Source organism: Aethalodelphis obliquidens, unplaced genomic scaffold (assembly GCF_003676395.1).
Source record: "Aethalodelphis obliquidens isolate GAN/ISIS:26980383/991018 unplaced genomic scaffold, ASM367639v1 scaffold1, whole genome shotgun sequence".
NCBI classification, from domain to species: domain Eukaryota; kingdom Metazoa; phylum Chordata; class Mammalia; order Artiodactyla; family Delphinidae; genus Aethalodelphis; species Aethalodelphis obliquidens.
This window is the reverse complement of record NW_020837945.1, coordinates 65971983-66116161: the sequence shown is the minus strand read 5'-3', so window position 1 is coordinate 66116161 and position 144179 is coordinate 65971983. Positions and strand designations below refer to the sequence as shown.

The 144179-nt window shown below is 40.9% G+C and overlaps 2 protein-coding genes and 1 long non-coding RNA gene across 5 annotated transcripts in view; 2 read left to right on the top strand and 1 right to left on the bottom strand.

The window, feature by feature from the left end:
- LRRC58 (leucine rich repeat containing 58) overlaps nt 1-3235 on the top strand; it is a 17261-nt gene extending 14026 nt beyond the window's left edge. For both annotated transcript variants that reach the window (XM_027105860.1, XM_027105853.1), the window contains one exon: nt 2059-3235. In XM_027105860.1, the coding sequence (XP_026961661.1) occupies nt 2059-2267 (209 nt within the window). In that variant the 3' untranslated portion in view covers nt 2268-3235. The remainder of the gene's footprint in view (nt 1-2058) is intronic.
- Nucleotides 3236-30523: 27288 nt separating this feature from the next.
- Nucleotides 30524-124364, top strand: GPR156 (G protein-coupled receptor 156). Of its 2 annotated transcripts, XM_027105825.1 has the most exons (10): nt 30524-30706; nt 63917-64394; nt 64610-64746; nt 98916-99051; nt 99271-99381; nt 104442-104567; nt 105570-105665; nt 108989-109225; nt 116571-116729; nt 121298-124364. In XM_027105825.1, exons 2-10 carry the CDS (start codon nt 64299-64301, stop codon nt 122645-122647), a joined length of 2448 nt encoding a protein of 815 aa, XP_026961626.1. In that variant the 5' UTR covers nt 30524-30706; nt 63917-64298; the 3' UTR covers nt 122648-124364. The 2 variants fall into 2 exon arrangements, with proteins under 2 accessions (XP_026961626.1, XP_026961633.1); XM_027105832.1 differs by lacking the exon at nt 108989-109225.
- On the bottom strand, nt 116050-121273 carry LOC113620117 (uncharacterized). Its single transcript, XR_003432669.1, has 3 exons — nt 119605-121273; nt 118688-118922; nt 116050-116101 (listed from the first exon to the last, which is right to left on the bottom strand). It is a non-coding gene; the product is annotated as an uncharacterized LOC113620117 (long non-coding RNA).
- Nucleotides 124365-144179: the final 19815 nt, after the last annotated feature.

The following is a 144179-nucleotide window of genomic DNA, read 5'->3' as shown; positions in this document are numbered from 1 at the left end:
ATCCAATTTAATGGGGGTACAGAAAGGTTTTTATTATTGTAGGATAATTGTAGGTGCCAGGGAAATGCTGCATAAATATTATCAGAGCCAGCTGAGGTTTTCCCCAGATGTCCCGTCAGGCCTTGAAAACTGTTATAATGTTAAACAGAGAGAAGGTGATTTAAGTTTCTCAAAGAATATTAAAAGGTAAAAAAGATACTACTAGTTTAAAAAAGAAAAATGACACTACTCTGAGCCATTTCTGGCCATTTACTTTTAGAAGTAGAGACTGCCGTGCCAAGTTAGAAGTACTTAGATTTTCTCTGTGAACTCTCCTTCTGAAGTTGGCTTTAACAGTGGCAAGAGACAACACTCTCACCAGACCTTCAGGCTTCATAGTCTGTATCTAATCTCTTGGAATCTATCCTTTTCTAGAAATAGACCTCTACAAGAAGTCTCTTTTCTCTCTTAAATGGTTTCTTTCTTTCTTAAATGAGTTCTTTAGTATACTGCTGTGTTATTTGTCTTAGGAACTAAAATACTTTTTAAATTATTAGCTTAAAATTTTGTAATATCTGAAGTGAATTCCCCCTCAGATTCCCTAGTTACTGAACTCTAAGTTAAACAAAAGTAATTTTCTATTTTGTGAGATATTGCCTTTGTATAGTCTGAGATCTTACAGATGACAAGATAGTATTATACTATTTTAGCTCTTGGTAACTATAATTATTTTATTACTTCCATTTGTTTCAGAAAGCTAACTCATTTGGGGGGATTTATTGTTAATGATTGATCAGTTTACTGAATCTGTCTACTTTTCTGAATTGTTCGAAGTAACATACCATGAATTTCCCTTTTTAAACTATGAATTATACTTACTACAGGATCAAAAAATTAGAAAGTTAATGGAGAAGTAACAGAAAAGAAAATTAATAGGAGAAAAATTGTTTCTCCTTTGCTTGGACCACATCTTTTTATTTTGTTCCCTTATGTGATATACAGAGTAGTTGGTGCCAGAGGAATCCTAGGTAGAGTATAAAGGTTGAGATTCTTCTCCAGAGAGTTGATGGGACGCAGGGGTCTAGGGGTTCCGGTTATACTGCAACTATTGTGACAGCCTTCATGGACTAGAGATGTGCAATATCTAGTAGGAGGAGCAGCTAGAAGCCCACGAAACAGCAACCTCTGCTTTCCTGTCATCTCTAGCTGTATTTTTACTTAGCTGAAGGGCCACAGTTCAGGAGCACTAAATTAGGACTCAAAAGAGCTGAATACTAGTTTCAGTTTACTTAGCAATATATAATTGCATGAAAGTCAAGTGAGATCAGTAGTGAAACAGCTTTGAAGCTGTAGATTTAGACCCTGTGGAAATAGGATGGCATTTTGTTACTTTTAATTTTTCTTTCCCAATACATAAAGACAGGGGTACTAAAAGTCGTCTCCTTTCTGCAAATTTTGGGTATAACAACTAATTCTTTAAGATCATTATCAAGACTCTAGGGTAGTACCAAGGAGGGGCTCGGGGGATGGAGAAAGGGCACTTTAGGTATCCTGTAATCTCCATCAACCACTGTCCACCAAGTCACCCAGAGAAAACAAGCCAAGTAAATAGTGTCCTTTTTTTGTTTGTTTTTTGTTTTTTGCGGTACGTGGGCCTCTCACTGTTGTGGCCTCTCCCGTTGCGGAGCACAGGCTCCGGATGTGCAGGCTCAGCAGCCATGGTTCACGGACCCAGCCGCTCCACGGCATGTGGGATCTTCCCGGACCGGGCCACGAACCTGTGTCCCCTGCATTGGCAGGCGGACTCTCAACCACTGCGCCACCAGGGAAGCCCAATAGTGTCCTTTTAACGCCAGCTCTCTTTAAGATAAATCTCCTAGCCTTCTCTTTGTAGTCCATCCTTAAGACCTTCCAGTATTTCTATAAACAGTTATGGGAGCAGCCACTACCTCTGCTTAAGATTCTCAAAAGAGAAGACTATAAGACATTTCTTCAGAATGCTGGAGATAGGGTTGAAAAAGAAAATGTGGGTCTTTGCTTTGTAATGATTACTTTGTCCTCATTCCTTCTTCTCTCCAGGAGTCTACTTTGATTGCTGCGTCAGACAAATTAAATTTGTGGACTTCTGTGGGAAATACCGTCTCCCCCTGATGCACTACCTGTGTTCACCGGAATGCTCTTCCCCTTGCAGCTCTGCCTCTCACAGCTCCACATCCCAGAGCGAATCTGACTCAGAAGATGAAGCCAGTGTGGCTGCACACAGAATGCAGAAAGTTCTTCTTGGTTGAAAAGGGAAGCAGGGTGGTGTGAAACACTAAAAGACTGAGCAGAGGTGGTTAGAAAAGAGAATAGACTTGGAAGTTCACTAGAAACCGTACCTTCATCTTAAGTGTCCATGACGGAGTTGGAGATGGTGTAAAAGATTTTGTGTTTCTAGCCATTCAGCAGGAATGAGTCCAGTTCCATGTTTGGATTCTTTTAAATTCACTCTGAATGGCAGTTTCAGATTTAGCTGATTGTTTGCAGTTTTCACTCAAGTTTTGCATGAATCACACAGCAGAATGGAACATCCTGAAGAGCAGTGCTATAATAAACCATGAGTGTTAACTTGTGATAGTTGATATGAAGATAGAAATGATCAAAGATGTCATTTTTACCAGAGTTGTCCTTGAGTTTAGGTTGAACACTATACCGTAACAGGATTAGCCCTACATTCTTGTATTGCCCATATGTCTAGATTACAGAGTTATTCAGATAAGCTCACAGATGGTTACATAGGACCTAAACCTTTCTCAGCTACTGACTGGTAAAGTAAGGGATATAACTTTCATGTGGGGTTTTAAAACTCTTCACTTCTGCTCCTTTGTTCTATACGATTGTTGTTACCCTTGTATAATCCAGCAATGACTGTAATAGTGCCTTAATCATAACAAGGATTTAGAAATTTATTCAAGAAATGATACCAGAGCAGCCTATAACCTGACATACTATGCAGAACACTTTAAAATATGCTTTAATGGGACTAGGTAAACAGCTGTATATCTGACATCTGAGCTCATAGCCACCTTAACCTCATTTTTTGTTTAAACAAATCACTTTTATAATTAATGGGAGGCCACGATCTTGATCAGTCTGTTCATCATAAGACAGAATAATAGTTTTGTTTTGTTTTTGTGGTACGCGGGCCTCTCACTGTTGTGGCCTCTCCCGTTGCGGAGCACAGGTTCCGGACGCACAGGCTCAGCGGCCATGGCTCACGGGCCCAGCCGCTCCGCGGCGTGTGGGATCTTCCCAGACCGGCACGAACCTGTGTTCCCTGCATCGGCATGCAGACTCTCAACCACTGCGCCACCAGGGAAGCCCAGAATAATAGTTTTTAATGGAAAAATCTGTCAGATTTCTTTTAACAGAAAAGAGATGTAAGATAGGAAACTTCTTTATGTCTTGCGTTAAAGGAGTGGGAAAATGATTTTAAAGGTTTTAGCAGTCCAGTATGACTCCTTTGCCTGTGTGTACTGAACTGTAACTTCCTCTAATTTTACAGAAAAACTAGAGAAACATTACAAGTGAAATAAAATTGGGCACAGCAGTCATTGTGTTTTTACACAATAGAACAGTTTCCAAAACAAGTTTAACCATGGAGTAGTTTTTGAAAATAATATATTGATAAAATATTTTAAATGTATTAAATATACCCTTAAAGTACAGCAGAAAAATGGTTTCACAAATTGCCAGTAGAAATGACAAATGTTTACTAACTAGTATGCAGTAAAAATTGAGTAACAGTACAACTGTAAGTTGACATTGTAAAATAAAATACATAGCACACATTAGCAATCGTTAGCTAACTAATCTGTAATAACGTAATGGTTTGTTGGTAAATACTACCTGTAGAGTAATACAAAGGTCAGAAACACATTGGAACATCAGATGATCTCCCTTCTGACTTCTGGCATTCATGACTGGGGCACACCATTTCCTAAAAGCAAGTTGTATAATAATGATATGTACATATGTTAGGTTTTTGTCACATATATTTTTTATTTTAGAAGAAAATATACTGTAGGATAGTTTGTTTGTTTATTATATGTTAAATCATGAAACATCATGAGAGTTTCATGACTGCAGTTGTGAAACGCTGCTATAGAGTGATTCCCTTCACTCTGTTGTAATAAGATTCTTTTTTCCTTTTGATCCAGAAATTTTCTGACTATGTCTGTAGAAGTAATGTAGTATCTTTCTACTGCCTAGCAGAGTAGTACATGGGTGATTATATCATAAAATGGAGGTAATAAAAAGTCTTTGTTTACTTCTCCATTTGAGCCACAGCAGGCTGCGTATTACAAAATTATAAAAGATAAAAGATGATTTAGGCAGTGCCTAAATGGCAAGCCCAAAGTGTTTTGTAAGTAAGTGATTTAGGTAAGATACATAAAATATTTTCATATAAAATAATGTATTCATAGTAAAATAAATTGATAGGAGCAAATTTTTCTGGCTTAAATTCCTCGGTTTACTTCCTAATTAATTACCAGTTTGATCTAAGTAACAGCTTGGGTAATCTTCTAAGAGTTAGTCTTTGTGAAATAAACAGGTAGATATGTAAATAGATGCTTAACCTTGCCAGAAGATACACTGATTGATCTTTTACAGATGTAAATAGATCCAACCAGAAACAGTTTCTAGCCTTTGCTGTGTAATGTAGATATATACATTGTATACAGCAAAATGTCTTTCAACAAAATGTTTGTTATGCTTCTCTATATGTACATTTGAAAATCTCTGATCAGTATGCAGCTCTCTTTGGTGACTTTTACTGAAGTCTACATTTTAGCTGTTAGTTCTATCTTTTTTTTTATCTTTGACCTAACCTTTTATAAGAGCTGCTAATAATTTCTAAGCTTTTCCTGAGCTGCTAATAATTTCTAAGCTTTCCCGTTTCTTTTCTCTACCTTCCCTGTTTTCATAACTGGTGACTGTAGAAATTAACCAGAAGTGAGTTACAGTTCCAGAGTCATATAGCTAACTATGTATTTAAATTGAAAGTCTCTCTAGTTGCTGAGTCACTTGTTTGTGTGTAAGTTTTTGATACTGCTCTACTTGGACAATTTTAGTGACCAAAACTTCTGTGGATAAAACTACTTAACCAAAGCATAAATGGGTTTAGAATGGAATTCTTCAGTGCTAATATTTGGAATTGAAATGGAACATTGAATATTCTTAGTAATCTTTATTCCTAGAATCCAATTCTCTCAGTGTCACCAAACTGAGTCAGTGAAATGGTCCTAGGATTTTAGGAAATAGGAAGATTAGCTACTATAACGTTTTGCTTCCATGGTGCCAGGGATTGGCTGACCTGAGGACAAGCTAGTCAGGGTTCTCAGCATTCTCTGTATTTGTGTAGTAGAGGTAGATCTGAGGGTTACTGTTCATATTTTACTTCTAAATGCTTCCTGGGGGAGTCTCTTACTCTAAAATTCTTGATATTTGGAACTTAAAGTTAACAAATGTAAAAGTAAAGACTTGTATTATAAACTGTACCTCAAACTTGAGAAATTTTTGTACTAATGTAAAGTTAAAAGCAGTCCACACTAGTGCAGGGTAATACTGCAGACCAGTTCTACCAAACATTGTAAATACCAATTTAAACAAAAGAAGACAAGGGAAAGGCTGATGGTTGGAGTGTAAAATGAAAGAAATCTTTAAAAACCACAAAAGGCAGGGAAAGAGAAGTCACCAGACACCCAAGGAGATCCCTGAGCCAAGAAAGTTTTTTAAAGTAATACTGAATTGTTTTGAAATTAAGTGGCCCACTACCTACCATCTGAAAGCCTGTTTATCACTAAATTTCTTCAGTTTCTGCTAGTGGGAGATTGTCCACATCCCTCCATAATGAAGGGCTAGCAAATAATTGGATTTTCTTACACCCAGCCTTGCTCTTTCCAAAGGGAGAAAGTAATACCTCGTTAACCTGGAATTTGTGGTACACCTTTGGTTAATGTTTACCTTTTCACTATGTAAAAGAGAAAAAATACTAAGCAAATGATTACTGCAAATTAAATTTGATCTTAAAAAACATTTTAGCAGTAGCTATTTATAAAAAAAAAGTTATTCTAAATAAGACCCTTTGTGGGCAGAACTTTTTATCAGTTATAATATGTATATATAGTATATAAAATCAGTTAAGCTGCATTTATTTAGAAATACCTAATTTTTACCTAAATGACTCCCTTTATTCTCATCCAAAGTAGAGATTTTATTATGACAGTATAACTATCACTCCCCATTTAGTCCAAAATAGTCAGTTTTGAAGTTGTGTTGAGCATTTAACAACAGTAAAGGCTGCTGTATAGGTTTTAGGCAACGTGACCTGGAATTCATAGTTCTGATCCCCGCTGTACAGAAAAGAAGTATTTGACCTTCACTGTTCCTGTATTAAGCACTATACTCTATAACATTAATCTGATGAATTTAATAGCATCCAATTTTGTATTTTATAGTCATGATCTTTTTAAAGGTAGCAGTGCCTTCAGTTGTGCTTTGAAAGTATGTGCCTTAAATCTTCCTCGCTGGAGCCAAAGTTTGGGGAACTATGTCATTTAATAAGTTGTGTGTGACAGCCTCATGACGCTTTGCTTTGAGTTGAAGGAGAATGACTGTGATCCTGAAGGACTCCTTCCACTAAAACTAGACCTAATGTCTCTGAGTCTAGGACTTTTGGAGAAGGAATCCCAATCATACATACTGTCATAGAAGGATTAGAGTCCCTGAAATAAAATCAGTGAAAAAGTATATTCTCTTTCATATAAAGAAAATATATCTGCTACCACTAAGGGATGACAAGTTCCTAATGAATTCATATTAATAGCATCATATAAAGATATTATTGCCATGAAGCCTAGCACGTTTTGTGCTTTCTTTGTAATACCACGTTAAAAAGGGGGTATGGTTTAATATTTTTGCATGTAAATATCCCCATTCTTTTTATGTCTCTACTTGGTTCATATTTGCTAAGAATTGATGTAGAAAATAACAGTTCACTAACAACAAACATGACACATTATTGAACACTCACAGGGTAATATTGATTTGGGTGCTACTAGACTTTTACCTAGCACTTGTTGGTCAGTCTCAGTTTATCGTAAGGGACAGTATTCAATCTAGTTAATATTAAAATTTGTTAGTATGAAGAAGATTATTTATATACCATTATACTAGAAAGCCATGGTTGGAGAGACTATCTGCATTCAACAGAAGTTACTTTCTTCCTTTTGCTGTGAATAAATTGGGTAAAACTCTTTTATTTTCAATTCCAGTTTTGGGAAGAAACTGGGGATAAGCTTGACATCACTATTGCTGGTACTACAAAAGCATTACTAAATTGGTTAATTCTGTCTACAACTGGTGTTTTAAGAGAATCCTTTCACTAACTTAAATGGTTGACAATGATGTGTTACTGAGAAGGATTATTAACCTCAACAATCACTTTACAACAATTACGGAGCAAATGGTGTGCCTGCAATTGGTGTCTGTTGCATTTCTGAGCCCACTTTGTATTCATGAGAAACAAAAATATAATGGGAGAAATATTTTAACCAGTATTTTAACTTTTTATAAAGTTTGGGACTTTAAAGTATCAACAAAGGATATCAAAAATATATGTACTTTTACTTTAGTCAAATTATTTTTTATTACCTGATTTCTTAATTTTCTGTATTTGCATTCTTGTGACTTAAGAATATCTATATCTGTAGGTATATATATATATATATATTTAAAACAATGGTTACAATAAATGTAATTCAGCAGTGTGACTCAATTACATTTTATTTTGGGGACAAGATATAGTTTATTGCATCAAATTTATGTATTCCCTTGTAATGGTAAATGCTCTAAAAAGAGTATTTAAGCTACTTCAATTCTATACCTCCTTTTTTTCCCCCAGGACACACAAAAGAATGTGATCTAATATTAACCGTCTGTGTGAATTTTGCCTTATCAAACATTGTGCCTTATTTTATTAAAAGTGTTTTGTTGGAATCTAATTCTGTATTCTGGAAAAGCAAAAGTATTTTAGTTTTAATTGACAAGCATTTACTTAAAAAATCTAAAATCCTTACACTGTTGGTTTTTGCCTGATTACTTGCTATACCATTGCTCATCTATTCATTGAATTTTTTCAATACATGAATAATACATTAAGCGTGTATTAGTATTTATACTCTCTGTGCTAGATGCAAAGGATGAAAGATGAACTAGACCAGATCCTTTCTACCATAGTTCCTTCTGCTTCCACAGTCTTAACAGACTTACGGATACATACTCTAAAAAAAAATTGGTGAGGTCACGTTGCTACTGAGGGTCAGTTACTTCTTGCATTTAGTCCAGAATCATACAATCTTGATGCAAAGTAGCATAGTATTAACTGAGCACGTTGATATTGCAGTACTTACTTAGTGCCATTATTTTGGTGACCCTAGAACACTTGACATATTTCTAGATTCCAGAATTTGGAAGAATATCATGGTTGGTTATGAGTTGAGGTAAACAGTGGGTAGGAAAGACACACTCTGCAAAACAGCCGATGTTTCAGAATTGCTGAAATGGAAAAAGCTCAGCACTTCCCTGGTTTGTATATAGGAAGTCCTCTTGGTGAAGATGGGCTCAGAAATTTGAGGGCACAAGAGAAGAAACATTGGGTGTAACTGATCTTTCCTGAGAATAAAACTGCTCCCTAACGTGCCCTGTTGTGGATGTTCTCCTTAGAACAAGTGTTGGAAGAAACTTCTTCTTTAATGGCTTGTCTAACTCTGTAGAATACTACGTGGGACGCCAGAACATTTCAGGGGCTATGTAAGACTTGGATGTGTCCCGTTCATAACATCAGTCATTGCCAGCTTCATGAGCCGTTCCATCAGCATGCCCTAGAATGTTAGAGTTTAAGGAAACCTCAAAGGTCTGAAGGTAACTCATGTTTGAGAGATGAAAAAATTTAAGCCCAGAGAGATGTGTTCAAGACTTCACATGGTGGACTAGAGGGGTGGGATAGGGAGGGTGGGAGGAAGACGTAAGAGGGAGGAGATATGGGGATATATGTATACGTATAACTGGTTCACTTTGTCATAGAGCAGAAACTAACACACCATTGTAAAGCAATTATACTCCAATAAAGATGTTAAAAAGAAAAGACTTCACATGGTGGAATCTTGAATCCAAGCCTCTGGATTCCCAGGTCAGTGCTGTCTCCACTACAGTATGCTGCTTTCTTTAATACTCTGTCTTGTGACAGGAAATCAGTAACAGCATTGGTACCGCATCGTAATTTGCCGACGGGCATCAAAGTGTTGCTGTCCGCACCATCTCTTCAGAACTTTACATCTAGTGGGAAACCTTAGATAAGAGTAAATATCTGGGTAGCTCGTTATGTTTACAAACATACTCAAGAGTCTACCTTATTTAATCGTCATGACACTGTGAGGTAGGACTAGACTTGGTGAAATTTGTTGGTGTGGTTTTGTCACACCCTTTCCCCTCCTCTGAGTTTGAAATCAATTAAGAAATTGACATAGGTTTGAGAAAGGGATATAAATATCAGCTTTATCAAATCCAAATTGAACTTCTATGTAAATTGAGTATTACCAACCAAAATCAGACTCCCTCTACTCCCAGATAGCATTTCACAAGACTGACCCTAACACACCACAGATCCAAAGGAGGTCAAGTCAAATCTTAAGCCTTGTAGTGCTGCCCAATTAGTATTTCTCCCACAGGGCAGAAAAAGATCTAAAAAGATTTCTTCTGGGCAGCTGTTCTCAACCCTGGTTGCACTTTAGAATCACTATGGGAGCTTTCACAATATACAAAAGTTGGACCCATCCCCAGACCAATTGAAACCTGATCTCTAGATGTGGAGTCTGGGCATCAATAATTACTGATGCCCACTGAGCTCTTCTCTGTGACTCAGTTACCCAGCAAGGATGATGATTCTTTTGTGAAAATCCCTTCATGATAACTTGAGGTCAGTGAAGTAGGATTTTTACAGATGAAGAAATGGGCCCAAAGTGATGAAGTGACTTGCCCAGGTTCTCTTAAGGTAAATCGTGACAGAGCTGGAGCTAGAATCCATTCATCTATTTTTAAAAAATAATTTTTTTAAATTGAATGCCTACTTCAGACCAGGCGCTGATTACTAATCCAATGTTCTTTGCTTCTCCCTGTCAACTACCTTTTCTTGAACCGAAATGTAAGATGGATGTACGTTTGCTGGACATAAGATGGTATATTCAGGTGGAATACTGAATTGGCTGTATTGAAGCCAGCTTCAACTAAATCGGAGTACCTGCCGAATCATGGAGCACAAAAGCAGCAAAACAGATCAACGTGACTAGAAACATTCGTAAAAGGATGGCTTGGTCAAATATTTCAGGATAAAGCCGCAAGGCAGGAGACAGCCTTTCCATGGGCGAGGAAAACCTCATCAAGTCACTATACACTGCTTCTTTTGACCACAGGTAAACAAATGGCTAACATCCTAAGCAGCGGTGATGAACAAGTTGACATTACCATGAAAGATAAGAAAATGTAGACATCTGCCTAGAAGAAAACACTATAGTTCATCCATAAACATAGATTCTCTTGCTAAGAAACAGTAAGAAAAGCTCAACTCAACTACACATTTTTATAAGCACTATGCATAATTTCTACCCCAGTTTCTTTTAGGTCTAGCTATAAGATTACATGATTATTTCATAGCTTAAACCTGAATAGTAATGCAATCTTAAGACCTCTGTAAATATATGGAAGACTTAAATGGAAAAGTAAACTTGCTCATGATGCCATGGAAACTCAAAGAAAAAATATTCTTAAAATGTTACTATGGGTATTTTCTTTCTATGAATAAAGACAGGATTTAATGTTGCTTTGGGTTTTTTTTAAGCTGAATTAAATAAAGATTTGTGAAATAAGTTTAACTTCTTGGAAATTAAGCTTATGTAACAGCTAGAAAGCTTCTACAATTTTAGAATTTTGTCATTATTTGTAATTTTAACCTGTTTGTAAACTCAACAATGATCTCTGAGTTTTTTCCTTACTTTGAGTCTACAATTATCTGTGTTCAAAACTCCTTTCCATTTTTGTAGCTCTCAAATATTAATAAGTTCTTGGCTTCACTCACCCCACCCTTTTTAATCACCTCTATTTGGGTCTTTTAATCTTTCCTCCTAAACCAGTGCACAAGCAGCCAGGGGCAGTGTTAGTGGAATAATGAGAACTTTGCCCCTGAATCTGCAATTAAAATTCTACCCTTTAGATTACTTCCAGGGGTTCGTTGTAGTGGATAAGTCAATAGGCAGCTTTGAAACAAACTATCTGTTTTTTATTTCTGCTGAGGGCAGCATCTCATAAAAGAAAGATGTGTGTAAATGACCAATGGATAAAAACGAATCAGATGATTGCTAGATCCCTATGACAAGCTTTGGTATGACTGTAATTACATTTTTAACCCTGGCTGAAATTGAACAGTACCGCCTGCAGAGGGAGAAGGAGTTCAAGGCTAAGGAAGCTGCAGCTCTGGGATCCCACGGCAGTTGCAGCACTGAAGTGGAGAAGGACACCCAGGAGAAGATGACCATCCTTCAGACCTACTTGTGGCAGAACAAGGATGAAGTCCTGGATAACCTCACCAGGGAAGCCCGTACCACATCTTCTTTATCCATTCGGCTGTCGATGGGCATTTAGGTTGCTTCCATGACCTGGCTATTGCAAATAGTGCTGCAATGAACATTGGGGTGCATGTGTCTTTTTGAATTATGGTTTTCTCTGGGTATATGCCCAGTAGTGGGATTGCTGGGTCATATAGTAATTCTATTTTTAGTTTTTTAAGGAACCTCCGTACTGTTCTCCATAGTGGCTGTATCAATTTACATTCCCACCAACAGTGTAAGAGGGTTCCCTTTTCTCCACACCCTCTCCAACATTTGTGGTTTGTAGATTTTCTGATGATGCCCATTCTAACCGGTGTGAGGTGATACCTCATGGTAGTTTTGATTTGCATTTCTCTAATAATTAGTGATGTTGAGCAGCTTTTCATGTGCTTCTTGGCCATCTGTATGTCCTCTTTGGAGAAATGTCTATTTAGGTATTCTGCCCATTTTTGGATTGGGTTGTTTGTTTTTTAATATTGAGCTGCATGAGCTGTTTATATATTTTGGAGATTAATCCTTTGTCCATTGATTCATTTGTAAATAGTTTCTCCCATTCTGAGGGTTGTCTTTTCGTCTTGTTTATGGTTTCCTTTGCTGTGCAAAAGCTTTTAAGTTTCATTAGGTCCCATTTGTTTATTTTTCTTTTTATTTCCATTACTCTAGGAGGTGGATCAAAAAAGATCTTGCTGTGATTTATGTCAAAGAGTGTTCTTCCTATGTTTTCCTCTAAGAGTTTTATAGTGTCTGGCCTTACATTTAGGTCTCTAATCCATTTGGAGTTTATTTTTGTGTATGGTGTTAAGGAGTGTTCTAATTTCATTCTTTTACATGTAGCTGTCCAGTTTTCCCAGCACCACTTATTGAAGAGACTGTCTTTTCTCCATTGTATATCCTTGCCTCCTTTGTCACAGATTAGGACCATAGGTGCATGGGTTTACCTCTGGGCTTTCTATCCTGTTCCATTGATCTATAGTTCTGTTTCTGTGCCAGTAACATATTGTTTTGATTACTGTAGCTTTGTAGTATAGTCTGAAGTCAGGGAGCCTGATTCCTCCAGCTCTGTTTTTTTCCCTCAAGACTGCTTTGACTATTCGGGGTCTTTTGTGTCTCCATACAAATTTTAAGATTTTCTGTTCTAGTTCTGTAAAAAATGCCATTGGAAATTTGATAGGGATTGCATTGAATCTGTGGATTGCTTTGGGTATTATAGTCATTTCCACAGTATTGATTCTTCCAGTCCACGAACTTGGTGTATCTCTCCATCTGTTGGTATCATCTTTAATTTCTTTCAACAGTGTCTTATAGTTTTCTGATAGGTCTTTTGTCTCCCTAGGTAGGTTTATTCCTAGGTACTTTATTCTTTTTGTTGCAATGGTAAATGGGAGTGTTTCCTTAATTTCTCTTTCAGATTTTTCATCATTAGTGTATAGGAATGCAAGAGATTTCTGTGCATTAATTTTGTATCCTGCAGCTTTACCAAATTCATTGATTACCTCTAGTAGTTTTCTGGTGACATCTTTAGGATTCTCTATGTATAGTATCACGTCATCTGCAAACAGTGACAGTTTTACTTCTTCTTTTCCAATTTATATTCCTTTTATTTCTTTTTCTACTCTGATTGCCATGGCTAGGACTTCCAAAACTATGTTGAATAATAGTGGTGAGAATGGACATCCTTGTCTTGTTTCTGATCTTAGAGGAAATGCTTTCAGTTTTTCACCATTGAGAATGATGTTGGCTGTGGGTTTGTCATATATGACCTTTATTATGTTGAGGTAGGTTCCCTCTATGCCCACTTTCTGGAGAGTTTTTATCATAAACGGGTGTTGAATTTTGTCAAAAGCTTTTTCTGCATCTATTGAAATGATCATATGGTTTTTATCCTTCAGTTTGTTAAAATGGTTTATCACATTGATTGATTTGCATATATTGAAGAATCCTTGCATCCCTGGGATAAATCCCACTTGATCATGGTATATGATCCTTTTAATGTGTTGTTGGATTCTGTTTGCTAGTATTTTGTTGAGGATATTTGTATCTATATTCATCAGTGGTATTGGTCTATAATTTTCTTTTCTTGTGATATATTTTTCTGGTTGTGGTATCAGGGTGATGGTGGCCTCGTAGAATGAGTTTGGGAGTGTTCCTTCCTTTGCAATTTTTTGGAAGAGTTTGAGAAAGATGGGTGTTAGCTCTTCTCTAAATGTTTGATAGAATTCACCTGTGAAGCCATCTGGTCCTGAACTATTGCTGTTGAGAGATTTTTAATCAAAGTTTCAATTTCATTACTTCTGATTGATCTGTTCATATTTTCTATTTCTTCTTGGTTCAGTCTTGAAAGATAATACTTTTCTAAGAATTTTTCCATTTCTTCCAACTTGTCCATTTTATTGGCATAGAGTTGTTTGTAGTAGTCTCTTAGGATGCTTTGTATTTCTGTGGTGTCTGTTGTAACTTCTCCTGTTTCATTTCTAATTTTATTGATTTGAGTCCTCTCCCTCTTTTTCTTGATCAGTCTGGCTAATGGTTTATCAATTTTGTTATCTTCTCAAAGAACCAGCTTTTAGTTTTATTGATCTTTGCTATTCTTTTCTTTGTTTCTATTGCATTTTTTTGTGCTCTGATCTTTATGATTTCTTTCCTTCTGCCAACTTTGGGTTTTGCTTTTTCTTCTTTCTCTAGTTCCTTTAGGTAAGGTTAGATTGTTTATTTGAGATTTTTCTTGTTTCTTGAGGTAAGCTTATATATCTATAAACTTCCCTCTTAGAACTGCTTTTGCTGCATCCCATCCCTGCCCCCACGCAGCAGGTTTTGGATCATCGTGTTTTCATTGTAATTTGTCTCCAGGTATTTTTTGATTTCCTCTTTGATTTCTTCAGTGATCTCTTGGTTATTTAGTAACGTATTGTTTAGCCTTCATGTGGTTATGTTTTTTACAGTTTTTTCCCTGTAATTGATTTCTAATCTCATAGCGTTGTAGTCAGAAAAGATGCTTGGTCTGATTTCAATTTTCTTAAATTTACTGAGGCTTGATTTGTGACCCAAGATGTGATCTATCCTGGAGAATGTTCCATATGCACTTGAGAAGAAAGTGTAATCTGCTGTTTTTGGATGGAATGTCCTATAAATATCAGTTAAATCTGTGTGGTCTATTGTGTCATTTAAAGCTTGTGTTTCCTTATTAATTTTCTGTTTGGATGATATGTCCATTGGTGTAAGTGAGGTGTTAAAGTCACCCACTATTACTGTGTTACTGTTGATTTCCTCTTTTATAGTTGCTAGCAGTTGCCTTATGTATTGAGGTGCTCCTATGTTGGATGCATATATACTTATAATTGTTATATCTTCTTCTTGGATTGATCCCTTGATCATTATGTAGTGTCATTCCTTGTCTCTTGTAATATTCTTTACTTTAAAGTGTATTTGATCTGATATGAGTATTGCTACTCCAGCTTTCTTTTGACTTCCATTTGCATGGAATATATTTTTCCATCCCCTCACTTTCAGTCTGCATGTGTCCCTAGATATGAAGTGGGTCTCTTGTAGACAGCATATATATGGGTCTTGTTTTTGTATCCATTCAGCAAGCCTGTGTCTTTTGGTTGGAGCATTTAATCCATTCATGTTTAAGGTAATTATCGATATGTTATGTTCCTATTCCCATTTTCTTAATTGTTATGGGTTTGTTTTTGTAGATCCTTTACTTCTCTTGTGTTTCCCACTTAGAGAAGTTCCTTTTAGCATTTGTTGTAGAGTTGGTTTGGTGGTGCTGAATTCTCTTAGCTTTTGCTTGTCTGTAAAGCTTTTGATTTCTCCATTGTATCTGAATGAGATCCTTGCTGGGTAGAGTAATCTTGATTGTAGGTTCTTCCCTTTCATCACTTTAAGTATATCATGCCACTCCCTTCTGGCTTGTAGAGTTTCTGCTGAGAAATCAGCTGTTAACCTTATGGGAGTTCCCTTGTATGTTATTTGTCATTTTTCCCTTGTTGTTTTCAATAATTGATCTTTGTCTTTAATTTTTGCCAATTTGATTACTATGTGTCTTGGCGTGTTTCTCCTTGGGTTTGTCCTGTATGGGAGTCTCTGCACTTCCTGGACTTGGGTGGCTATTTCCTTTCCCATGTTAGGGAAATTTTGACTATAATCTCTTCAAATATTTTCTTGGGTCCTTTCTCTCTCTCTTCTCCTTCTGGGACCCCTAAATGCGAATGTTGTTGCATTTAATGTTGTCCCAGAGGTCTCTTAGGCTGTCTTCATTTCTTTTCATTCTTTTTTCTTTATTCCGTTCTGCAGCAGTGAATTCCACCATTCTGTCTTCCAGGTCACTTATCCATTCTTCTGCCTCAGTTATTCTGCTATTGATTCCTTCTAGTCTATTTTTCATTTCAGTTATTGTGTTGTTCATCTCTGTTTGTTTGTTCTTGAATTCTTCTAGATCTTTGTTAAACATTGCTTGCAACTTCTCGACCTTTGCCTCCATTCTTTTTCCAAGGTCCTGGATCATCTTCACTATCATTATTCTAAATTCTTTTTCCTGAAGGTTGCCTATCTCCACTTCATTTAGTTGTTTTTCTGGGATTTTATCTTGTTCCTTCATCTGGTACATAGCGCTCTGCCTTTTCATCTTGTCTATCTTTCTGTGAATATGGTTTTTGTTCCACAGGCTGCAGGATTGTAGTTCTTCTTGCTTCTGCTATCTGTCCTCTGGTGGATGAGGCTATCTAAGAAGCTTATGCAATTTTCCTGATGGGAGGGACTGTCGGTGGGTAGAGCTGGCTGTTGCTTTGGTGGGCAGTGCTCAGTAAAACTTTAATCCACTTGTCTGCTGATGGGTGGGGCTGGGTTCCCTCCCTGTTGGTTGTTTGGCCTGAGGCGACCCAACACTGGAGCTTACCCGGGCTCCCTTGTGGGGCTAATGGCAGACTCTCTGAGGGCTCATGCCAAGGAGTACCTCCCAGAACCTCTGCTGCCAGTGTCCTCGTCCCCACAGTGAGAGACAGCCACCCCCTGCCTCCACAGGAGACCCTCTAACACCAGCAGGTAGGTCTGGTTCAGTCTCCTATGGGGTCACTGCTCCTTCCCCTGGGTCCTGATGCGTACACTACTTTGTGTGTCCCCTCCAAGAATGGAGTCTCTGTTTCCCCCAGTCCTGTCGAAGTCCTGCAGTCAAGTCCCGCTAGCCTTCAAAGTCTGATTCTTTAGGAATTCCTACTCCCACTGCCGGACCCCCAAATTGGGATGCCTGACGTGTGGCTCAGAACCTTCATTCCAGTGGGTGGACTTCTGTGGTATAAATGTTCTCCAGTTTGTGAGTCACCCATGCAGCAGTTATGGGATTTGATTTTATTGTGATTGCGCCCCTCCTACCGTCTCATTGTGGCTTCTCCTTTGTCTTTGGATATGGGGTATCTTTTTTGGTGAGTTCCAATGTCTTCCTGTCGATGATTGTTCAGCAGTTAGTTGTGATTCTGGTGTTCTCACAAGAGGGGGTGAGAGCACATCCTTCTACTCCGCTATCTTGAACCAATCTTGGTAGGATTTTTTTTCACTAATTTATTATTTTAATGTCTGGATGTCAGAACACGAGACCAGGTTGGCAGGGCTGGAATCTCCGGGAGAGAGTCCATTTCCTTACCTTTTCTCACTTCTAGAGGTTACCTGTGATGCCACATCACTCTGACCTCTCCTTTCATCCTCACATTGTCTTCTCTCACCAGTATCCAATTGATAGCATCATATTGTTTCTAGTTTTTTGTTGCTATTGTTTTTTTTTCTTTTTGTTACTGCTCTCTTTGCTATTACAAATAATGCTGCAGTAACCATCCTTGTATATATAATGTGTCATACATTAGCTACTATATCTTTAGTCTCAATTCCTAACTGTGGAATTCCAGAATCAAAGAGCATATGCATGTAACTGGTTTATTTAAAAGACTCTCTTCTTTGTAGAGTCTAAACATGAAATGGTTTTGTTTCTCAAACCATCATTTTCAACTGTGTTATTTTGAATACCCTTCAGGCTTTTAAGGCATCTTGAGCAGATTCCATAACTTTCCAGTGCATTTAAAACTTCAAAGTTGATTCAAAGCTCTCCGTTTCCCTTGAGATACTTGGAAGGGCTCCTTCAATGAGAGAAGCAGAGGAGGAATGGTGGTGGGAACAAAGCAAACACTTCTTGACTTTAATTGTATCTTGTTGGCTGTGCTGTTTCTCTGGCTGACCAGGCAGATAGTTGATGTTCTTTGTATGGCAGGCATCAAGATTTTTGTGTGTGTTGTGTCTTGTGAGGCCTCCTTCTCTGTTGCACATTCCCCAGTGTGGGCGACATGGCTCTAGCTCAGCTTCTTCCTGAGCTCCCACCACTGGACCACTAGGGTCCACTTCACAGCTGTTGCTCCCTGAATGGGTAACCTTCTTGGATGCAGTACTGAAAAGATATTTCAAGCCCAGAAACCTTGTGTAGGGTCCTCTCCTCTCAATCCATAGAACAATAAAGTCCCCTTGCCACCCTTGGGGTCCACACTCATTTGGATTCAGGGAGGGGAAAACATCCCTCCTTTCCTCTCACAAAGAAGGGAAAAGACTCTCATGGTGATTATGGTAGTCTTTTCTCACAAGACCACCACTCATCATTCATCCCACTCTTTTCCAGTCTTCTTAACTTGACTCAGCATGGTTGTTGAGGTGTGTTGATGATAGTATTGCCAGTTTTGCTTCCTTCCAGAAGCCCTAGGGAGGTATTTGACCCCATCTTAAGGTGATCAGTTGATGGCTGTCTTAAAAATGTATATATATAGATAGATATAGTTTTTCTTACCTAGTGTCTAATAGTGTAAGCTTTCAGTTTTATTTTTTTAGCTTTCAGTTTTAAATGCAATTTAGGAAGGGAAAAAGTCCCTCTCAATTTCTTGTTACATGCATTTAGCTACTTACAAATTACTCTCCAAAAAGGTTATATTGATCTACACTACCATCAACAGCAAATGGGAATGCCTGTTTACCAAACCCTCCCTAATACTCCCTTCAACATCTTTGAAGACCAAAACTCCTGGTAGAACCAAACTTCTCAGTTTACTTTGTCTTCTGCAGGAGCAGGAAGAAAAAGAAATCGGAGTGGGAATACACAGCCCCAATTCCCCTGCTATCATATGAGTATTTACTGTGTAGATGTTGGACTATTTTATGTGGATATACTTGACCTCTAATAATTAGCTACAGAGTAATGTCTTGCCTCTGTCAGCCCTGAGAACAGGTACTACCAGAAGGCAGTGGATCTGTTGTGAATACTGAGCCTGGAGGGTAGAGGAGAAGCTAGCACCCCTTGAGGCTAATGTTTAGTTGCCTAGGGAGAGACCCCAAGGGGGTTGTATTTTTAAAAATTTAACTGGCCTTTTTCCCCAGGTCCTGGGAATCCACCTCCAAATCCTTGAAATTTTCAGAGTCATAAAAGTGTCTTTGTTATTTGTGGTTGGCTCCCCAGACCACACCTGATAGTTTATGCTAATGAACACCAATTTGCAGCTGGTGTTTGTAGTAAAGACAGTCTTATGGAGGACTGTACCCTTAACCTGTGAAGTTTGCACTAACTCTAGGTAGTTGGTGTCAGAACTCCTTACACCGAGGGAGAATCTCTAGGCAAAACTAGAACTGAGACGCAAGAGGGAAGAGATATGGGGACATATGTATATGTATAACTGATTCACTTTGTTATAAAGCAGAAACTAACACACCATTGTAAAGCAATTATACTCCAATAAAGATGTAAAAAAAAACAACAACAAAACTAGAACTGTGAGGTTTAATAACCCTCAACCTTGCAGAGAATCTACTTCCATGACAAAAAGAGTTAAGAAAATTAATTTCTATTTATGTTCATTACTAAAGAGTCAAACAGCCCTGTGGCCTAGCAAAGAGATTATCCACCTAGAATGTCTTCTTTGATCTCTGCTCTAAACACTTGGCCCAGGGGGCTACTTCTACAGGCCAAGCAATAGTAGGTTCATCAGAGATCATAAGTTATTCAACTATGTTTCCCTCTCTGAAAACCTACAATGGTGCTTCCCTATGATAGATACTTAAGATAATAATAGTGTTGGTAATAATCACAATAATAATTTAGTGAAACAGGAAGGTCCACCTCTGGTAGCCAAAAGGCTTGAGAATCATCCATCTAATGGGTTAAAAAGAAATAGACCAGGGGCTTCTCTGGTGGTCCACTGGCTAGACTCCACACTTGCACTGCAGGTGGCACGGGTTTGATCCCTGGTCGGGGAATTAAGATCCCACATGCCACACACCTTGGCCAAAAGATAAAAAATAAATTAAAAAAAAAAAGGAATAGACCAGGCCAAAACAATGAAGACTGAAAGGAGATGTGATAAAATGTTTATGAAATCATGAAGGGTGTGGATGAGATAACCAGACAATGCTTACTCTCCATTATAACCAGACAATGCTTACTCTCCATTACATTTCAAAGTATTTAAAGCTTGAAGCAGAAAAATTGAAAACATGAAGTATACACAGTGGGAAATGGAATGAGAGAATCCATTACTCAGTGAAATAGTGCAAGCTAAAAATATCTATAAGGTTTAGAGGAAACTTAAGAGGGACAAATCAAAATAGATTATTTCTTTTATTTCTTATTTTTTAACTTAATTTTTATTTTATATTGGGGTATAGTTGATTTACAATGCTGTGTTAGTTTCAGGTGTACAGCAAAGTGATTCAGTTATACATATACATATATCCATTCTTTTTCAGATTCTTTTCCCATGTAGGTTATTACAGAATACTGAATAGAGTTCCTCCCTATGCTATACAGTAGATACTTGTTGATTATCTATTTTATTTATTTTTTTTAAACATCTTTATTGGAGTATAATTGTTTTACTATGGTGTGTTAGTTTCTGCTTTATAACAAAGTGAATCAGCTATACATATACATATATCCCCATATCTCCTCCCTCTTGCATCTCCCTCCAACCCTCCCTATCCCACCCCTCTAGGTGGTCACAAAGCACCGAGCTGATCTCCCTGTGCTATGTGGATGCTTCCCACTAGCTATCTATTTTACATTTGGTAGTGTATATATGCCCATGCCACTCTCTCACTTCGTCCCAGCTTACCCTTCCCCCTCCCCATGTCCTCAAGTCCATTCTCTACGTCTGCGTCTTTATTCCTGTCCTGCCCCTACGTTCTTCTTAAGGAAAAATAAAAATTTAGGAAATTTATCATCACTTTCTGAGGTCACAGAGCAGAGCCAAGCATTCACACAACATGTGCTTAGAATTCATTCCAAAAGTAGAGCCCTCGGCTGAGTGGACAATGGAGACGACTCAGTCTCATCTCCCAAAAGGAGTGGACCCGTTACATCAGATCCTGGTTCGGCCTGCTTAGGATTCTTGGGCTCATTCCATTGCCCAGTCGTGCTGGAACTCTTTGTCCTGCCCTCAGATGTCAGTTTATACACCCCAAAAGAAATCATTTCAGTCTTCTCTACTGGGTCCCTGACAAACTACCATTTCTACTGGCACTCTCGCATACTCTGGTGGGAAGGGATACTGGACAAGTTTCGGCAGTTTGTCATTATTTATTGAAGAGTCCAGCTCCAGGCCAAAATCGTATGTGTGATCGTTTAGAACTGATCATTGAAAATTACAGGGCTTTGCCTGGCAGGCCTCACGGGGCGAAGCTGCCCTCCTCACACCAGACTTGATGCACTGCCAATCCACTGCAATTTTCTGGAGGGGTTGTGGTCCAGGACTCAGCCTGCCTTCTCCCTAATCCAACCAGCCATGGTCATACACATATCTACCTTCCTAACCCAGATATCTCCATTCAGAGGCTTCCTTGTTGGGGGCCTTGGCTGAAGCACTTTTCTCTACTTCGAGTCAGTACCTTTGCACTGCTAGCCCTTCTCTCTCTCTCCTTCCCCCTGGCTCACAGATCCACAAAAAGGCAGGAACCTTTTGCTCAGGGCTTCTTGACAGTGAGATGATTGCCCCTAGGTACTGCATTCACCTGAAAAGTTTTCAAAATATGTACATTAAGAACCTAAATGCCCAGCAATAAGGACTGTGCAAATACATTTTGGCCCATTTATAAGCTAGAACACTGTGCAGATGTTAAAAGTGATAATGGAGATAAATGAAAGCATGCTTATCATAGGTAGTTCAAAGCAGCATATACTCTCTATTTGCATTTGTGTAAAGAAAAAGTATGCAGACAAAATAGTTACCAATGGTTACCTCCACATCGTTACCAATGGTTACCTCTGGGTGATGAGGTTATTCATGTTTGATTTTCTTGCCTATCAATATTTTTCTAATCTAGAATGACTATGTATTATTTCTGTAATGTACATACTCCTTGAATGAGCAATTCTATACCTAAGAATTCATCTTAAGAGTATAATTTTAAGCTGCGTGCAAAGATTTAGCTAAAGTAATGTTTAAAGCAAAGTTGGTTTTTTGTTCTTTTTTTTTTTGCGGTACGCGGGCCTCTCACTGTTGTGGCCTCTCCCGTTGCAGAGCACAGGTTCCGGATGCGCAGGCTCAGCGGCCATGGCTCATGGGACCAGCCGCCCCGAGGCATGTGGGATCTTCCCGGACCGGGGCACGAACCCGTGTGCCCTGCATCGGCAGGCGGACTCTCAACCACTGCGCCGCCAGGGAAGCCCCTAAAGCAAAGTTTTTTATAATCAAACAATCTAGTGAAGATCTAGAAATAACTCAATTTCTAATGTTAGGAGATTGGAAAAATAAAATTTAATACATCCATAAATTATATTAGGCAGCTAAATTAAATATTTAATGACCTGAAAAGAGGATCATAATATATTAATAGGTTTTTTTAAAAAAGCAGGTTACACAACACTGTATTTCCATAACCTTTGACTCAGAAATCCCACTTCCAGGAAACACTAGCACAAAGAAACAGTGTAAATATCTTGATTGTGTCATTTCAGTGAAAAAGTAGAAGCTACACAAATTTTATCAATGGAAGATGCTAAAACAAATAATGGCACATTCATATAATGGACTACAGTACTGAGCAACTGTTAAAAACAATGAAATAAATTCTTGTGAGCTAACATGAAAAATGTCATGATATATTCTTAAGTGAAGATATATCTGTATGAGGAATTAGGAAATACATTCTAAATTTTATATTTCCATACTGTTCAGTAACCTTACCACAAGCACCTATCATCATTCTACTTCTGTCTCTATGAACTTGACTATGCTAGATCCTGCATATAAGTAAAATCACACAATATTTGTCATTTTGTAACTGGCTTATTTCCCTTAGCATAATATTTTCATCCATGTTGTAGCATGTATCAGACTTTTATTCTTTTTATAAGGCTGTTGTATGTGTATACAATATTTTGTTTATCCATTCATTTGCTGATGGACATTTAGGTTGCTTCCACCTTTTGCCTCATGTGAATAATGCTACTATGAACACGAATATACAAATATCTGTTCGAGTTCCTGCTTTCAATTCATTTGGGCATATACACAGAATTGCAATTGCTGGATCATATAGTAATTCTACATTTCATTCTCATCATCTAGGGTTTCTTTCTAAGGTAATAAAATTATTCTAAAATTGACTATGATGATATGATGGTTGTACATATCTGTGGATATACTAAAAACTACTGAACTGTAAAGTTTGAATGGGTAAATTGTATGTTATGTGAATTAATAAATTTGTTTTTTAAAAAAGCAAAAAAGACATTTGCCTAAGAGCACTAAGGATGAGCCTTTCTCAACTTCTATCCCCAAGAAGTACTGGACAACCAGAAAGCTTCTCAACCTCAAAGGACTGGCAGCTTGCGTCAACTGTGTTGGATTCTGGACATCTAGTTTCAAGGAGTCTTATGCTCATTAAAACTCTCCCTCTGGCTATGTGGGGCCACAGTGCATTAAACATTTGGGGACAAAAGTAGTTTGCAGAATGTCCATTTTATTAATTTAATTATTCTTAATGTAGTGTTTACTTCTGTTTCCCACAGGTGTTCCTCTCTGTATCTTGTTCCTGCCTGTTCCACAGAACTGACTGTTTGACAAGTAAGGCCTAGGAGACAGGTTCCCTGCTAAGACTCATAATGGCAACCCTTTCCAGTGGCCACCCATCATCCCAGCAAGCACCAACAAAAGACGTCTATTACCTTTTAAAGGCTTACTGGAGATTGAAAAGTTAACCTAAGAGTCATTTAGGGGCATGACTATAACATGAAAAAAAAAAAAACTAAAAATAATCTACTAATTACTGTGACTCGGTCCCTCTGGTTCACACAAGACCAGTATCCACAAATGTAAGGACCAGAAATCTTCCCACTTGCTTTATAGGAAATTATTCAAGTTGTGTTCCTGAAACAGTTCTTACCTGTTGTGTTATTGGAATTCTGGAGAGCATCTGCCCTTCTTTTTCAATAATGATGCTGTCGCTCCTTTTATTTCTTGGGATAGATTTCTGACATTAGCATCGTCTTTAAGGTTTTTAGGTATGAATATTTACTTCATCTCTCTGAGCTTCTTTATTCGTTTTAAAAATGAGAATGTTGAACTAGCATATTTCTAAAGTCATTGCCAGTTTTGATATTCTATAACTGTGTACCAAGTAAATTGTAGAGGAAAGTATTTATTTGGGGGACATCTTCCTCCTCTTAAGACATTTAGAGCCTCTATTGGGAGCCTTTCTTTCTACCTGGAGGCACTGACACTTAACCGTTAAGCTCTAATGCCTCTGATTAGGCCAGAAATCAAGAAACCACACAATCTAGTTCCAATTACCTGTCTAGTTATCTTCCATTGCTTTGCTCAAAGATCCCTCCAGTTTTAACAAAAATGGACTGCTTGCCTTGATTCCTGCCTCTGAGTTCGTGCTCGTGTTATTTCCTCTACCTGGCATATCTTCTCCCATCTCTGCCCTTTGAAATCTTATCCTTCTTAAATGAGGTCAAATTCCCTTTTCTCTGTGAAGATTGCTCTGTGTGGTCTTTGAAAGCAGAAACCATAACATATCTGTATCCTTAGTACCTATCACAAAACCTTAAACCAGAAAATGATTCCAAAATATTTTATGATGATATTCTCATTTGAATTGTTATTATTTGTTTATGTCTTAGATCTACAGTACTACAAAACTACAAATTTCTTAAAGGGCAGGGACCATGTACATAATCCTTTGAATTCCTCATAGCTCCTAGAAATATATTGTACAAAATGAACACCGATAATTGGAGTGCTAGAAGGAGAATCATATCCCTTTTGCCTCTGAGTTCTGAAAAATAGAAATATAAATCCAGGAACCAGACTATAATTCAAATATCAGCTTTTTTTTTTTTTTTTTTTTTTTTTGGCTGTGCTGTGCAGCTTGTGGGATCTTAGTTTCCCAACCGGAGATGAAACCCAGGCCCTCAGCAGTGAACGTGTGGAGCCCTAACCACTGGACCACCAGGAAATTCCCCAAATTTCAGCTTTTTATGGTAATGTTAGATTGGAGAACACAGCCTGGATTAGAAATCAAAATGTGTTTCACACTCCTTCCTCCCAAACTGAACTGAACCACCCAAGCACAGGCAGAACTTGTACAAACACAGGCCATCTAAAGAAGCAGGGTCTGTTCTAGTTAGTCTACCATATGAAGAAGAACGTATACCTCCTGCGAGCAGGATCATTCCACAGAAAGTCAAAGAAGGACTTGGCTATGTAAATGCAAAGATCCTTTTTCTAAAATAACAATCACACAAATCATTGTATTTCCCGTAAGAAACAAGTGGGAGGTGAAAGAACAAAGGATTGACACTTTCTCCTTAACACTTCTGAGAAAGCAGAACTATGTTTTGGACCAAGGCAAGAAGTTATGGAAAGGGAGAGGCTGTTATCTCCTACACTTGATAGGTAGTTGTTGAAAAAATAATAACAAAAGTATGCATGGGGCTTCCCTGGTGGCACAGTGGTTGAGAGTCCGTCTGCCGATGCAGAGGACATGAGTTCGTGCCCCGGTCCGGGAAGATCCCACATGCCGCAGAGTGGCTGGGCCCATGAGCCGTGGCCGCTGAGCCTGCGCGTCTGGAGCCTGTACTCTGCAACGGGAGAGGCCACAAGAGAGAGAGGCCTGCGTACCGCAAAAAAAAAAAAAGTATGCATGCCATTCTGATAATAGTCCATTTTTAGAATGTACCATTCATAAACCAGCCACAGCCCTCTACATGGTAGAGCAAATTGGAGCCAACCCTTGGAGGTCAATTTGAGGTCAGGCAGGGAGCATCTTAGGGAACTGAGCTGGATGCTGAGTCTTAATTCTTTTTTTTTTTTTTTTTTTCTGAGTCTTAATTCCTGATGCTACTAGTTGGTTAAAGTGTGGGAAGCCTGGAAATTCTGGTGGCTTTCAAGTCAATTTCAAGGTAAAAATTCTGGGACCTTATTTTAAATTCCTTGTGGAACAAAATTAAAAGGGAGTCAAGATGAGGAGCCTAGAGGGTGAAGTATGGAGGGTATCTGTTTCTTAAGAAGGATTAGCATGAACGACCTTTAGGGGCTTAACTTGGTCAGAGTTCCAGTGCTAACTTTAATCCATTTTGGATTTACTAGACAAAGTTTTCAAGTCAGCTATTATAAATATGTTCAAAGAATTAAAAGAAATCACACATAAAGATTTTTAAAAAAGAATGAGATTGATGTCTCACAAAACCTAGAATATCAATAAGGAGACAGAAGTTATTAAAATAAAAGAACCAAGTTGAAATTCTGAAGTTGAAAATTACAAATGAAATAACAAATTAGAGGGGCTTAACAGCAGATTTAATAGGTAGAAGAAAGAGTCAGCACACTTGAAGATAAGTCACTTGAGATAATGCAATCTGAAGAAGAAAAAGAAGAAAAGAGAAAAATGAAGAAAGCCTCAAAGACTTGTGCAACACCATCAAGTGTACCAACATAAGCATAATGGGAGTCCCAGAAGGAGAGGAGAGGGAGAAAAAGGGCAAAAACAATATTTGAAGAAATGATGGCTTAAAATTTCCCAAATTTGATGAAAAGAATTAACCTACACATCCAAGAGGATCAACACACTGTAAGTAGGATAAACACAAAGAGATCCATACCTGGACACATCATAGTCAAACTTTAGAAAACCAAAGACAGAATCTTTAAAGCAGAAAGAGAAAAATGGCTCTTCACATCCAAGGGATCCTCAATAAAAATTAACAGCTGACTTTTCATCAGAAACTATGGAGACCAGAAGGAAGTGGGACAACATATTCAAAGTAATAAAAGGAAAAAACTGTCAACCAAAAATTCTATATCCAGCAAAACTGTCCTTAAAAGTGAAAGAGAAATTCAATCATTCCAAGAAAACAAAAACTGAAAGAGTTTGTGGTTAGCACACCTGACCTCAACAAATGCTAAAAGAAGTCCTTTAAGCTATAATAAAAGGACACTAGACAGTAGCTCAAATCCACACGGAGAAATAAAGAGCACTGGTAAACATACTACACAAATAAATACAAAAGACGGTATAAATATATTTTTGTTTGTAACTCTCTTTTCCTATTTGATTTTTAAATAAACTGCATGAAAAAAGTAATTAATTTAAAACTGTGTTGATGAGCTTATAGTACAAAAAGGATACAAATACTTGTGTGAAAATAATATCACAAAAGTGGGAATGGAGCTATACTGGAGCAAAACTTTGTATGCTATTGAAATTAAGTTGGTCTTACTCCAAATTAGATTATTTTAAGCACAGATGTCAACTACAATGCCAGGGCACCCACTAAGAAAATTACTGAATACATACAATCGAAAGAAGCAAGGCAGATCTGAGGATTTTAGTGGCTGGGATTAAGGACAGTTATTTTAAGAGAGTGTCAATCTAAAATTCAAGATTCAAAAAATAAATAAATAAAATAAAAAATAAAATTCAAGATTCAAATTCCTGGGACATAGAGTCTATCTGTTCTAGTGTGGGTCATGCCCACTATTATGTTCAAAAGAGTAGGGTTGCCAGATTGGCAGACCTCTAGAATTACATGGGAGGCATTTTCCCAAATAAGTAGGTTTGGGCAAAAATAAATAAATAAGTGATGACCACTAAATGAGTTAACATTTTGTTAACCATAATTTTAGTGAATCAAAATGGTCTATTTAATGTGACTCTGCCAGATAATAATATATAGCAAATTTATATTATACTATAAACAGAATTATATTTGTGAATGGGGCAATGTGATTAATAGTGACTGAGTATGGGATTACAGAGTAGGATGGTATGTCAAATTTTTTAAATACTGAAATAGAAGATTGGTTTCCCAAGGAAGTTTGAAACAGCAAAATCTATTTTAGTTTCCTAAGTGCTATGTTGACTTGTTATAAGACATGTGATATTAACTTGACACCAACTGGAATTAGTTGTAGTTGGTTTTTAAATTCCAAACAAAGTTAAAAGATAAATGAGAGATTGGGGAAAGTACAATACTTTCAAAACATACAACATATTAACATACAACATATATAGGATTACTATCTATAATATACAAGAAATTCTTACACTTTGAAAAGACCAGTAACTCAAAAAGAAAAATGAACTAAGTATATGATTAGCAATTTACAGAACAGAAAATCCAAAAGGGGAAAGAAAGAGAAAACATGAACAGCTTCACTAGTAGTCAGTGAAATAAAAATTAAAGGAACAACAAATTATCACTATTCACTTACCAGAATGGCTAAATTATGCAAAGTACATTGTTACAGTCTTTAAGAAGGCAATCTATTAACATTTTAAATAGACCAATCTCATACCTGGGAATCAGTCCCTCAGAAATTAAAGTACCAGGGCATTTGGATATACACATAAGGATGTTTATTGAAATGTTGGTGGCAGTGACAATTTTTTTTAAAAGAATTTGAATGTCATGAATAGGAAACTTGAAAAAATTTTGGTACATCCATACTGTGGAACATTATGCAGTCTCTAAAATAAAAGAACGAATCAGAGCTATACCAGTTGAACTGGAAGGATTTATATAACATTGTTTAATGAGAAAAGCAAGAAGCAGAGAAATGTTTACACTATAATTACTCACTTTGTAAAATATATATATAGATAGATATCAATATATATGGTTATATTAGCATGCTTAACTTTTTAAATAGTTGAGAATGAGGGAGAGTAGTGAGGGGAGAAAACTAAAACAGAGGGTGTCCTAAACATAGTATACATGAAATCATTCCATTTGTGCATATATGGTGGAGGGACATATGCATAAAGATATTCATGAAAATACGATCATCAAAACATTAACAGTGGTTATTTCAGTGTGTTGCGGGTTAATTTCCTTCCTTATACATTTAAGTATTTGAATTTTTACAATAAGCACAGTTTATATACAACCAAAGAATGGTTATTTATTTTAAAACGTGTGTGGCCAATCGCTATGGGGGATGAAGTTGAGTCAGAAACACCTCCTGCCTTGCAAGCTCTGACAGTGGGGAGACAAGAAAACACGGCCAGCTGTAGCATACAGACCAACTTAGTGAGTGCTGTAACAGAAGCACAGAGTGCTGGGAAAGGGAATTATTTGATCTCCCAGATCTGACTGGGAAGATCTGGAAGAACTTCGTTAAAGGAGAAGGCAGCTGGGTCTTGAAGGCTTGGGAGCAATTCAGCAGGTAAAGAAGGGGTTAAAGAGAAATCCAGGATAAGGGAACAGAGTGACCAAAACACACAGGGGCATTAAACAACCAGGGTATATTCAAAGAATGGCAATTGGTGCAACTCAGTATAACTGGAACACAGGTGTTGAGTGGACCGAAGGTTGAAAAGGTAAGCTGGTTTCCAATTGGGAAAGTAGTTTGGACTGTATTCCAATTGCAGAGGGGGTTTACTGCAGGTCTGTGGCAGAGGAGGGGAGGTATGTTTTGCTTATTTTGTCAGGAGAGCAACATTCTTAGTTCTGTTTTGGGAGTGGGGAGAGACAGGAGGCAAGGAAACTTAAAATGATTCGGGCCAAGGTAATCAAAGTCTAACAGGAGCAGCAATATGGGAATGCAGAGGAGGGGAAAGGTTCCAGAAACATTTCTGAGGTAAATAGGGCAGGCCTTGGTGGAAGATGGAAAACCTTCTGCGCCTGGCCAACTGAGGGCTTGGGGATACTTCAATTTGAGAAAAAGAACACTGGGACTGAAGGTGGGGACCACGTTGGAAGAAAAATTCCAATATCTTGCAGAATATGGTGAGAATAATGGGCTAAAAGCAAGGAGAAATTCTGAGGAAAAATAAAAGCCCCACAGAGATGGGAAGGACAAATCCTCAATCTGAACCACAGAAGTGAAGCCCTGGTTCTGGTCTCGTAAGTCAGCTGTCCTAAGGAGAAGATAAACCCACGTGCCTTCTTAACTAAAGCAGCCCCCAAGGAGGAGGATCAAATTGGTTCCGCTCAGTGTCCGCATGTTCCAAATGAAAGGGCCTGGCTGTATCGAATGAGAGATCTGGGAAGCGTCCTGGATAAAATCTCGGACATAATTCCTGCTCCTGGGAAATAGAGCCTAAGCGTCCTCCTCCCCGCTCCGCCGCGGAGTCCCCAGGGGAACCGCTGCTCACGCGCAGCCCGGCGCGGCACACGGGTCCGCGTAGCCCCGTGGCGTACGGGGCCATAAGGGGCCGACCCGCCCTCCCGGCCAGAGCGGCGGGTTCGGCGCGGCGCGCGGGGCGGTGCCAGGGGAGGGGCAGGAGGCCCGGCCCCGCCCTAGCCGGCCAGGGGCGGCCCCGAAGGCACCGCGCGCCCAGTGCAGATATCAGGGCCCCGCGCCGCTGTCCCGCCGTCCCGCCGCCTCCGCGCCCGCCTCCTGGCTCCTGGCTCGGAGATGGGCGCGGCGCCCTGCGGTGCTGCCCCCGCCCCTCCCCGTCCCTTCCGGCCCCGCGAACCCGCGAGAGACCCGGGCGCCGCGGGCGTCCCGCCGCCGGCCGTGGGGTAGGCGCTCCTCGGCGGTCCGGGACCTGGTGAGGTGAGCAGCGCGCCCTGGAGGATCCCAAATTCGGGAGTTTGCAGGACCTCTCTGTGGACACGATATATCCACAAAGCATTAAACACTTAAATTCTAAAGTAAAATGTGGAAAGGGGGGAAGGGCGTTCTCTCCTCTCCAGAATCTGGGCAGCGTCTTTGGAAACGGTAAAGAAACTATCTTAGAAATTGGAGGCGAGCCGTGGTCCCTGACCGGGGATGCCCGTGGCAGCTTCCTGAGAAGGGTTACTGGTATTTGTCGGGAAGAGGGGCTGCGGCTGTTTGTTTTGTTAAACGAACGACAGTCTACTGAATCGGAGGGATCCGGGAACAGCGTGTAGACCTCCCAGAGCCTCCTCACCGAGCTTGTCCCCAAACCTGCCTGGTGGCGGAGGGCGGGGGCACGTGCACCCCAGGGTGCCGGGTGGCGGATAGGGTGGACTCTCTCACGGGCACTGTGAGGTCCTGAACAGAGGAAGTTTTATTGTACTGCGGTCTGTCGAACTGCCTTGTTCTGGGCAGAGGAGAGTCGCCCGGGAGCTGCCGCATCCTTGTAGCTCTCTCCGAAACTAGAGGCCACTTGTTAGAACTTGGATGGTGTATGTCTAGTTATACGTGCTACGCTACGGAATATGAACCGTGAGGTTTTTCTTTAAAATTGAGATTTGTTGTTAACATTTTCGAATAGGAATCTGTGGGAGAGAGACGTCATTACTTGCTCTCTTACTCTTCCCTTTGTTGGTTTCCTAGGTACATGCGTGCATGAATAATAGGCAAATTATGTCCTAGCCTATAATGAAATGTCTTTGCTGGTGTAGTCCTTTACCAGGATATGGAGGGCAACATTAAATTATTGCACCCCTAAGTGAAAGATTTTCAGGTGGGGATTAAAAGCTGGGAAATTTGTTGATATAATTGTATGAGGCAGCAAGGCCTGCAAAGGAAAACTAATTTTTCTCCACCAATGGCTAAATGCAGCATAGAAGGCCTCCCTGCAGGCTGGGTAGCAGCCAGGCTTGCAAAACAGTAGCTTCTTCCCCTGCTGCAGTTGTAGCAAATGTGTAAATGGCTAAATAAATGGAGATAAATGGCTGAGGAAGTGGTTGTACATAGTGTAAGGCAGTTTGAGTCTGGAGAAGAAAATGCCTTGGCAGGCTTTGCTTGAGTTAGGGATCTCTTGGGAGGGGACTGGTGCCTCTCTGGTCCCCATTTTGCCAACCTAATTCCACTTCACGGCCACCACTGTCTCTGGAGTGCTCCCTGTATTCCCCTTTCTCTTTCCCCTCCAGCTTTTAGCTTTCCCCTGTTCCCCAGTAAAGGCTAGCAATGAGCTTGGCAGAGGCAGAGTTATGGTGGCCTGGGGATAGAGAACTTACAAGTCTAGTGAAAGCAGAGTTGTGGCCTAGGGGAGACTTGGGGTGGGTGGGGTGAAGCAACTTCCAGCCTAGACTTCCAGCCTAGAAGGCTCTCAAAAGAGTGGGAGGGTAATGATGGAGGGAAAGAGATTCTCTGGGGAGGAGAGTAGGTGCTTGACAGTTTGTTTCCTGCTGAGGGTTTTACTATTTCCTTTTTGTTGTTTGACCATAAGGGCATTTCCAGATGGAGTTGGGGGAGTATAGAACTTCTCTGAAAAGTCCCTCCTTTTCCCAAATTTGTATTTCTTTCAACTCCCTTGTAGGTTTTCAGAGAGTAAGTGAGGGCAGGGGGAGAGAGAAGAAGCACTGAGGCTCTGCCTTTCCACAGAGACAATGGAACGTGGACTGACTTGGGCCCAGAAGGTGGATTTGAAAGTTGAAAAGAATGTTCCACATTTAGTTAAAAGTCAGGGCCTTTATTTTGCAGAAGGGCATTGAGAACCATAACATTTACCTTTAGTTACTGATGAGTTTTGCCTGATAAAGGATCCAAGTTCCTACCTCTCTTTTTTTTTTCTCCAGCATTTTATTGTGAAAAATTTCAGACGTACAGAACTCGAATCAGAAGGTGGTTAAGAAATAGATGAGTGAAAGATATTGACATTTCGGGGTGGGGGGAGGATCTTATTCTTCTGACTCTTCCCTAAGAATCCTAGGCACATCTCTTCATTGCTTCCTTTTTCCCATTCTTAAAACATCAGTTGGATGATCTCACTCCCCTGCTTAACACCCTCCAATGGAATAAAATCCCTCACACTTGGAAGAAAATCCAACTCTCTACCAGGACTTAGCAAAGCCCTATGTGATCTGGCCTCTTTGCCCTTCTATTCTGTCACTCTCCCCTCACTTTACTGTCTTCCTTGCTTTTCTTTGCCTGAACACTCTTCCCTCAAATACTGGCAGTGCTTCTTTCCTTAGTTCATTTAGGGCTCTTTTCAAATGTGACCTCCTCCATCAGGTCTTCCTTGACCACCTGATCCCAAACCGCACTTTGTCACTCCCTGTCCTCTGACCCTGCTTTAGCTTTTTTCACTGTACTTACCATTACCCAGCATTAAATAGTATATGTTTCTTTATTAATCATCCATATATCCCCCACTCAAGTGTAAGCTTCAGTAAGGACAAGAAATTTTTTGTTTTATTCATGGCGATGTTCCTGTTTGGCATATTGTAGGCAATTAATAAATAATTGTTGAATTAATTAGATAATTAAATGACACAGACAAGACATTGCCTCCCATAAGGGTTACAGAACCCTTGGTAAAATATTAGAAGTCCTTGTAAGTAATTCAGGTTAATCAATATTTTATAGGTAGATGGTGATCCTAGAGATCAGTGGCCACTCTTATCTCCACAGTGCTTTGAAGCTGAATCCTGTGTTAGGAGCTGGGCTAGTTTTGACAAACCCTTATCCCAAACAAGATATAAAAAATTTCAATCCTAAAAATTTACCCCTTGCCCCTTTCTAGTTACTCCCAATCCCCAGAAGCAACTTTTGTTATGATTTCTTTTATCATAGATTAGTCTTGCTGGTTCCTGAACATATAAACGCATTCACACTGTATGTACTTTTGTGTCTGGCTTCTTTTTGCTTGGCACAATGTCTGTGAGATTCAGCCATGTGGTTGAGTATAACAGTTGTTTATTTTTATTTCAAGATAGTATTCCACAATATGAATATCTACCTTCTGTTTATCCATTCTCTTATTGATGGACACTTGGGTTGTTTCCAGTTTGGAGCTATTTTGAATAAAGCTGCCATGAATATTCTTATAGAGTCTGCCTCATTTTGGCTTCTATGTACTTCTTTGAAAATCTTTGTGCCACCAGTGCTGAGAGAAGTATGGCAAGGTTATGGTGGCTATGACTGATGTGGCAGCCTGCCTGCAGCCCAACAGTGCCCTTCCTAGACAGCCCCACTGGGTGCTGACTTCCACTGCAGAGGGAAAGCACTTGGAAAAGGAGTGCGCAGGCAAACTGGGGAGCCCTCCGGTGCACTTTTAGTGTTTCTAGATCCTTAAAAGAGACTGTAGAATGCCTGCCGCCATTGCTGTTGTATTCACCTCCTCCTCTCAGCTCCCCATCCCAGTACAAGTTGACTCTAATTAGCCATCGAGCATTCTGTTCTCGAGGGGTTTAAATATTTATGAGTAAGAGTCTTGTTCAGAGCCTGATAAAATATTTATGTGTTTCCATGGGGCATTGGTTTCCATCTAGACTTCTCAAGGTGTTTTTTTGGAGACACTTGTCATAATTATGAGCTGCTCAGACAGAGATAGATGATACGGCCAGAGAACATTGGTAATGCTGAACCCACCTTGCTTTCTAGGGATGGGGACAAATGAGGCTTCAGAAGAATGAGCATTAATAATATCTGGATCGGGAGAAAGACTGACAACAATGACTTGGGAAAAGCAGGGCCTGTTAATGGAGTGCCCCTGAGGGTGTGAGTCCAGAGGGGATGGTGGAAAAGAGCTTGTCAGCGTGAGGAGGGATTAATTAAGATGGAATGCATTCGTTCCAAATAGAAGAATAAAGAAATCAGCCTTTAAAGGACACAGTTCCTTTGACAGCAATGTAGACAAGGCCTGTATAAGGCAGCTGTGCTGAGTGCTATAATTATCACACCTGCTATGAAAATATGGGAGAAGGAGTGGAGGCTAGCCAGCGTTTCCAGGGGTGGGGGGGCCGGGGGAGAAAACTAGCTATTTCAGGAGGAGTTGTTATTTTCATCCAAGGAAGAAGTGCGTTTTGAGTCAAGTTTTGAAGGAGGTGTGGCTCTCTGACTGGCAGCTGTGGTGTGGAAGGGCATTTCCAGACAGACAGAGTAACTTAAGCAGACGTTTGAGTCAGGGCCAAAGTGCTGGTGTGGCTTTGAGTGAGGTGAAGACGGGGGTCAGGGAGGGGTAGGGCAGGTTGCAGTAAGAGGTAGAGCAGGAGAGCTAAAGGCCAATGGTAAAGGACACAGGGGCCTGGACTTTAGTCTGTTCATTGTAGGGAGCCATGTAACTTTTGATTGGGTCGGATTTTGAGCAATTCTTGGGCAGTGCCTCCAGCCCAAGCAAGGCCTTGAGGTCTGTTTATGTCCAAGTCACTTCCAGAATATTCTCCTGTGTCCAATCCAGTCTAGAGACTTTGTACAATCTACTCTAAGGGATGTAAACAAGAGGAGGTCAGATTCATTCAGTATACTCCTGGGATTAACCAGAGACAGATCTCACCCATCACACAAATACTGAGAACGCTCCAAGTCACACTGAATTCATGGGCTGTATGCTGCATCCTCTGATCTCTTTCATGGCCACTTTGCCTCAATGGGAGGGAATTGAGAGGGTCTAAGTACCCCTTTATCACCTGAACCTATATCTGGGTCAGTATACTTCAGGCTGGGTTGCCAAGCAACAGAGGACCAAGCGATGAGGCTGGCAGACCATCTCTGCAAGATTAAGGCCTGCTTCAACCCGGTTCCTGGGCGGTGACTAGAGAGGCAACTGGCAGTAGAGGGTTGAGGCCATGCAGATCGACAAACCATAGACAGGACTGCTCGGCCACCTTCCACATGTGTTCTCCCGTCAGATCACAGATTCCTATTCAAAAGTGCCTCAGGATGTTTATTTTTAATCCATAATAAAAATAAGGAGGTCAGGAGGGGTGTGAAACCTCTCGGTCATCTCCACTTTATGGTGTTTGTGATAAGGAGGAGAGAATTGTAGATGTGATGGTCTGGGGATAGTCAGTCTTCGGTGTTGTGGTGAGGAACTTTGCATATGTGTAGATTAGCTGGAGAGCTCTGGATGGGGAGAAGCGATTTCTTGGTGTGAGGACAGAATAAGGCATGGGAGGACCTCTTAGAGAAACTTCATGATTCTGCCCAGGGCCTTGCTATTTGGAACTGCTCTCTTGCTGCTGTGGGTACCTGTTCTAGAGTGCCATTGGGAACACCCAAGAAAGAATTCTCTGGGCCTTCCCACTGCCGTCTGCCTATGCTGCAATATCAGACTATCAATCAGCACTGTCAGCTCACCATCCTGATTTTCCAAGGGTAATTGGGGAGACCTTGGGAGAGGAGGCAGAAGCGAAAGTCTTAACTAGGGAAATGGCAAGACTCCGGACTAACAACGTCCTTCTTGGTTCTTATTTAAGACATTCCTGATTTTTTGCATGATGTGGAATCTTCCAAGGGCCACATTAGCTGTAGTATTTCCTCTGAACAGGTGAACAATGTACATCCTTAATTGAGTGCCTTTTCCAAATGGACATTTCAGTGATTCTCTGTTGTGCCCTGGCTGGTGATGGTTGCCTGCTTTTGGATGCTGTTTAGATAAACCCAGGAGATTGGAGTGAAGAGGAAGCAGGAAAGATGATGGCAGGAGACAGGAAAGGGAAGAGAGTAGTGACTTGCTGGGGTCCTAGGCAGCCAGTTATCTGCAAATGAAAGACTGGGATGAAAGAACATCAAATAACCACCCATGGGAATCTTTATGTGCAAATATTGCTGCCTTTCAAGGCAGCTGTGAGGAGAAAAGAAGGGCGGAGACATGAGGCTGCTTTCAGTCAGTTTGAGGAATATTAATACAGGCTTGACACACCAGAACACATAGCCACACCACAACCATGCAGATCCCAGCAGTAATACACTGTCCAAACCCCCTTCGCGCTTCCATCACATTCTCTCATATTCATTCATAATATTACTTATGTATGTGAGACATTTCAGCTGTACTTGCAAAGATGCACAAATGCAGACTGACTTTATAAAGTAAGTATAAAGATAAGAAGAAACTATTCTAAAATGTTACCAGCAGTGGGATTATAAATGATTCCTTTTCTTTTTTTTAAACTTATCCCTATTTTCCATGATTGCTGTTATAAGTATGGATTTCTATGATAATCAGCAAAACATTAAGTAAAAAAATCTTTTAAGGGTCTAAGTAGGGAGAAAGAAGAAGAGGCATAGATGGAGGACAGTAGGATTGTACAAGAATAGAAAAAAAAATGTTGGAAGATGAATGAACAAAAAAGTTAATTCTTTTCAGGCTGCTAACTTCTGCATATTTTTTTGTTCATTATTGAATATCATATCTCCTGCCCCCTGCCCCAAGGATCTGGAAGCTTCTATTAGCATGAAACCAAATTGCAAATACTAAGCCAAGTGTCATACCTCCAAGGCCTTAATGCAGTCCTGTGGGTGACAATTGGAAGTCCCACAACTGGCTTACAGATGTCGACCAAGGTGCTAACATAGAACACTTCAACCTGGGCGGCAGCATCTTTTCCACAGAGTTTAATATTTATTCCTGCAATGGCCGGGCCAGCCTTGTGCATCTCATCTCTGGAATATGGAACAGGGACCAACAAAAGCTGTCTGTAGTTGGAGTAGTGGGATTTTCCCAGACAAAACCCTGTTCTATTCTCATCCACGCCTCTGCCTGCTGCTCAATGGCTCAGGCAACCCCTTGGGAAGGTCTGCAGCTGAGCCTTTGGAGAGGTAGATGGAGTTTTCATTGCACAACCACTGGCCTTTTCTAGAGGCACTGTCGAGTCTGTGCTTTAATTGGCTTCTACTGAGGGACACGTGGTGAGGCCTCTGTCCGGGAGCAGAAGTTGCTGTCTACCTTTACCCACCAGGATCAATTTAAAGCAAATGCCAGAGAACTGTATACCCCACTGAACTCTGGGGTCTGGCATTACTTGTAATATTACAGCCTCAATAAATCCTTTTTATATTTTTAATTTATTACTTTTTTAAATTATAAAAGTAATACACACTCATTATAACAAGTCTAGTAAATAGCAGTATAGAAAGAAAATGTTACTAATCTCCACCTACTTTCCTTTCCATCTTCCTGACAAAACCACTTCTTCACCCCTTTTCTACTTCCAGACAAACATAGGTAGAGTTATATTCTATTTCATATGTAAATGGGATCATATAATACAAGTTATTCTGTTTCATTTTATTATATTCCCTTATTTATTTATAATATTCCTTTGCAGAAAAGTTCTGTAATTTTTCCCATTATTTTTGTATTGATAGATATTTTCCTCCAGTGTTTTTTTGTTTTGTTTTTTTACACAACAAACTATGCCACAGTAAACATTCTACATATATCCTTACAATTTGGTTTTTATTTCCACAGGAAAATCCCCCAAATTGGCATTTCTGGGTCAAAGGGAACACACACAATTTTACTGCTCACTGTGGGTTTCCCCTACAGCAGTTGTTTCCCTCCCTCCTTCTGTCTTGCTCTCCCCTCTCCCACCGCCTTTCTCCAGGAGAGCCCTGCAGTGAGACCTCATCCTTGCCAAGTGTGGATTATATCAGCTCAGTGGGGAGCAGGGTCTGCAGTGTCTTGGTTGCATTGTGTCTCTATTGCTTCTGGTTGGCCAGACTGTTTACAATTCCCCTTGCTCATTTATTCCATGCTGAGGAATTATACATGGTCTTCATCTGTGGCCGGAGCAGCATGATCAGTGGGGAGGGGGCCGCTTTCAGAGAGAATAAGCTGTTACAATGCTTTCTCACAACGTGGTACCTGCTAATGTTTTTGTTATGTCCTTCCCTTAATAGTTGGATTGAGAAAAGTTCTTTGATTCCATCCCGGTCTTCTCCCTCTATTTTGAGGGATTTGGGATCTGGGGATTTTTATGAGTATATAGTCAATCAACTACAATTGATTACTTGACATGAGGATAATTAGTTGAGAAGGTAGGGGTCTCGGAGCTTAAGGATCAGTGCCAAGCAACAGATGCGAACATTTTTAAACAAATGATTTTACTCAACCTGGTATTAGTAGTGAGCTTCCCAGGACTACTTGGCTTTCATTTTTATTTTTGCTCTTGTTTGCATGTAAAAATTCAGTCTAGCCCAAAAGACTGGAGAGGAGTGGGATTCCTCACCATACCAGGGCTGGAGAAAATATCAGAGAAGCATTAAGGGAAGCTGGTGAGTATGAACAAGTGAAATATAAATGGTGAACTGACAAAGTAGCAAGAAATACGAGGTTTTTAAATCCTCAGCTGAAGGCTGCTGTGTAGGCCTGTGAGTTCGTGGACACGCTATGGAAATCTGTGATCTCTAATCTATATTACAAACCCAGTTGTGATTCTGTGTTCAGAATGCAAACATAAGCTGAGTGGAGGGAACAAAATCATGAAGTCCTATGGCAGATATTTTGCTGTTGGCTTCTATAACACATGCTGCAATTTTTGCTCAGTAGCTTTGAAATGGATTTTTATGTCCTAGATTGAAAACTAAAGAAAGAAATGAAAACCAGAATAGAAGTTATTGTGATTAATTTCTAAGGAGAAATTTTAACTTTAGGTTGGACATATATAAACCAGAAGCATAAGCATCATTCTTTGTGTTAATACTTTTAACATCAACTTTTATTTTCAAGTGTGCACTGATGGAGTAATAATGATAGTTAAACCAATCCCTATTATAGGTTTGTCTCTTATAACTTAGGGATTCTGTAATGTATCTTAATTGGTCTCACAGGTAATAGTAAGGATAGTTATGTCTTATACTGTTTGCACTGTGATTTGCATCTGTAAAGATTATCTTTAAACAGTTTGGTCTTGACAGTAAATAAATTTAAGGTTAAACATATTACAAGACATTAAGCATCTGCTTCTGGCCATAATGGTCTACCTGGTAGTAGACGATTGCTCCCAGAGGGGACATCTAGAAAAGCTGGATTTCAAAAATCTATTTGAAGGCGTAAAAGACCTACCAAGGCAGCCAGTGCTTGAGAGCTAAGACCTTAGAAAGAAGAGAAATTCATTGAGTGCCCTACATTCTAGGTTGCATTTTTCCTTGAGACATTTACCATTTAGTAAGTAGCATGTGTGGAGAAGCTAAGAACCCAAGCAAAAAGCAGCTGCTAAGACTCAGAGAAGCTGAGCAGAACATTCTGCAGCCTGATAGGGCTGGGGAAGGAAAAAAGGGGGAATTCAAGGATACTAAGTGAGCTGGGACCTAAGAAGCCATGCTCATGGAAAGAAAAGAGGCACAGAGGAATCAGCCCGATAAGTTTGAACCATTTTCCTTATAAGTCATTCACCAATGTATAAGTAGCACAGACCAAGAGGTAAGAAAGCCAAACAGAAAGCAGGTGCTGAAAAGCTATTACAGTCTTACTGTGCTGGGGAGATTAAAATGGGAGTGTTAGGCCCACCAAAGTGGAAGGGCCTGAAAAACACTGCAACAGTTAATTTTATGTGTCTATTTGTGTCGGCCACAGGATGACCAGATATCTGGTTAAACATTATTTTGGGGTATATCTGTGGGGTGCTTCTGGAAGAGATTAGCATTTGAATTAGGGAACTAAGTAAAGCAGTTGGCCTTCCTCAATGTGGATGGACATCACCCAGTCTGTTGAAGGCCTGCATAGAGCAAAATGGCTGAGGAAGGTTGAAATTTCTCTGCCTGACTACTGAGCTGGGACATCCATCTTCTCTTGCCCTTGGCACTCCTGGTTTTCAGGCTTTCGGACACAGACTGGCACCTACACCATCAGCTCTCTGGCTCTCAGGCCTTTGAACTACACCACTGGCTTTCCTGTGTCTCCAGCTTGTGGATGACAGATCATGGGACTTCTCAGCCTTCATAATTAATTGTGTGAGCCAGAACCTTGTAATAAATCTTTTTAATTTATACATAAAATATTACTTCTGTTTCTCTGGAGGACCCTGACTAGTACAAATACCCTAAGCTTTTGGTTGGGACTCCTGAAGGACTGTGCCTGAGGAGTTAGCCCAGAAATAGACCTGATCTTATAAACAATTGAAATCCAGTCCCCAATCAGATTAGCCACTGACTGGATTAACATGATCAGTTTTGGCTCCGGCCGGAGCAGGCGCAGGAGCGTGGGGGCCGCGGTGGGTGGCCCGGTGGCCTTCTCGCACAACCCCCAACCCCCTCGTCCGGCCCCTCGGCCAGAGCCCTCCAGGAAACCTCTGTTTTTTGCTCTGAAGGCCTTCAACTGATTGGATGTGGCCCACCCACATTGTGGAAGGCAAACCCTATCAAACCGTGTGTCCTTGCACTGCACTCATTTAATGACCTTGCCCTTTGTTGCAGCATGCAGGATCTAGTTCCCGGACCAGGGATCGAACCCGGGCCCCCTGAATTGGGAGCACGGAGTCTTAACCACTGGACCACCCTATTCTTGTTTTTAAATACGGTCCCCTCCCTCTCTCAATGGAAGATAAGCTTGGAGCAAAGGTGTCCAGTAGAAATGTTCTCAAAAATCCTGGGCATGTTCTCAAAACACTTTTTTTTTTAACAGCTATTTAATTGCCACTGTACTGCCAAGGATTAAATCAGTTTTTTACTTTGCTTCTTCACAGTGTTTTCCTTATAAAAAATTAAAGTAAGTAAATGACTGCCAGGTGGAGAAAACTGTCTGCTAAAGAATTGTATAAAGGCATCATAATGGCAGTATAAAAGAGTTGATCTTGGAATCAAGGCCTTGGGTTCATGTTATAGCATCTGCTACTTTCTAGCCATATGACAGTGATTTTTATCTCTCTGGTTCTACAAAGTGGCCATACTTCATGTTACTTGTAACGGCAAGAAAAATAGACCACAGGGTGTGAAGGGTTACAGTTAGTCCTCTGGTAGTGCTCTGGTTTCACAAGTCTTTTCTAAAGTTCTTAGAATGATTAGTAGGAGGTAATATTCATGTAATACCACCAGCACTGTGCCTGCTTAATAGAAGACACTCAATTATTTCTTGAGTGGAGTTAGTTTCAGTTGATACTATACCCTTTAAATTTAAAAAAAGCCAACTTATTTTACCATATACACAATTCTTTACTGTTAAAAGTGTTTAAATTAATTGTACCCTTGGTTACATGTTGAAAAACAGAACTGAAATGTTAAGTGGTGACCAAGTAATTATACTTCCATCATGCTAATGTTGTAGGGAAGAGTAAAGAAAAATCAAACAGCAAAGGCATACCCAATAATTAAGTTGCACAATTAAAGGTTAATATTTTCTCAACACAAAAATGCAGGTTTCTACTTCATCCTACTCTCTTACAGTTAATCTTTGATAACTCGAGGCACACTGAAAATATTAAAGCCAACTAGGTCTTAACTGATTACGTTTTCCTTAGTAAAGGTGGAAGTGTAGAGAATTATTCTTAGTACTACTGATACAAATAAAATTGGCTGGTTATTAGATGCCTTTCAGTGTCGTGGTTATGGTATATGAAGCTCTCTTGCCAATGAAAGTTTTGTCCAAATCACTTCCTAGTTGCCTCAAAATCCCCCACTTGTTAAGTTCTCCTTTCCCTATTCTTACTGGCTTTCTACCTTCATACCTTTTTACGAAATAAACATTTTCTTCCAACTAAAATAAAAAAAGATAGGGGCTTCCCTTGTGGCGCAGTGGTTGAGAGTCCGCCTGCCGATGCAGGGGACACGGGTTCGTGCCCCGGTCCGGGAAGATCCCACGTGCCGCGGAGCGGCTGGGTCCGTGAGCCATGGCCGCTGAGCCTGCGCGTCCGGAGCCTGTGCTCCGCAACGGGAGAGGCCACGGCAGTGAGAGGCCCGCATACCGCAAAAAAAAAAGATAATCAGTTTTATTCTAACACCCTAACAGAAGCTGAAAAACATACCCTTTGGAAAAGAGAAAATGATCCAGAGCTTCTGTATTCTTAACATATGGTCTCTGATATTAAGTGAAATAAAACAAAACAAAACAAAAGGGGGCATACCAAAATATTCTTTCCAGAATACGGTGCAGAAAGGGAGAATGTAGAGTCCCTGAGCTGAGAAGACAGTTTCAAGTCTAGGGAGGCCAAAGGCAGCTGGAGTTTGCAAAACGGAGTATTGAAGAGGAGAAAGCTGCTCAGAGAGAACTCCAGAGATTCTCACAGAGTATACCTCAAGTACAAAGCTGAGTACTAATGAGCACATGAGTGTGAGGAGGCTACCTAGGGAGGGAAGAAGAACCATTCAAAAGGATTAGAGGAACCAGTACTTGCCAGTCACACAGGGCTGGGAACAGAGATTTCATCAGGAAAAAGTGCAAGCAAAAAAGACAATGGAACAACATCTTTAAAGTACTGGAAAGACAAAAAACAAAAAAAACCCTTCAACCTAGAATTCTATGCCGAGTGAAAATATCTTTCAAAACAAAGGCAAAAGACTTTTTCAGATGTATAAAAGCTGAAAGAATTCTTTACTGGCAGATGTTCACTACAAGAAATGTTAAAGGAAGTGCTTTCAGCAGAAGGAAAATGATACAAGGAGGAAATACGGATATATACAAAAAAGTGAAGAGCACCAGACATGGTAACTACATGGGAAAATATGTAAGATTTTTATTATTTAAACTTCTTTTAAGTAAAATTGACAGTTTAAAGAAAAATAAAAACAATGTATTGTGGGGTTTATAACATTTAAAAGGAAATGTATGACAATGACTGTACAGAGGCTGTTAGTGGAAACATGGAAATATATTCTTGGTCACATTCTTATACTACATGTGAAGTCATGTGATATCACTTGAAGGTAGACTGCAATAGGTTAAAGATGTATCTATAAACACAAAAACAGTCACAAAAAAGAAGTATAACTAGTAAGCCAAAAGAGAGATAAAATGGAATCATAAAAAATACTCAATTCAGGGCTTCCCTGGTGGCGCAGTGTTTGAGAGTCCGCCTGCCGTTGCAGGGGACATGGGTTCGTGCCCCGGTCCGGGAAGATCCCACATGCCGCGGAGCGGCTGGGCCGCTGAGCCTGCATGTCTGGAGCCTGTGCTCCGCAACGGGAGAGGCCACAACAGTGAGAGGCCCACGTACCGCAAAAAAAAAAAAATTCACGTTAAAAAAGGCAAAAAAGGAGGAAAAGGGAAAGAAGAATAAAAAACAATACAATATGATACATTTAAACCTAAAAATACCAATATACCAATAACTACTTTAGATATAAAGGATCTCAACACCTCAACTAAAAGGTAGGAATTTCCAGATAGGATAAAAAAGCAAAGCTAATTATATACTATGTATAAGAAACAGACTTTACATATCAAGACAAAAATAAATTAAAAGGGTGGAAACGTTTAACCGTGTTAACACCAATCAAAATATAGATGAGTAGCAATATTAGTATCAGATAAAGTAGATCGCAGAGCAAAGAATATTATACACCTAATCACAGAGCTCCAAAATACATGAAGTAGAGATGATATGACTTCAAGGAGAAGTAGACAAATCCATAATTGTGGTCCAAAATTTCGTTAGCTTTCTTTAATGCATGTAGCAAGAAGACAAAATAATTAAGGATATAGAAGAAGGAAACAACGTAATCAGCTCGACCTCATTGATCTAGATATAGAGCTCTACATATTGATATAGAGCATTTTACCTATTGACAGCAAAATATTCATTCATTTCAAGTACACACGGAACATTTATCAAGAGAGACCATATTCTGGGCTGTAGGACAAGTCTCGATACAGTTAAAAGGATTCAAGTCATACAAAGTATGTTCTTGACCACAGTAGAATTAATTAAGAAATCAATAATAACAATCTTCAAATATTTGAAAATAGTAATGCATTTCAAAATAGCTCTTAAGGCAAAGAAGAAATCAAAAGGGAAATGAGAAATTAGTTTGGACTGAATGAAAATGAAAAGTTACATATAAAAAGCAGTATAGGTATACTTCATTTTATTGCATTTGGCAGATATTGAGTTTTTTACAAATTGAAGGTTTGTGGCAACCCTGCCTTGAGCAAGTCCATTGGTGCTATTTTTCCAATGGCATTTGCTCACTTAGTGTCTCTGTGTCACATTTTGGTAATTCTTGCAATATTTCAAACTTTTTCATTATTAGTATATTTGTTAGGTGATCTGTGATCAGTGGTGTTTGATGTTACAATTGCAAAAAGAATACATCTTGCTGTAGGTTCAGATGATGGTTAACATTTTTTAGCAATAAAGTATTTTTAAATTAAGGTATATACATTGGTTTTTTAAGACATAATGCTATTGCACACTCAGTTGACTATAGAATAATGTAAACATAACTTTTATATGTGCTGGGAAATCAAAAAATTCATTTGACTCACTTTGTTGTAATATTCACTTTATTGTCATAGTCTGGAACTGAAACTCTCAGTATCTCTGAGGTATGCCTGTACTTAGGTGGAAATTTATAGTGCTGAGGACTTACAAGAAGAAAAGTCTCAATGTCCTCAACTTCCATCCCAAGCAACTAGAACAAAAAAGAGTAAATGAGACCCAAAGTAAGCAGAAGAAAGGAAATAATAACTATCAGAGCAGAAATCAATAAAATAGATACACAAAAAAGTAGAGAAAATCAAAGTGAATGCTGATTTATTGAGAATATCAATAAAATCAGTAAGCCTCTAGTGAGCCTGATCAAGATAAAAAGAGAACATGCAATTTACTAACACCATGAATTAAAGAGGTGACAACACTACAAATTCTATAAATATTATAAACAGCTTTCTTCTAATAATTCCATCAACTTAGATGAAAAGAACAAATACCTTGAAAGACACAAACTACCAAAGTTTATTAAATATGTCTTAGAGTTCGTGAAAGCCCACATCTATTAAAGAAAAAGTCTTAGCAAACTAGAAGAGAATTTCCTTAACCTGATAAAGGGAATCTATGGAAAACCTACATCTAACATCATATTTAATAGTAAAAGACCTTGCTCCTAAGATCAAGAACGAGACAAAGATGTCCACTGTCACCAATTCTATTCAACACTGTTCTGGAGGTCCTAGCCAGTGCAGTAAAGTAAGAAAAAGAAATGAAAGGCATCCAGTTTGGAAAGGAAGAAGTAAAACTGTCTTTATTTGCACATGACCTGATCATCTATTTAGAATATTAAATGGAATCTACAGAAGAGCCACTAGAACTAATGAATGAGTTGAGCATAAAAATACAGTATCAATATACAAACATCGTTTGTGCATATAAATACCAATGTTGAACAATCAAAATTGGAAGTTAAAATAATAGCATCAAAAATATGAAATACTCAGGGATAAATCTGATAAAAATTGTGCAAGACCTATATACTGAGAATTACAAAACCTTATTGAGAGAAATTTAAGAAGACCTAAATAAATGGAGAGATATACCTTGTTCATGGGTGCTATTGATTGAATGTTTATGTCCTCCCCAAAATTTATATGTTGAAATCTTGTCCTCAGTGTAATGGTATTTGGAGACAGGGCCTTTGGGAGATGATTAGGTCATGAGGGGGAAGCCTTCATGAATGAGATTAGTGCCCGTATAAAAAGAGGCCAGAGAGCTAGGTAGCTCTCTTTGCATCATGTTAGGATATAAAAAGAAGTCAACCATCTGCAGACTGGAAGAGGACTGTCACCAGACCATGATCATGCTGGCACCATTATCTTGAACTTCTAGTCTTCAGAACTGTGAGAAATAAATTTATGTTGTTTATAAGCCACTTAGTCTATGGTATTTTGTTATAGCAGGTGAGCTGAAAGACAATGGGTTAGAAGGTTCAATATTGTTAAGACGTTAATTCTCTCCTAATTGATCTATAGATTCAATACAATCCCAATCAGAATCCCAGATGACCTTCTTGTAAAAATGATAACCTCACTTTAAAATTCATGGGAAAATGTGCAGTATCTAGACTAGCCAAAACAGCTTTCAAAAAAGGAACAAAGTTGGAGGATTATTGCTCTGTTCATTATTTTGAATGCAAGAGTGTTTTCAGAGGTTTATGCATATGTCAAACTTATCAAATTGACACTTTAAATATGTGCAGTTTATGGTGTATAATTTATACCTCAATAGAGCCGTTTATTTAAAAGCCTAATAGGAAAATGGGATAAAATACAAAACAAAATATTCTAAAATACCCCAAAAAACCCATAGGACAGATTGACAAAGTAAAACAAATAGTAACATAATAGATTTTAACTCATTTATGTCAGTAATTATCTTAAGAATAAATAGAATACTCCAGAACATATATACACTACCAAATATAAAATCGATAGCTAGTGGGAAACAGCCACATAGCACAGGGAGATCAGCTCGGTGCTTTGTGATCACCTAGAGGGGTGGGATAGGGAGGGTGGGAGGGAGATGCAAGAGGGAGGGAGATATGGGGATATACATATATGTATGGCTAATTCACTTTGTTATAAAGCAGAAACTAACACACCATTGTAGAGCAATTATACTCCAATAAAGATGTTAAAAAAAAAGAACGAATAGAATACTCCAATTAAAAGACAAAGATTATTGTACTAGATAAAGAACAGACATATTAAAAAGGATTATTAAAATGTTATAATTGGTGACAGAGTTTTTCATAGCCTTCATCAGTTTTTTTTTTTTTTTTTTTTGGTGGTACGCGGGCCTCTCACTGTTGTGGCCTCTCCCGTTGCGGAGCACAGGCTCCAGACGCGCAGGCTCAGCGGCCATGGCTCACGGGCGTAGCCGCTCCGCAGCATGTGGGATCTTCCCCGACCGGGGCACAAACCCGTGTCCCCTGTATTGGCAGGCGGACTCTCAACCACTGCGCCACCAGGGAAGCCCAGCCTTCATCATTTTAATGCACCATGCTTTACTTGTGGGTAGCCACAAAGAAATGTTTGATTTATGAGACCAATATAAAGAGAAACCTTAATTAAAAAAAATTTTATCCCTAGCTTCACCTGAGTTGTGGTTTGAAATGAGCCTCTTCACTTGACATGAGTGGGGTTTGTAGGAGGGGTTAATGGGTGGGCTATGATTCCCCCCTCCTGATTTTGTATGTAAAGTATTACATATTTATATATGTTTTTCAGGAGAGGATCAGTAGTTTTCATCAGTATTTCATGTCCAAAAAACTATTTAAGAATCATGGTTTGAAGAATGAATAAATTGAGTGCTGCACTAGGTGTCTAATTTCTTTTTTTTAATATACAGCAGGTTTTTATTGGTTATCTATTTTATACATATTAATGTATATATGTCAATCCCAATCTCCCAGTTTATCCCCCCGACCCGCTTTCCCCCCTTGGTGTCCATATGTTTGTTCTCTATATCTGTCTCTACTTCTGCCTTGCAAACTGGTTCATCTGTACCATTTTTCTAGATTCCACATGTATGCGTTAATATACAATATTTGTTTTTCTCCTTCTGACTGACTTCACTCTGTATGACAGTCTCTAGGTTCATCCACGTCTCTACAAATGACCCAATTTCGTTCCTTTTTATGGCTGAGTAATATTATATATATGTACCACATCTTCTTTATACATTCGTCTGTCAATGGACATTGAGGTTGCTTCCATGACCTGCCTACTGTAAATAGTGCTGCAATGAACATTGGGGTGTGTGTGTCTTTTTGAATTATGGTTTTCTCTGGGTATATGCCCAGTAGTGGGATTGCTGGGTCATATGGTAATTCTGTTTTTAGTTTTTTAAGGAACCTCCATACTGTTATCCATAGTGGCTGTATCAATTTATATTCCCACCAGCAGTGTAAGAGGATTCCCTTTTCTCTACACCCTCTCCAGCATTTGTGGTTTGTAGATTTTCTGATGATGCTCATTCTAACTGGTGTGAGGTGATACCTCATTGTAGTTATGATTTGCATTTCTCTAATAATTAGTGATGTTGAGCAGCTTTTCATGTGCTTCTTGGCCATCTGTATGTCTTCTTTGGAGAAATGTTTATTTAGGTCTTCTGCCCATTTTTTAATTGGGTTGTTCGTTTTTCTGATACTGTGCTGCATAAGCTGTTTATATATTTTGGAGATTAATCCTTTGTCCATTGATTCGTTTGCAAATAGTTTCTCCCATTGTGAGGGTTGTCTTAATGTCTTGTTTATAGTTTCCTTTGCTGTGCAAAAGCTTTTAAGTTTCATTTGGTCCCATTTGTTTATTTTTGTTTTTATTTCCATTACTCTAGGAGGTGGATCAAAAAAGATCTTGCTGTGATTTATGTCAAAGAGTGCTCTTCCTATGTTTTCCTCTTAAGAGTTTTACTGTGTCCGGTCTTACATTTAGGTCTTTATTCCATTTTGAGTTTATTTTTGTGTATGGTGTTAAGGAGTGTTCTAATTTCATTCTTTTACATGTAGCTGTCCAGTTTTCCCAGCACCACTTATTGAAGAGACTGTCTTTCTTCCATTGTATATTCTAGGTGTCTAATTTCTTAGTACTTCTCTGAAATTAATTTCTAGTGAATGGTTCAAGTGATTTGATCTGTATGTATGTACATGAGCCTCATCACAGTAGCTTGGAGTAGCAAGTTAAAGGTTATTCCAAGGATTGTGTGGTTCCACACAATCTGATGAAAGCCTTATGTTTCTTTAAGCTAGACTCAGGTTCTCATGGAATGATTCTCAGATCAACAGGTGCAACATCACCTGGGAACTTACTAGAAATGTACATTCTCAGGCCCTACTGAATCAGAAACTCTGGCAGTAAAGGGCCTGCAATCAGTATTTTTTAAGACATTCTCCAGGTGATTTTGATGTGCACTAAAGTTTGGTAACCACTGGGTTAAACTATTCTTAGAAAAGTCTATTTCGTACCCCCTGCTTTCAGGCCAAGTTTAGGACATTTTGATAAGGAAGTGGCTGCAGAATGAACAGTCCAGTGTCAATAGCTTATATTTTCCATCTCTTTATCCTCAAAGAGCCTGAATCACTGTCACACAGTGTCTTGGGTTGCACAGCAACACTGAGCAACAGTTCAGAGAAACCCAATGTCCAGATAAAACTGGAATTTGCAGACACAGCATGTGAGTTCACTCATAAAAATTCTAACCAGAAGGCTTTTCAGGAATGAGTCCCATTAATTCCAAGGGCCTTGGATCACTGCTGCTTTTGAGGAGTAGAACATTGTTTCCTCAACAGACTGAACCTCAGGAATGAAGTGTTATTTACCTTTTTCTAGCTGTACGGCATCCTCATAAACACCCTTTAAAGAAGTCAGTATCACCATGGCTCCGTTGGCAAGGTAGATTAATGAATTCACTCAGCCTATGTTCTGGGTATCCAGCAGGACTGAGGTCTCAGCTATAGCAGCATAAAACCTGAGCTGTCCAAAACCAGCCTCTGAAACCTTCAAATGATCATTCTCTCTGGTCCTTCTGTTGCCTGAAGCTTGATTTGTCGTGACACCTTACTGTTTCGCTGATGAGAAATAGCACAGAGCACTTCACAGCAGTTCTCATTAAAGGAGGGCAGCCAAGTGGAATTCATTCTTGGCTCTTCATAATTTTCAAGTGAGAATTTTACTGCATATTAATGAACACTAATTGACATTTGTGACTGGTTTTTTATGGAAATCATGCATATATAATTTGCATGACAGTACCTAAGTGCAACTCTGAGAAGTTGGTGAGGGTTTTTGTATGTTGCTGGGGTTTTTTGTTTTTTTGTGTGTTTAATTCCCAACTCCAATCCCTGGCAGTAGTGTGGAATATTCACATGTCTCTAGGATCCGTCTATAAGGCAGTAGTGGCTCACAGCCCAGTTTGTGTGGTTGTGCCAGTTTATACCTGAGAGTACAGAGGGTCACAAAACACATCAGGGCAGGTCTCTGAAAGTAGGAGATGCTCCCACAGTAGTCAGGGGGATTTTCCAGCCCTCCTTTATAAATCAAATCTGCTGGTTCTGCTGAGTTATAGGAGTATCTCACTGTCCTGAGGATTGTTCCCAGGAGTATAGGACTCCTATCCTATATAATGTTTTCTAAACATCTCTGGGTTCACTTCACCAAATATGTACTGATCACCAGGCCCTGTGCTAGGTGGTAGAGCAAGACCACGTTGTCTTGTTCCCTGCTGCATCCCTAGGTCTTAATGACCAGCCCATAATAGTTGGTCAGTCAACATTTATTGAATTAACGATCATGGTCTCTACCATCAGGGATCTATAATTCAGTATCCTTACAAAATTTGATTTTAAATACAATATAAAGACCGTTACTCTTCATGTTAGAAGAAACAATGATTTAGAACTTGGGATTCTGTTAGAAACTTTAGAGAAACAAGATAGATAACCTTGGCTATATGATCCAAGTCTTTTGTATAGACGACCCTTCTCTATTGTGGAAATGAAAGAAGCCAATATTTATTGACGATCTAGTATATCAGTTCCATGTGCATGCATCCTGGACATCATATGCTTTAATCATCAACAAAACCTGTGAGGTATAGGTAGTATTATCCTCATTTCACTGAGGAGGCAGCTAAGAATTGGAGAAGTTAAGGGACTAACCTAAGACACCACAGATACAAAATGATGGAGCTGAGAGTTAAATTCAGCCTGGGCTTTGTCCATTGCAGTATCACTCATTACACCCAGTGGTCCTAGGATGTGTGAAATGGAGCCAAACTCCATGTACTGGGATGGAGGCTGAATTGACCCTGAGGTGTGCCCTGCATTCAGTTGATCTACTGTTTACAGTAAACCTACTGCTTACAGCACTGTTGTTCAGATCCTGTGGGGGACCCACTCCAATAGACAGTCTGATTCACTTTAATTCTACCAAGCAGCCAGAAATATTTAAACACTGTAAGCAGAGGGAGAAGTCAGATTTCATAGAAGAAAAGTTACAAGTAATATCAAATTAAAAGGTTGAGTATGGCCTTCTGTAATGTTGAACAAAAATGTCCTACAGATTGCAGAAAAAAATCACTGACTGTGCGCTGGGAAGCTCTGGAGAGGAGAGGCTTTAGAACACAGGGATTAGGAAAGAATGGTGGGATAATCCAAGAATTCATACAGAGCCCAAGGATCCGAAAGGTTCGTTTTCTCTAAGACTCACATTAAAGTGGTGAATCAAGTCCACTCTCCTTCACCCCACCCTGTCCTCTTCCCACCCCTGTCAGGGGACACCCAGTGATTCCCTTCTGCTTCTAAACTCCCCTAAGAGGGATGTATTTGGAGCAGCTGTCTCTCCTCCCCTTGATCTTCCCTCCAGTGAATCAAGATTCCCTGCACGAGCCCTGCTCCAGGGTCCTGGGGATGTTTATTCAGAAACCATGAAAGTATGTGGAAAACTTAACTGGAGGCACTTCAGAGGCTTTAAAAGAGAACTTTTATCATTTCTCCCTCTTTTATAAGGCAAATCTGAGGTTCTGAGAAGCAGATTAATTCAGTACACTTTACATTGTTGGGGAGAAAATGTACAAGTTCCCAAACGTATACTCTCCCAAGAGAATATTCTTTCCCCTTCCACAGTGTTCCTTTTTTCTCTCGGACCTCCTCCACAAACTTCTAACTACAGCCTTAGAGCTGTTACCCCTATGGCCCTGCTCTCTCCAGTTGCCTCCACTGGCCCTGCACACATTCTGTGTATTCACATCAAACTTGCCTTCCTGCTGGTCACCATTCCCATCCGGCACACACACACAGTCTCCATCTTCCCTTCCCCAAGCCCAGGCCCCAGATGTTTCAAGTGCGTGAAAGGCCAATCATAACTTCCTTTAAAGGACCTTTAAAGTAGTATAGAAAGAGCACTGAACTTGGGACACCAAGATTCTCTTCCTGGGCTCACCATGTGATCCCTGAACCTCCCAACCTCTGTGGGGCAGTTTTCTGACCCATAAAATGGAGACTGGACTTGATTATATCTGAGGTTGCTTCCATCTCCAATATTCTGTGACTTCACGTACTTTCCTGACTGAACTGTCTTGTTCATAGACACGCAGTTCTTTTCCACCCTAATCTCATGCTCATCCTCTCTTAGAAAGAATTTACAACTGTAAGCCATCTTCTGTGTTGAGGATCTCTGTGGTGGGCGGTCGTTAGAGGAGGTTTAATCCCCTCCGCCCTGTGTGTACTTGTCTGCGGCCTCCACAAAGAGCAGTGTATGCTTAGGCAAGAGACGTGAATTTTACTGTTAGTATAAGTGACCCATATGCAGCATGTTTGTAAATCTGCTACCAGAACATAACACAGTGCATTCAAAAACAATTAAAATGCATTTTACATTCCCTGCTGTTTATAATTATCCATGTATCTGCTGCCTATATTAACATAGTTAATGTGGAGGTAACACTTGAGACAATATTAGTGCCAGAAGGAACGTTAGTATCTAGTCATTGCTATTGGTGGTGGTTTGAATAGATATATTTTTTATTAATTTGCATGTGGTTCTGACTTACCTCTTCTTCATGGATAACCTGAGGCTGAGATACTTCAAACAATGTATCTATTTGCTCACATTGGGTAGAAACATTGGTATTACTTCAGCTGTCCCTTCTGCTTTTAATATAAAGCATGTATTGGGTTGAAAAATGAAGGAATAAGGAAATCCAGACAAAAGGAAAATAGTCATAGGATAATAAAACGAGCCAGAAATACCTAACACTGCACAGTTGCTATAAGTGAACCACATATTTGATTCCAAGCTTCCCAGCAGCCAAAAGAGAAAGAAATGTACTACTCATGACATGAAAATGTTCCAGAAAAAGACAACTTTTCCTGGTATTTGAAAGGAAGAGAAATTTCCACCATCTGTCCTCATGGAGGAGCCACTAAGTCAGTGTTGTAGACCACACCTTCGACAATATTTTACTAATACCTACAATGCTAATTTTGTTCATTTATTCAATAATCATTTATTGCATGCCTACTATGTGCCATATATGTTTCAGTGCATTACAGTTATTGTTCTTTTTGATGCTCAAATTATCCTGTCATTGACCAGTGGAAGCCTGTTGACTCCTGCATCCCTTTGACATGATTCTGTACTCTCTGTAGTCTGATAATTTTTCATGCTCTAGTATGACAAAATGTCCCAGTTTCATCTCATATATTTCCAGCTCCGTAGCTTAAATTGACTATTTCACTAAAGAAACCTGATTCCTTTTAGTGAAAAATGGTTTTAGAGACTACAATCTGGGCACTTGGAGTGCTTATTGTTGCTATGTTGTACTTACTTCCAAACTTCAGTTAACAGACTAGGAAATATGAATATTTTAGAAAAAGAAAAATTTTGAGTCCATACTGATATTTCCCATTTAAATAAAAGATTGAGAGATTTTTAACTTATTTTATTTTATATGCATATTTTTTTCTCTTACTTTGAAATTCTTAGTTCCCATTGACATGAACATAATTACTTATTTGCTTTATCTAATAGGTAGATGTGTGTATGTGTATATGTATTTATATCCATCTATATAAAATAGGAACAATACCCACTTAATGCCATTTAAGATTTCTTTGTGGTTATTTTTTGTCTTTCGGGTATATAATCAAATTACTTTTACTTAAAATAATTCTTCTCTATGTGGTTATGTCATTAACTTGATGATAATAATTTGTTTCAGCTTGCTTTCTAATTTTTAGATATTTATTTTCTCTTTGATTTAATTTTGTTTTTTTTTTTGAAGTTTTGAATTTTATTTTATTTATTTTTTATATAGCAGGTTCTTATTAGTTATCCATTTTTATACATATTAGTGTATACATGTCAATCCCCATCTCCCAATTCATCACACCACCACCACCACCCCTGCCACTTTCCCCCCTTGGTGTCCATACTTTTTTCTCTATATCTGTGTCTCTGTTCCTGCCCTGCAAACCAGTTCATCTGTACCATTTTTCTAGGTTCCACATATATGCGTTAATATACGATATTTGCTTTTCTCTTTCTGACTTCACTCTGTATGACAGTCTCTAGATCCATCCACGTCTCAACAAATGACCCAATTTTGTTCCCTTTTATGGCTGAGTAATATTCCATTGTATATACGTACCACATTTTCTTTATCCATTCGGCTCTCGATGGGCATTTAGGTTGCCTCCATGACCTGGCTATTGCAAATAGTGCTGCAATGAACATTGGGGTGCATGTGTCTTTTTGAATTATGGTTTTCTCTGGGTATATGCCCAGTAGTGGGATTGCTGGGTCATATGGTAATTCTATTTTTAGTTTTCTAAAGACCTTCCATACTGTTCTCCATAGTGGCTGTATCAATTTACATTCCTACCAACAGTGTAAGAGGGTTCCCTTTTCTCCACACCCTCTCCAGCATTTGTTGTTTGTAGACTTTCTGTTGATGCCCATTCTAACTGGTGTGAGGTGATACCTCATTGTAGTTTTGATTTGCATTTCTTTAATAATTAGTGATGTTGAGCAGCTTTTCATGTGCCTCTTGGCCATCTGTATGTCTTCTCTGGAGAAATGTTTCTTTAGGTCTTCTGCCCATTTTTTGATGGGGTTGGTTTTTTTTTTAATATTGAGCTGTATGAGCTGTTTATATATTTTGGAGATTAATCCTTTGTCCATTGATTCGTTTGCAAATATTTTCTCCCATTCTGAAAGTTGTCTTTTCATCTTGTTTGTAGTTTCCTTTGCTTTGCAAAAGCTTTTAAGTTTCATTAGGTCCCATTTGTTTATTTTTCTTTTTATTTCCATTACTCTAGGAGGTGGATCAAAAAAGATCTTGCTGTGATTTATGTCAAAGAGTGCTCTTCCTATGTTTTCCTCTTAAGAGTTTTACTGTGTCTGGTCTTACATTTAGGTCTTTAATCCATTTTGAGTTTATTTTTGTGTATGGTGTTAAGGAGTGTTCTAATTTCATTCTTTTACATGTAGCTGTCCAGTTTTCCCAGCACCACTTATTGAAGAGACTGTCTTTTCTCCATTGTATATCACTGCCTCCTTTGTCATAGATTAGTTGACCATAGGTGCGTGGGTTTATCTCTGGGCTTTCTATCCTGTTCCATTGATCTATATTTCTGTTTTTGTGCCAGTACCATACTGTCTTGATTACTGTAGCTTTGTAGTATAGTCTGAAGTCAGGGAGCCTGATTCCTCCAGCTCCGTTTTTTTCCCTCAAGACTGCTTTGGCTATTGGGGGTCTTTTGTGTCTCCATACAGATTTTAAGATTTTTATTCTAGTTCTGTAAAAAATGCCATTGGTAATTTCATAGGGATTGCACTGAATCTGTAGATTGCTTTGGGTAGTATAGTCATTTTCACAATATTGATTCTTCCAATCCAACAACATGGTATATCTCTCCATCTGTTTGTATCATCTTTAATTTCTTTCATCAGTATCTTAATAGTTTTCTGCATACAGGTCTTTTGTCTCCCTAGGTAGGTTTATTCCTAGGTATTTTATTCTTTTTGTTGCAGTGGTAAATGGGAGTGTTTCCTTAATTTCTCTTTCAGATTTTTCATCATTAGTGTATAGGAATGCAAGAGATTTCTGTGCATTAATTTTGTATCCTGCAGCTTTACCAAATTCATTGATTACCTCTAGTAGTTTTCTGGTGTCATCTTTAGGATTCTCTATGTATAGCATCATGTCATCTGCAAACAGTGACAGTTTTACTTCTTCTTTTCCAATGTGTATTCCTTTTATTTCCTTTTCTTCTCTGATTGCCATGGCTAGGACTTCCAGAATATGTTGAATAATAGTGACGAGAGTGGACATCCTTGTCTTGTTTCTGATCTTAGAGGAAATGCTTTCAGTTTTTCACCATTGAGAATGATGTTTGCTGTGTGTTTGTCATATATGGCCTTTATTATATTGAGGTAGTTTCCCTCTATGCCCACTTTCTGGAGAGTTTTTATCATAAATGGGTGTTGAATTTTGTCAAAAGCTTTTTCTGCATCTATTGATATGATCGTATGGTTTTTATTCTTCAATTTGTTAGTATGGTGTATCACGTTGATAGATTTGCATATATTAAATAATCCTTGCATCGCTGGGATAGATCCCACTTGATCATGGTGTATGATTCTTTTAATGTGTTGTTGAATTCTGTTTGCTAGTATTTCGTTGAGGATTTTTGCATCTATATTCATCAGTGATATTGTTCTGTAATTTTCTTTTTTTGTAGTATCTTTGTCTGGTTTTGGTATCAGGGTGATGGTGACCTCATAGAATGAGTTTGGAGGTTCCTTCCTCTGCAATTTTTGGAAGAGTTTGAGAAGGATGGGTGTTAGCTCTTCTCTATATGTTTGATAGAATTCACCTATGAAGCAATCTGGTCCTAGACTTCTGTTTGTTGGAAGTGTGATTTTTAATCACACTTTCAATTTCATTACTTGTGATTTGTCTGTTCATATTTTCTATTTCTTCCTGATTCAGTCTTGGAAGGTTATACCTTTCTAAGAATTTGTCCACTTCTTCCAGGTTGTCCATTTTATTGGCATAGGTTTGCTTGTAGTACTCTTTTAGGATGTTTTGTATTTCTGCAGTGTCTGTTGTAACTTCTCATTTTTCATTTCTAATTTTATTGATTTGTGTCCTCTCCTCTTTTTCTTGATCAGTCTAGCTAATGGTTTATCAATTTTGTTTATCTTCTCAAAGAACCAGCTTTTGGTTTTATTGATCTTTGCTGTTTTCTTTGTTTCTATTTCATTTTTTTCTGCTCTGATCTTTATGATTTCTTTCCTTCTACTAACTTTGGGTTTTGTTTGTTCTTCTTTCTCTAGTTCCTTTAGGTGTAAAGTTAGATAGTTTATTTGAGATTTTTCTTGTTTGTTGAGGTAGGCTTGTATAGCTATAAACTTCCCTCTTAGAACTGCTTTTGCTGCATCCCATAGGTTTTGGATCATCGTGTTTTCATGGTAATTTGTCTCTAGGTATTTTTTGACTTCCTCTTTGATTTCCTCAGTGATCTCTTGGTTATTTACTAATGTATTGTTTAGCCTCCATGTGTTTGTGTTCTTTATGTTTTTTCCCCTGTAATTGATTTCTAATCTCATAGCGTTGTGGTCAGAAAGATGCTTTATATGATTTCAATTTTCTTAAATTTACTGAGCCTTGATTTGTGACCCAAGATGTGATGTATCCTGGAGAATGTTCCATGTGCACTTGAGAAGAAAGTGTAATCTGCTGTTTTGGGATGGAATGTCCTATAAATATCAATTAAATCTGTGTGGTCTATTGTGTCATTTAAAGCTTGTGTTTCCTTATTAATTTTCTGTTTGGATGATATGTCCATTGGTGTAAGTGAGGTGTTAAAAGTTCCCCACTATTTTTGTGTTACTGTCGGTTTCCTCTTTTATAGCTGTTAGCAGTTGCCTTATGTATTGAGGTGCTCCTATGTTGGGTGCATATATATTTATAATTGTTATATCTTCTTCTTGGATTGATTCCTTGGTCATTATGTAGTGTCCTTCCTTGTCTCTTGTAACATTCTTTATTTTAAAGTCTATTTTATCTGATATGAGTATTGCTACTGCAGCTTTCTTTTGTTTTACATTTGCATGGAATAGCTTTTTTCATCCCCTCACTTTCAGTCTCTATGTGTCCCTAGGTCTGAAGTGGGTCTCTTGTAGACAGCATATATATGGGTCTTGTTTTTGTAGCCATTCAGCAAGCCTGTGTCTTTTGGTTGGAGCATTTAATCCATTCATGTTTAAGGTAATTATCGATATGTATGTTCCTGTTACCATTTTCTTAATTGTTATGGGTTTGTTTTTGTAGGTCCTTTTCTTCTCTTGTGTTTCCCACGTAGAAAAGTTCCTTTAGCATTTGTTGTAGAGCTGGTTTGATGGTACTGAATTCTCTTAGCTTTTGCTTGTCTGTAAAGCTTTTGATTTCTCCATTGAATCTGAATGAGATCCTTGCTGGGTTGAGTAATCTTGGTTGTAGGTTCTTCCCTTTCATCACTTTAAATATATCATGCCACTCCCTTCTGGCTTCTAGAGTTTCTGCTGAGAAATATATATAAGGAGTTCCCTTATATGTTATTTGTTGATTTTCCCTTGCTGCTTTCAGTAATTTTTCTTTGTTTTAATTTTTGCCAGTTTGATTACTATGCATCTCGGTGTGTTTCTCCTTGGGTTTATCCTGCCTGGGACTCTCCGCACTTCCTGGATTTGGGTGGCTCTTTCTTTTCCCACGTTAGGGAAGTTTTTGACTATAATCTCTTCAAATATTTTCTCGGGTCCTTTCTCTCTCTCTTCTTCTGGGACCCCTATAATGCGAATGTTGTTACGTTTAATGTTGTCCCAGAGGTCGCCTAGGCTGTCTTCATTTCTTTTCATTCTTATTTTCTTTATTCTGTTCCATGGCTGTGAATTCCACCATTCTGTCTTCCAGGTCACTTATCTGTTCTTCTTTTTTTTTTAATTTTTTAAAATCTTTTCTTCTGCCTCAGTTATTCTGCTATTGATTCCTTCTAGTACATTTTTCATTCCAGTTATTGTATTGTTCATCTCTGTTTGTTTGTTCTTTAATTCTTCTAGGTGTTTGTGTTTTAATTCTTCTAGGTCTTTGTTAAACATTTCTTGCATCTTCTTGATCTTTGCCTCCATTCTTTTTCCGAGGTCCTGGATCATCTTCTATCTATCGTTATTCTGAATTCTTTTTCTGGAAGGTTGCCTATCTCCACTGCATTTAGGTGTTTTTCTGGGGTTTTATCTTGTTCCTTCATCTGGCATATAGCCCTCTGCCTTTTCATCTTGTCTGTCTTTCTGTGAAGGTGGTTTTTGTTCCACAGGCTGCAGGATTGTAGTTCTTCTTGCTTCTGCTGTCTCCCCTCTGGTGGATCACCAATATTTTATTTTTGGAGTGTCTAATCTACTATATTTTTAATTTTGTAATTGCATTTTAATCTCTAGAATTCTGTTTGGGTTTTTAAAATATATTCTCCATTTCTCCTTTCATTTTGCTTATGTTCTGTTTTATATCTTTGAGCATATTTATAATTGTTGTTTTAAAGTCCTTATGTGGGCTTCCCTGGTGGCGCTAGTGGTTGAGAGTCTGCCTGCCGATGCAGGGGATGCGGGTTCATGCCCTGGTCCAGGAAGATCCCACATGCCGTGGAGCGGCTGGGCTGGTGAGCCATGGCTGCTGAGCCTGCGCGTCCGGAGCCTGTGCTCCGCAACGGGAGAGGCTACAACAGTGAGAGGCCCGCGTACTGCAAAAAAAAAAAAAAAAAAAAAAAAAGCCCTCATGTGCCAATTATATTATTTCTGTTATTTCTGTATTTTTTTTCTATTTTTTGGCTGCGCTGCACAGGATGCAGTATCCTAATTCCCTGACCAGGGATCAAATCTGTGCCCCCTGCCGTGGAAGTGCGGTGTCCTAACCTCTGGACTGTCAGGGAAGTCCCTCTGTATGTTTTTATTGAATTTTTAAAGTGTATTGTTATAGGTCTTATTTCTTGCATCTTTGCATGCCTGGTAATTTTTTATTGATGATGGACATTTTGAATTTTATGTTGTTGAGTGCTGGCTCTTGTATTCCTTGAACCAACATTGTATTTTGTTCTGGAATGCAGTTAGGTTTTTTGTGGATTAATCTGATCCTTTTAAGGCTTACTTTTGAGCATTTTTAGGGAAGGTCCAGAGTAGTTTCTAGTCTAGGGTTTATTTAGTCCCATTTTTTTCTGAGAATTGTATCCAATGTCCTGTATATTATGAGGTCTCTCCACTCTGGCTGGTGGGAACACAAAGTATTCCCAACCCTGTGTGAACTCCAGGAAATGTTCAGCTACTGCCTACCAGTGGTTATTTCTTTCACTTCAAGTAGTTTCCGCTCACTCATGCCTGGATCAATACTCAGAAAAAGACTGAGAGGATCCCCTGCAGGTTTCCAAAGCACTCTCTTTCTTGGTATCTCCGTCTTCTTCATTACTCTGCCTCACAAATTTGTTTGCCTGATGTCCCTAAACTGCAATCTATTCTCCTTACCTCAGCAAGACTTCTAGGCTCTCTTTGGGTTTCCCCTCCTTGTGCTGTGGCCTGGGAACTGCCTTCAGGCAGTAACTTGGGATCAGTTATTGTCACTGGAAGGATATATTTATTTATTTATATTTCACTTTATATCTGTCAGTCAGTTGTAGGTTCACCTCATTTGTTTTCCAAAGTCCTGTGAAATCTGTTATCCAATATCTGGTAAGAGTTGCTTTGTATATTTTGTCTGGTTTTCGAGGTGTTTACAGCAGGACGGCAATTCCAATAGCAGTTAATTCTTCATGAACAGAAGCAGAAGCTGTACCAACTACAAAACAAATTTTTAAAAGACAGTAATTGTAGGACTAGTTTTTCAATAGCCAGAAATAATGTGTAGAAGAATAGGGTAGATTTTTGTGGAAAGATATGGGGGCTGTTGAGAGTGGTGAACCTGTAAAGGACCATCTTGCTGTTTGGAACAGTGTCGTTGATGCAGTATCTGTTTTGCTGATCCTAATCACCGGGCAGCATTCTGTCAAATAAATTGTAAGCCCTACCATTTCATCTTCTTGGGCCTGCTACTGTCTGTGGACTAGACAGTTTACCTCTGTAGACTTTGGTGGGGGCAGGAATTGCTCTTGGAGGAGCCTGGCAGACCTTTCTCTTTGTGCCTTGGATCCTGTATCTATGTTATGGTCAAATGCCTCACTATTATCCCCTCTGACACACTCCTTCCCACCCACTTTCCCAATCACTCAATACTTTTTGAAATCATTCAACTCTGTCCTCTCAATAACTAAGCCATTCACTTGTTTCACCACTTCTTCATGTGTGAATCTCTGTAAATGTGTGCTAATGTTATAATTGAATGCCTGCCCCGTGGAAGAGCCTAGTATCATGGTTTATAAAGTTCCTACTCTGGATATCCATGGACTGGAGGGGTGCCTAGCATTCAAAGTTCCATGCCAGTGAGTTCAGTCTGTCCAAGGTGACCTTTAGAATGTACTTAGAAATTTATGTTCAGCTGGACAATCCTATCATGTTCACAGAATCTCCCAAAGATGATTTGGGCTTAAGGTTGTTGGCCCTTCTGAGATCCACAGTATTGACCAGGGTTTCTCTACCTTAGCATTACTGACATTTGGGGCTGGATAAGTCTTTGTTATTTGGACCATTCTGTGAATTGTAGGATGTTTAACAGCATCCCTGGCCTCTACCTACCACATGTCAGTAGCACCTTCCTCTCAGTTTTGACAACCACAATGTGTCCAGACACTGCCAAATGTCCTCTGGCTGTGCAAAATTGCCCCAGTTGAGAGTTACTGATATAGACATACTGTTGTGGGCCACACTCCAGAGATCCCATAGATGTGAAGCTCTGGGAACTAAACATGAAGAAACCTAACAGGCCATTGGTGTCTTCTTGAGGTGAGGTCAATCCAGGGTGTCTGCCCCATGCAGGGTATTAACTGGGAGGACATTGACCTTTCAGTTAAACTCCTGGATTTGAGTCCCGCGTCTGCAGATTTGGAGCAAGATTCTCCACTTTTCTGCTCTTCAGTTTTCTTATGTGAAAACGAGGAGATGTCTTATTTACCTCACATGACACAGTTGTGAGAACAAAATGAGGTTTTACATATATACACACACACATCTATATGATGTAAGGATACACAGACAGGGGCTTAATAATGGTTTAAATGTAAGTGTACTTATTTGCCAGTATGATTAAAAGGGCAATACAGGAAATATATATTTTTCAATCCATCATATAGTCCTCCCTGTGGCTTCCAGTATTGCTCTATGCTAGAAAGCACGATAGGGGATGTCTAACTTTTAAGAAAAAAAAATTATCTTTTTAGCAATTAAATTTTCAACTAAATTAAGATGCAAATAGTCAGATTTTTATATTTACTCCTTAATTTTGCATTCAGTAATCTGATCAGACTTCACAAGAATTTAAATGTCTTGAGAGGAGGTAGTGGCTTTTAGTTCTCTTGGGATTTCATTGTAATGAACCTGGTAAATAATTCAGGAAGATATGAGAGGCCAATATATGGGCAGCACCTGGTGCTATATTGTTCCTGTCTAAGCATGCAGAATCCAAAGATGGCATTCTACACCAGTCACTATTGTTCTGACTTAAACACAAGTCCTGTATTCAGTGGCCATTGGAATAATAATAATTGATTTTTTTTCCTCTTCCAAGTTTCCTCCACAATAAAAGAAAACTGTGCTAAGCTGTTTCAGAAACACAAAGCAGAAGTGGCATCCTTTTTTAAATTCCCACTGGTAAAATTTCAAATCTGTTTCTCTGTTACGGGGTAGATTGCTTCAAAGTATTGGGGACATGTCTGCCTTTTCTGCTGGAGTTAATTTAAGCCTCTCTACTTTTGAGCATTTCTACTTTTGTTCTGCAAGGTAGAGCTTTTTTTTAGATCACAGTATTCATATTGCAATCATCTTCTGAGAGAAATAACACCATCCTCTGGCCACTTGCTCACTCTGTGGGAATTCTTAGAACCCTCAGTTTCTCTCCCTATTACCTGAGTAGCCTATCCCACTTCTAGTAGTCTAACAGTTAAAAAATAGACAAACAGAAAACTCTTGGCAAAGGGCTTGCATATCCTTTTGAGATCCCAGCTGACTGGGCATAGAATGTTCCTCCCTTCACTGAGCTAACAGGAGTGAACAGGACCAACCAACAGACAATGTATGCAGACAGTATGGGCACCTGAGCCTACCACCACCCAGGATCAGACAGAGCTTAATCCCTAAGTTGCATAGAAAGATCTTTGAAGGGCAGGGGGGGTTTCCACTAGGGAAAAAAAGAAGATGTGTTCACATATTGAAACTAAAATTCTTGTAGTGCTGGACCATAAAAGGGATCAGAAGAGGGACTGTAGAGCTGTATATCTATAAATTGTTAGGTGTGCTTTGTCTTTGTTTTTAAAGTATTGTTTATTAAAGAGGTTTTGAAATATATTTATTTAAATATATACTATATTTTAAACCTTTGTTATATATAATGTATATAACTACATATAATAAAAATATATAGTTAAAATGTGTAAAATATTTTAAACCTCTGTAATAAGCCATTTACATATATGTGTGTGTTTGTGTTTATTTGTGTGTGTTATATATAAATAACATTTGTTTTTTAACAGGCTTAATTGCTTTCTTCTCCTTTGAGACCTGTGTGAGAGTACTTGGAGCAGCGACTGCCATCTGGTGGCAAGCTAGAATCATCGCAGTGTGTGACTTCATGGTTACTAAGATGCCCGCTCTTGACTCACATGGTCTGCACTGGCAGCAGGGGACGAGGAGAGCCTGGAGGGTGTCTGATGAAGGAGCTTAGTGAAATAACTCTCCACTTCCACCTGAATGGATTGTTCGTCCCAGATTCTGCACCAGGAGCCAGCTTCAAAATGGCACCTCTGAAGAAAAGATTTGAGTTGCTCTTCTGTTTTACTCAAAGATCTTCTGGTTATCTACTGGTGGGTGACCAAGACTGTGAATAAGCACATACCAAGAGGGGCATATGATGACATGGAGTCTGAAATAAACTGCTCTGAATTGTGTGATGGTTTTTCTGGCCAGGAGCTGGAGCGGAGACCCCTTCATGATCTCTGCAGGACAACAATTGTAAGTGAGCAGCCATGGGGTGTCAGGGCTGCTTAGATGTACACATTGTTTTTATTATTGTTGATGATGGTAGTGGTGGTGGAGGGGGGAGAAGTACAAGGAGGAAATGCTTATGCAGGACATTATGTCCCAGCTCTGGGGGTGATGAGGGCAGTTCATGTTTGATCTATAGAAGAGCCTTCGTTCCTAACAGCTTCTCTTCATTCTGTTCTCAGACCTCTTCCCACCACAGCAGTAAGACCATTTCTTCATTATCTCCTGCCCTCTTGGGTGTTGTTTGGACTTTCCTCAGCTGTGGAATTCTGCTGATAGCCTTCTTTCTTGGCTTCACAATTCGCTGCAGGAAGAACAGGTAAGCAGCCCCATGCCTAGTTTCTCATATCTCGTTGCCTGAAACATGAAACCCAGAGTGTTAGTGTCATTTTGGCACCACGAGCTGCTGGCTGGTATCAGCAAAGCTTGTGTTCTACTGTGGCATTAAACTATGTGAGAAGCTGTCCCTGAAGGAGGCCTGGCCTTGCAGTACAATCCCCTCTTGAGAAGGAGAAAGGTCTGGCCCACTCTTGTGCTAACTACTACAAGGATATCCAAAGAAGAGAATGAAGAGTCTCTCCTCATAAAGGATGGTGAGATCTTTCCGAGAAGATGAGGTATTTGTATTAAAAATAGAGAGCACGTAGAGAAATATTCCAAAGCAACATTAAAGTTTATGGCAGCACAATTGGAACCAGTCTGGGTAAGCTAAGGTTTCCGTAAAAATAGTGAAGCCCCACTACCTGGCTATTCTGCTAGGCAATTGTGACTGGTTGGAAAGTCACAGGCTCATCCAGGTAAGGGCGTATGTCACCCAGGACTGACAAAAGAAACAAAGTGATGGCTTTTTTTCTGAAGGGACTTGCAGAATCTTTCCTTCACTGGTATCCAGTCCTTCCCTCAAGGCCCACCCCATCTCTCCCACTCTGTGCCATCCTCCTGCCCCAGCTATCCCAGGCTCCCTCCTGAGAAGCCCTGCTCCAGCCTTCTCTCCCTGGTCTACAGGTGATTTCTGGATGGAGCCCATGTCAGATTTCAACAACCCCCTCAGAGATGCCAAACTCGCCTGTCCCCACAGCAGCCTGACACTTTGTGACGATCAAGTGTATTATGCTCCGTTGCCTGGGCTTGGCACTCAGATGAGGGTCAGTCAGTTGGATTTGTCTGCAGGCATTTTGGGGTGCCACTGGCCATCTGAGGCTTGGAGGACATGGAACTGTTAGGCAGCAGTGGCTTGATCTACTGGGTCAACCTCAGCACGGCAGTGAGGAGTGGCACTTGGCCCTGGGTGCACCCCTGAAGCTTCCCCAGCCACTTTTCATTCTGTCCCTCAAATACACTAAGCCCACTCCCATCTTAAGGCCTTTGATTTTCTGTCACTTTACTGTTCCCACTGCCTGACAGTCTTCTCCAGATCGTCCCATGACTAGTTCCTTCTCATCTGATAGGTCTTGTCTCAATTGTCATCTCTTCAGGGAGGATTTCCCTGATCATCCTATCTAAGGTAGCGTCTCTACAGAATGGCCACCCAGCCCCCTACGTCTCATGCCATATCCCATCACCCTGTTTTATTTTCTTCATAGCAAGTATCACTCTCTGATAATACCATATTTATTGATTTACCTGTTTATTGTCTGCATCCCCCACCAGAATGTAAAGTCTGTGAACACAAGGACCTTGTCTGTCATGCTCACCACTGTTTCCAGCATTTAGAACAGACTGGAACGTAGTAAGTGCTCAGTAAATATGTTTTCAGTGATCCTGGGAGTAAGGAGATTTAAATCCCAGCAGTACCTGCTGCCAAGAAAATGACTAGGAAAATCACACATTCTGAGGTTAGAAAACTATGGAGTATACTATGTTCAGTTACAACACATTTCTATAATGCAAGTTAGTACCCAATTGGCAAATAAGAAAATAACATCATTGGTTCATACGTAATTTTTTCCCCAGCTAATCAATAGTTTAAAGCATCCAGGGGCAAGCTTTCTTACAGTTAAAGAAGGAAGCCTTAAGCTAAGAATACTGTGATGGCAGTGCAAGCAGTAGCTGGTTTAATGGCTTCAAGAACTGGTATTCTACCTACAATGTGACGCTATCTGATGAAGTTGCAGGAGTAGATGAAGACATGAAGAAGACATTTCCCTCGTATTTAAAAACAATTGATTGCTGAAGAAAACAGAGATCCAAATTAGATTTTGATGACAATGTTATCTATTGGAGGTGAATGCCCTTAAGGACCTATGTCTTGCAGATTTAAGGCTGTAAAAATCAGCTGTGATCCTGGGTACAAGTGGTAGTGGACATTTACTGAGTACTAGTATTTTAATTGAGATAATTATTATTTTTTATTAGTATTCTGGTTACAAAGTTAAATGTGTTTCATATGTTATGGCCCCACATTATTTTCCCATAAGCCATTACTTTTATCCACAATTTTGTAGAATGTGAGGTTTTTTAAAAAGCATTTATATGTCTGAACACTTGTAAACAGTGTTATAGCAGAAGCACCTGTATTTGTTTCATTCTACTAAAGACTTTGTTCCTTGTCTTGCTTGCAGCAGGAGCATGACTTGGCATAAAAAATAACGTATTAAGAGGCGCTGTGAGTAAAAACACATTTTGCAGTTAAGTAGCTTACAAGGTCAGTCAAGGAAACATAAAATAACCCAGTTTCAAAAGTGCTTTCTTAAATAGTAAAATTTGTTCAAAGGTGCAGCATCACAGTTAGATGCCTCATTTCACTCCAGTTCTGTGGTCTCTAAATTTGTGAATGTGACTCTGTGTGTGCACACACATGCATGTGTGCCAGAGTAAGAAAAACATTTTAATAAAATAAAAATAATGTAGCAGTGTTCAAGTTCAGTCACCAATACTGCATTTTTGATAAATTTTAAAATGTAGTCTACAAGGGAAAATCAGTAAAGATACAGAAGACTTGAACAACTCCATCAACCAACTTGACCTAATTGACATTTGTATAATCCTACACCCAACAGGAGCAGAATACACATTCTTTTCAAGTACACACAGAACATTTACCAAGATAGATCATCTTCTGGGCCATAGAGAAGATCTTATTAAATTTAAAAGGATTCAAATTATACAAAGTACGTTCTCTGGCCAGAATGGAATTAAATTAGAAATCCATAACAGAGAGATCTCTGGAAAATTCTGAAATATTTGGAAACTAAATAGAATACTTTAAAATAACCCATGGTCAAAGAAGAAATCAGAAGGGAAACTAGAAAGTATTTTCAACTGAATGAAGGTGAAAACACAATATATCAAAAATTTTTGGATGCCATTAAAGCAGTACTTCAGGGGAAATTAGAGCACTAAACTCCATATTATAAAGAAGAAAGATCCACCTTACAAGACAGAAAACAAGAGCAGATGAATCCCCAAATAAACAGAAGAAAGGAATAATAAAAATCAAAGTGGAAACTTATAAAATGAAAAACAGAAAAGCAACAGATAAAAACAGCAAAACCAAAAACTTTATGAAGATCAATAAGATTGACCAACTTCTAGACAAGGGGCCAGGAAAAAAAAAAGAGAATATATAACTACCCAAGTAAGGGAGAGAGAGCTGTCATCACTAAAGATTCTATAAATATTAGAAGGAAAATAAGTTAATATCATGAACAACTTTGGTAGGCAGTCTCTAAAATGTTCTCCAATAAGTCCTACCTCCTGGTAGTCACAATATTGTGAAATCTCTTCTCCTTGAGTATGGGCTAGACTGACTGATTTGCTTATTAGTCACTTGGGATAAGGTTACAAAAAGACTATGGCTTCCAACTTGGATCCCTCTCACTCTTTCACTCACTCACTCTGAGGGATGCCACCTTCCATTTTGTGAGCTGCCCTGCAGAGAGGCCCACATGGCCAGGAGCTGATGTTTCCAGTCTGTGGCCATCAAGGACCTGAGGCTTATTAACAGCCATGTCAGTGAGCTTCAAAATAGATCTTCTGAGTCCTGCTAAGAGCAGTGTGAATAAGCTTGGAAGCAGATTTTCCCCCAGTCGAGCCTTGGAGGACTGCAGCATGGCTCACCAAGGGGTATACTTGTGAGAGACCCTGAGCCAGAGGCACCCCTGTGCCTGTATTGTAGAAATGTTACTAGTTCTACACAAAGTCTTCTAAGAAACTGAAAATAAGGAAGCATTTCCTAACTTACTGTAATGAGTTAGGAAACAAAGAATTTAGAAGAGAAAAAGGCTATAGGCTCATGAACATAGATCCAAAATTCTAAACAAAATTTTAACAAATTGAGTACAACCAATATCAAAAGGATAATTCATCATGACAAAGTGAAGTTTATTCCAGGAATGCAAAGTTGTTTTAACATCCATATATCAATCAATATAATACACCATGTTTACCAACTAAAAAAGAAAACCATATGATCATCTTAATAGGCATAGAAAGAGCATTTGACAAGGTTCAACATCCATTCCTGATAAAATCTCAACAAAGTAAAATAGAAAAGAACTCCCTACCATTTTTTTTTAACATCTTTATTGGAGTATAATTGCTTTACAATGGTGTGTTATTTTCTGCTTTATAACAAAGTGAATCAGTTATACATATACATATGTTCCCATATCTCTTCCCTCTTGCCTCTCCCTCCCTCCCACCCCCCCTATCCCACCCCTCTAGGTGGTCACAAAGCACCAAGCTGATCTCCCTGTGCTATGCGGCTGCTTCCCACTAGCTATCTATTTTATGTTTGGTGTGCGTTGGTGGTATAGTGGTGAGCATAGCTGCCTTCCCTACCATTTTTTTTTTTTTTTTTTGCTGTACGCGGGCCTCTCACCGTTGTGGCCTCTCCCGTCACGGAGCACAGGCTCCGGACGCGCAGGCTCAGTGGCCATGGCTCACGGGCCTAGCCGCTCCGCGGCATGTGGGATCTTCCCGGACCGGGGCACGAACCCGTGTCCCCTGCATCAGCAGGCGGACTGTCAACCGCTGCGCCACCAGGGAAGCCCCTTCCCTACCATTTTTAATGGTAGAAGACTAAATGCTTTCCCATTGTGATCAGAAGCAAGATGTCTGCTCTCACCAGTTCTATTCAACAGTGAAGGTTTTAGCCAATGCAAAGAGAAATAAAAGTCACCTAACTTAGAAAGGAAGAACTAAAATGGCTTACCTTCAGGTCACCTGATCATCTATATAGAAAATTCAATGGAATCTATTTTTTTAAAAAAAAAATTAGAACTAATAAATTAGTTTAACAAGTTTTCAGGGTACAAGATCAATGTACAAAACTCAACTGTATTTCTATATAGTAAAAACAATTGAAAAGTGAAATTAAAAATAATGCCATTTACAGTAGCATAAAAAATATGAAATATTTAGGGATAAATCTAACAAACAATGTGAAATACTTGTGCACTGAAAACTGCAAAACATTGCTGAGAGATATTAAAGAAATTCTAAATAAATGGAGACATATTGTGTTCATGGGTTAGAAGACTCAATATTGTTAATTCTCCCCTTATTGATCTATAGACTAAACCCAATCACAATCACAATTCAGCTGGCCTTTTTTTGTATAAATTGACAAGCTGGTTCTACGATTCACATGGGAATATGAAGCACCTAGAAGAGCCAAAACAACTTTAAAGAAGAATAAAGTTGGAGGACTAGGACCACCTGATTTCAAGATGTTACAAAGCTACAGTAATGAAGACAGTTTGGTATTGGGTAAAGATAGACATATACATCAATAGAACAGATAGAATCCAGAAATAAACCTATGCATACATGAGAAACTGCTTTTCAACAAAGGTGCAAAGGCAATTCAGTGGAGAAGGGACAGTCAGTCTTTTCAACAAATGGTGCTGGAACAATTGGATACCCATATGCAGAAATGAACTTTGATCTATATCTTGTGCCATGTTTAGAAATTAACTGAAAATGGATCATAGACCTATCTATTAAATCTAAAAAAATCTAAAACTGTAAAACTTCTCAAAGAAAGCATAGGATAACAATTTTGTGACCTTATAATAAGCAAAGATTTATTAGGTACAACAATAAAAGTAAAATCCATAAAACAAAGCATTGATGAGTTGAACTTCATCAAAATTAGAAGCATCTTCTCTTCTAAAGAGAAACTTAAGAAAATGAAAAGAAAGCCACATACTGGAAGAAAATATCTGCAAGTCATGTATCTGATAAACAACTTGTATCCAGAATATATAAATATACAGAATATATATATACAGAATATATAAATAATACTAAAAATTGATAATAAAAGAAGCAATCCAACAACAACAAAAAAATGAGTGAAAGGTTTGAACAGACACTTCACCACAGAAGATATATGGATGGCAAATAAACATGTGAAAAGATAGTCAACAGCATTCGTCATAGGGAAATGCATATTAAAACCACAATGAAATACCACTACACACCTATTAGAATGGTTGAAATTTTAAAAGACTGGCTAAATTGGCATATACTGCTGGTGGGAATGTAATATGGTACAACCACTTTGGAAAACAGCCTGAACGTTTCTTTAAAAGTTCAACATATGGCTACCATATGATCCAGTCATTCTGCTCTCAGGTTTTCACCCAGAGAAATTAAGCTATATGTATACCATACTTTTGTATACCATGTTCATAACAGTTTTATTTGTAATAGCCAAAAACTGCAAATAACAAATATCCATCAACAAGTGAACGGATAAACAAATTTTGGTATATCCATACAATGAAATACTACTCAACATTAAAATAATTATTAATATTTGGAACAACGTGGATGGATATCAAAATAATTATGCTGAGTGAAGGAAGACAGGCAAAAAAGACTGTATACTATATAATACCAATTATACAAATTCTAGAAAATTAATCTATTGTTAACTAATCTGTAATGATAGAGATCAGATGAGTGGTTGCCTGCAAGTCGGGGGTAACACAGAAGAGCAGGAAGGAGGGATGACAAGGGGCATGTGGAAACTTTTGGGGTTGATGGTTCATTACCTTCATTGTGGCGAATATTTCACAGGTATATACATATATCAAAACTTAATAAATCATATAATCCTCAAAAATCATACAGTTGATTGTATGTCAGTTACACTCATTAAAGCTATTAAAAATGTAGTCCATAAACATTCTTATTTTTTTGAGAAGGTTCTCATGAGTGAAAAAGTATACCATATTTGGTGTTCTTTTCCAAAGGGCCCTGCTAGGTGACCTAAAACCCATCTGTGAAGTGTGCTAGGTATTAATGACTGATATGGGAGAATGCACTCTTTTTTCCTAGATTCCTCATGCAGTTTAATAAGGACCAAATTAACTCTTGGAGCAAAGTAGACCTTTCATGTCAAAAGGGAGGCTCTCCTGGTGCCTCCTCTGAAATGCACAAAACAAGGGCAGTGTCATAAGTTTTGCATGAAGATAAACTTGTTCAATTAAAGGACTATCTTTTATTCTAAGACCTTATCTCACTGTCATTTGTGATAATGATTTAGATGGTAGTTATTTACATATTGTTACTTCTCAGAATTGAAAGTAGCATTCCCACAATAATCCCCAGTAGCTGGGTTTTTACTACCTGGGAAATCAAAAAGTTTGAGTAATAAGAATTGTGTAGGGGGGCTTCCCTAGTGGCGCGGTGGTTAAGAATCTGCCTGCCAATGCAGGAGACACGGGTTCGAGCCCTGGTCCGGGAAGATCCCACATGCTGCGGAGCAACTAAGCCCGTGCGCCACAACTATTGAGCCTGTGCTCTAGAGCCCATGAGCCACAACTGCCAAGCCCGCGTGCCGCAACTACTGAAGCCCATGCACCTAGAGCCTGTGCTCCTCAGCAAGAGAAGCCACCACAATGAGAAGCCTGCACACCGCAACGAAGAGTAGCCCCCATTCACCACCACAGAGAAAGCCTGCACGCAGCAATGAAGACCCAATGCAGCCAAAAATAAATAAATAAATTAAAAAAAAAGAATTGTGTAGGGTATGAGATTTTGCCCTACTTATAAGTTAACAACTTAGCCTGTTACTGTTTTATGCTAGCAAAAGACACAAGACTCTTGGGTCAGAAACAAAGTACTTCGTTACTCATGGTAGAAAGCAGTAGTCAGAGCTTCGTGTTGGGTTTGTGCTGGTTCCCATGCCATCAGTCTCATGGGGATGATGCAGGGCCCATGATGGATGATACTTGCACACACAGGGAGCTACCATTAAAGGAAAGGAACCTAAGCCTGGGGAATTCTTCACTTTTATAGTGAATCGTAACAAGCCTATTCTTTGTCTGGGGGGTGGGGTATGTTACCTCATCTCTCAAGGTTGCTCACTGCAAACACAGCCCTGAGAAATGGTCTAGTTAAGGAGCAGTCAGGGCCTTGCCTGTGGCCATACCCAGCAAGAATGTATTTCTGTGGTGCCAGTTGTAACTTCTCATTTTTCATTTCTGATTTTATTGATTTGGGCCCTCTCTCCTTTTTTCTTGATGAGTCTGGCTGAAGGTTTATCACTTTTGTTTGTCTTTTCAAAGAACAAGCTGTTAGTTTCATTGATCTTTTCTATTGTTTTTCAGTCCGTATTTCATTTATTTCTGCTATGATCTTTATGATTTTTTTCCTTCTACTAACTTTGGGTTTTGTCTGTTCTTCTTTAGGTATGAGGTTAGGTTGTTTATTGGAGATTTTTTGTTGTTTCCTAAAGTAGCTTGTATCGCTATAAACTTCCCTCTTAGAACTGCTTTTTCTGCATCCTATAGTTTTTGGATTGTTGTGCTTTTATTTTCTTTTGTCTTCAGATTTTTAAAAAATTTCTTCTTTGGTTTCTTCAGTGATCCATTGGTTGTTTAGTAGCATATTGTCTAGATTCCACATGTTTATGTTTTTTGCAGTTATTTTCTTGTAATTGATTTCTAGTCTCATAGTATTGTGGTCAGAAAAGATGCTTGATATGATTTCAGTTTTCTTAAATTTCCCGAGACTTGTTTTGTGGCTTAGCAAATGATCTGTCCTGGAGAATATTCCATGTGCACTTGAAAAGAATGTGTATTCTGCTGCTTTGGGATGGAATGTTTTATTATATATATAAATATAAAGTTTTTTATATGTGCTCCTATGTTGAGCACATATGTATTTATAATTGCTGTATCTTCTTGTATCAATCCCTTGATTATTATGTAATGACCTCCTTTGTTTCTTGCTACAGTTTTTGCTTTAACATCTATTATGTCTCATATAAGTATTGCTGCCCCAGCTTTTGTTTGATTTCCATTTGCATGGAGTATTCTTTTTTCCATCCCCTTGCTTTTAGTTTTGTGTGTCTTTAGATCTGAAATGAGTCTCTTGTAGGCAGCATATATATGGGTGGTGTTTTTGTATCCATTCAGCCAGTCTATGTCTTTTGATTGGATCATTTTTTTTAACATCTTTATTGGAGTATAATTGCTTTACAATGGTGTGTTAGTTTCTGCTTTATAACAAAGTGAATCAGCTACACATATACATATATCCCCATATCTCCTCCCTCTTCCATCTCCCTCCCACCCTCCCTATCCCACCCCTCTAGGTGGTCACAAAGCACCAAGCTGATCTCCCTGTGCTGTGCGGCTTGATTGGATCATTTAGTCCATGTTCCTTTAAAGTATTGATAAGTATGTACTTACTGCCATTTTGTTAACTGTTTTGTGGTTTTTTTAGTTCTTTTTTGTTCCTTTTTTCTTTTGTTCTCTTCCCTTTTGATTTGAAGACTATCTTTAGTGTTATGTTTGGGTTTCTTTCCCTTTTTGAGAAGAAGACCATATATTTTATGATTCCATTTATTAAAATGCTTAGAATAGACAAATCTATATAGACAGAAAGTAGGTTAGTGGTTACCTATGGCTAGGGAAAAGCAAATTAATACTATGAGATATATACCAAATGACTTAAATTTTTAAAGATAAAGATGCAAAACCGTGAAATTCTTGTCTGCTCATGGTGAGAGTGCAAATTGGTACAACCACTTTGGAAAGTGATTTGGTATATCTTCTTTTTTTTTCTGTGAAAATTTTTTTTTCTCCCAGGTTTATTGAGATATAATTGACATATAACACTATATAAGTTGAAGGTGTACAGCATTATGATTTGTTACATACATCGTGAAATGATTATCACAGTAAGTTTAGTGACCATCCATCATCTTGTATAGATACAAAATTAAAGAAATAGAAAAAAACTTTTTCCTTGTGATGAGAACTCTTAGGAGTCACTCTATTAACAACTTTCATATGTAACATACAGCAGTGTTAATTATATTTACCATGTTGTACATTACATCCCTAGTTCTTATTTTTCTTATATGGCATATTTTCTAAAATTAACAATTCATATACCTTGTGATCCAGCAAATCCACTTCTAAATTATTCCCATGAGAAATGTATGCACATTTATACCAAAAGTTGTATAAAGAATATTCACACTAGCATTATTTGTAGTCACCCCAACTGTCCTTTAACAGTAGAAGGAATAAATGTTATGGTACATTCTTACAATGAAATACTATTCAGCAATGAAAATGAACAAGTTATTAACACCCAGAAACATGACCAAATCTCATAAACAAATTTTAAAAGCTAGCCACAAAAGAACATGTACTGTATGCTTCCCCTTAAATACATTTTAAAGGCATAACTAAAGTATAGTGTTAAAAGTCAAGCTAGTGGAAAAAAAAAAGTCAAGATAGTGGTGTACCTTTAGGGAAGAAGGAAAGGGTAATAATTATGAGTGGAGGTTTTGAGGTATTGAAATGTTCTTTTTCTTGACTTGGATGATAGTTACATAGATGTTTTCTTGGTAATAATTCACTGAGCTAAACATTTATAATTTGTGCACTTAAAAAATACCTTTCCTGCTCCAAGATTATTTTTTTAAAAAGTCAACCTGTCAGGTATCTATAAGTGTAGAAGTCATGAATAGGAAGTGGCAGTGTCTTCAGGGGACTGCTGAACATGAGGACAAAGAGTCAGCTTCTAAATACCTTCCTTACATAATGCCAGATGTCCACGTGTTCAACTGCTTCACCATAATAGCCTTTCTTACTTTGATCAGATTCCTGCATCAGGGTTTGTTCTTAAATTTCCTGTTCCCTTGGCTTTCGTAAATGTAGCTGAGCATCAGATTTTCACTTAATTTGGATGTTAACAAGGTTAGACAGTAATCTGACATTAATCAGTTGCTGATCCTATTCTATTCCTTCTTCCATCTCTGTCCCACTAAAGAGCTTGCTTTCTGGGGGGAGGGAAGTTTTCAGACAGTAGACATATTTCAGTTCATATTCTGAACTTTGCCGTGATCAATGGAGGAAGATGCTATTCCTGTGTGCGTGCATGCATGCGCACGCGTGTGTGTGTGTGTGTGTGTGTGTGTGTGTGTGTGTTAGGAGGAGGTGGTGATCAGGATGCTAATCTATGCACAGTGACCTTTGCTTCTATCTGACTGAGCAGATGTAGGAATTAATCATTGTCACTCCTGGATGCTGCGGCTGCAGCTGTCCCCCACTGCCTTTCTGTTCCTGATAGATTTATTAGTGTATTTTGTTTGCTGGAAAACATGCCTCAGCAGAGTAGAACTGGCAAATTAGAGAAGCTTATCTGTGAATATAATTTTCTAGAAACATGTTTTTCCTGCACATCGTACTTATGTACTCTAAACTCTTTAAAAGAAGAAGAAAGAGAGAAAAGAAAAACAAACTGGTAATATTGTTTATGTAATATCTGAACAGTTATGTCTCATCCTGAGAAATTTCACAGTGGACCAGTAACATTACTGTATAGCGTAGGATTGCAAAGAACTGATTGTCTTCTAACCTCTATACCCTTCTTCTTTTTGTATCTGCCCCCCCACCCATTAACTTTCAACTATCAGTTTGGTCCCACCCCTGGAATCTGGGCATAGTTTGGCTGTAGGCACAAGAAAATAAGTGGTGTAAATTAGCACTAAATTCATATTATAGCAGGCCCCACTAACAACTTTCAGACTATAACTAACACTCTCTGGACCCCAGGCATCCCTGCTGTGTAGATATCCCTGCAGCCTCACCAAATCCAACCCATGCCAATATTGACACTAGTCTGGATGGAAATCAAAGTAGCCACACCGTTTTGGATGTTGAGAGTCAGCTCCAGAATGCAGTATAAGTTTCCCAGATCTGGCCTATCTATTTACTTAAAAAAATTTTTTTTATTGGGGTATAATTGATTTACAATGTTGTGTTAGCTTCAGGTTACAGCAAAGTGAATCTGTTATACAAATACATATATACACTCTTTTTTAGATTCTTTTCCCACATAGGCCATTACAGAGTATTGAGTAGAGTTCCTTGTGCTATACAGTAGGTCCTTATTAGTTATCTATTTTATATATGGTAGTGGGTATGCGTCAATCCCAGTCCTCCAATTTATCCCTCCCCTTCCCACTCCCTGGTAACCATAAGTTTATTTTCTTTTTTTTTTAAATAAATTTATTTATTTTATTTTTGGCTGCGTTGGGTCTTCATGGTTGCTCGCGGGCTTTCTCTAGTTGCAGCGAGCAGGGGCTACTCTTGTTGCAGTGCACAGGCTTCTCATGGTGGTGGCTTCTCTTGTTGCGGAGCACGGGCTCTAGGCACGTGGGCTAGTTGTGGCACACGGGCTCAGTAGTTGTGGCTTGCGGGCTCTAGAGCACGGCTCAGTAGTTGTGGCATGTGGGGTCTTCCCGGTCCAGGGCTTGAACCTGTGTCCCCTGCACTGGCAGGTGGATTCTTAACCATTGTGCCACCAGGGAAGCTCCCATAAGTTTATTTTCTATATCTGTAAATCTATTTCGGTTTTGTAGATAAGTTCATTTGTAGTCTTTTTTTAGATTCCACATATAAGCGCTATCTTATATTTGTCTTTCTCTGTCGACTTACTTCACTCAGTATGAGAATCTCTGGGTCCATCCATGTTGCTGCACGTGGCATTATTTTGTTCTTTTTGTGGCTGAGTAATATTCCATTGTGTATATGTACCATATCTTCTTTATCCATTCCTCTGTTGATGGACATTTAGGTTGCTTCCATGTCCTGGCTATTGTGAATAGCACTGCAGTGAACACTGGGGTGCGTGTATCTTTTTGAATTATGGTTTTCTCTGGATGGCCTATCTATTTTCATTTTCCCCCTCTCTCTTATCAAATCAACATGCCCTAGGGCAGAGGCCAGAGTGGAGCAGCCAGTGTCTATTTAGAGTCTGTTCATTCCTTTCCTCGTGGCATACTGCCTGCTAGAATCCTGGACCTCTCCCTTAGATACCTACACTAGCCTGTAGTATATCCTCCCTTTCTGGTACAACCCCTCACTCACTGGGTCCTCTGCTAATTTTCTGTACTTCCTGACCCTGCTTGGTGGACTTTGATTCTCACTCATACTTCACTATTTTGTTGACTCTTTCTTTTTTTTTTTTAATTTTTTTGAAGTCTTTATTGAATTTGTTACAATATTGCTTCTGTTTATATTTTGGTTTTTTGTCCATGAGGCATGTGGGATCTTAGCTCCCTGACCAGGGATTGAACCCACACCCCCTGCATTGGAAGGCAAAGTCCTAACCCCTGGACTGCCAGGGAAGTCCCTTGTTGACTCTTTCTTCTGTATTTCTCTTCCTCAAAGTGATGTCCTGGTTTTACTTTTTTAAAACATTTTTTTAATTGAAATATAGTTGATTCACAATGTTGTACCAAGATCTCCTGGTTTTAGACATCCTTGCATGTTCAATCCCTAAATTACCACTGCTTCTTCTTCCTTTCATGCTCCCAGTGTCTGGTTTGTGTGTCTTAATCCTGTGAGTCTGCCTAGATTCCTGAATTCTGGTCTAACCTCTTTGGCCACCATTTGAGCCCCAATTCTTACCAGCTTTCTGTCTCTGGTAGTGATACCAAGCACCTTATTAGGAGAAGACAGGTTAATCCTCTGGATATCAACTTTAGTATTTGGTCCCATCTTCCCCCCTGCCCCCAAAAAACAAGCTATCCACGTGTCCACTGACAGATGAATGGATAAACAAAATGTGAGATGTACATGCAATGGAATATTATTCAGCCTTAAAAGGGAAGGAAATTGACATATGTTACAACACAGATGTATCTTGAGGACATTAAGCGAAATAAGCCACTCACAAAAAGACAAATACTGTATGCATCTATTTATATGAGATATCAAGGGTAGTCAAACTCATAGAAATAGAAAATAAAATGGTTGTTGCTAGGGGCTGAGGGGAGGGAGGGAGAAATGGGAAATTATTGTTTAATGGGTATGGAGTTTCAGTTTTGCAAGTTGAAAAAGTTCTGGAGATTGGTTACACAACAATGTCAATATAATTAATACTACTGAACTGTACACTTAAACAGGGTTAAGATGGTAAATTTTGTGTTTTATTGTATGTAATTTTATTTTTATTTTACCACAATTAAAATCGTTTTAAATTTTAAAGAGAAAAACTAAAACTCCTATTAGTAGTAACTTATTTTGATAAAATAATCTACTATAGGGCCCTTTCCTTAAAACTGTATTTTATCACCGGTACTATCTTTCAGGGGAATAATGATAATGATCATCCTTAGATCATTACCTGTTTTGTGAAGTTGTTACTTTATTTTTCATGTCCTAACTCTACATTTCTGAACCTTTAAATGGTATCATCTCTTTCAAGTATTCCAGGATTTCCTTGTAGTATACACAAGATCTCTTTGTGATTTAATAGGTTTCTATGACATCCCCATTGGTCTTCTCCCTTTCCAGGCTGCAGAGTGGTCTGTCCTCATTCTTTAGAGACCCTGCCACTCAGCTTTTCTTCTCCAGAATTTACTTATTTTCCTCATATCCTTCTTTAGTAAAGGTGACGAAAGCCAGATGTTTCCTTCTGGCACATTGTGATACCTTACCCTGGGCTTTAGATTCTTACCAGAAAGGGAAGGAGGTGGCCTAGTTTTGTGTGAGATATACAGCAAACAGTAGTAAAATAGAAATGTTATTGGCAAGGAGAGTCTTTCTCAAATCTCCATGGGTAAGAATTCCTCAGACACATAAGATAACAATAAGAATATACTTATTCTTTTGAGATATAATTCACACACCATGAAATTCATCTTTTTTAAATTAATTAATTAATTAATTTTTGGCTGCATTGGGTGTTCGTTGCTGCTTGCGGGCTTTCTCTAGTTGCGGCGAGCGGGGACTACTCTTCGTTGTGGTGCATGGACTTCTCATTGTGGTGGCTTCTTTTGCTGTGGAGCACGGGCTCTAGGCATACAGACTTCAGTAGTTGTGGCTCACTGACTCTAGAGTGCAGGCTCAGTAGTTGTGGCTCATGGGCTTAGTTGCTCTGAGGCATGTGGGATCTTCCCGGACCAGGGCTTGAACCCGTGTCCCCTGCATTGGCAGGCAGATTCTTAACCACTGCGCCACCAGGGAAGCCGGAAATTCATCTTTTTAAAATGTACAATTCAGAAGATTGGACAATTATCATCACTATCTAATTCCAGAATAATTTCATTACTCTGAAAGGAAACGTCGTACCTGTTAGCAGTCCCTCCCTATTTCTTCCCTCCCCCAGCCTCTAGCAACTACTAGTCTAACTTCTATCTCTGTAAATTTGCCTTATCTGGACAATACGTATAAAGTCATACAACATGTGGCCCTTTGTATCTGGCTTCTTTCACTTAGCATAATCTTAGCATAATGATTACAAGGTTCATCCGTGTTGTAGTATGAAGCAGCACTTCATTCCTTTTTATGGCTGAATAATGTTCTGTTGCATGAATATTCCACATTTTGTTTATCCAATTATCAGCTGATAGATATTTGGTTATTTCCCCTTTTTTGTATATTATGAATAATATGCTGCTATGAACATTCATGTATAAGTTTTTGTGTGTACATTATGTTTTCCTTTATCTTGGGTGTATGTCTAGGAGTGGAATTTCTGAGTCATGTGGTGGCTCTGTATTTACATAAATGCTGAGCTCTTTTCCAAAGTAGCTCTAGCATTTTACAGTCTCACTAGCAATGTTTGAGGGTTCCAGTTCCCTCCACATAATTGCCGACACTTGTTATTATCTGTCTTCTTTATTCTAGCCATCCTAGTGTGTATAAAGTGGTTTTGTGGTTTTGATTTGCACTTCTCTGATGGCTAATAATGTTGAGCATTTTTTCACGTACTTATGGATCATTTGTGCATCTTCTTTGGAGAACTGTCTATTCAAATCCTTTCACAATTTTAAAAATTAGATTATTTATCTTAGGAATATAAACCAGTGATATCTCAAACTTGGTTTATATTAGAATCTCCTAGGGAGCTTTTAAAAATCCTGATATCCAGGCTTCACCCTAGACCAGTTAAATCAGAATGTCTGGGAGTGGGACAATAGCAGCAGTTTTTTCCAACTTTCCAGGTGATTCCAGTGTTTGAGAACCAGTGCTTTAGACTAGATGACCAAGCTGATGATACCAATATACAAATGTTAAAGATTTAGAAACTTAGAAATTATGCCAGGTATTAAAACTTGAACTAAATGTGAATTGTAAAAAGTCTAATCAGGTCAAGAGGTAGAGGTGAGCTTTTTAACAGAGATTTTTGATAGAATGAACTTTCCTATAACAGGAGGTTTCAAACTGCCTACAGTTAGAAAAATGTCCTGGCTGTGGTTCTTGCCTTGTGACTAGGCATTGGTCTTAGGACGTAACCATGGGTGAGCCAGTTAAGGTGAGTTATCATGACACATTCAATCCATAAGCCTAGAAAATTTATCTCAATCATTCAGTGTTCAAAGGGAAACTATGACAAAATATGAGTATTAGCTAGGAGAAAATTGAAACATAGGCTTTGAAAGTCATAAGAAGATTGGAGACTGTTTTAAGAGATTCTATTGGAAGTGTAGGGAAAGAGTAACTGAGAATTTAAAAAAAATAAAAAAATCCAAGCACTTAAAAATGTGATAGTCACAATGGTTATTGTGGAGGGAAAAAGACATGTCTCAAAGACTGTAAAAAGCTACCCAGAAGAGATCAGGGAGTCCACAGAGTATGTCAGGTTAGGTACAAAATAGGAAAAAAGACTTTGAGAAGCACCTTTGAAGAGAGTCCAAAACACATAAAGGGATTATTTAAATCTATTAAAAGGAAGAAGCTTAGAATAACAGTGGGATCTTTTGCTGTTAATAATGGGGCACAGGGAGTGCTCAGAGACCAAAAGACAATAAGTCTAAACTAATTATGTGCCTCTGAATTTATTGAGAAAGATACCAGAGTGATTACCACATTCAAATTGCCTCCTATGAATGAATCAGTAGTAGTTGATCAAATAGTTTTCTCTGTTTTGCATATTTCAAGTCAGGTAGACAAATAAATATTGATTAGCCACTGGAAACTGTTGACATTCGTCTTGAGACTTTTGAAGGCCTCCAGAAGAAATTTTTCTCTTAGTCATGCCTTTCTCTGAAGCTATTGCCCTGGCCCTCTCCTTCCTGTTACCACCAAGCTTCTTAGAAGAGTGGTATTCAGCCACCTCCACTTCCTCATCTCCAGCACATTCTTCAACCCATGCCCTGATTCCAGTGAAATGGCCTTTGACAACATCGTTAAATCAACTCATCTCTTTTTAGATGCCATCCTGTTTAGCCTCAAGCCACGTTAACACTTAACCATCTCCTCTGTTCCTCCTTTCTGAAAACTTCTCTGCTCTTAACTTTACCATACATGATTGCCCTGGTTTTAGCTCTTTGCTTCTTACCAGCTGCTTTCACTGGCTCCATTTCATGTTGATATCATCTTCGGTTCCAGTCTTAATTCACTTCTTAGACTATACCCATCACCTGGTCTTAATCCCTCCTGTGACATATCTGTGACATATCCCCAAGCCCTGCCTTTTTCAAATCCCACATTCTAACTTCATCATTTCTCATTCTGGATTTCCTTGTCTCCCTACACATCCAGTTAGTCACCAAGTCTTAGACATTTAATCTCTGAAATGTCTCTAAAATTGTTCTCCTATTACCCACCTCTGTTGCCCAAGTGTAGTACTGATCTACTTTTCATCTGAATTCTTGCAGGAGCCCCCTAACTGGTCTTGTCCATTTCCAGTTCAGCTTTTGCCCTCTTGCCAGCATTTTTTTCTTCAAACATAGACTTCTATTGCCTACCCAACTCCTAAGGTAAGCACTTAAGATCTTTTGTAGTCTGGCCTTAATCTACAATTTCTGTTTATTCCCTTTAAATTAAGTTGTACTTGCATCATACAAGATAATGGCCATTCCTAGAGCATACCATGCACTTTCATCGCCCAGCTTTTGCTCATGCTCTTCCTTGTTTCATGACTCTTCTCATTTTTCACCTGATAAACTCCAATTCATCCTTTAAGACAAACTCTTGTCCATCAAAATGTGGGCCCTGGACCAGCAGCATCAGTAGCATCTGGGAACTTGTTAGAAATACAAATTCTTGGTGCCCTACGGTAGACCCTACTGAATCTGACACTTTGGAGGATGATGACCAGATCTGTACTTTAACAGGCTCTTCAGGTGATTCTTACCAGTTCTAAAATTTAAGAACCACTGTTCTAAGGCACAATTCCTTTATCAGTGTCCACAGCACTTTGCATATACCCATGGTGGTTGCTACGTTGTTTCATAATCATATTTACCCATCCACTTATCTATTTCCTCTGCCTCATATTGAGTCCTCAAATTCAAATACAATATTTTTGTTTATTTCCTAGCACCTGCCAGTGTCTGGCATACAGGAGACGCTTGATAAGAATTCGGAACCTTAAGCACACGCTACTCCCCTCCAGGATTCGGTCCAGTCAGAGTGCATACAAACACACAGCGCTGACAATCAGAAGGTGTCCAAGGTTTCTACTCTTAAAAGCTGACATGTGCCACACTAGCCAAAAGCACACATACTGACAAGACCAAGTGTCAGCAAGGATACAAAGAAACTGGATCTCTCATACATTGCTGGTGGGTAAAATGGTACCACTACTCTGGAAAACAGTTTGGCAGATTTGTACGAAGTCAAACATACACTCACTGTGTAATTCAGCAATCACACTCCTGGGTATTTACCCTAGAGAAATCAAAACTTATCTTCACCAAAAAAAAAAAAACTGTACACAGATGTTTATAGAAGCTTTATTTGTAATAATCAAAACCTAGAAACAATCCAAACATCCTTCAACAGGTGAATGGATAAACAAACTGTGGTACATCTATATAGTGGAACACTACCCAGCAATAAAAGGGAACAAGCTGGGGCATTATGCTGAGGGAAGAAAGCCAGTCTCAAGAGGTTACATACTGTGTGATTCTATTTATATGGCATTCTCAAGAGATGAATTTATAGTGATGAAGAACAGATCAGAGGTTGCCAGGGGTCATGGTTGGAGGGAAGGGTGTGACTTGGAGCGGGTAGTTGGAGGGAGGTTTTGTTTTGTTTGCATAATGGAAGAGTTTCGTATCCTGATTATGGTGGTAGTTATCAATGCATTAATCTATACATGTGGTAAATTTCATAGATCTACACACACAAAGAGTGCCTGTAAAAACTGGTGAGATTCGAATAGGGTCTATAGTTTAGTTGATAGTATTGCACCAGTGTTGATTTCCTGGTTTTGATAATGTACTCTAGTTATGTAACATGTTATCTTTGGAGAAAGCTGGGGGAAGGGTACACAGAAACTCTCAGTTCTGTTTTGCAATTCCCTGTGAGTCAAATAATTTCAAAAGAAAAAGTCTTTTGAGAAAAAGAAAGCACAGGGATTTCTGGTGAAAGCTAAATTAGAAAGCGCTGCTTGACACAACTCTAAAATGGGCCCCAGGAAGGCAGACGAGTTCGTTGCCCGGTGGAGATGGGAAAGGAGGGAAGTGGAGTGGAAATTCCTGCTTTGGAGACTGTTTGGTAGGACGTGGCCCAGGCCTGTTACCTCTCTCCAGTGTGACTGCAGGCTCCTGCTCGCTCAGGGAAGAGTGAGTACTGGGGTGGAGAGGGAGGTGAAAGCTTCCTCCTCAGCAGTTTCCCACATGGGGAGAGTGGGAGGAAAACCTTTCCTCAATAGGCCTAGGTGGGAAAATGGAAAGAGGGGTTAAGAAATGTTGACATCCTGGACTTCCCTGGTGGTCCAGTGGTTAAGACATTCTGCTTCCACTGCAGGGGACATGGGTTCCAACCCTGGTCAGGGAAGTTCTGCATGCCGTGTGGTCCGGCCAAAAAAAAAAAAAAAGTTAACATCCCTTAACAAGGTTAAAGGTGTGCCCAGTGAAAGATTAAATGGCATAAGAACTCAAGCTCTGGAATCAAACTCCACCTCAGATCCCAGCTCCATCACTTATTAGGCATGTGACTTGATCACTTTAATGAACTTTGCTAAATCCCACTTCTCTATTTAAAAATAGGAGTAATGGGACTTCGCTGGCAGTCCAGTGGTTAAGACTTTGCACTTCCACTGCAGGGGACATAGGTTCGATCCCTCATTGGGGAACTAAGATCCTGCATGCCGGGTGATGCAGCCAAAAAATAAAAATAAAAATAAGCAAAAAAAAAATTTTTTTTAATAGGAGTAATGATACTGTGTATCTCAGAAGGCTATGAAGATTGCATTAGGTAGTTTATGTAGAGCACAGCCTAGCACATATTAAATATATAATTGATGTTGCCTACTCTTTTTAATATTATTCTGTATAATTATCAATATTCTAAGTAGTAGAGAAAACATGTATTCATATGATTCTGACTATAATGTAATTTTTGATGATCCAGAGGCACTTCAGGATCCTTCACTACTTCAAACATCACGAAATGAGCACTTAGTCCCTGTATGTGTACACACAGACAATTTAACTTAAAGGTACTAGTTGTTACTTTCTATCACAGGCGTCTTATCTGCTTTTTACTTTAAGTACATTATCTCTAACCCATATAGCACTCAGGAGGATAAACTGAGATGAAGAAACCGCCTTGGCATGGTTAGACAGGTCACCCATCACACACAGCTAGTCAATCTAGTCAGTCCAATTTCAAAGCCACGCCTTTTCCACAACTTTATGTTACCTCAGTATTAACCTCAGTATTAACCTCAGTGTTAATCCATGAAAGCTGCTTAAACATACACACAGACTAACACTTGTTCCTTTCACATCAGATTACAGGACAGAATATGCAACTCCTGTCACAGCCTAAGGCAGATACTTCCAGGCCATTGCTGGGGCCAAGACTTGAACACTAGACAATGATGGAAACCAAGAGCCCAAAGCCAGCTGTAGCAAGAATTCAGTCTGGGGTTGCAGCCAGTAGGTCGAGCCAGGAGTCGTAGGGAACCCTGCCAAGGTCTGAGGTCCAGGCCGGCAATCAGAATTGGAAGAGGCAGGCAATGCCCAGCAGAAGGCACTCCAGGGAACTCAGACTACCTCTCTATCTCCTCTTGATGGTAAATTCCAGCTAAAGGTGAGAAGGCAGAGGTGAAAACCCTGAGCCTGGAATTTCCCTGGTGGTCCAGTGGTTAAGACTCTGCGCTCCCAATGCAGGGGGCCCGGGTTCGATCCCTGGTCAGGGAACTAGATTCTGCATGTGGCAATGAAGAGCCCACATGCCGCAACTAAGACCCAGCGCAGCCAAATAAATAAACAAATAAATATTTTAAAAATGAAAGAAAGAAAGAAAAGAAAACCCTGGGCCTGCCAGAGCTAGTGCAGGACGTTAGAAACCAGGGCCAGGAAGGCCCTAGCAGAAGTTCGTTGATCAGTAGGATGGACACAGGTCCCAGGTGGCTGGGGTAGACTGGAGGGAAGTGAGAGAACACCAGAAGGAACCAGGAGTCAGGACATCTACATTAGCTGTCCCCACGTGGTCCCTATCTGGCTGTAAAACTGCATACTGGTCCCTTCATCTTAAAATAAGGGAATCAGGTTCACTCAGTGGTTTAAGCCATGTTCCTTAGAACCCTAAGACTCAAAGCCTGTCCTAGGCAATTTGTGGGGGGCAGAGTGGTGGGGAGCAAACAGGTCCTGCCTTTCTAGAAGTCTCCCTTTTTCTCTTTGGAGTACTCTTCCAAGACTCATGATTTATCCAGGATAAGAGACATTTAATAGGTTTCCACCAGGTTCAGGGCCCTGTAGATGGTGCTGATAGAGACAAAGCTGAGTAAAACCCAGTCCCAACATCACGAATTCCCAGATTGTGGCCCAGTGGGGAATGATTCCAGCAGTTGTAGCTGTTGGGGATTTCACTCAGATTCACTAAGGCCCAAAGTTCTAACACCACAAACCTGAGGATGAGAAAGAAGGGAAAGAGGGAAAGGAAACCTCCCCAAGATGGCAGGCCAGTGTTTGGTGCCTCAGAGAGATCAATTTACATGTCACCTGGTAAATGATAATATTCTGGTTCACAGCAGACGCCCTGTGATTGGGTGTTTCACGTGGCCAATTGTGCTGTGCTTTATGCTCTACTTAAAATCAGGGCATCTGCTCTGTCCTTTGGGAAGTGCTACAAGTCTCCTGCTAGGAATTGCTCAAGGCCTTTCCCACAGCTAAGGGGAGAAAGGAAGTTGAAATCCCTGCTTCATAAATTACAGCACATGCCTACCCTCTAGGGTCTGAGGTTATATGACAGAAGAGGACTTTTTGTGTTTCTAGTGTTTCCCCCTCACCAGCATTTAAAAACACATTTAAAATATATTACAAGTGCATGAGACATAGAAACTAATTTTTTAAAAATCTATGTGGAATGTGGCCATAATACTCCTAATTAAAACCATACAAGCTCCTTTCTAGTAAGGGTACCCTTTGGTACTCTTTTTTCCCTCTCATCACCAGCTTATCTTGAATCTATCAGTATGCTTTTTCACCACTGTCCTAAACTTGAGCTGGTATAATGAAGTAATTAATGGGCATTGGGTCTTATATCTAAATATTCACATTTCAGCTTTAAAAATATTTGCAAGGCTGCATTTTAAAATTGATCCTTAGGCCTTTTTATATTCCATGAGAGCTGTGCATTTTGAAATTTGTATACTAGAAATTTATATTCATAGTCACATAAAAATATCCATATTAAACATACATTCATATACATAGATTTTGTTAAATTGCTCAGTGTATACTGAGAAAATAACTGGTAATATTAAATTAAATTTTTATTCTATTTTAAAAGGTGACAGAATAAGCAAATTGTCTTTGCCTTGAAAACATTAGAAACCAGAGAGGTAGAATCCTAATGAGCTGAGGACAGAAATTAGATCTCATTTGCTTTCCTGTCTCCAGTTCTTCTTAATACCTTGACAAGTAGATATTTAAGAATTGTTGAATTAATGTCTGATGCAGAAAGTTTATTAAAAAGATAATAATGAATAAAACATGGAGACACAAAGATCATCTGTTAAAGGGAAATTTAGGGGCAGGATGTATACCAAGTTTTCTTTTGCACTTAATAGCTAAATATTTTGATGGATTGATTGAGACATAAATTCTAATGCATCTCTGGTAACCAGGTCAGCCTATTGTTCCTGCTTAAGTTAGAGAAGCAGAAATGCAAAGGGTCCGAGGGGGGCAAGCGGGGGGTGGTGGTGAGATGAAATGGGAGACTGGAATTGACATATATACACTAATATGTATAAAGTAGACAACTAATAAGAACCTGCTCTATAGCACAGGGAACTCCACTGCACAGTAGAAACTAACACAACATTGTAAAACAACCATACACCCCCCAAAAAAAAATCTTTTGAAAAAAAAGAAATGCAAAGTGTGACTGGCTTATTAATAAGCCAGAGCAGGGAAAAGAAATTTGCTTCTGGAATAAGTTGAGAAGGGAAGAGCTGGAAGGGGCCCTAGATTTCATCAAGTCAAACTACTGCTAACCATTTGGCTCTTCTGCAGGCAGAATGTCCCTATTCATCTAGTTCCTCCCCAGCTTCAGTGCTATAGGCCTGAATTGACAGAATAGTTGGTAGGGACCTTGGTCTCTCCGTGTAAAACAAGGCTCTGCAAGCGCTTAATGGCTACAGGAAAGCAGGCACATTTAGAGAGGCCAGGCCCACTCAGGACAAGAAGCAGGGCTTAGTGTTTTAGTTCATGACAAAACATCGTTTACTGCCTGCAAGGATGTAAAGAGAAGGCATGCGTTGCAGCCTAGCTGCAAGCAGCAAATCAAGATCAGCGGATTTTCTGAAGTCAGAATGGGATGCGTGTTGTTAACCTCTGAGCAGATGTCACCTGAGACCCTGTAGCCTATGTGGTCATGAGGATGAGGTTTCATCCATCAATTGCTCAACAACCATCATGTCACTGGGCCTACATGGCCCTCAACACATGATGTAAGAGACATATTCGACAAAGGCATTTCCTGGGGGGATTCTCCAAGATGAATTCAGCCAATGGAAAGGAATCTTTCAAGTGGCCTGATTTCACTGGAGACAAGTGAACACATATGCATGTGTGCCTGTGTGAGTATACACATCCCCAAGATGCTGCACTTTCCTAGAAACAAAGAATGGGAGAGCAAAAAGCTTCACAAGCATCCCATTAGGATCCTTTCTCTCATTTATTTTTAGACTCCCTTGGCACCATGCTGAGAGAGGAAGCAGAGGAGGGGCTCACCTAGATGACGCGGCTTTTCAGTGAGGGTTTGGGGGCTGGGGATTTGCCAGGTGGTTAAAACCCTGTGTCTGTGGAAGTCCACGGCACGTAAAATATCTTGGCCCTTTTGTGTTCAGTAATGCCAGGGAGTTTCCAGCCATTCTAAGAGGGACCAAGGGGATCCTCCTAAAGCCCTGCCATTACCCAGAATGTACCCCTCTTGCCTTAGCACCCATTGAACCGGCTCTTGACTCTCCCTCTGACTGCCAAGGACCTCTGCCACTTTATGGCCATTTGGCACACTTTGGGAAGGATGAGAGCCTCCTTCCTCCACCTAACAGAGGAGAGCGTTGCCAGGGAAAAATGAGATTAGGGAAGACAACAAAGAAAGGAAGAAACAATGGGCCTTCCATGTCCATTAATGAATTCATTCATTCATTCATCCATCTAACAAATGGTTATGGAACACTTGCCGTTTTCCAAAGCCTGTGCTGGGGCTGAAATACAGACAAATAAGAAACATCCTGGCTTTTGAGGAGTATAAATTGTCTAGTGGGACAACAAAATCAATACAGTTGTCGTGTAATATAACACAACAATTGTATTGATGCACATATACCCTGGGGTAGTATAAAGACGTGGAGGAGGGCACCAAGCCTAGACTGAGGGCATCATCCAGACAGACACGTGCTCTTATTTCTTTGAATCCAATGAAGTGAGTCACTCACAAAGGAAATATGAAGAAATAACTCATAGAACAAATAAAAAGATTGACTGGTAGTACAGTAAGCTTGGCTGATTGATTTTGGTGGCAACGGTCTACAAGGTTTTACAATTTTCCCCCACAGCAGTCAGCAGCCTGGATGTAAAAGCAGACAGTGAACTGTAATTTTTTTTTTTTTTATTTAACTGTAGTTGATTTACAGTTTATGATAGTTTCCGGTGTACAGATTCTTCTGCATTACAGGTTATTACAAGATACTGAATACAGTTCCCTATGCTGTACAGTAAATCCTTGTTTATCTGTTTTGTATATAGTGGCGTGTATCTGTTAATCCCTACTCCTAATTTATCCCTCCTCCGCTTCCCCTTTGGTAACCATAAGTTTTCTATGTCTGTGAGTCTGTTTTGTAAATATGTTGATTTGTATTATTATTATTATTTTTTGCGGTACGCGGGCCTCTCACCGTTGTGGCCTCTCCCGTTGCGGAGCACAGGCTCCGGACGCACAGGCTCAGCGGCCATGGCTCACGGGCCCAGCCGCTCCGCGGCATGTGGGATCCTCCCGGACCGGGGCACGAACCCGTGTCCCCTGCATCGGCAGGCAGACTCTCAACCACTGCGCCACCAGGGAAGCCCTGATTTGTATTATTTTTTTGGATTCCACATATAAGCGTTATCATATGATATTTGTCTTTCTCTGTCTGACTTACTTCACTTAGTATGATAATCTCTAGGTCCACCCACGTTGCTGCAAATGGCAATATTTCTTTCTTTTTATGGCTGAGTAACATCAGTGGATTGAACTTTTGATGCGAGTTTTGTCGAGCAGGTGCAGCAAGAGGGCCGGTTTGGAAAGGGAATTGGGTGTTGTTGAGAGAACAGTCCCAGTAACCAACCAGAGGTTTGAAATTGAGTAGAGGAAGGAAGAGAGACTGTGAGAAAGCTAAAGAACCAAGGAACTGAAGGTCTGGAGGTTGTCAGTGGGCGAGTGTATTAGATGTAAGCCTATGAGAGTAGAGGGCTGAGGATAGGAGACTCATTCATTCATTCATCAAGTATTTATTGGGTGATTTTTTAAATTAATTTTTATTGGAGTATGGTTTCTTTACAATGTTGTGTTAGTTTCTGCTGTACAGCAAAATTTATTGAGTGATTTTAATATGTGAGGTAGTGTTATAGTGCTGGGAGTACATCATGAACAATTCTAATTGGCAGGAGAAGACAATAAACAACAAGAATAATAAATATGTAAATTATGTAACATGTTAGAGGTAATAAGTACTATGGTGGGATGGGGATGGAGAGAATAGTGTGGAGTAATAAGGATTTAGTATCTAGTGGAAGAGTGTGATTTTAAGTGGGATTGTCATCATAGCCCTGGTCGAGAGGGTAACATTTGAATAAAGATATGAAGGGAGAGAGGGAATGAACCATGCACATATGTGAATTAAAATATTCCAGGCAGGGAGCACAGCCACTTTAAAGCCTTGAAGTGTGAGAGCACCTGGTGTTTTCATGAAATAGCAAGGAGGTGTGTGGAGTGGAGTGGGCAAGGGGAAGAAGTAGGAAATGAGGTAGAGAGATAACGGGGACCCAAATGTGTAAGCACTGTAGACCCTGGTAAAGACTTTGGCTTTTTTCGAGTGAGATAGAAAGCCATTGCAGGGTTCTGAGCAGAGAAGTGACATGATCACTGTGGCTGCTATGTTGAAAATAGAAGTCGGGAGGGTCCAGAGTAGAAGCAGGGAGACCAGTTAGGAGGCTAGTGTAATAATCCAAATGAGAAATGCAAAGTCAGACTTTGATCAGGGTGATGGCAGCAGAGGTGGTGAGAAGTAGTTGGATTCTGGATGTGTTTTAAGGATAGAGCCAATAGGATTTCATGACAGATTGGATGTGGGAGGTGAGCTAGAGTCAAGTATGACTCCACGATTTTTGGTCCAGGCAAGTATAAAGATGAAGTTGCCATTATCTGAACTGAGGAAGGATGTAAGAACAGGTTGAGGGGGGAGACCAGGAGTTACATTTTGGATGCATTGAAATCAGAGATATTGGCGTTTAAATTTTCTGAAGTGGAACCATTCTGAATGATCATAAGACCCAGGGTGTGACCCAGGGTGTCTGAAAGTGGAATAAAGTGAAGTTGTTATGATTAAAGAATTTAAACTCTGGAAGTTGAAAGGTTAATGAAATCTCCTAGGACGGTCTCCTAGGATGGTGGCCCAGGCAGGAGAGGAAGAAGCAGCGCCAGGCTGCTCTCACCCTTAAAGTACAGAGTTTGAATATAAATAGCTACAGGTCACACAAATATTAGTTTGAGGTGTTCAGAATTTGAATTGAACTTAATACATTAGAAATAAGCAAAATGATAAATGATCACATTTGCTGAAACACACCAGACAAAATTATGATAAAACTGTTTGGAACATATCCAGATGAGTTAGATTTATAATCCCATTGTAGCGTGGATCAAAAACAGTGGACTGAAAAAGAAATTCAATAAATTTCACAATTTAATCTTAATTGTTTTATTAAAAAGCTTTTTGGGTATGTTTTTACATATGTTTAAAGCTCAATGATACTATTTATATCGACTCATGTAGCATTTTAGAAAGCATGGCCCTGTGACATTTTAGGAAAGTTTTCTAATAGTAACAGCAAGCCAAGAAGTACCCTCAGCCCCATTCACAGGCTATGTTTCCAAACTCTGTCCTTAACATCATTAAGAAGAAACAACAGGATACCAGTGTCTCTATAACTCCAAGTATAATGAAAGACCAAGTTCAGAAACTGATATTTGATAAAGATTTTTAAAACATCATACTGTTAGATGTCATTTATGCATCTGAATTCATTAAAGACTTCGAAATGATAATACAGGTTTATATAGGTTCTGCAGATATAGATGGATATTTATCTCTATGTACTGAAACCTTACTTGAGAAGAGAGAAATCAAGAAAACTCTTGCCTTATATTGCCAATCAGTAAATGAAGTAAAAAAGATAATGAGGTAGCTATAAAATCCTTTTTTTAAAAAAATGCCACCTTGTTTCTGACTGTCAGTAACCCAGTCTGGGCTTTTTGTCTCTTCATAAATGAAACACAAGTAATCTAGATGGGCCTAGCTATTTATAAGTAGATAATATTTAAATCTTCTTCCCTTGTAGAAATTATGTTTGTGGTTATTAAAATATTCAGCATATGCAGTCTTCATCTTTTAGTTCAATAGAAAAATATAAATGATATAGGTGGTTGAATTCCTATCAAAGTAGCAAAGACATTCTCCAGACTTACATAATTCACCTGCTGAATTGGAGATGATTCACCTTTCAGTGACTTCCCAGGTGTTAACTTGGCCAAACACAATAGGTAAATCATCTTCTATTCATTTTTTTTTCTGAGGCAAGTTTTCAGTATCATTGTTTAGGAAAAATATCAAAACATATATAAGTCCATAACATGTCCATTTGAAAATTAATTTGCATCAACTTCTGAGATGTGAAGACTATGTAATGTATATTTTGTTTTTTAAAAAAACTAAATTGAGTTCCTCCTAACTAAATCAGGAGGGGGAGGAATTCTAAATCAGGATTCATGCAGTACTGAATTACACAGAGGAGACCTGATTGTACAGTGGTGTTCAAATAAAATGGTCCAGAGAGGAGTTAAGAAAGAAACCTACCCATCAGTGATCTAGACAACACAGACGTGTGGCTGTGAAACTGGGCATTTTTGGTGAGAACCTCATCATCAGATATTCATAGCTGATGCCTAGGAGCTTGTGAGAGGCCACGGGGAAGAAAAGCCTCAGTTCTTGGTCCTGCAGGATCCCACCCAGTGGTTTTACCACCGCCCAAGCTTCTGGCTGCACTGAGTGGCCAGTCCTGGTCAGCGGTGCCCTCTTTTCTAAATCAGTGTCAGCACTGGTCTCTCTAATGTATACTTTTCTTAACAAATGCTTTGCGAAGCTGCTGATAATCATTGTTATTTTGGTAGTCAATATTCAGCACATATTTCCCCTTCTTATGGGAAGAGACAAAGAAACTAGGGAAGATTACGCTAAGCCCACAGTTTGAAGACATGATGACTGAGGAAGCAATCCTGAAGGAAGAAGTGGATAGGTAGGATAGGGCTAAATCTTAAATGGGGATACAGGAGACTTAAGGTAAACAATAGAAAATTGTTCTTTATACATGTAGCTCTCTTGGTAAGTGTTGAAGGTGATATTTTAAGAAAATAAGTGTGAAAGTAATACGCAAGATGTATTAGGACAGGGAAAAACTGGTGTTACAGAGAGCTGAAGCTTACACCAAAAAATCTAAAGATTACATTTTTGCATCGCCTTAGAGTATTCAAAGAGTTTTAGCACACACCTCATTCAATCCTCACAGTACCCTGTGCGTGGGTACAAAAGAAGATATTATCTTCATTTCACAAATGAGGAAGCAGGAACCTAGACTAGTTAAATGAGGCGATGAAAGTCACACAGCTGTGACTGGCTGAGCCAGGATTCCCATCTCATACCGACTCCAGTTCCATTTCTCCTAACACGACTGTATCCTGGATAAATGTGGTAGCAGGAATGGAGAGTGAGGGATAGCTCAGAGAGATTTTGAAATAACAAGTGAAAGAAATTGGCAATTGATTGGGTAGAGGTGGAGAAGGAAAAGGAAGAGGGAAAAGGTGATTACCAGGTTTCTAAAGCCTGGAAGATGGTGAGGTTAACAGTATCATCAGCTGTGTTGGCAACATGCTTGCAACATGCTTGCTACATGCTGGGCCCTGTGCCACACACTGGCTACATTGCCCCTTTGAATCCTCACAACTCTTTGGTTTGGGCAGGATGGGAGCGTGTATTATTATTATCCCCATTTTACAAGGCAGTTGTTCTCACTTTTAGAGGAAGAGAAAAAAAATCAAGATTTTTGCTCCAAGACTAGGTAAGGCTCAGCTGGACTCATTGGCTTACGGTGACTGTACTTGGGGCCTGAGTCGCAGGCAGAGGTTTGGTGTTCTTGTATGTGTGGACGTAATTATGTTGCCGGCTATGAAGTAATCAAGCTGGGCCGATGGTGGTTGTGATGGTTCTAAGTACAGCATTGCCAAACTGTTTGTTTAATGCCTCCTAGGTATGTTGCCTGTCTTTAAAGTAGGCTGTACTAAGTAGCTGGTTTTGCCTTCGCTCTGGCCTTTAAGGTGGTCAGCCAGGTAATCCAGGTACATAGATAAGAATGCTTTCCCCCTTTGTTACTATTTAAAAATAAACATATAGGGAACTTCCCTGGTGACGCAGTGGTTAAGAATCCGCCTGCCAGTGCAGGGGACACAGGTTCGAGCCCTGGTCCAGGAAGATCCCACATCTTCCCTTAGATCCCGTGGAGCAGCTAAGCTCATGCGCCACAACTACTGAGCCTGCGCTCTAGAGCCCACGAGCCACAACTACTGAGCTCATGTGCCACAACTACTGAAGCCCGCACGCCTAGAGCCCGTGCTCTGCAACAAGAGAAGCCACCACGATGAGAAGCCCACACGCCGCAATGGAGAGTAGCCCCCGCTTGCCGCAGCTAGAGAAAGCCCGCGCGTAGCAACAAAGACCCAATGCAGCCATAATTAATTAATTCATTCATTCATTAAAGAAAATTTAGGTGAGTTTAAGAAAAAAATAAACGTATAGGTATAATTACCAAATGACTAGTTGTATAAATATTGCATTTATGCAGAATACACTATTTAGACTAAAACTCTTAAGTACAGTTACATTACTTCTTAACTGTTACTAGTTATTTTTATTTCTTAATTGTTATCAATCACAGTCCAATGTAAACCTGCTTTTCCCCTTAGGTTAACCAATTCACACATTTCTGCCTTGTCCCAAGCCTCTACTGGTGCCCAGGATTTGTGTCAGACTGTGATTGTCCACATTTCCCTATAATCTTCAAAGTGCTCTATAACCTCATTTAAAAATCACTTAAGAAACAACCCTTCCCAAATTTCCTGCTTTCAATCCCTGCTTTCTCTTCCTCTCTTGGTCAAACAGAGAGAGGAAAACAATTTACATGTCAAATAAAGTAAATAGTGGATGAAAAATTCCCCAAAGTTTTGTCAGAAAGTAGTTTACCTTACAGCTCATTTTATTTTATTTTTTAATTTTATTTTTTTATTGAAGTATAGTTGATTTACAATGTTGTGTTAGTTTCAGGTGTACAGCAAAGTGATTCAGTTATACATACATGTATATATTAATATATGTATTATATATATTCTTTTCCAGATTCTTTTCCCTTATAGGTTATCACAAAATATTGAGTATAGATCTCTATGCTATACAGTAGGTCCTTGTTGGTTATCTGTTTTATATATAGTAGTGTGTATATGCTAATCCCAAACTCCTAATTCATCCCTCCCCACCTTTCCCTTTTGGTAACCATAAATTTGTTTTCTATGTCTGTGGGTCTATTTCTGTTTTGTGTATAAGTTCGTTTGCATCATTTTTAATTGGATTCCATATATAAGTGATATCATATGATATTTGTCTTTCTCTGTCTGGTTTACGTCACTTAGTATGATAATCTAGGTCCAGCCATGTTGCTGCAAATGGCATTACTTCATTCTTTTTTATGGCTGACTAACATTCCATCGTATATACATACCACATCTTCTTTATCCATTCACCTGCCAATGGAAATTTAGGTTGCTTCCATGTCCTGGCTATTGTAAATAGTGCTGCAGTGAGCACTGGGGTGCATGTATCTTTTCAAATTATGGTTTTCTCCAGATATATGCCCAGGAGTGGTATTGCAGGATCATATGGTAGCTCTATTTTTAGTTTCTTAAGGAACCTCCATACTGTTCTCCATAGTGGCTGTATCAATTTACATTCTCACCAACTGTAGGAGGGTTCCTTTTTCTCCATACCCTCTCCAGCATTTATTATTTGTAGACTTTTTGATGATAGCCGTTCTGACTGATGTGAGGTGATAACCGCATTGTAGTTTTGATTTGCATTTCTCTAAGAATTAGCGATGTTGAGCATCTTTTCATGTGCCTTTTGGCCATCTGTATGTCTTCTCTAGAGAAATGTCTATTTAGATCTTCTGCCCATTTTTTTATTGTGTTGTTTGGTTTTTGTTGTTGTTGTTGTTATTGATCCGTATGAGGTATTTGTATAGTTTGGAGATTAATCCCTTGTTGGTCGCATCATGTGCAAATATTTCCTCCCATTCTGTAGGTTGTCTTTTTTGTTTTGTTTATGGTTTCCTTTGTTGTGAAAAACCATTTAAGTTTAATTTGATCCCATTTGTTTCCTTTCTTTTTCTTTCCATTACTCTAGGAGATGGATGCAAAAAGATATTGCTGTGATTTAAGTCAAAGAGTGTTCTATGTTTTCCTTGAGGAGTTTTATGATACTCGGTTTTACATTTAGGTCTTTAATCCATTTGAGTTTATTTTTGTGTGTGGTGTTAGAGAATGTTCTAATTTCATTCTTTTACATGTAGCTGTCCAGTTTTCCTAGCATCACCCATTGAAGAGGGTGTATATCCATTGTATATTCTTGCCTCCTCTGTCATGTCATTAATTGACCATATGTGTGTGGGTTTATTTCTGAGCTTTCTATCCTGTCCCATTGATCTATATTTCTGTTTTTGTGCCAGTATCATACTGTTTTGAGGACCATAGCTTTGTAGTATGGTCTAAAGTCAGGGAGCCTGATTCCTGCAGCTCCATTTTTCTTTCTCGAGATTGCTTTGGCTATTCAGGGTCTTTCGTGTTTCCATACAAATTAAAAAAAAAAAAATTCTAGTTCTGTGAAAAATGCCATTGGTGATTTGATAGGGATTGCATTAAATCTGTAGATTGCCTTGGGCAGTATAGTCATTTTGACAATATTGATTCTGCCAGTCCGAGAACACAGTACATCTTTCTATTTGTGTCATCTTTGATTTCTTTCATCAGTGTCTTATAGTTTTTGGAGTACATGTCTTTTGCCTTCTTAGGTAGGCTTATTCCTAGATATTTTATTCTTTTTGATGCAATGGTAAATGGGATTGTTTCCTTAATTTTTCTTTCTTATCTTTCATTGTTAGTGTATAGAAATGTAATAGATTTCTGTGTATTAATTCTGTATCCTGCAACTTTACCAAAATCATTGATGAGCTCTAGTAGTTTTCTGGTAGCATCTTTAGGATTTTCTATGTATAGTATCATGTCATCTGCAAACAGTGACAGTTTTATTTCTTCTTTTCCAACTTGGATTCCTTTTATTTGTTTTTCTTCTCTGATTGCTGTGGCTAGGACTTCCAAAAGTATGTTGAATAAAAGTGGTGAGAGTGGCCATCCTTGTCTGATCTTAGAGGAAATGCTTTCAGCTTTTCACTCCTGAGTATGATGTTAGCTGTGGGTTTGTCATATATGGCCTTTATTATGTTGAGGTAGGTTCCCTCTATGCCCACTTTCTGGAGAGTTTTTATCATAAATGGCTGTTGAATTTTATCAAAAGCCTTTTCTGCATCTATTAAGATGATCGTATGGTTTTTATTGTTCAGTTTGTTGGTGTGGTGTATCACACTGATGGATTTGCGGATATTGAAAAATCCCTGGGATAAATCCCCCTTGATCATGGTGTATGATCCTTTTAAAGTATTGATGGATTCGATTTGCTAATGTTTTGTTGAGGATTTTTGCGTCTATGTTTATTAGTGATATTGGCCTGTAATTTTCTTTTTTTGTGGTATCTTTGTCTGTTTTTTTCAAATAGTAGTTTACCTTACAACGCATTTTTAAAGGCTCCAAACTGTATCTCTTTAGGTATCTACCTGCTAGTTATTTATTCACTAGGCTGCATAGAGCAGTCTCTTAGCAACCATAAACTTCATGGAAAAATGCTAACTCTTCTCTGATACCACCTAAAAAGGAAGTGACCTTCTTTTAAAAGACTTGGAGTTTATACAAGCAAGAAATACCAGAGTTTAGTTCTTTTTGAAAATAAATTTAAATAAGTCATATTTATTTAATTTTTAAAAAATTTTATTTAAATTTTTCACAGATTTGTAAAGTGGTTTCTTCCCTATGGCCTTTTACTCTGAGGCTGCATTGGAGATTATTCTGGCCCACTCCCAGGGCAAATGACATGACTGTAGGTATCTTTCTTCCTGGTTTCCTATAGGATTGTGAAGATGTCCAGTCCCAATCTGAACATTGTGACCTTATTGGGCAGTTGTCTGACTTACAGTAGCGCTTACCTCTTTGGGATTCACCATCAAGGTGCTTTAGCAGGAAGGTCAATGGAAACTCTCATTCAGGTAGGTGAAGTCTTCAATTTTGTTTTGAATATGATGCGGGTGGTGGTTACATTTATCCTTGCTGTGGGCACTTTCAGAGGCAATCCCTGGAACGCTGAGTCAGTGAGGTCCACTTTCTGCCCCAGGTCCTCTGTGGACTGAGGCTTTACAGATCAGAATGTATGGAGAACCACAAAGGATTCTCCCCTGCCTCTTGCTTCTGTCCCTTTCCGCCTATAGGTAAGACTGTCCATGTTGTGCATTGGGACCTCCCTTGTGTTTGGCCCCATTCTGGGAAAGAGCTGGCGACTCTACAAGGTGTTTACCCAGAGGGTTCCAGACAAGAGAGTGGTGAGTAGGCAACAAGTACACAGTGCTTGATCACAGACAGCAGCTCTACTACTGGTTAAAAGCTAGAGAAACTTGTGCCAGATTACTGGGTCTGGCCCTTTTATGATGACCTGAAGTTCCTGCTCCTTTGAAGTTCCTTACTTCAAACCTTGGAGTCACATGGCCGGTGTCAGTGCTATTGGGATATAGGTCTTTAAACAAAGGTTCTGCTTCATATGCACCCCAGGCCCCGGTACTGCTCTGGGGGATGTGTGAGCTGGCCCATATCTGGCACCAGTTTGAGGGAGAGCAATATGCCCAGAGAGGCTGTTGCTTGGCACAGGTGTGAGCTGAAAGTGGACAGAGGGAGAGTGATTACAGAGAAGCTATAGCAGATAAGCAGTTATTTCCCTCTCTGGAGCCTGATTCTTTTCCATTTAAGAAGGCCATTCTCTGCACTAAGAAGGATGAGCCTGGAGCAGTGAGCAAGGAAGAGCATACCCATTTCAGCAGACAGAATCAACCCTAGAAGCTATGTGGCAGCCAGACCACCTACATGTGCCTGACATCAGGTGTCATCCTAACCACATTCCCCCATTTTATCAGGTTTCCTGATAGAGCTGCCCACACCTCAAAGCCTGATCATCAAACGCTTTGTCTATGTAGGCCCTGCCCAGACCTAACATATTACTCAGTTGGAGTTTACTTCTCTGGACTGACAGGACTTTTTTTTTTTAGCAAACATTATTAAATTGTGGTGAATATTTATCAAAAGCTCCACTGTGAGTAACCATACATATGAAAAAGTTTGTCTAAAGGACAGTAAGTTCATTCATTCCTCTAGAACACTAATTCCTTTTTTTAAAAATAGCTTTATTGAGGTATAATTGACATCCAATGAACTGCATATATTTACTGTTTGATATGTTTTGACATATGTATACACTGTGAAATGTGGGATATTATCTACAAGTTTCCTCATGCACCCTTGTCATCTCCCTCTCCTGTCCAATTCTTACATCCCCTGTCCCTGTCCCCAGGCAACCATTGACCTGCTTTCTGTTACTATAGATTAGTTTGCATTTTCCAGAATTTTATATAAATGGAATTATATAGTATGTATTTTTTTATCTTTCTTTTACTTGGCATAATTATTTTGAGATTCATCTATGTTGTTACTTGCATCAGTGGTTTTCTTTTTATTGCTAAGTAATTTTCCAATGTGTAGATGTAACTACAGTTGGTTTATACATTCACCTATTGATGGATGTTTGGGTTTGTTTCCAGTTTGGGGCTATAAAAATAAAACTGCTATGAATGTTTGTGTACAGGTCTTTGTGTAGACATATGCTTTCATTTCTCTTGGTTAAAAACCTAAGCCTAGGGGCTTCCCTGGTGGCACAGTGGTTGAGAGTCCGCCTACCGATGCAGGGGACACGGGTTCGTGCCCCGGTCCGGGAAGATCCCACATGCCGTGGAGCGGCTGGGCCCGTGAGCCATGGCCGCTGAGCCTGCGCGTCCGGAGCCTGTGCTCCACAACGCGAGAGGCCCAGCAGTAAGAGGCCCGCGTACCGCAAAAAAAAAAAAAAAAAAACCTAAGCGTAGAATGATTGGATCATATGGTAGGTATATGTTTACCTTTTAAAGAAATTGCATGACTGTTTTCCAAAGTGGTTGTACCATTTTACATTCCCACCAAAAGTGTATGAGTCCCTTTCCTCCACATCCTTCCCAACATTAGACTTGGTTGGTCATTTTTACGTTGATCATTCTAATAGGTATGTATGGTAGATTCTCATTGTGTTTTAATTTGCATTTCCCTGATTCAGTGTTGAGCATCTTTTTATATGCTTACTTGCCATCCATATACCTTCTTTGGTGAAGTATCTGCTCAAATCTCTCACCTATTTTTTAATTTAATTGTTTGTTTTCTTATTATTGCGTTTTGAGGGTTCTTTTTATGTTCCAGATACAGTCCTTTATCAAATAAAGATTTTCTTCCAGTTTGTGACTTTTCATTCACTTAAGAATGTCTTTCACAAAGAAGATGTTTCTAATTCTGATGAAGTCCAGTTTACTACTTTGTTCTTTAATGGATCATGTTTTTGGTATCAGATCTAAGAAACTTTTGCCTAACCCAAGGCCCCAAAAGTTTTTCTCCTATGTTTACTTCTAGACGTTTTAGTTTTTGTTTTTACATTTAGGTCTATGATTTATTTTGAGTTAATTTTGAAATATGATGTGATCTGTGGATTGAAGTTCATTTTTTATATATGGATATCCAATTGTTCTGACACCATTTGTTGAAAAGAGTGTCCCTTCTTCACCTTTGCACCTTTGTTGAATCTGTTTCATTGATGTCATTGTTTATTTTGACACCAATACCATATTACTGTAGCTTTATGTTAAATCATTTTTTTTTTAATTTATTTTTGGCTGTGTTGGGTCTTCATTGCTGTGCACGGGCTTTCTGTAGTTGTGGCAAGCGGGGGCTACTCTTCATTGTGGTGCATAGGCTTCTCATTGCGGTGGCTTCTCTTGTTGCGGAGCACAGGCTCTAGGTGCATGGTCTTCAGTAGTTGTGGCACGCGGGCTCAGTAGTTGTGGCGCACGGGCTTAGTTGCTCTGTGGCATGTGGGATCTTCCTAGACCAGGGCTCAAACTTGTGTCCCCTGCATTGGCAGGCGGATTCTTGACCACTGTGCCACCAGGGAAGTCCTATGTTAAATCTTGAGTCAAGGAGTATTAGTTCTTCTCTTTCAGTGTTGTTTTGGCTAATCTAGGTCCTTTGAATTTCCATATGAATTTTTTAATCAGTTTGCCAATTTCTGCGAATTTTTTGCTGAGATTTTGATTGAGGTTGTGTTGAATCTGTAGATCAAATTGTGGAGACCTGATTTCTTAACAATGTTGTGTCTTTTAACCCATGAACACAGTATAATTCTTCATATATTTAGGTCCTTTCTAATTTCTCTCAGCAATTTTTTTGTAGTTTTCAGTGGAGGTCTTTCATATCTTTTATCAAATTTATTCCTAAGTATTTTATTTTTTATGCTATTATACATGTTACTGTTTTTTATTTCACTTTCCAATTTTTTGTTGCTAATATATAGAAATACAATTGATTTTTGTAAGCTGATCTTACATGCTGCAATCTTGCAAAACTACTTATTAGTTCTAGTAGCTTTTGTGCAGATTCCATCAAATTTTCTATATAGATTCATATCTTCTGTAAAAGAAATTTTCTTTTCAATCTTGTATGATGTCACTGGCTAGAAACACCAGTACAGTGTTCAATAGAAGTGCTGAGAGCAGACATCCTTGAGTTGTTCTTGATCATATGGGGAAAACATCCTATCTTAGTCAAAACTAAGAATGATGTTAGCTGTAGTTTTATCATAGATGCCCTTTATCTAACTGTGGAAGTTCCCTTCTATTCCTATTTTACTGAGAGTCTATAAAGAATTAATGTTGGGTTTTGTCAAATGTATTTTCTGTATCTGTTAATCGTATGATTTTTTCATTTTTAGCTTGCTCATATGGTGAATTACATTAAATGATTTTAGGATCTTAAACCAACCTTGCATTCCTGAAACAAACTCCACTTGGTCATTATGTATTACCCTCTTATATTGTTGGATTCATTTTCATAAAATTTTGTTTATAATGTTTGTGTTCATGTTCTTAAGGTATGTTGCTCTGCAGCTTTCTTTTCTTATAAAATCTTTTTCTGGTTTTCTAACAGGGTAATGGCAGCCTTGTAGAATGAATTGGGAAGTATTCCCTCCAATTCAATTTCTGGAAGAGTTTGTGTATAATTATATAATTGGCATTTACTTATGGCATAAGTATTTCATTTACAATAGTGTGCTTCCAGTTCCCCACTCTCCAATCTTTGTGTTGTTTTTACTTTTACATATGTTACAAGCCCCACACAATTGTTATTAATTTTTGTTTAAACAATCAGTTATGTTTTAAAGATATTTAAATAGTAAATATCAATCATATATTTTTCTATGAAGTTAACATTTCCAGAGCTCTTAATTTCCTCGTATAGATCCCTATATTCATCTGGTATTATTTTCCTTTTACTTCAAGGATATCTAACATTCTCATGCAAGTGTGCTAATGCTGAATTCTTTTGGCTTTTGTTTATCTGAAAAAGTCCTTATTTCACCTTTATTTTTGAAAGATATTTTTTCTGGATATAAGATTCTAGGTTGATATTTTATTTTCTTTAGTTGAAGATTTCCCTCTACTGTTTTCTCACTTGTCCTTGTATCTCATGAGAAATCTGATGTCTTCCTTATCTTCGTTCCGCTGTACATACTGTGTCATTTTTTGCTAGTTGATTTGAAGATTTTCTCCTTATCACTGGTTTGGAGCATTTTGGCTCAGCAACTGATTTGTTTTTATCTTACAAACACCATGAATCATGTAATTAGTTGTGCTTCCTTCTTTTCATTGGTTGTCAAAAATGCAGACCCATGTTTCTGCCCCAATTCTTGAATGGTATGTGCTCTCCTCACCTGAGCATTCATCATAATTCTCCTTATTGTCTCTTTCCTTAATATTTTTCATCCTGTTGCTGCATACATTTTTTTAAATCTTATTTTTGTAACCACAAAAATAACACATTCTTTTTGTATTAAGTCAAATGCTTCACATATGTTTAAAGAAAATGCTAGTAATCTCTCCTCCACCACCATCATCTCTCAGTCTGACCCTCCAGGTTAATGGTTGTTAATAGTTTTATGTAAAATTTTCCACATCTATCTATGTGCTATATAAACATATAGAAATAATAGTGTATTTATTTTATAATATCCCTTGAATCCTTTGTGGGAAAAGGCAGGATATGGAAGGGACAAACAAATGAAAATGTGTAATGGTGCTAATGATGATATGCACATAGAAGTCATTGCATGTGTTTAGTGTCTGTTTCATCTTTGATGGCTGGATTTGAAGCCCCTTTGGAAGGTTAACCCTGGAGCCTTTATCTCAGAGCACATAGGACACTCTAGCCCCTGTGTTGTATAGCCAGTGAGCAAAGGAAAGTTATGACCTTGACTCTTTTGCAGATAATCAAAGACCTGCAGCTCCTGGGGTTGGTGGCAGCCCTGGTGGTAGCAGATGTGATCCTGCTCATGACGTGGGTGCTGACTGATCCCATCCGGTGCCTCCAGATTCTCAGTGTCAGTATGACGGTGAGGGGCCCAATCCCTGGAGAATCTAGTTCCCGAACTGGAGGGACTGGCTTCTGTGGGTACACGGGAGTCATTCTCCCAGTAGCGTTCACTGTGTGGACATCCTCCCAACGAGAAGATAAATGACCCAAAGAGGCTGGCGAGTCAGGAGCTGTGGCCACCATGAACACCTGCCCCTTGTCTGCAGGGTCTGCTCCTCTCCCACTGCTCCTCCCGCCCCAAGTGTTTTCCAGCAGCAACCGCTGAGATGGCAGCAGACAGAGATCTGCCTGGCAGTTATCTCTGCTTCCACCTTATCAGTAATGAGAGTTTTCAGCTATAGAGAGCTTCTTTACCCTAACTGTTGAAAGGTAAAGGTAGTATTTTGAGGTGTTCTTTGGAGTTAGTCAACCCCAATTCAAATCCCAGCTCTACCACTTACCAGCCTTGGGAAAGTTTTTTAACCTGTCTAAGTCTCTATTTCCTCATAGGTAAAATGGAGATAATAATACTACCTATTTCATAGGGCTGTGGTGAAGATTAAGGGAAACAATGCAGGTAAAGGACTCAACTGTGCCCAGTATATAGTGTTCAATTAATAGGAAGCATTATATCTCCAGCCTAACAAAGGAGCTGAGGAATACAGGGGAATCTTGACAGTGCAGAGTCAATATTGAAGGTTTCAGCTGTTAACAAATAGCAGAAAGAGGATGTGAAATAATTTGTAATTTTGCTGATGCACTAATCTGAATCACTGTGGTAGCAAAGCACATAACAGGGGTAAGCCCTGCTGGCACCAAGAATCCACATGTCAGCCCAACTTTGTCGTCTTTTCCTGCAACTCATGGTTACTCTCATTTAGATTCTAATGGAGTCACCTAAATGGTATAGTTTTTACATATTAAGGGAGAAATTATATGCTATAGAGGATTTCACAAACTAGAATGTTTACAAAGATCTGCTGTGTATGTGTGTTCCTGGTAACTGTGGGTGCCCTCAGTCCTGACTCTGTGTCCCTTCTAGGTGACAGGTAGAGACGTGTCCTGCTCTCTGACTAGCACACACTTCTGTGCTTCCCGGTACCCTGATGTCTGGATTGCTCTCGTTTTGGGATGCAAGGTTGGTAACTTCATCTCCTGGGGATACTATCTCTCTGTTACCAACAAAATGGATATAAAGAGGAATTATAGGAATTAACGAGGTGATTTCTGCAAAGAGTATTGAAATCAGAAGAGACCTCTATTGATGCATACATCTCAAAGCCATGAGCCTTATTATTGCTGTACTCTATTTGTTTTGAGGGTCACGTTTCCAAATCTTTGGACTCCCTCATTGAGTCCTCCCCCAAATCATGTGGAATTCACCCACTGTTTCTCCCATTTCTTGGTCTGGTTTTTTCATTGATTTGTCAATACCAGTTTTCTCCCCAACTACCTGCAACGGGAATTATAAGGAGACATTCTAGCCAGCTTAACCTATTCTCTTAAGTGCCCTTATTACTCCTCTTGGGTCTTTCTTCAAGATTTGTGTCAAGGTAACCTGCTGCCTTCCACTTGCCTAACTTTCTTGCTCTGATTGGAAGCATGGTTGGCCCTAAGACAAATGGGAACATCCATGGTGTCCTTTGAGTGGTTCCAGCTGCCTCAAAGTGTCTCCTATACTGCCCTGAATCTCCCATCATTCGACTCATTTATCTCTGTTAGATGGCAAAAGGAGGATATTTGTTCTAGAGGGTACAGGATACTATACAGGGCACTAAAGGAGAACCAACTATCCTGTTAGCTGGTTTTCAACTTGGAGGGACAGAGAATCTGGCTTGGGGCGGGGGAGGGGGGGAGTGGCATAGGGCAGGTCTGTTTCAATGAACAGGCGAGCCCTGCATGGCAGGAGGCTACCTGTTGAGTATTAGGAGAGAGGGGCCTGGTTGATTGATTGCTGGCAGAGGAAAAGGAGGTCTTGTAGAAATAGATGGCCTCTAAAGGTAAACTTGACTCACTTCACCACTAGGAAAGTGTTCAAGTGGTTGCTTCTGAGAAATAGGCCTGAGGATGGGCAGGGCTGGGACAGGGAAATGTTGCTTTTTAACCATGTGCATGTATTACTTTGATAGAAGTATCTTTAAGAGAAAATGGTAGGAAGTGAATAGCTTTTGATCTCTAGTTTCTTACTAGTGGTTAAGAAAATGAGTTTCAAAATATGACAGAACAGGCAGGGTTTGAATAATGACTCAGCCCCTTCCTAGCTGACCCTGAACCTCATTTGACCTCCCTGAGCTTCGATTCCTTCATACGTGAAATGGGGATGATGATAACATCCTCTCAGAAGGGGTCTGAGTTTTGAAAGGATTAATGCATGTTGAGTTTTCGTTCACTCCTGGCCCATAGTAAGAGCTAAATACATGTTAGATGCTTTTATTATTAATCTTCCACTGCCCACCCCTGCCCCCAGACAGTTTTGAAAGCGCAGTGCCTTTCCCATTCTTCGAGCCCCTGTAGAAGAGCACGTCCTTCCCGGCACAGAAACTCAGCACTTCCCCCATAGCAACTCCCTCTGCAAGTCAACTTGATTTATTTTCTCCATTGCCTTTTATATAATCCCATTTCCATTTTATTTCACTGCAATATCTTTCTATAGGACAAAGAAAGAAAAAGGGGAAAGAGTGCTGAGCCATCAGGAAGGTGACTGAGCCAGGCCCCCATGGGCTCCCTGTTCGGGCAGCTCCTGAGGAGGACCCCAAATTTGCACATTAAGTCCCCGGACCGCCACCCCACGCTTCTCAGCAGTGAGGGCGAATGACACACAAATATCAGATGTGATTCACTCAGACACGAGTCATGCGTGTATAGATGCTTTATTCACACCTGATTCACTTTTGGAAAGAATTTTAATGGAGTTAAAGCATTTTAATAGAATCAGATTTGAGCATTTCAGAATCATAGAATTAATTTTATTTGCCTTTGATTAAATTACTAATGATCTAACTCTGCCAAATGCTGCCTGATGGCGTCAGTTATCCAAAAGTCAGGCCCCACTGGCCTGCTGACTTGTATGTCCTCTAGTCATTGACGATCTCAGGGCGGCCACATTTGGCCCCCTTTGGGACACTGAGCATTCGGGGCACCCAGACAGCATCCCTGCTGTGCTTACTCCTTCACTGTAGGCACAGCCAGTCCTCCAAACAGTTGTCTTAAGGGCCATCCCTGCAGATGAAGTTGGTCAGATCGTGTGATTTCAGGGCCACTGGCAGGTACCCTGCTGATACCTGACCTTACTTTAATTATTAGTTCTCACTCTGAGTCCCTGTAGTTCCCACCCCACCTCATCCCCCGTGGCAGCTTCATATCCTGTGTCATAAAACATTGATATTTGGGTGCTTGCCTTAAATCTCCCAACCAGACTGAGCTTCTTAAAAGCCAGAACCATGACTTCCACTTGGCAACACTGCTTCCTGCCCTACACCTACCCCAGCACAGAGCTTTGCCCCGAATCTGGCGAACATACGTTGAATCTATATATTATGTATTATTGATTAAAGCTTTGATTTCTGTTTAAATGTAGCTCCTTCTAGGAGAGGCAGCACTTTAAGAAGCTGTGAGCCATTTTCTGTGTAGTACAAATGAGAAATCTGAGAGCGGGTTTACATTCATGACAAAGAGGAAAGAATAGGGCCCTGGGTTCTGGGGGGGCGGGGCAGGGAATGTCACAAAGAGGGTGAAGGGTATAGATGAGGCCTTTGCTGCCTGTGTCTGTCCCACGGTCCTGTCCAGGTCCCAGCCTGCCTTTGTTCTCTTCTTTTTTCACTCTTCGTCTCCCATAAACACCCACTGGCACAGAGCTGCTGCTAGCCTATAGAGATCCTTTGTGTGAATTAGAAAAAGGCATCCCTTCCGGGCAGATGCAGTCTTGCAGGTGCAGGGCTTGGCAAGCAGATGGTGCCTTTGGGAGCATTAGAAAAAAGAGCCCCTTCCTCCAGTGCTTCCCCTGCCGTGGCACATGGCTTGACAAGGGGACCACAGGGCTATTTCAGCTTCTGCATGCCCCTCAGCTCCATGCAGTGCAGAAGCACACAGCAGCAGGGTGCGCCCCTTGCCCTCCCAGTGCCTGGCAGTCCTTTCTGTAGGGCTCCTACCTGCATGTATCATCCTATCCTGTACCTCATCCTGGCAGAGTCCTCTCTGATGGCTGACTTGCTGACCTCTGATAAACGAATTCTCAGAGGAGAGGAAAATGAAATTTATCACGCATACATGAGGTGTAAGGGGACCACCCTAAGGGTAGTCCCAAGTGCTATCTTAGTAAATCCTCCTCATAGCAACCCTTTAAGGTAGGTATCATTATCCCTATTTTACAGGTGAGGAAATTGGTCCCAACCCTACTGCTCTTGGACCCCAAGCCTGATATTTCACTTCTCTGAGCCTCCGGTTCTTCTCCTCTTTGTCCAGGGCCTGCTGCTGCTCTATGGGGCCTACCTGGCTGGCTTGACTGACCATGTCAGCTCTCCTCCTGTGAATCAGTCTTTAACCATCATGGTTGGGGTCAACCTCGTGGTGCTGGCTGCGGGGCTTCTTTTTGTGGTCACCAGATACTTGCACTCCTGGCCCAACCTGGTCTATGGACTCACATCTGGAAGTATCTTTGTTTGCACAACCACAATCAACTGCTTCATCTTCATTCCCCAGGTATGCTCTAGGGAGAACTTGGAGGACCGATCCACCCCATCATTCCAGAGACTTTGCTGGGTGTGATAAATTGTTCACTTTGTTTCCTACTGAGACTTTTGGGTGCCATTGATTAGAGAGTCAGAAGGAAGGTGGGGTTGCTAGTGAGCTGGCTCCCTCTGTTCTTCCCTCCTCGCTGTCCTGAAGCAGCCACTCTGCTCCCGGTCAGTAAGGAGGGCTGACCAGAGTAGCCAAGTAGTGGCACCCGCTTCTGCCCAGGTGGGTGCCTCACAGACCTGCTTTTCTACCCACCCTCCAGTCTGCTGCATGCATCCCCAGTTCCCCCTTCATCCTGATAATGTCATTTCTTGTACTAGCCTGGCAGTGAGGAACCTTTCCTTCTTTCCTGTTTGCAATTGCACATTCAGAGAAAAGTGCATTTGGGTCTTTATGAAATTTAAAATGCCTTTTCTTTCTTTTTAATAAAAAGAGGAAAATGTAGAACCTTCCTTTTCTTTTTACAATAAGGAAAAAGTAAAAACTAAATTTAAAATGTATTTCTTAACCATAATTCAAAAAGAGTCATGTACCACAATGTTCATTGCAGCACTATCTACAGTAGCCAGGACATGGAAGCAACCTAAGTATCCATTGACAGATGAATGGATAAAGAAGATGTGGCACATATATACAATGGGATAGTACTTAGCCATAAAAGGAAACGAATTGAGTTATTTGTAGTGAGGTGGATGGACCTAGAGTCTGTCATACAGAGTGAAGTAAGTCAGAAAGAGAAAAACAAATACTGTATGCTAACACACATATATGGAATCTAAAAAAAAAAAAGGTTCTGAAGAACCTAGGGGCAGGACAGGAATAAAGACGCCGACGTAGAGAATGGACTTGAGGATACGGGGAGGGGGAAGGGTAAGCTGAGACAAAGTGAGAGAGTGGCATGGACATACATACACTACCAAATGTAAAATAGCTAGCTAGTGGGAAGCAGCTGCATAGCACAGGGAGATCAGCTCCGTGCTTTGTGACCACCTAGAGGGGTGGGATAGGAAGGGTGGGAGGGAGACTCAAGAAGGAGGGGATGTGGGGATATATGTATACGTATAGCTGATTCACTTTGTTATAAAGCAGAAACTAACACAACAATGTAAAGCAATTATACTCCAATAAAGATGTTAAAAAATAAAATAAAATAAAATGTATTTCTTATTATGAGGATTAAGAAAAAATCAAACAAGGGAGGAAGATAGAAGGAGAAATATCCAGACAGCAAACAGAAAGAAAGGGAGTCAGAGAGAAAGGTGAAGGAATCCATAAGCTCTGAAAGGAAAGTGATGTTAAATTATTCACGTTATACCCCAGGGTACCACTGAGCCACATACATCCAAGTTAATGAGCTTGGCATTAAGCACTTGTTTTGTGTCCCTTCTAGTTCTCTTTTTCTTCCTCCCAAGGCTTCCCTCATCCCACGACACCCTTACTACCCTATCCTTATTCCCAGTGCAGTTACCAGTTGACCATGTATGACTTCTCCATGAGGGAGCTAACCAGTAATTAAAGTGTTGCCTGATGGAGGGTGGCAGTGTATTTATAAAAGTGAAGAGTGCACTTTGGGGCACGATAGTATGACACAGGCAGAGGCCCTTTACTTTTTTTCCCTTTCATAAATTCTCATTAAAATACTCAAGAGGATGAACAAATATGGAAAGCTCTGTAGCAGCAGCACTAAAAATCAAGGATGGGGGCTTCCCTGGTGGTGCAGTGGTTGAGAGTCCGCCTGCCGATGCAGGGGACACAGGTTCGTGCCCCGGTCCGGGGAGATCCCACATGCTGCGGAGCAGCTGGGCCCGTGAGCCATGGCTGCTGAGCCTGCGTGTCCGGAGCCTGTGCTCCACAACGGGAGAGACCACAGCAGTGAGAGGCCCATGTACCGCAAAAAAAAAAAAAAAAAAAAAATCAAGGATGGGCATTGCCTCTGAGCCAGAAACTAGAGGAATTTTTGTTGAATCTTAATGTTATAAGAACTGGATTGAAGGAAGCCTTTGAGAGCTGAGTCTTATTTGTCTGGGATGTAGCAGAAAAGGGCTATGAAATGCCAGGGCTGTTCCTCCCTGGGAGATGGGTAAAAGAGAGTGGAGAGGAGACTTTTGGGAAGCCCACTCCTTAGGCCCTGGGGCCAACATTGTTGATTGGTAACCCACCCACCCATTGCCAAACCTTTGTTCCTCAATTCATCTCTACTATATAGTCTGAAAGAGCTAAACACTTGCTTTGCCAGCCTCCCTTATAGCTAGGTGTACCCATGTAACACAGTTTTGAACACCAAAGGTTTTCTGGGAGGCTTCTGAGAAAGTTTTTGCTTTCTAAAAAAAAGCTATGGGGGTGGCTGGCGTCGCCTCTTCTACTTTCTTCCTATCTTGAATGTTTTTGATGCTTGCAGTTATGGCAGCCATCTTGTGATGATGAGGGAGAAGCCAAGAGAATGTATTTATTATATACCAGGAAACTATAGCTTTTCCCACGGAAGACTATGAATTCAGGGGGAAAGGATCTATGAAGAGATTCTGCAGTTCACAATAAAAGGACCACAGATTTCTGAAGATTAGAGAAGCTACCTTCCTCTGAAGTAAAACAGAATGTTTTTAGAAGGTATCTGATTAGTCTTATCAATAGGATTCAAAGGTTATTGCCCCTCTTTGACTAAAGCAAACCATTATGAAAACGACATAATCTTAGATCATGAAATATTGAATAAGGATGAAAAAGATTGTGTTAAATTTAAAACGCCAATAGAAGCATTGAATAGGCAGCTGGACATGGCAAAATACTGAATTAGTGGGTTAATTTAAGGAAACAGAAAACAAGGACACAGGAAAAAAATGAGAGACTAGAAAATATGGAGAACAGGTCTAAGGATATGATTTAAAACTAATAGGAGTCTCTGAAAGAGAACAAGATAATTTAGAGCAGAAGTAATCACCAAGGAACTATTAGAAGAAAGCTTTCCTGATCTAACACAAGACCTCCATCTGAAAATTGAGTGAATCAGTAAACTCCCTGATGTGGCCCTACTTAGGTTTCCTCTCTCCGCCCGCACTCGCCTCTGTCCCTCTTGTATCCTAAGCCTCAGACACAAGATTTCCACTTTCCTCCGTGTTTAAATCTTCAGGACCTGGGACCATAGTGATATTTAGGTGCACTTCCATCTTATACACAGACATAAAAATACAAGATGAAGTTCATCTTGGAATCTGGCTTCCGGGTTTGAACTAAGGACAGGCACTTGGTTTGTTGAAGCGGGAGTGGAAATGGAATTACTGGGGCTGGGGTACCGGAACTGGGCAGATGGACTGTGTTGGCCTTTCTCTTTCCTTCTCTCTATCTCAGTCCTCCTAGCTGTCTTGAGCTTCCTTTCTCATACTGTATCTTTTCTATTTTCTCTCTCATGCTTTTCCTCCTCTTGAACTGACCATGATCTGAAACAAAAAAAATATATTTTATAGTCAATTGTATTCTAGGTGTAGGAGGTAAATTGTTTTTCAAAATGTAAAAGTAACTGAGGTTTTTCAGGTTTTCTGTGTGCCCCTGAATTGATTTTCCCCTCTGACTCTGTGGCCTTTGGTTGAAGTAATATTCTCCCTGTGAGACCAGAGACTGGATATTCCCAGGACAGTAGGATAGCTGAGTGAATTTGGAGAAGTGTGTGAGGAGAGCCACAAGGAGAGGGAAGGGAGCAGGGAGGCAGGCTTCTTTCTTGCTACTGAGCCTTCAAACTGGACTGTGATGGGAGGGATTTATGAAAGCAAAGGCACAGACACCTCAAGGGCAGGTAGGCAGTGCCAGAAAGCTGGGTGAAATGGACGATGTGACTGAAGAGCTAAGTGGACTAAGTAGCATTCTCCACAGGCCCTCAGGAAATGCCTAAGTGTTTACGCCAAACGCTGAGGTCATCACCAGTAGTGAGCCAGCCTCTGCTTTTGTGACTTAGATGTGACCCATCCTCCCACACACACACACCCCTCCCTCCACCTCTGAGAGGCAGGTGGGTCCTGCGGTAGGACATTATTTTATCCTCTAAACCTGCAAGTGTTTCATCTGCTCCTCCAGGAAGGTACTCACGACTTTCTACTCTGCCTTATAGTCCTCTGTAAATGTCTCAGCACCTTACCAGACAGATGAGCTTTTTAAAGGAAAGCTTCCTTCATTTGTCCATGTATCTGTCCATCCAAATATTAACTGTTGGGAACAGGCAGTTAAACACACGGCCTCACTCTAGGTCTAGTTGGGAGCTGACATGAAAGGATTTATAACCCTTGTGTTATAGTGTTTGAGGATGTTACACGATGTCAAGGAAGGGGTACCCCAGCCTGTCTGGGAACTCGGTAACACCGTCTCAGAAAATGAGGTGCTTGGGCCCACCTTGAATGAGGAGTAAGAAATGTTCACAGCACAGACTGGGGAAGAGCAGTGGGTAGCATTTCCGACGGGGGAAACCCTCTGACAGAGGCAGAGAGGTATGAGAGAGAAGAGGAGGTGTTTGGAACACCATGAGCCTTTGCTCTTTTCGAAGCACAAATTGAAACAAGGGGAGAGTGGCAGGAGGTGAGAGAGGCACATGGGGTGAACTTCTAAAGGCCCCAGTGCACCCCATTAAAGACCCGAGACTTAATCCCACTGCTTGGTTTCCTATTGCTGCTATAACAAATTCCCACAAACAGAGTGCCTTAAGACAATACACATTTAATGCCTTATAGTTCTGGAGGTCAGAGATCTAACATGGGTCTCATTTGGCTGAAATCAAGTTGTTAGTAGGTCTGCGTTGCTTCCGGGGACTTTGGGGCAGAATCTGTTTCCGTGCATTTTCCTGCATTTTCTTCGATCCACGGCTCCTTCTTCCATGTTCAGGGCCAGCAGCACAGCATCTTCAAGTCTCTCTTTCTGACCTCTCTTTCCATTGTCACATCTCCCGTCCTGCCTCCCTCTTATAGGGACTCTTGTGATGACATTGGGCCCACCTGGATGATCCAGAATAATCTCCCCATCTCACAGTTTTAAACTCAATAACGTATGCAGAATTCCTTCTGCCATGTAAGGTAACCTATTTTACAAGTTCCTGGATTAGGAGGGAAGCGTCTTTGGGGGGCCATTTTCTGCCTGCTACACGCACATACCCAGATGCCGAGAAAACAAGACTCCCTGTCCTTCTGAAGGAAGGGCCGTGGGGAGGTCCTGAAATTATGACCTAAGGGTCATTTCTAGCCATATTCCAGAAATCCTGAAGAGTCAAGTCTTAAGGACCAGGACCTTCACAAATGGGGAATTAAGGGGAAGGGGGTTGGAGGGGCAGGGGGCTTTAGTCAGGGGCCACCCTGGCTCCACCCAGCCAGCTTAGGGTGAGACAGACGAAAAGCCTTGGAAGTGCCCTTACACCAATGTTGAGTAGTTCCTCCAGCAGCTCTGCAGGGAGGGCTTGGTCTGGAGGTGCTGGGGGGAGAGAAAGGAAAAGCTGTGCTGCTAGGGAAATGAGGGGGCCCTGAGGAGACATAGAGATAGTGCAACACTGCTAGGGCCAGTGCTAGGAGAGCAGCGCTGGCGGTCAACGCCATCCACCCATGGCTGTACAGTGACCCTGTAGTGCTGGGCTCCAGTAGCTCCTGAGCAGGGTGTTGAGAGGACAGCACCCTGGGGAGGGGGCCTTCAAGAAGGGCATCTGACAGGGCGGTTCCTGGTCCGACCCAGCACAGGTCACATAGACTCCTGGTACCATGAAGGACTCATGCTGAGTTAACAGAGGACCCAAGAGGACTTGGGCAGAATGTGGTATTGAAATTGATGGCAGGATTTAGAATCCTATCTGAGATTTAGGTTACTTTCCATAGTCAGAGCTCAGTAAATGTGTGATGAGCAAACAAAGACATCCCAGGATCCCTGTGAGGTTCCCCACAGGTATCTCAGCATCATTTCTAGAGCTAAGGTCCCAGAGTGCCCAGCGTCCATCACTAGGGCTCTTAATTATGAGAATCCCTAAGGGAAAAGATGCCTCCAGCGCTGTGGCCTCCCCTGGCATCACGTCCCTAGCATTCGCCAGGAGGAGACAGTGTCCCACGGGCTCAGGAGCGTGTCCCTGTTGGTGAATGTTCTCTGTTCAGTCCCATCCCTGTTAAACTAAACGAGCCTGTGCATCCATAGACTGGTTCTCAAAACCAGTATCTCCTGAAAAACGTTCCCTAGGACCTCACAGTTGACAGTCTCTCTCATCAGCTGTGTTGAGGACGTGCAGTGTGGCACAGTGCCCTCATTACAGCTGTGACTCTGAGGCTAAGTAGCCATGTGGACCTAGACAAACATCCTCCTTCTGAGTCTTTCCTCATTTGTCAAGGAAAAAAGACAGATCGCAGACCTGATGTTCTATCATTTTTATTAATTTTTATTGACATTTGTAGTTTTCTGTTTCTCTGAGCCTTGATCACTGACTTGGGTTAGAAGTCCTCTAGAGGGAACAAACGTATGGACACAAGCAAGGAAGGCAGGGGTGGGGGTGGGATGAACTGGGAGATTGGGATTGACAGGTATACACTAATTTGTATAAAATAGATAACTAATAGGACCCTGCTGTATAAAAAAATAAATTAAATGTAAAAAAAAAGTCCTCTAGGAAGAACTGGGTTTTCTTTTTTTTCTTTTTTGCGGTACGCGGGCCTCTCACTGTTGTGGCCTCTCCCGTTGCGGAGCACAGGCTCCAGACGCGCAGGCTCAGCGGCCATGGCTCACGGGCCCAGCCGCTCCACGGCACGTGGGATCTTCCCAGACTGGGGCACGAACCCGTGTCCCCTGCATCGGCAGGCGGACTCTCAACCACTGCGCCACCAGGGAAGCCCGGACCTGGGTTTTCAATAACAGTAAGCACACCATCACTCAACACATGAGCATAATTAAGAACAGCTGCATACAACTAAAACCAGCTTCATTTGAAATACAGTGTTTAGATTGCTTAACCCTGTTATAGCTCCTAAACTCTGGCTTGAGAATGTGGCTCTAGAAGTCCACCTCAGCTCTGGTTTTCTTTGACCAGTCCAGCAGTGGGTTGGTAGATGGGTCCAGCCGATGGTTCTGTTTCATCAACCTGTCATCTTCTTCCTTTGGCATGTTTTAAATGATATAACCTTTACATTCTCTAAACCTTCTGTCGTTGCTGTCTGTGAACTTTCCAGAGTAAAGTACATTTTGAGGAGAGAATAGTCTGTGCATTTATCTCTGATACTGTCATTCCTTGGTGTTTTTGAGGAAGAGTGAGAGAATGTGTTTCTGGGTGTGTAATTAAATAAATAACATGTGTTCTTTTATCCAACAGCTGAAGCAATGGAAGGCATTTGAAGAGGAAAACCAAACAGTCAGACGCATGGCCAAATATTTCAGCACTCCCAGCAAAAGCTTGCACACCCAGTATGGTGAGGAACAGAGTTGCCACGTTAGAGGAGAGAAAAACTCCATGGAGAGACTCCTCACAGAAGTAAGCGAGACCCTGCCTGCTGGATTCTCTATAAAGAACTCCAGTCATGCATTGGTGGGCCCCATATGCCTCATTGCTAACATTCTTTCTCCTCCTCCCATTTCCCCAATTCCTAGCCATTCTGGTCTCCCTTAGCAGCAAGCAAAACCTCAACGTTTCGCCAGTGCCCCTCCCATTGCTGACCCTCACCCACTTCATTCATTCATTGGACAGATGTGTGCCAGGCATTGTGCTAAGTGCTGATGAACAAAACAGAGTCCCTACCTTCATGGAGCTCACAGTGTAGTGGAGGAAATAGATATGGATCAAGTAGCCATATAGTTATAAATGGTGATAAGAATTATGAAGGGAAAAATCAGAGTGGGAAGAAAGAGTGGTGAGGACAAGGGAACCTAATTTAGAGTGGTTGGAAAAGACTCTCTGAGCTGAGAGCTGAAGGTTAACTACAAATTAGCCAGGCAAAGAGTGCAGGGAAAAGCATTTCAGGTGTGGGGAACAGCATTGTAAAGGCCCTGAGGAGTAGTGGATGCTAGCTTCTGCTGTGTGATACACTCTTTCTTTACATAGATTAGTGCCCTTGTTTCCAAGATCCTATGGGGCTCCTTACTGTCTTTTCCAGGTGCTAACTAGAAATCTCAATCATCCTACCAACCCAGAAAATTAAGAGATGTCTAAAGATGGGGAGGAAGGATGAATAGAGCTTCTGAATATCGCAGTAGCGCCAAGGCAGAAACAAGGGAGCCCCCAGTCCTCTTTCTTCTGTTCTTCAGCCAGATTTGGCACCTCTCCCAGAACTGGGCAGAGTGATGTGGGCTTGAAGAAAGCACATGGGAAAGCTTGAGGCTGCACTGCCTCAGAGAGGAGGCACGGGGCCCAGAGGAATTAGCCAGTTTTGTCACACTAACTAAATTATATTCCATATTTTTGTTTTAGTAGAGAACATACCTGAGTAGGTGCTATATGGGAAATTATGCTTTTTCATATTGGACTGACACTGGGTGCCAATAGTCCCTATGCGAAAGGTGTGATGGGGACCTAAGGAACGTAAGCAATGAAGGGATTCAGCTCCCCAAGCACCCTCAGTCCCTCGCACCATTCCCTTGGTTCTGGACCTGTTTTTCCATCAGAGTAATACTTGTCCTTTCTTTACTATTTCTTTACTATTCTTTACTATTTCTTTACTATTTATCAAGCATTCAGGACCTTTTTTCAGAGCCAGATTTCTTCCCACCTGGCAAGGGAGTAGCATTGCCATTGATACTCTCTGAAGTCTTCAAAGAAACATTTTTTTTCAGCTAAACAGAAGGCCAGAAACTTGGCGAGAACACCCAGGATGGTTTTCATTCACAATCAGCTAATGTTGGAACAGCCAAGTGGCCTGACTCTTTAGCCTTATGGTAATTTGTGACGTTCTTTTTGTACTCCTGCCATGCTACCCTGTTTCCCATGCAGTGACTGAATCTGCTCTACCAAAAAGATGCCTTGAGTCTGCAGAGGCAGGGCCCTAATAGGGAGCAGATGCTTAGGTAGTAAAATGCTGGACTCCTGTCCCCGACACCCCACACCTGAACACCTTTCCCAGAGCAGGCCTGAGAACCAGCAGCCCATCCCAGAGCCCTGCAGCAGGCCTAGAGAGTTTCCGGTATCTGAATCCCCAGCTCCAGCACTGCCCAGTGGATGAACACAAGAATCTCTCCTGCCTCCGTAACCCCAGCTTCTCGGCTGCATTTCCCTCCTCTGCAGCCCCTCTGCTGCCCCAGTGTCCTCCTCCTACTTTCGCACCATCTGGGCAGTCCATCTTCTCATTCTTGCCTCCCTTTCCCCATGGCAATGGTCCCCAAAGGCTGTTTGGGGCAGCATCCATCCCTGACATCCCAGGCTGTGTGGAGGCCAGCAGGTAGAACCTCCCCAGAGCTTGAAGAACCTCCCTTCTACGCTCTGCAGCAGAGGAAACTCACCTTTACTTTTCTTCCTTGGAACACAGAAAGAGGGGGAGATTCCATTTCTCCCTGTGGCCTGCACCTTATGAAACATGCCTGTGGATGTGTTGCTTCCCTGGGTGTGCCAAAAGTGATCATTAATAAGCTCGTTTCAATGCAGCTGCCGTGGTCAGTCAGATTTCGGTCTCACCGTGGCAAGCCACGCTTCTGATTAGTATGCAGCCATGGTGAAAACAGAGTCCCACTTCCTTTACTGTAAGAAGGGAGATTTACTGATTAGGCTGGTGTTTCTAAATCTGTCACCAGCCAGCTTCAGATGTTTGGTTTGCTAGAGAAGAGTATTATTCCCAACTCAAGGTTTATACTGTTTTCCTATACTCTAAGGAATTTGTGGGTAAGGCACAAAAAGGCAGCACTCATATGGTAGTTCTATCTGTAGTTTTTTAAGGAACCTCCATACTGTTCTCCATAGTGGCTGTACAGGGAGATCAGCTCGGTGCTTTGTGACCGCCTGGAGGGGTGGGATAGGGAGGGTGGGAGGGAGGGAGACGCAAGAGGGAAGACATATGGGAACATATGTATATGTGTAACTGATTCACTTTGTTATAAAGCAGAAGCTAACACACCATTGTAAAGCAATTATACTCCGATAAAGATGTAAAAAAAAAAAAAAAAAGGCAGCACTCAGAGTTCACTTCCTGGGGTAGCTGTCATCAGCTGATGGCTCCCTCCCAGCTCTGTGAGGTGGTAGGGCCTCCTGAAGCCAGCGTGAGAATGTGCCAGGTGGGCTTCACGAGGAAGGGCTGGTGAGGAGGAAGAGAGTTGGGGTCCCTCCAGTGCAGCCAGCGCAGTCACCCCCGTGAGATGCTCAGAGAGATACCTGGCACCACCCAGATATCACGAAGAGCCTGAGTGAATGTCTTCCTGTTACTCACCCGCTCTGCTCCTGGCGAGTCCTTGAGTCACCTACACTTCCGCGACAACACCCAGCCCTTACCGCTCTGTGGCTGAGGAAAAGGGAGAATGAGCAGGCAGGTGCTCAGCTGCAAGTCCTTCCGCTTATTCACCAGTTGCTCACTGGTTCGGAACTCCCTCCTGAGGATAAGAGAAGTCTAAACCAGGATGAAACTGGGAGTACCAATAATCAGAAAAATCACCTTCCTGCTTATAAGTAGGGAGCAGTAGGTTTGCCTTGGAGTTGCTGCCAGAGGACTCTTGCTGGACTGGTTTACCTAATTTACTGTTCCCTCAAAGGTTCACTTCTGGGCAACTCTTCCATATCTACTTGAGAAGAAACCACAAATTCAATTCATAGGCAAGTTGTGTCAGGAATCCGAAAGAAGGGAAACATCCTTTTACTTCTAGGGCATAATAAATGGACATCCAAATGCTCATCCTCAGCTTCCAAAGAGGATGACAGCAGAGAGGCAGCATTTTGGTATTTGGACAAGCACTTCTTATTATCTTCTCCAAACTCTCGACCCCGTGCCATCTGCCCCGAGACCCATCAGCTCCCCACGATGATCTCTCTCCTGCTCCACTGCCTTTGAACATCAGAAATTCCAGAAGGTGGACATCAGGTCTGAACCAGACGATCAGCTGCTGTAGCACCGAAGGATGCTCAGGGCACACCCACTGCTGTTACTCTTCCTCCTGCTTCATGCCCCATGGTCCTGCAGTTAGAACAGGCACATCTCTGCAGCTGTCACCTGCCAGCCTCCCGGGCACTGCCTGTTTATCAACTGACAGCCATGCAGCAGGTAGGCAGCTCACCAGCAGAACTGCCCAACTTCATTTATCTTCTGGGCTCCCTTCTAGTTCTACTGAATCAAGCTATCAGGGACTTAGGCCCAATAATCCTTTTTTTTTTTTTTTTTTGAGCTTCTCCAGTAATTCTGATGCCTGCACTCCTTTGGGAGATACCGACAGCTGATAGTGCCACATTGGTAGCTTTGGCCTCCTACCCGCAAGTTCCAGCCAAGGGAGGTGATAACACCAACCTGAGATTCTCATTCCCCCCTAAACCGCACCCCCCACCCCCGGCTGCAGTCTTTTCACTTTGGCCCAGGAATCTCCATCCTTCTTGTTCTTCCCATTTTCTAGGCTGTTTAGCAAGTGGCAAAATGCTTGTTTCCCTATTCCTTCATTCCCTTCAGAGATGCCTCAAGGTCATCTGTATTTTGCAGAAGTATGATAGACCCAGAGTTGGGCCATCCCAAACACTGTTCTGACTGGTGTCCTGCAGAGTGACCTGACCCCCTGTGTTCTGAGCAAAGTTGAGCGGGTGCTGCAGCAGCCAGCGGGCAGCTAGACTGTGCCTCCCCTGACCACCCTTCTCGCAGACAGTGCCACAGTCTGGGGATGTATGAGGAGACTGAGATCATACAGCAGTAAATCATAGTAAACCGTTACTGAGCACACGTGGCAGCTCTTGTGCCAGACGCTTTGTATGCATCATCTCATTTCACCTCACGGAGGGACCTCCGCAGAGCCTAAGATCACCAGCTATACGTGGAGAAACTGGGATTTAAACCAGTGTCTTCTGATGCCACCCTTTCTCCAGCATGAGAGACAGTGTGAAAGCCCTCAGCAGCATCTTTTGTTGATGGTTTTGCTTTTGTTTTACAGAAAAATGCTGTGATTGAAAGCTTGCAAGAACAAGTAAACAACGCCAAAGAGAAGCTGGTGAGGCTGATGTCAGCTGAGTGCACCTATGACCCCCCCAAAGGGGCTATCCCGCCTGCCTCTTCCCACAGCAAGGACATCCTGGCTGCAGCCCCTCCCCATAGCCTAGCAGCTCAAGGGTCTTTGAAATGTCTCCCTGACTCTCTGAGTGATACCACCCCGGCCACCCAGGACTCCCAGAGTACCTCAGCACCTGCCTCAGGTGTACAAGGCGTCAAGGGGCCTGTGGAGGACACCAGCCCCTCACCGGGGCAGAAGGAGAAAATTGCTGCCTCCCAAGACTTTTCTGACCATTTAAATTTGGGCTGCAGCCAGAAGCCGCGGGCTGAGCAAAGCCAGGGTGTGGAGAGAAGAGACCAGGTACCCATGGCCCTCCAGCAGGGTCTCACGCCAGGTGGAGAAGGCTCTGTTCCTCAGAGACAGGGGCAGCTGGAGAACTCAGAGGGGCCCCAAGCGCGACCGTCAAGGGTGAATTCAGTGATCAGGGAGAAGCTTCAGGAAGTCCTCCAAGATCTGGGCCTGGGCCCTGAGGCTCCCGTCCCCCGTCCCCCGTCCTGTCCCCAGCAGCCCTGGAAGAGCAGTGCCTGCTGCAGCCCCCAGAAGATGCCCCTCTCCAAGGAGCTGGGCTTCAGCCCGTACATGGTGAGGAGAAGGGGCGTGGCACAGCGGGCTCGCTCGCACTTGCCAGGTTCTGTGCCCTCCTCTGTGGGGCGTCGGGTAAACAGGGCTGATTCTGGGGCACGCACTGGGCGAAATGTGCAGGACAGGGACAGCCCCTGCCTGGACCCCCAAACTGCAGATTCCAGAGTAGCAAGACCCTCTTCCGGGAAGCCTTTACTGCTCCCAGCTCCTCAAGGCAAGGCAGACTCCCCGGAGGGCAGCAAACAGTGCCAGACAGAGCCCCAGGGAGCCGAAGGGAGCCGCGCAGCCCTTTCTCACCAGCCTTCTGGTCCTGGCCAGGCACTGTGCCCCGCTGCCCCACGCCGAGCCAGAGCCTCGCCAGACCTGCCTGAGCAGCGGCTGCAGCGGTCCCCAGTGCCCCCAGGCTGCCCTTCCCTGTCTCCTCCACACAGCTACCTCGACACAGAATCCAGCAGCTCGGATGAGTTCTTCTGCCGCTGCCACAGGCCCTACTGTGAAATCTGCTTCCAGAGCTCCTCTGATTCCAGTGACAGTGGCTCGTCAGACAGCGACCCTGAGCCTGCTGGGAGGCTGGCTTCCTGGGAAAAGCTGTGGGCCCGCTCGAAGCCTGTCGTGAACTTCAAAGATGACTTGAAACCCACACTGGTGTGAACAGCAGAGCAAGTCTGGACGTAGAGCTCTGTCCGGGACAAGCCATACCATGGCCTGTTGTGGCCTTCGGGGAATAGACCAGTGCCTTGCATTGGACCAGCCCTTACCATGTTTCAGCTATGCTCACTTGAGCACTGTGGTACCTGGAGCACTTCTCGATCTATACAAAGAGGGGTATTGCCTGTCTTGTTCCTACCTCACCGCATTCCTGTAAAAGACTCCAGCCGAGTGCCCATAAAGGATACCCTTGGATAAAAGGTGCTCAATGAGCACAGAGGGTCTTCTGTCCTGGTCAGCCTATAATGTACAGAACTCTTCATATATACCCGATGGATGGCTGGGTGGACAGACAGATGGAGAAATGGAAGGAAAATTTCTGCAGAACCAGAGTTGTGAACTGTGATCCACCAGACTGGCTTTTTGGCGGCAGACCTGCTAGGAAGGCATCTCCCGTGTCTTTGGTTGGCCCGCTCTCGGCAGGGGCTTGTTTTGTTTCTGCTCAGCTTTGTGAACGGCACCACCCCTAGGTCCCAGCTTCCAGCCAGACTCAGCTCAGAGCCAACTGTACACCTCTATTTGGTGTTCATGTCTTTATACCGTTGTGGCACCTCAGCAGCATCCCTGAGACAGTCAGGTGTCCATGGGGCCACAGGTGACCCAGATCTCTCTCCTGGGCTCAGATGGCACCGGAGGCCCACCGCATTGACTTTGCCAGTGGTGCAGTTTTGCAATAGCAGGAAGCACGCACTGGCGATCTCTGTTGAGGTTGGGGAGGCCCTATTGGTCAAGAGGATGCCAACTAGGGCTACATGACCACTGATGGCTACATAAACCTAAAAACAGAAAATGGGAAAATAGAAAGGAAGAAATGGGGGAGAAGGTAGGAAAGAAAACAGGTTTTGAACGTTTACCTTGAGTCTAGCATGGTACTTGGAAATATCAAATATCGGTAATTCCTTATGATCACCCCATGAAGTAGATACTCTCGTTCCCACTTTTACAGATGGAGATGATGAGGCTTAGAGAACTGAGGTAGCTTCCCCAGCGTCACATTGCTGGAGAGAGGCCCATGTAGCGGCCCATGTGAGACTTGGCCACAGCTCACAGGACTCCAAGTGGGTAGACTTCCCTGGGGCACATCTCTTCACTTGTTCTTCTGGGAGTGGCGGGCAGAGCATGGCAGGCCAGACAGCAAAGCAGGGGTAGTGTAGGAAGCTGCAGTGCAGTCACCCTGCAGTCCAGGATGACAAAACTGGGCCCCTCACCTCGGGAAGCAGCCCTCCACTGCCTCAGGGGCCCACTCACACCTCCCACGGCAGCTGGGGAGTTGGTGAAAGATAAGTGCCAGGATCTCATCTGCTCCCAGAGCTGGGTCCACTTCACTTGTTGCTGAGCTAGTTGTCGTTCACAGGCTGTTCCCTGCTTGTTCACTTGTGTGTGCATCTGTGTGTGTACTTATGCTTGTGTGCAGGAGTTTGGGCCTCATTAGGTATGTCTGGAGGGGAGCACGTGGCTTTAAATGTCTCACAGAAGATGTATCACAGACTCTTGGTGGACCTTGTGAATCTCCAGACACTGGACCAGGAGGCCCTCCTGGTAACACAGCTTCTTCTATTGTCTACTTTTAAATACAAATATCATAATTTATTCTGCGTGTGGGCTTGTAGTTTCTGCTTGTGCTGTTTGTATGCTGTCCAAGTGAGACCTTAATAAAAGAAATGGCTCTCAAGGCAAGTCTCTTCAGAAATTGTAGTTTGGGGCTGGGGAGGAGGGGCACAGACAAGACTGAACCACCCAAAGGCGTGGAAATGCAGCAGCCATTAGAGTTGCTGCTGGCTTACCCTGGGTTCCAGGTGTATCTTCTACCACACTTCCATTTGTAACAGATTCTTCTGTGGTCTCCCCGTGCAGCTTCCTATCCCAGAAACACCCGTGGGTAGAGGAAACTCTGGAGACCCTCAATTCTTCCCACCCACTGGGGATCCTGTGGTTGGGCTTCACCTCCTTCAGCTCCTTTCCTCCCAGTATGTCACCGCTAGCAGCCTACTGTTCAGTAGTGTGGAATATGCAGGCTCTAAACCTGGCAGTGCTTCTCTCACTCTCTCTGCTCCTACACCCTCAGTTCCCTCATCCCAGCCCTTCCGCATCTCCATCTCTCTTCTATCTAGACTTTCTTTCCCCTCTTTGTGCATCTTGTGAATGACTCATCCCTCAAGGCTCAGAGCGTTCCCAGGTAAAAATGACATCCCCTAGTTAAATGAAGAAAGATGTTTTGGGGACCAGGCTTCACACTTAGTTGTATAGAAGCTTCTAGTATCCATTTTTCCTAGAATGACTTTGTAACACTTGCTAGACTTTGTTGAAAAGATGGAGAATCTACCCTATATTTTCCTTATTTATCATTTGGTTTGAAAACTGTATGCCAAGCACCACAACTTCCTGCCCCAGAAAACTGTCTCCAAATCTATTGCTTACTGTGTACTACCTCCGCACCCACTGCTCACCAGCTTCTTCCCTAGATCTTTTACTCAAGACCAGCTAATCCAGTGATGAAATTCTTGGAAGGATGAGTATGCCATGACTTCTGGCCTGCTCTTGATTGTTATGCTCTTGAAGAAAGGGCAGAAACTTGGTGCAAAGAAATCCTAGAGAAGTAAACATTGCCTCTGCTATTGTCATCGGGGCTATGCCTGTCTCTGTTGGTCGTAAGGTCTGGCATGAAGCCCAGCCTGCTTCTTACCCAAGTATATGTTGCTTTGCTGATTGAAATCTTAGGGTTGGAGGTGACCATCCTGATCCCAAAGTCTGCCCCTGTCTCTGGCCCGGGTCAAACTCTCTTTCCTTAAAGGATCAACTTGGCCTCCCCGGAGCTCAGGAGAAAAGAGCATCAGATGTAGGAGGCATGTTTTTAACGAACCATTTCACTTTGAAAACGGTAAAGAGAAAAGTCAATGCACATTCCACAAAAATCTCTTCTGTGTCTATATTTATTTTATTATATTTAGATGTGTCTCCTTCACAGATTGCAAGTTCCTGAAAGCACTGAGTGTGTCTTCTGCATCTTTGTATCCTCAAGAGTAGCCATCAGAGAGCTTTGCACAGAGTATGAGCCCAGTAAATGTTTGATGGATGGATTTCTGGGCAGATAAGTAGATGAAACAGAGGAAAAGAAACAAAGGAAGGCAGAGAACCTGTAATGCAGCAAAAAGGGAGGCAGAGCCATCTGGCTTCACTGCCTTTCGATGAGGTAAGAATAAGAAACAACATCACTGAAGAACCCAGAAGTAACTGAATTCTGAAAAAGACAGTACTTTACGTCTCTTAGAGGGAGGTGAGGTAGAGTGACAGAGTTACTGGAAGAGAAACAAAGTTACTGTGTTAAAGGTGTTCTCTTAAAGATGCTTTCCTCACAGGCTTGTAACTAAGTAGCCAGCAGTACTAGCAGGAGGACAGTCTGTTCATCTTTCTCACCATCATCTTCCTGAGTCCCCTTTCCCAGAGCCCCAAACAAAGCAGTTGTCTCTGTTCCCTCTGGCTGCTGCACGTCTCCCAGTGACAGCCTCTGGGCTTTATTAAGAGAGGTCTTAATGCAGAGATGGCAGCCTTGGGACTGAAAGCAGGAGAGAGGTTACTTGTCCTCAAGCTTTGCTCTTCCTCACATCTGGTACCCACTCTGATCTCTTCCTCCGTGAATTGTTTCTGATGTTAGCATCCCCAACCGAACTGCATTTGAATAAGGGAACATCTTAGAATGTTCAGTTCACTATCAAGGTCACAAAGAGAAAAGAAATGCCAGTGTCACGAGGCAAAATAACCTGTTACGAGTTTGACAAGATCTGGGATCAATGCTTCCCAACCCTTTTCTTTCTTTGACTTACCTTTGGATGTCTAAATATACTAGCAAGACACGTAGGTTCAGAGAATAAGTGCTTGGGAAGGGCCCTGGAAAGGTCTGTGGGTGACTAAGAGAAAAGCAAGAGGGCATGGAAAAAGGAGGGAAGGAGGGCAAGAAGTGCAGAAAACTGAGAGAGAGATGAGGGAGATGGGGTGAAGGAGGAAGACAGAGAACCAAAGGCACCCTGCTTAGCTTTGTCCGTGGACATTGTCTCTCTTGTAAATGAATGTGCTGGTTCCGGTCCGAGCTGAGAGAAAGTGGGGCTCACTTCTATGAAGAAGGGCAGGGAAACCCTTGCAGAGCCCTTTCTTTAGTGTATATGTAACCATTGGTTCATTTCTCTACTTTGCCGCTAGACCGTGAGCTTCTTGGGCCTGCAACTTGTTATAATTATCTGGGTGTACCCAGCACCCAGCACTGTGCCTGGTGCATGGGTTGATGCTCAGCAGATGTTTGTCAAAAGAAATCAAGAAAAGAGTGGCCTCGCCAGAACTGTCTCAAGGGGGACCCCAGGGAGGCCACTCATAAGAGCTGAGGTCACCTGGGAAGCAGGGCTTAGATGTCTCATCGCGGACTGAACTGCAGTGCTGTTGATTCACTGAGGTTTAAATGCTCTGTGATAGTGCCCGGACCCTTTCTCAAAAGAAGGCATTTCAGATGGGCTCTCTTCTCCACTAATTTTTGTACAGTAATTTTCCCCATGAACTGCCAGGGCTTAGAGTCACCCATGTGACTGTGTGACTTTCAGCAAGTTGCATAACCTCTTTGTAGCTCAGTTTCCCCAACTGTAAACTGGGATAATAACACCTACCTCATACAGATACGAGGGTTAAATAAGTTAATATTAATTATTGATTTGAACTCTGCCTGGCACATAGTAAACATTATATAAGTGTTTGTCTTAGAAAGTTGTTTGGGAAACACAGCTTTATATTTTAAAAGCCTCTTTATGTTTTCTTGCTTTATTCCAAAATTCCCATTCCTGTGTTCAATTTGTTACTGATGGAAGGGTCTTCTAAACAGATCTGGTAACGTGAGGATGGCCCACTTCTAGTACAGCAGAAATTTCTCCCTGAACCCCTTCAGCCCACTTCTAGGACAGCAGAAATTTCTCCCTGAACCCCTTCTAGGTCAGGTTCACTTACTGTGGGGTGAACATCCACCTGCAGGACTCAAATATTAGGGCAGGCCTAGGGAAAAGTACAGTTGAAAGTCAGGAAATCTGATTTTTTAGGGGGGAGACAAAGACAACTATTTTCCTTTACAGAAATATTATGCACTTTATAATAGACAAAAATATATAGGGTACCTACTATGTGCCACTTAATACTTGTCTTATTCAAGACTTAAAACAACCCCACAAAGTAGTTATTTCTGTTTTACAGATGAGGAAACTGTAACTGGGAGAGGTTGGGTAACTTGCCCAAAGTCACACAACTCGTTAGAGGCAGAGCCAAAGTTTAACTGAAATCTGACTTGATTCCAAAGCCCTTTTAGGACACCCCAACGCTGGTTCCAGAGCATGTGCTACAGGCGTGCTACCAGAAGACAGAAGGAATTTCAACCTGGCAGGGCAGGGACCCAGACTGAGGTTTTCTCAGGACACCAGGGTTTCCTTAGGAAAAGCAAGCTGGTCTGGTTCTGTAAGCCTATTGCAAAACCCTTCATTGCTGAGTCATTGAACAGCATATTCACGGCTGGAAGGGAGCTTTCTTTTTTTTTTTTTTTAACATCTTTATTGGAGTAAAATTGCTTTACAATGGTGTGTTAGTTTCTGCTTTATAACAAAGTGAATCAGCTATACATATACATATATCCCCATATCTCCTCCCTCTTGCATCTCCCTCCCACCTTCCCTATCCCACCCCTCTAGGTTGTCACAAAGCACCGAGCTGATCTCCCTGTGCTATGCTGCTGCTTCCCACTAGCTATCTATTTTACATATGGTAGTGTATATATGTCCATGCCACTCTCTCGCTTTGTCCCAGCTTACCCTTCCCGCTCCCCATGTCCTCAAGTCCATTCTCTACGTTGGCGTCTTTATTCCTGTCCTGCCTCTAGGTTCTTCAGAACCTTTTTTTTTTAGATTCCATATATATGTGTTAGCACACGGTATTTGTCTTTCTCTTTCTGACTTACTTCACTCTGTATGACAGACTCTGGGTCCATCCACCACACTACAAAAAACTCAATTTCGTTTCTTTTTATGACTAATATTCCATTGTATATATGTGCCACATCTTCTTTATCCATTCATCTGTCAATGGACGCCCAGGTTGCTTCCATGTCCTGGCTATTGTAAATAGTGCTGCAATGACCGTTGTGTACATGACTCTTTTTGAATTATGGTTTTCTCAAGGTATATGCCCAGTAGTGGGATTGCTGGCTCATATGGTAGTTCTATTTTTAGTTTTTTAAGGAACCTCCATACTGTTCTCCATAGTGGCTGTATCAATTTACATTCCCACCAACAGTGCAAAAGGGCTCTCTTTTCTCGACACCCTCTCCAGCATCTATTGTCTGTAGATTTTTTGATATGGCCATTCTGACTGGTGTGAGGTGATACCACATCGTAGTTTTGATTTGCATTTCTCTAATGATTAGTGATGTTGAGCATCCTTTCATGTGTTTGCTGGCAATCTGTATATCTTCTTTGGAGAAATGTCTGTTTAGGTCTTCTGCCCATTTTTGGACTGGATTGTTTGTTTCTTTGATATTGAGCTGCATGAGCTGCTTGTAAATTTTGGAGATTAATCCTTTGTCAGTTGCTTCATTTGCACATATTTTCTCCCATTCTGAGGGCTGTCTTTTCATCTTGTTTATGGTTCCCTTTGCTGTGCAGAAGCTTTTAAGTTTCATTAGGTCCCATTTGTTTATTTTTGTTTTTATTTCCATTTCTCTAGGAGGTGGGTCAAAAAGGATCTTGCTGTGATTTATGTCAGAGTGTTCTGCTTATGTTTTCCTCTAAGAGTTTTATAGTGTCTGACCTTATATTTAGGTCTTTAACCCATTTTGAGTTTATTTTTGTGTATGGTGTTATAGAGTGTTCTAATTTCATTCTTTTACATGTAGCTGTCCAGTTTTCCCAGCACCACTTATTGAAGAGGCTGTCTTTTCTCCACTGTGTATTCTTGCCTCCTTTATCAAAGATAAGGTGACCATAGGTGCGTGGGTTTATCTCTGGGCTTTCTATCCTGTCCCACTGATCTATATTTCTGTTTTTGTGCCAGTACCATACTGTCTTGATTACTGTAGCTTTGTAATATAATCTGAAGTCCGGGAGTCTGATTCCTCCAGCTCCATTTTTCTTTCTCAAGATTGCTTTGGCTATTCGGCATCTTTTGTGTTTCCATACAAATTGTGATATATTTTTTTCTAATTCTGAAAAATGCCATCAGTAGTTTGATAGGGATTGCACTGAATCTGTAGATTGCTTTGGGTAGTATAGTCATTTTCACAATGTTGATTCTTCCAATCCAAGAACATGATATATCTCTCCATCTGTTTGTATCATCTTTAAGTTCTTTCATCAATGTCTTATAGTTTTCTGCATACAGGTCTTTTGTCTCCTTAGGTAGGTTTATTCCTAGGTATTTTATTCTTTTTGTTGCAGTGGTAAATGGGAGTGTTTCCTTAATTTTTCTTTCAGATTTTTCATCATTAGTGTATAGGAATGCAAGAGATTTCTGTGCATTAATTTTGTATCCTGCTACTTCACGAAATTCATTGATTAGCTCCAGTAGTTTTCTGGTAGCATCTTTAGGATTCTCTATGTATAGTATCATGTCATCTGCAAACAGTGACAGCTTTACTTCTTCTTTTCCAGTTCGGATTCCTTTTATTTCTTTTTCTTCTCTGATTGCTGTGGCTAAAACTTCCAAAACTACGTTGAATAATAGTGGTGAGGGGCTTCTCTGGTGGCGCAGTGGTTGAGAGTCCACCTGCCAATTCAGGGGACACAGGTTCGCACCCTGGTCCGGGAAGATCTCACGTGCCGTGGAGCGGCTGCGCCCATGAGCCATGGCTGCTGAGCCTGTGTGTCCGGAGCCTGTGCTCCGCAACGGGAGAGGCCACAACAGTGAGAGGCTGTGTACCGCAAAAAAAAAAAAAAAAAAAAAATTGGTGAGAGTGGACAACCTTGTCTTGTTCCTGATCTTAGAGGAAATTGTTTCAGTTTTTCACCATTGAGAACGATATTGGCTGTGGGTTTGTCATAAATGGCCTTTATTATGTTGAGGTAAGTTCCCTCTATGCCTACTTTCTGGAGGGTTTTTATCATAAATGGGTATTGAATTTTGTCGAAAGCTTTTTCTGCATCTATTGAGTTGATCATATGGTTTTTGTCCTTCAATATGTTAAAATGGTTTATCACATTGATTGATTTGCATATATTGAAGAATCCTTTCATTCTTGGGATAAACCCCATTTAATCATGGTGTATGATCCTTTTAGTGTGCTGTTGGATTCTGTTTGCTAGTATTTTGTTGAGGATTTTTTATCTATGTTCATCAGTGATACTGGCCTGCAGTTTTTTTGTGTTTTTTCTGCGGTACGCGGGCCTCTCACTTTTGTGGCCTCTCCCATTGCGGAGCACAGGCTCCAGACGTGCAGGCTCAGCAGCCATGGCTCACGGGCCCAGCCACTCCGTGGCATGTGGGATCTTCCCAGACCGGGGCACAAACCTGTGACCCCTGCATCAGCAGGCGGACTCTCAACCACTGCGCCGCCAGGGAAGCCCTGGCCTGCAGTTTTCTTTCTTTGTGACATCTTTGTCTGGTTTTGGTATCAGGGTGATGGTGGCCTCGTAGAATGAGTTTGGGAGTGTTCCTCCCTCTGCTGTATTTTGGAAGGGTTTGAGAAGGATAGGTGTTAGCTCTTCTCTAAATTTTGGTAGAATTCTCCTGTGAAGTCATCTGGTCCTGGGCTTTTGTTTGTTGGAAGATTTATTTTTAATCACAGTCTCAATTTCAGTGCTTGTGATTGGTCTGTTTCTATATTCTATTTCTTCCTGGTTCAGTCTTGGAAGGTTGTGCTTTTTTAAGAATTTGTCCATTTCTTCTAGGTATCCATTTTATTGGCATATAGTTGCTTGTAGTAATCTCTCATGATCCTTTTTATTTCTGCAGTGTCAGTTGTTGCTTCTCCTTTTTCATTTGTAATTCTATTGATTTGAGTCTTCTCCCTCTTTTTCTTGATGAGTCTGGCTAGTGGTTTATCAATTTGTTTATCTTCTCAAAGAACCAGCTTTTAGTTTTATTGATCTTTGCTATCATTTCCTTCATTTCTTTTTCATTTATTTCTGATCTAATGTTTATGATTTCTTTCCTTCTGCTAACTTTGGGTTTTTTTTGTTCTTCTTTCTCTCATTGCTTTAGGTGTAAGGTTAGGTTGTTTATTTGAGATGTTTCGTGTTTCTTGTGGTAGGATTGTATTGCTATAAACTTCCCTCTTAGAACTGCTTTTGCTGCATCCTATAGGTATTGGGTTGTCATGTTTTCATTGTCATTTGTTTCTAGGTATTTTTGATTTCCTCTTTGATTTCTTCAGTGGTCTCTTGGTTATTTAGTACTGTATTGTTTAGCCTCCATGTGTTTGTATTTTTTACAGATTTTTTTTCCTGTAATTGATATCTAGTCTCATAGCGTTGTGGTCGGAAAAGATACTTGATACGATTTCAATTTTCTTAAATTTACCAAGGCTTGATTTGTGACCCAAGATGTGATCTATCCTGGAGAATGTTCCATGTGCAGTTGAGAAGAAAGTGTATTCTGCCACTTTTGGGTGAAATGTTCTATAAATATCAATTAGATCTATCTGGTCTATTGTGAAATTTAAAGCTTGTGTTTCCTTATTTATTTTCTGTTTGGATGATCTGTCCATGGATGTAAGTGGGGTGTTAAAGTCCCCTACTATTATTGTGTTGCTGTCGATTTCTCCTTTCATGGTTGTTAGCATTTGCCTTATGTATTGAGGTGCTCCTATGTTGGGTGCATAAACATTCATAATTGTTATATCTTTTTCTTGGATTGATCCTTTGATCATTATGTAGTGTCCCTTGTTATCTCTTGTAACAGTCTTTATTTTAAAGTCTATTTTGTCTGATATGAGAATGGCTACTCCAGCTTTCTTTTGATTTCCATTTGCATGGAATATCTTTTTCCATCCCCTCACTTTCAGTCTGTATGTGTCCCTAGGTCTGAAGTGGGTCTTGTAGACAGCATATATATGCGTTTGTTTTTGTATCCATTCAGCCAGTCTATGTCTTTTGGTTGGAGCATTTAATCCATTTACATTTACATTAGTTATCAATATGTATGTTCTTATTACCATTTCTTAATTGTTTTGGGTTTGTTACTGTAGTTCTTTTCCTTTTCTCGTGTTTCCTGCCTAGAGAAGTTCCTTTAGCATTTGTTGTAAAGCTGGTTTGGTGGTGCTGAATTCTCTTAGCTTTTGCTTGTCTGTAAAGGTTTTAATTTCTCTGTCGAATCTGAATGTGATCCTTGCTGGGTAGAGTAATCTTGGTTGTAGGTTTTTCCCTTTCATCACTTTTAATACGTCCTGCCACTCCCTGGAAGGGAGCTTTCTAAAGCTACCCAGTCACTCCTGCCCCCTTCAGGAAGTTAATGCCAAACACACGGGATATTGAAAACAAGCAAGTCCCTTGTTTAAAAAGACCAAACCCAGTCCTCCAAGCTGAAAGTGTTTTCTCAAGTGTCATGCCCTTTAAGTGGGAGAAAAAGATGATGCTAGGCAAGGGCCCCAGAAGACCCCATGATGACTAGAAGTGGTGCAGACCACAGGGCTTCTGCAGAGAATGGGGGAGGGCCATAGAATCTCTTCCACCCAGGTCTCTACATTGCTGAAAAACTTTCATTGTTCCCACTTCCTGCAGGATGAACTGTCACCTTGCTTTGGGATTCGAGGCCCTCCCTTATGGATCTCAACCCTCCCCCATTCTCAACTTGCCTAAAACTCCCCTCCTGGCTCCTGCCAAATGGGTTTACAGTACGTTAAGCAGAGCATGCCAGCACCCACCTCAGGCTCTCACTTTTGTTCACACCAGCCCCTCCCTCCCTCTAACCACCCCAGCCTAAAGTGACCTTGCGTTCCTCTGACCAGTTTCAACTGGTCTCGGAATTTATTATCTTGAGCTGTTATATAAGTCCTTCATTGTTAACTTTTCACATGTTCATTTCTTGCCTCTCCTACTAAATTATTAGGGACTGGAGGTCAAAAGCCATGTCCAATTTATCATTGCACGTCCGCAATATCTTGCGCAGTGCCTGATGCCTCATAGATCTCAATCAACATTTCTAGGTTTATTTTGAAGACTGACCAACTGTCTCTTTGTTCCCACCTTTCTGTTTGTACCAAGTGGGTCTTGAGCAAACAAACAGGAGTTTGCAGTGTTTTTCTCTCAGACTGTACTTGAAGTATAGCATTTCAGAGGATCTCTGCTATCTCATTAGTTGAGAGTCCATTACATGCCAAGCATTATGATAGAGGCTTGCAGATAATGCTGGAAGAAATCAAGCTAACAGGACCCAAGTAGTAAGATTCCTAAAACTCTGGACCCAATTTCCCCAACATCCTCAAAACAAACAAATACAAATCAGCAGCGGTGAAAGCCACTCCTCTGGATTGTTCCCATCTATGAACACCTACAGAAAGCTGAAGCCTCCTTAAAAAAAGGGACACCAGGTTGTTTCTGCTGTTGTTGCTACTGCTCCCACCATAAAATATAATGGAGAGTCAGAAACAGGATACAGATCTGTCAACACATTCTTCTGATGTCACAAGCAGGCACTTTTATACTCAGGAAAAGGAGGCCGGGCCGTACCAGTGGAATGCAGCCAGATGTCTTATTTCCAACAGTTATCCCTGTCACTCTGGAACTACAAGAGTCTCACGACTGGCCCAGTGTGGCCTGGGTCTTGCATACAGAAGCCACTGCTCTCAAGCCACATGCTAAAAACTTTCTTCCATCTGAAGCCCTGCCTATAATTTCCAGGACATCCCAGATCAAGGTAGGGTCTTGACATTAGTATTTTAAGTTCCCAAAGTGATTTTCATGTGCAGCCAGAGTTGAGAGCCCCTGGGCTTTGGCTCTGATCTCCTGGGACACCAGAATGAAGCTTCTGGGTCCTGCCACCATCTCCATCCCTACGCTTTGCCCAACTCCTGGCCTGGAGCAATCCTACCCCTTCCTAAGCATAGACTGCAGGGGTTAGGAAGGTAGATGGATTATAAACATTCTATTCTCCCCTTACTCTCTCCACTTCTCTCCCTTCATCTCAGGTGTAGGTCCCTCTTCCTCCGTGACCCTTTCCCGCACACCTCAGCCCACTTCGCCCTCCCTCTGCAACAGCAATGATCCAACAGCTGCCCAGCACACACTCACTCATGTGAGGCGTGCAGCCCCTCGCATGGATATTCATCTCTCTCCCGAAATCACAAACTCCTCGGAGACAAGAGCCATTCTTTTTTTTTATTTTAGTGGTTTGAGAGATGGCCATTTTTAAAAATTAATTAATTAATTTATTTTTGGCTGCTTTGGGTCTTCATTGCTGCACGTGGGCTTTCTCTAGTTGTGGTGAGCGGGGGCTACTCTTCATTGCAGTGCACGGGCTTCTCATTGCTGTGGCTTCTCTTGTTGCAGAGCATGGGCTCTAGGCGCGAGGGCTGCAGTAGTTGTGGCATGCAGGCTCAGTAGCTGTGGCTCTTGGGCTCAGTAGTTGTGGTGCACGGGCTTAGTTGCTCCACGGCATGTGGGATCTTCCCCGACCAGGGATCGAAACTGTGTCCCCTGCATTGGCAGGCAGATTCTTAACCACTGCGCCACCAGGGAAGTCCAAGAGCCATTCTTTGAATGTCTTTATGCTCTGACAGGGATGAGCATGGAATGCTGTGTACACAATAGACATAAGAGGTGCTTAAATATTAATAGAGAGAGAGAGGGAAGGGAATGAGAGAGGATAAATTCTTATTCAACAAATATTTATTGCACTTCTATCATAAAGCAGGTGGAGAAACAGTGAACAAGTAAGTAAAAGATAAAATTTCCCAGATAGTGGTAAGTGTAATAAAAAATAATTAAACCAGGGTAAAGAGATAGGAAATGGATGAATAAATAAATCAATGAGTGAATTTATCAAATGTCTAGTAAATGCAAACTCCACAAACATTTAATTTACATCCACCCAGGGTTTTCCTCACCAGCTTGTACAAAAGCAGAAGGGGGCCACTGAGTGTCTATATTATTTTGCTAGGGCTGTGGTAACACCACATACTGGGTGACTTAAACAACAGAAATTTATTATCTCAGTTCTAGAGACTAGAAGTCTAAATCAAGATGTCAGCAAGATTCCTTCTGAGAGTTGTGAGGGATCTGTTCCAGGCCTCTCTCCCTAGTGTGTACCCTAATGACCTCCCTGTAACTTAATTCCCTCTGTAAAGACCCTATTTCCAGTTAAGGTCACATTTGAGGTACGGGGGTTAGGACTTCAACATACAAATTTTGGAGGAACACAATTCAACCCATTACAGTGTCCAAACAAAGATTTCACCTTTCTATCAGGATCCACAGAGTTTACCACTTAAAGATTATTTTGTTCAGTTGTAAGCTCCTTGAGGGCAGGAACTGTTTGTTCATACCTATCTCTCAGGTTACTAGGACCATTCCTGGCACATGCAAGATATTTCACAAATGTCAGATTGAATTCACTTTTATTCAAGAAAACCCAGAGTGAAGGCAAAGCCATTTAACTCAGGAAATCAAGAAAGGTTGATAGCCTACAGCAATTCCTGGAATTCTCTGAGTCAATGGAAATTATGTTTCCATGACACAGAATCTGTCTAGATTTCTTAATTAGGGGTATTTGCATGATGAGAGGAGACTTGTTTCTGAATAGTCGTTACTTTCTTCCTCTCACATCAATGGCCTCTGCTTCTGACATCAGAATTATCTCTACAGCAACTACATGAGTCACAGAGAGTAGGTCTGGCTCTCAGTAGGGGAATGAACAGCAGGAAAGAGGGAGCACATCTTAAGATAGAGACCCCTTACCAAGATGTACAGGAGAAAAGGAGGGCCCACAGCTCAGCCTCTCAGTTACCAAATGCAATAGAAACAGCAATTAGCTTTAACCAAGTGTCTTCCCACCTTCAGGATATGCTGCTACTTCCCTTCCAGCTGCTCAGTAAAGGTCTCCAAAGCTCCACACCAGCTGAGCCCCCCGCCCTCAGTCCCTGGATCAACTGTGAAAAGCTCAACATCCAACAACCCAGAAACAAGACACATGGGTGTGAGAGGTGCGAGCCGTTACCTCCATCCCGCCTGACGCTCGCTGAGCTCTATTATGCGCTTACATCGTTCCCTACAGACTTCAGATACGGCATCTCAGTCCAACCACCTCAGATTCTCTGAATGGGGGTGTTCCAGACCTGAAGACATGCTTCCCATGTCTTCTTTCACCACTAAAAGTGTTGAATGAAGATCTTAGCAAGGCTTTGTCAAAGTGGGGCAGCATTCTTAAGATCTGTTTGTTCAGATAATCAAAAAAAAGAAGTCAGATGATTACGCAGGAAAGCGTTCCCATGCTTTCTCTTCCATCTATAGCAGATGTTCAGTTCTCCAGGTTGGACACCAAGCAAAACCCTAAGAGAAACTTTTGGAAGATGATCCAGAAAGCTAAGGCATATCAATCCAAATTCCAGCCAATAATAAAGGAGAGAACATTTTCACTGCTGTGAAGAGGCTGCTGAAGAACCACAGTGCAAGTGAAAATGGTTAAAAACAATGAGGGGCTGTTAGTAGTGTCTGTGAGGGAATGAGACCAAATCCTTGGACTACAGCTTCCCCCGGGAGCTCTGGGGAGAGGACTCTGGCAGCAAATGCACACAGCTTATAATTACAGGACTTTCGACCTTCACTCCGGGAAGTTGGACTGGATCCTGTAAAGGCCGGAAGGAATTTGTTTTCCCCTGTGGCCTAAGGCTTGAATTAGTGTTTCTCAAATGGAGAAGATATTTTCAAGATCTCTTTGAGATTTTTTTGAAATTTGGCTTTTTATTTTAGTGATAATATAAAAGCAAATTTTAGCTTGTTTTGAATCATCTGGATGACTTTTAGAATGTTCCATGAAACTTCAGTACCAAAGGTTGTGCTTGTGAATGTTTTCATAATAAATGAAGCTCAAATGACGTCAGGGCTTGCTGTATAAGTGAGGATTTTGAAATGGTTTGAATGTAAAAAAACTAGTGGGAGAATTGAATCATCACATGGCAGATAGTCAATGTAGACGATTGTATTGTCCAAAAATGGGCTCAGCGATATTCCTGGTCTAAATGCTCTTCCAGAACCTTGTCACTATCCCCTTAAGAGGTAGAGTCTATATTTCCTCCCCTTTAACCTCAGTGGGCCTTTGTGACTGCTTCAACAAATAGAACGTGGTTGAAGTGATGCTGCATAGCTTCTCAGGCTAGGTCATGAAAAAGATAGAGCTTCCTCCTGGCTCTTTCTCTCTGAACACTTGCCCTTGGAACACAGCTCAGGCCCCATGGAGAGGCCACACGTGGGTATTCTGGCTGGAAGACCCAGATAAGGGTCAGAAGCCAGCATCAACTGCCAGGCACATGAGTGAACAAGCTTTTAGATCAGGGGTTAGCAGATTTTTACCTGTAGGCCAAATCTGACTTATTGCCTGTTTTTATAAGTTTTATTGGAATACAACCACACCTATTTTTTTGTCTATGGCTTCTTTTGTGCTATAATGCAGAGTTTAGTAGTTGCAACAGAAACTATATGGTCTGCAAAGGCAAAAATAATTTACTATCTCATCTTTTACAGAAAAAGTTTACCAACCTCTGCATTAGATGATTCCAGCCCCCGGTCTTCAAGCCACCCCAGGTAAGTCCTAGGGTGCAGACACAAGCTGTCACCACCAAGCCTCAACCCAAATCAAAGATTTCTGAGCAAAATAAATGTTGCTGTCTTAAGCCACTAATTTTGGGATGGCTTATTTCATAGCAATAGAGGATTCAAACAGTTTGATAAGCATGCTGGATTCAAGAAGACCTTGCCATAGCAGATGATTTCAGATTCAGATTCTAATGCTCAGAGTTTATCTTTGTATGTACCAACTTGCAACAGTTCATCAGCAGCAAGTATAGTAAGTAATTACAATAAAGGATTTTTTTCATTCCCAACTCTATAAGAGTTAGATTAGATGCCTCCTTTAATTCAGATTTCAATAACATCACAATGCTAATCTTATCTGTAAGAAAAGATAATTTTACATTATTATCTAGTAAAACTTCTTTAAAATTGGTCTTCAAGACTTGCTTGCTGGCATCATTATGGTTAAGTGTGTGGTCTGATTATTCTGAACTATCAAACCAAGCTTTGATGATACTAGTGACATTCCCTATAACATACTTATGCAAACAGTTATTCTTTGCATTAAAATGAAGTCAAAATGCAGACAAAAACTAAACATGGACCCAGAACCAAAACGTTTTCTATTTTTAAACAACTTTGGGTCTAAAACTTTTGTTTTGCTAAAACAAAATATCATCTCTCACATTAAATTTAATTATATAGGGCTTCCCTGGTGGCGCAGTGGTTGAGAGTCCGCCTGCCGATGCAGGGAGCACGGGTTCGTGCCCCGGTCCGGGAAGATCCCACATGCCGCGGAGCGGCTGGGCCCGTGAGCCATGGCCGCTGAGCCTGCGCGTCTGGAGCCTGTGCTCTGCAACCGGAGAGACCACAGCAGTGAGAGGCCCGCGTACCGAAAAAAAAAAAAAAAAAAAATATATATATATATATAGAATTTTGTGGATTTTTAGGTTCAGTTTGATGATTTGGTTTTCTAATTGCCTAACCTGTAAACAGAGCTGTACACATAGGATTCTATACCTACTTTTACACATACATATGTGTATGTGTGCGTCTGTGTGTGCAACATCAGAATAGGCGACCGAGTTTATCTGTAATGTATAATTTTTTTTTTCCTTTAAAAGAGGCCTGTACAGGGCTTCCCTGGTGGCACAGTGGTTGAGGGTCCGCCTGCCGATGCAGGGGACGCGGGTTCGTGCCCGGTCCGGGAGGATCCCACGTACCGCGGAGCGGCTGGGCCCGTGGGCCATGGCCGCTGGGCCTGCGCGTCTGGAGCAACGGGAGGGGCCGCGGCAGTGAGAGGCCAGCCTACCGCATAAAAAAAAAAAAAAAAAAAAAAAAAAGAGGCCTGTACATACACAAAAGGACAAATATTTTATAATTCTACTTATGTGAGGTACCTAGAATAGTCAAATTTAAAGAGACAAAGTAGAATAGTGTTACTAGGGGTTGTGGGGAAAGGGGAATGGGGAGTTATTATTTAATGGGTGTGGAATTTCAGTTTGGGATTATGAAATATTTCTGGAGAGAGATGTGATGATGGTTACCCAACAATATGAATGCACTTACTGCCACTGAATTTAACACTTAAAATGGTTAAAATGGTAGATTTTATGTTATTTCTATTTTACCAAATTAAAAAGAGAGAGCGGCCTCTACCTTACTTAAATATGAGAAATCCCAGCCCAAACTAAGAGCAGCTGAGGATCTCTCTGGGATCTTCCCTTCAAGCCTAGATGCTTAACCTAGACCTCCGAGATTTTAACGCTCAGAAGGTGAAAATACCCCCTTTGGAAAGGGCACCAAAGAATCAGTGCCCCAGGAAAGAGCATCTCTCGCTCAGACTGAGCCACCCACCTCTTTTGGTAAGGGGCCCCTGACAGCCCCAGAGCCTGGGAGGGAGGAAGTGATTCCAAAGCGGAGCCGGACATTCTGAAAGGAGAAGGCCCCGCCCCCTGGCGGCGCGCCAAAGTCTCAGCTGTAGCACATCCTTTTGTTTAGCACCAAATGAGAACTCCTAGAAGGCGGGGATCTTGGCTCAACACTGGAGACTGAGGTACCCTTCCAACAAGAAGTAAAGAGAAGCGGCGGAGGAAATGCGGTGACTAGAAGGGAGATTTGAAGGTAGGCACTGAAAGGAAATGATGGAGCACCTACTAGGTGCCAGACTCTGTGCTTTACTTTCTTCTTCTCCTTTAAATCTTCACAATAACACTAATTGTTTTTAACCTCCATTTTGTAGAAGAGGAAACTAAGGCCGGCCGGGGAGATGAGCTAACTTGCCTAAATGGTCGCGCAGGTCCTAAGAAGCCAGGATGTCTGGCTGTCAAATCCCTGGTCCCTGCCCCTTCTGCTTCCTTGTCGTAGCCTCCCTGGCCTCTCTCTCACCTGCTGTGTAACGGCTCTACCTCGCTATAGCCTCCTCATCCGAAATGACCTTCTTCGGAGGCTAAAAGGAGCCCTTGGGTTCTCTCTGAGTAATGTAAGGATTTGGCAAATAGTAAGGGACCCTGGAGAAGTGGAGTCTGGGGGAAACAGTAATTCAGACCACCCCCTGCTGGCACCAGAAGAAGGCCATGCCAGGGCCCCTCGCGGTGCCAAAGGAGACACCCCACATCATTCGGGGGCACTGATATGGATTAAACACTTCAGAGTGTTTAACATTGCTGGTGCACCCGGGGACAAAGCCCTTCTGGAAGAAAATTAGGCACGCTAAACATTCTTCATAGCCAAAGAGCACAGCAACCCTTTCTAGCCACACTGTTTGAAAATAGATCTAAAAATAGTAGCTTCTATTTGCCCCTTCCCAGGACAAGGTAAACAAGTACAATCAAAGGCAGCTGCTGCTCCAGCAGCCTCTTCCTGTATTTGTTTCTTCTCTCAGGGAGGACCCATTCCTCCACCCCCACCCCACCGCTTTTCCTACCCTCCACGGTTTGGCCATCAATTCCTCTCCTCCATCAAATTAGGCATGGGCGCAGCATCCGCCGCTTGACATTTTTTCAGTAGTTCTTTACACTTTAGTATGAATTAATTTCTTGTGTATACTGCCCATTTGATATTTTCATAGTTGAATCAATATTCTCCAGTAAGCAAACTAAGGGGCTAGGCCCTGGAAGAGGATAGAGGAAATTATGCTAAATGACTTGTAGAGGCCATAATGATTCCACACCTGAAGAGACTACAGATGCCTCGAATGTAGCTCACACTTGTGGGTTTGGGCCGCTAGATGGCAATTACACCCCTCTCCACTGTTGCAGCTAGCCCTGGACAACAGGCCTGTCCCTGGAGCATGCAGTCTGACTTGCATGTCTTTCTGGGACAAAGATCTTTGAGAAGCTCATAAACACCCTTTCATTACAGCAATCAACTCTTTCTTATCTACCTTAACTTTACTAGAAATACTTCTAAAATCAGAGAAACATTAAAAATGAAAAGAGAAAACCCTTATACCTCAGTAGGAGATAAGTAAGCAGGAGCCTTCCTTATGTTGTGTGCTTTGGAAAACGTTGGTCCCAGGGACTCCTCTTTGGAGCTGCCCTCTTTTCCCAGCCTTCCTCTCAAGGAGCCCTGTCAGGATACTCCGGTTAGGCTACCCTCCCGTGCCTCCTTCTCCACCTGGAAAAGTCCTAGCTCCCTTGCCCCTCTTCTGTGAAGCCTTTTCTACATCCTTTCCCAAACCTTAGCCCCACCCTCTCACCAGATATGTTCAAAACAAGTTACTTGTCATAAGACTTATAAAGCGTTAACTCATCATTCCATCATTATTTGACCACGTGTCTTCCTTACTCGATGGCAAGTGTCTAGAGAGCAGGGACAAGGTTTTATTCATTTCTGATTTTCATCGTGCCCAGCCCAGCGAGCTGCCAACCACCACCTGGACAGCAGATGGAGACTGAAGAGAAGAGAACCCCGTTACCTTCTCTGAAAATCCCAGCTATCAGAACTAACCATTATCCAGTCACTGGGCAATTTCACGTCATCTCTTCTGCCCTGTCCTGGGTGAGGAATGGGGTGTGTTTAGGTGAGGATTTGAGGAGGTATATGCGCTGTGGTGTGGAAATGCTGACATATGGCTGGGTTCCTTTTGGACGCTAATCAGTTCCCTTATCTCTGCTTGCTCACAAGGAAATATCATCTGTCTGGGAGAAGTGGCCAAGTGGACGAAGGCCATTTCCGTCTGTCTCAAAGCTGACTTCCTTTCTAGCTGCAAGAAAATTGTCCATAGAAGGACACAATTTGGAATTATGTCCTAGAATATTTTCCACCTGCTCTGCTTCCTTCAGAGTCTTGTTACTCAAAGTATAGTCCTCAGAGCAGCAGTATTAATATCACCTGGAAACTTGCTAGAAATGCAGAATCTCAGGCCCCACCCAGTTCTGCTGGATCAGAATCTACATTTCTACAAAAATCCCCAGGTGATTTACATGCACAATCAAGTGTAAGAAGACTGATCTACAGCATACCTTGAGGCCACAGTATTTCATAGTGGGCATGGTGTCTGGGTAAACTCTGGGGTGCTCTGTCTCATCGCAAAAAGTCAGGGTCACAGTGGGATTAGTCAAATTCTGCACGCTTTAGGTGTTTAACAGAAAGCCCGTTATTTGGCAATGTTCAGACATTAAACAGCCGGGACACTTCTTTAGTCTATTAGGAGTTAACTATAAAGCCCCAACTGGTGGCAACCTGTACCCCAGACCATGGTCTCTGTCAGGCTGTCAGAATATTCTTCAACATTAACCAGGCTATGATACCTGTGGTCACCTGGCATAGCGTATAGACCAGGTAAAGACAAAATGAAGGTTTTCTCACAGGCATTGAAGAACCACTGCAGTCCAGGTGAGGTTTTCTCAGTAACTGTATCAAACAAGTCTGAGAATTAGCAGGCCACTTGGGGTGGGAGTGAGGGAGTCATGGGACCTGTGGAGAGTTACAGCCTGGGCTTACTTGAGTGATATTCATGGAGTCTGAAGAGGCCCCTAACTAAACCGTGGTCAACCCCAGGAATCCTCCACAGGGTAGTAGTCCAGCAAGGATGGCCTGGGGCTGACCTCAACCACACTCTGCTTTCTGTAATTGCGGCAACACACTGTTCCCAGACCTTCCGGAGGTCAGATGAGTAAGGGGTCAGAGCAGAACATGTTCTCAGGGATGATAGGAATGGAGTCCACCTGGGAAAGGAGGCCATGCCATTCATGAAAGTATACAGATTGCCAGGGTGCATCCCTGGTAAAGGAACATCTATAGGGCAAGACAGCAGGTGGCAGCCTGGGGGTTAGGCAGCCAGTGTGTTGTTCATGGCCAGCTTAATGTGAGGACTCTCCTGAGGGCCTGCAAGGCATTGTGCAGACTTGACAATAAAGCCAGAACTGGCCTCAGGAGACAGGCAGAGAATGAGCTGTTGTGCTAAGCAAGTTCCAAGAAACAGAACTAAGTGGGGCAAAGAAAGGAAGCATACTTTCATAAGTTTTAATAAAGATACAAAGTAGAAGTGGAAGAAAATGAGATCCAAGGAGATAAAAATAGAATGGGATTGGAACTGAAGACCTATTCTGTTTACAACCCAATTTTACCCTGAGCTGACCTTGAGTGTAGAGAGCTTGTATTGTTTCCTTTCTCCTTTTTATCTTTCTCTTGGTATGCAGGAAGTGACTGCTTGCCCCTTTTCTCCCACTCAGGTCCTAATAGAACCCTTTCTTCCTCTGTCTCCAACCCCATTGGCTTTCCTGACAGAATCTGCC

Excerpts from the sequence above, each read along its gene's own strand:
- GPR156 (XM_027105825.1), top strand. The coding sequence starts at position 64,299 with ATGGAGTCTGAAATAAACTGCTCTGAATTGTGTGATGGTTTTTCTGGC. Across the intron at positions 99,382-104,441 it reads GGGTTCCAGACAAGAGAGTG|ATAATCAAAGACCTGCAGCT; the intron begins GTGAGTAGGCAA and ends ACTCTTTTGCAG. Across the intron at positions 109,226-116,570 it reads GCTTCATCTTCATTCCCCAG|CTGAAGCAATGGAAGGCATT; the intron begins GTATGCTCTAGG and ends TTTATCCAACAG.